This window comes from Protopterus annectens, chromosome 3.part0 (genome assembly GCF_019279795.1).
Source record: "Protopterus annectens isolate FY-2018-M chromosome 3.part0, PAN1.0, whole genome shotgun sequence".
Classification (NCBI taxonomy): domain Eukaryota; kingdom Metazoa; phylum Chordata; order Ceratodontiformes; family Protopteridae; genus Protopterus; species Protopterus annectens.
This window is the reverse complement of record NC_056731.1, coordinates 1,832,368,915-1,832,513,093: the sequence shown is the minus strand read 5'-3', so window position 1 is coordinate 1,832,513,093 and position 144,179 is coordinate 1,832,368,915.

Here is a 144,179-nt window from a genome sequence, read left to right as displayed (position 1 = left end):
TACACCTAACCACAATGATGACTAGGACATGCTGGATGAATAGATTCCTGACCCGGACACTCCCCATGCTTTGGAACATGATTCCAATGTACATCAGGCAGGGCCCCTCACTAGCACTCTTCAAGAGAAACCTTGATGTGTGGATGGGAGACAGACATGTACCCCGGGGATCACTGCAGTGGCTCTGCTGGACAGAGGCACAGTTAACTAATGGCTCTGCTGTTCAGAGTCACAGGGAACCAACCTATTGGGGTAGCGAAAGCCAACACACTCTAGCTAGACTTATAAATACCCTTGGTAAGACAGCCTAGTACCTACCTTTGCACATATTACATGTCTTATGTGCATGGATAGTTAACTAGTTCTTCCATTTTACTTTGCTATCATGCTGATAAACTGTCGGGTGACTAAAAGACATATGTATCCTGTTACTGTGTATTGTAAATGCCAATAGACATAATTAATGTTTGCTTAACATTACAGTAATGCTATGTAGCTTGTAATACATATCTGCCTACAATACTGTACATTACACAGTTATTGGCACAATATCCCACAATGCAAATCATAATTGCACAGTGGCCCAACCTTCGACATGTTATTCTCAGTAATACACCCATACATATGGCTACAGTTACAATATATCAACATATACTATCCCCTGTTATAGCACATACTTGTTGGACCAGCCTTGCCACTGACAGCAGTTGGTGAGGAGTATTTCTGTTCAAAGCCCTTATATAGCATCCCTTGTGGTGTATGTGGTGTTTGCCTTGTGACCTACAGCAGTACACACAAATACTACAAGTGTTACTATGCTCAATGATACATCACTACAAGGTAACTGTTTCCACTATATGGATTGCGTGCACTTTAAATACTACAGAAAGGTACTGCATACACAGACATAATGACTGTTCTACACACCTTATTAGTAACCCGAGGTGTCGTTAACTGTTGATTCAATCCTTTTCAGTTTGTGTTTCAATATTCTTTATAATGTTCTGCTGGTATATACGGATGGTTTGAATGTGTGATAACACATCCTTTTCTAGTTACATATCGGTAACATGTGGTATCCTGTCCACCAATTGGTGTTCCAAAGTAGTTAATTAGATGCACATCAGCTGTGCAGCTACTCCATTAGCCAATACCATGGCAACAGTGGCAACAGTGGTGTATAACTAAGTACTCCTTTTGGGCGTTGTCCATTTGCCTTACCTTCAAGGAAGATGGCCTGGATGTGTTGTTTGTGATATATTTCAACAGCTATATGGAGACACACAGAGATATATTAGCTTCATGACTCCCATGGACTGTGTGTAATGGCTAGATGATTTTGTTCTACATGTGAGTACAGCTGTTATATTTCAGAACATTGCTACTTATGTAGGGTTTGTTTGTACCTGATATTTCTGCAGATGTTTAAGTCTGGCAAGGATGTTTAGGCAGCTCAAGGCTGTATGGCTATGCATGAACTGTTATGGGGTTTACAGTGTGCTCACCAGACAGCCTTGATTTGGTGTACAAGTGTAGCATACTGTGCTGTTACTCAGTAATTGCTAACACATCCTAGTGTACACACAACCCTCTGAAACGGGATTAGTGCAAACAAACCCTGTAACATCAGCAGCTGTTCCATTGTATAACAGCAGCTATTTCACATAGGGGCATGTTAGTGTGTCTCTGACAAGGTATGTTAAGGCTTCTGCAGATGTCGTACAGTGAGTGAATTATTTGTGATGTTATTACAGTTTGTAATGTAATATGTTTGGGTGTGGGGGTGATGTTGGTGGGTGTGCATAGCAGATGCAGGTGTGTAGGAACTGCTTTTATACATAATCGATATTTGCGTGAAGGTTCCTTCCCTATTTGAACACCTATCCTTTTGTGGACAAATACAATGGTAATTGCAGGCTGATTCATTAGGGCACTGTTATGTGGTTCCTATATAGCATGCAGGTGATTTTAGTCCTTGAATCCCTTCGGTAATACATCTGAATGTAATAAAGTGTTGCTACATGAAAGCTGTGTATTTCTGTCATAGGTATTTGCAGTCATCGTAGTTGTGTTGGTGACTGACCCTCTTTGGCTAGGGTTGCCACTTTTTCATATGGCCATAGTGAGACAATTTCGGGACACATCAGAATTTACAGGCCAACACAAACCCACGGTCAGTACAAGGGATAGAACTTTCCTTTCTTGCCTAAATATACGCTTATTCTTGTAGCAGTTTAGTTGCTTATCCTGTTTCTTGTAACATGTAGGTATTTTAGATACTGAAATAACTATTGTATGCAACTATTACAGTACATATGGGACATAATTATGTCCTACAATCCCAGGACATCTGCCACATTTAATATATTTGGTCAGGGCACAACCGCCCAAAGAGGGAGTGTCCCTTGCAATGTGGGAGAGGTGGTAACACTATCATTGGCTCATGTCCATAGCACATATTTGTAATAGTGTATAGGCACATACTCTCCATATCCTTTGTTCATAAATGTTGGTAGTGGCGGAATGTGTGATTGCTATGGTCCATGTTATACACATATATGAACACTTCAACCGCTGTATACAGGATACCTATGAAATCCCAAAACCACAGAGTTCCGATGCACACAGTACCGGGAACAGACTCCCATACCCTACATTACCGACAGCGACAGTAACTCGCGAAAGTAACATGAACATTGAACACACACACATGCACACACAGACACACTGCTGCCTACCACATCCAAACAAACAATCCTACACTACGTATGAGCAGGTGACCAAGCCCCCCTACACCCCTCCTGTAGGTGTCTGCACCCCCCACACCACCCCCTACTTTAATATTCTACCTCCTAGGTTGCGCAAACTGACACACAAAGGTAACCAACACCCACACATTACAGTCCCTCAAGAACACACACCACACCCAGAACACACACTCACACACACTACAGCCCTAAAAAACACACTTGCACACAGTAACCTACCTGAACCACAACACTGGAAGCCTGACTAACTGTCCCTTAACATCGTGATTTTACACCTCGCGCATCTGGTGTTTCGGTACTGTGTTCTTTCGGATCTTAAGCCTCGGGATTACATGCGTCGGTATGTAAAGCAGTCGGTATGTGGTAGGTATCCCATTTATATGTACCTCCATGGTTATGTAGATGTTGTTAACCTATCTATATACCTACATATATATGTATATCCCCATATATCGAAATATCTCTCTCTCTCCCTCTCTTTCTCTCTATATATATGATGATGTGTATATATATATATATATATATATATATATATATATATATATATATATATATATATATATATATATATATATATATATATATATATATATATATATATATATATATATACATATATATATATATATATATATATATATATATATATATATATATATATATATATATATATATATATATATATATATATATATATATATATACTATCAAAAAAACATACACCTTTCATTGGGGACATGCCAGTTTGTCCTATTTCAACACATTCCTACCTTTTGTGTTTTATCCTGTCAGTATACATGACTGCCATTGGTACATCTCAGGTAGCTTAGTGGTATGTTATTGTGATGAATGTGTACATGGTTGCGTGTTCTAATCCTGGCAGTGATATCTTACCTCTCAGAGCAGGCACTGGTAGTGCAAGGGTGATTAACGCACATTTCAGCGGTTGTGTGCTCCACATGTTTATTATTCTGTGGAGAACTACCTATATATGCAAGCTGTGTTTAAGATATACAATGTAACATGTAAACATCTGGGAAGATTCCTATCAGGGATACTCCCCATTATTTGGAACTACATCCCTGATTACATTATACAAAACCCCTCACTAACACTCCAGGGAATCCTTGCAGAGTGGGTGGGGAACAGTGGCTACACCCCAGGGATCCCACAATTGGCTCTGCTCCACAGAGCGACAGTTAGTTAATCGATGGAGTGGCCTCGGCAGTTGGGCATGTACCTACCTATGTATCTATGAACCTGTACATACAGTATGGACACATGCTGATAGCTTAATTTACTGTTCAGGTATTGACTTACCTTGTGCCAATGGCAGTTGTGTGTTCAATAGTTGAGGGCTACCTATGTAGGATGCGCACAGTAGACCACCTATACATGACAATTTGCAGGTGGTCATGTGTGTGTGCCATCCATGTTTGTTGTGTGTGCGGGTGGAGAAGGGTGTCAGTCCATGAGTGCCTACACTGTCAGTGTGTGTGCTATACGTACCCTCTTTGCCAAGGCATGGGTATACTGGGCACACCTCCGTCTGTCTACTGGGGCTAGTACAAGGCGTTCGTGGTCTGAGTCCCTCTGTGCCTGTGGGTCCCTTGGCAATGGTGGTGGGCTGTGTGGGCCTTCACCATTCTGTCTCTGCTGCAGCTGTTTCCACAGGATCATATTGTGTAGCATGGCACATACTATGAAGATGTGGGCCCACATTCCTGGAGAGTACTGCAAGGCTCCACCAGATATGTCCAAGCAAGGGAACCGTGATTTCAGCATCCCAAACACGCACTCTATGATGATTCTGGTTTCTGCGTGTGCCTCATTATGGCGTTCTTGCGTGGCTGTGTGTGCATTTCTGATGGGAGTCATCATCCATGGTTCTAGTGCATAGCCAGCATCCCCCACCAGGTGGCCATATGGGATGTCCCCCCTGCCAAATACCTGATACAGCTGTGAGGCATGCCAGATGTGGGAGTCGTGATAGTTTCCAGGGCTGCCAGCACACACATCTATGATAATGCCCTGGGCATTGCACATGACCTGGCAGTTGATGGAGGGGAATCCCTTGCAGTTTATGTAGTGCCTACCCTGCTCACCGGGTGGTGACTTGATGTGTATGTGTGTGCAGTGTATTGTACACAGTACCTCCGGGTAGTCTGCCACATGGTGGAAGAGATGCATATTGCTGGCCAACTCCTCCTGCATTCGGGGGAAGTATATGTGCTCATTGGCATGTGGTAACATGGCATCCAGGAACTGATGGAGTACCCTGGATGCTGATGCCTGTGAGATTTGCATGATATCCCCAGTTGGCATCTAGAAGGTACCTGTGGCTAGTATTCTCAAGCTTACACATACCTTCGTGTCCACTGAGATGGGTTCCCCTCTGTTACTTCTGGCTCTGAGGCGTGGCCGACACAGCTCAACAAGTTGCTGTATAATGTCCCTGTCCACCCTGTAATTCTCAACTATCTCCAGATCATGTAGCCTCTGGTAGGTTACCCTGGATCTGAATACTCTACTCCTCCTCCAGTGCCTGAGATGGTTTTCAGCATCATCCTCCACACCACAATCAGTCTCCAACACATGCTGGTGAATCAAAGCTATGGCGGCCCCTAACATGTACATATTAAAAGTTCCTCGTCTGTATACACCAATGGTGCAGAGTGTCTGGGAATACAAAAGTGTGTGTGTGGGGCTTTCACAACTTATACTATTGTGCAATGGATGATGCTGGTGTGATTGGGTGTGTTTGTGCTATTCCAGCTGCAGGGTATCTTAATTATTGGTTTTACAGCAGGTACTGCTATTGTGGGGCCTTTGGTGTTGACTTACTCTTGACTGCCATGTTCCTCTATTGCCCTTTACTTCAATTTTCAACCCGATTCCCCTCCCATTGTCAGGCATGCATCCAGCTGCCAGCTTTCTTGTTTTGTACTTTTACAACCCAGGATTGTGTTGGGAAATGTGTTATGTAGCTGATCTACTGCAAGTTTGCGTTGTTCTGTTGTGACAGTTCTCTTTTCTTTGCTGTATGGCACTTCCCCTTTCCTGTTCTGCAGGTAGCTGCTAGCAGGCTTGTTAGCTGTTGTCTATGGCCCACTGTGAGTTTCTAGGTGTTAATTACTCATTTGTACTCCAATTACCATGCTGCATCATTTCCTTATTGTCTTCCCGTATTCTTCCTGCTTCAGCTGTGGTGCGTGTCACACACACAGCCGTTTACCGGGTTTCGTGCGCGTTTTCATCCACATTTACATGAAATTTCAGTTACCTTGTGTGATCTCAGCTAAGCAAAGCTATGGCTACTTCCAGACCCCTATCCTGCGGCTTTGCTTAGCAACATGCAACATGGATTAGAATTATCCAATGTGCTTACAGCTACGGTGGCGCGCCCCTCTCTTGATGTCATGTTTACCTTCAGGCCACTCCTCGGTGTTGTACTGCTACACCGTGTGGTACATCCTTACGCCGGTGGGCCATTTGCGATTCAGTATTGCTTGACTCATTTGCATGGCATTGACTGCTAATTCCTAGTTATCGCACGGAACACTGTCACAGACCCTTAGCAACCCTTGCGCCATGGTTGTGGTGTAGCATGCATGCCATTGACTATTATGGGGATATCTTGAATTGTGTTACATTGCAGTTTTATGACATCTAAATATATTTTCCTTGTGACCCCGCTTGCGGACAGATGCACTGTGGTTTTACTTTGCGTTAGTGTAGTCATGACATTAAATGTTATTTTTTACATGTTGTGCATGTTGTTTTATGCCATTGGCTATATATTTAGCCATTGGCATATATTAACATTATAATATGTAAGTTTAGTCCACTTTCATGGCTCTGATTTTATGTTTGACAAAATATAAACCATTTTCTTTTGGTTTACATTTCTACATGCTTACGCTACCCCTGCCCCACTTCATGAATCGCAATATACCTTCATTTGCATGCTACACTACTGCGTATGGGGTAATTAGCATACATGCGCCAGGAGCTGTGCAGCTCTGGCATATGCTGGTAGTGCACATGGAAACAGCTCATACCTGAATCACTTGGTGGCCATATTTGGTGCTAGATCGCTGATGCTACTCTGGTGCCTGGCACAGACTTCATGAATCCTGGGGATAGAGTTATCAGTACATTTTGTATTTTAGCATATTTCATAATCAATTCATTTGCTTGAGGGTTTTTCTTTAAAAGACAATTATACCAGCTGACAACTAGATGCTGCTGTATAAAGATGCCTTTAGCTTGTTTAAAACTGTCTGATGAAGTGATCTATGAGTTGTGAAAGTGCTAACCTTTTACATTTCTGTATTTCATTTTATTGTTTTTTCGAACATTAAAGTTTCTGGCCTTGTAAGTGGTTGTGCAGTTTATTTTCTTCAATCCTTCAAAAAAATGCATGCTAATGCAAAATATGTTATTCTATCAAGTTTTTAAGTTTATAAGAGTAAAATGTAAAATCTGTCCCTGATTTGGGGCCTTTGTCACCCATTGTTTTTGGTTTTGTTCAGATTTTTTTTACTAAGATGTTGAGAGGTATGAGTCTGGCTAGTTAGATGCTTAACTCCACTAAACATGCTCTAAACTACACCTCTCTTTTGCAAAGTGTTGGGTATACTATCATAATGCAGCAGGAATTCCTGCTAGACATTTTATAGGTTATGACTGTCTCTATTCTGCCTCCACTTTTATTAATGTGATGACGAAGAAGGTGATGGCTCTTTCCTGAGTGTTAGATATAAAATCTGAAACTTCCACCGTTTTATTGAAAGAGGCCAAAAAATTGTTTAATTCTGCTCTGGTCCAGACTGTATCAAAAAGAGGTCATCTATAAAATGGGTGTAAAACTTAACCTTCAAAAATTCTAATATGCTTCCTCCCAATGTGCCATAACCAAATTAGCAAAATTTGGCACCAAGGTAGTCCCCATGGCAACTCCACTAACCTGCTGAAAACATGTATCAACAAAGAAAAAAATACTTTTAAGAGCAATAACTAAACTTTCATCTACATATATAACTTCACTAACTGTATAGTCTTCTATTTTCAAAAGGAAGTTACATACCCGCTCGTTGCCAACATCCTGGGGAATAACCATAGATAGAAATCTTACATCCAAATTCTTCATCAACTAATATTTTGTCCAACTTTTCTTTAAAATGAAAAGAATTCCTGATACAAGAGGGAATACTGAAAGCACCTTCCTTCAAAACTAAATTTATAAAATTAGATAATGGTTCTAACTTAAAACCCTTAGATGACACAACTGGACATCGAGAGAGGGGTAAGTTGCACTTTTATGTATTTTCTGAATGCAGAGCATAATGCCTATAACTGGATCTGAAAGTGGAAATATGGGTTCAGGCACCTAGTTTGTGACACATTTCCCTCTGGTACATTTAGCTGGGGACATATGGCTGAAGTGACATTCAGCTGCAGAAAAATATGACTGTTGCAAATTCTCTGTGGGCAAAGGGAAGCACACATTGTCATGCCCCCAGCTTTAATAACCAAGCTTTTGGGGGTAGAAAAAGTAATGAGTGCTGTGCTCAGTGTGTAGTAAATGCTCATGTAACTACAACATGTAGAGGTCTGCTACAGCATGGAGGAAATCCTCATGCTACTGTAGTCACATTTATGCCCCAGTATGATTTTAGGTAATGTTCACTAGATATTGTGAATGGGGTAGTGGTCCACACACAGACACTAATTATAATGGCACTGCCCATTGTGCACTACATTTTTACTGCCAATGACATGCCCACTGGACAGTCTGTTGCTGATGCCTACCATACTGCCTGTTGTGTCATGTTGCCTGGGGGGCGGGGGGCATGGATATTATTTTGCCCTTTGTACATTTGATTATTGAAGTTGTGGACATGGCACTGCATTCTTCACTATGCCCACAGGGACACAACAGCCTTATTTCTCTGCAGCTGAATGTCACTTCAGCCAAGTATCCCCAACCAAATGTACTACATGGAAATGTCTCATTGCCAAGGCACCTGAACCCGGGAAATATTCATATACTTTATTTGAAATCCTTCCTTCTAAAAAAGTTATCATATACCCAGCTATCAAACATTTTATACTTTTTATAAATATACTTTTTGTTGAATATCCAACATAAAGTTCTGTTTTCCAATATAATTTTCATATTTTCAAGAAACATGTCATTACTCATAACTACTGTTGCCCCCCCCCCCCCCCACCATCAGCCCTTATAACTCTAATGGATTTGTTCCTTAACATCTCAATAAGAGCTAATTACTCCTCTTTACTCAAATTATATAAAACAATCCTTTGCACAGGTTTGTTTAATAAAACTTTAATCTCTGCTTTTCAAATCCTTTCATCAACCTAAATAACTGGGTGGAGAGGTGGAATAAACAAGCTAAGTTTAGTCAATAATTTTATATTATTAGTAACATTACTACAGTGGTCCTTAAAAGCAGTTTAAAATGCAACTTTCCAGTAAACATGTTCAAATTATTCAAAGTGTTTAAACAATTTTGCTCTAAAAGCAGATACATATTTGAATCCCTTTTTAAAGATGTCGTGTTCATGAAGATGTAATTGTCTTTCAGTCAGACTGAAAACTTTCAAGTCTAAAGGCAAAGTTACCAACAACATTGCTGCTCACTGCTTTCCTTTGTCTGTGGTACAATTCTCCTCCCTGGATATTTGTTTGTCATGTCCTGGAATGTCCTGCATTTATCATCATCATCAGTCCCCCTTTTCCCATTTCTTCTACATGGGGTCGGGGTATCGTGTTAACTGTCGCCAACTCTCTCGACTCGGTTCCACCTTCCTGCCTTCTTCAACACTCATGCCTGACTATCACAGATCTTTCACACAATCCATCCACCTCTTTGCTGGATGTCCTCACTTCCTCTTACCTTCTTTCTGTCTGTCCCAAATCTTACTCACCAGATTGTCTTCTGCTTTTTTATACCTGTGCCCAAACCACCGTAATCTGTTCTCTTTGATCTTTTCTGCAATTGGAGCTACTCTGGCTTCTGCTCTTATGTCCTCATTTCTTTGCCTGTCCCACAGTGTGCATCCTACAACCCTTCTAAGGCACTTCATTTCCATCACCTTTAGCTTCTTCAACTGTTCTGCCTTTACTGCCCAGGTTTTTGTACCATACAGTAGTACTGGCCACACCACTGTCTTGTACACCTTAATTTTCAGCTTCTTTAGCATTCTTCTGTCATAGACTACACCAGACACTCTATGCCAGTTGGCTGCAGCCCCTCTGATTCTAGCTTTAACCTCTTCATTCAGACTGCCCTTCTCCTCAACCACCCCTCCCAGATACTTGAAGCTGTTTACCTGTTCCACTATCTTTCCTTCTATCTCTATTCTCAACTTCTTCTGATTTCCCCAATTTGCTGCCATTACCACCATCTTATCTGTGCTTAGTTTCATCCCATGTGCCTTCAGATTTGCATCCATTCTCCTATCCTTTGCTGAAGTTCTAGCTCAGTGTCTGCCTGTACTGTAACATCATCTGCATACAGCAGCTTTGTTGATCTGTCGCCTCCAACCTGTTTGTTAATTTAGTCCATCACCCGCATGAACAGCAGTGGGCTCAAAGATGACCCCTGGTGTACACCCACTCCCACTGGGAACCCTCTGTGAGGTTAGACACTCTTCGTACTTGAGTCACTGGGTCCTTGTACATAACCTGCACTAATTCTACCACTGTTTCTGGGACTTCAAACCACTGCAGTACTGCCCGGATCAGCTTTCTTCAGACCTTGTCATATGATTTCTTCAAGTCTAGGAATGCCCAGTTGGACTCTCTCCTCATCTCTAGATTCTTCTCAAGTATCTGTCTCAATGGAAACATTGGGTCAGTTGTGCTGGATCCTCATCTGAATCTGAACTGCTCATCTCTCATCTTACATTCTACTGCTCTGCATAACTGTTTATCTATCACCCTCTCCAGAACTTTCATGCAATGTGGTAGGAGTTTGATGCCTCTGTACTGTCCACAGTTGTGGATGTTCCCTTTGTTCTTGTACACTGGCACAAGTATGCTTATTCTCCAGTCATCTGGGATACACCTTTCTCTCCATACTGCTATTAATACCTCAAGAGCCATTTCTCCCCTATCTCACCTAGCATCTTTATCATATCTGCTGTGACCTCATCTGAGCCTGCTGCTTTCCCTGACTTCATCTTCCTTAGTGCTGTCCTTACTTCTTCTAAGGTGGGCTCCTCTTCTTCTCTCATCGTAGGCTGTTTCTGGGGAAGTACAGCTTCTATGGGGTTTTCTTCATTCAGAAGCTGCTGGAAATACTCCTTCCATCTGCCTTTGATGTCCTGTGGACTGGTAATCAGGTTGTTGCTGGCATCCCTTATGAAGGGTGTCTGACTATCTTCTTCATCCTTCTGTCTTTACCTTGCAACCTGATATAGCTTCATTGTGTCACTTACTGAGCCACTTCCCAGAAGTTGGTAGAGTGCCTCCGATGCCCTGTTCTTTGCTATTGCAACTTCTTTCTTAGCTTCTTTGTTAGCCAACCAGTCCTTCCTAGCCTGATCAATCTTTTCTATCTCCCACTTCTTCCTGCACTCCTTCTTTCTTGATGACTTCCTGGACTTCTGCATTCCACCACCAGCTTTCCTTATGTACTTTATTTCCATACCTAGCTTGGCCACATATCTTTTCTGTAGTCCTAACACATGCTGTTTTTAGGCACTGCCACTCTTCTACAACTTCCCTATTTCCTCCACTTTTTGGGGTGCTAGAGCCCTGAGTAATTCCATGAACTGCTGTACTTTCTCTCCAGTCAACTTCCAGGTCTTCAGCCTGGTCTCTGTTGACCTTAGAGCCTTCTCTGACCACTGCATGCAGCTGATTGTGGCAACTAGTAGTTTATGCTGTGGGCTGACTGTTTCATGTGTTGGTTACTATCAAGCCATTTGCCAGACAGAAGTCTAGAATGGCTTCTCCTTCTTTATTCCTGTTGCCCCACCCATGTGGACCAAGGCAGTCTTCATATCCTGTTCCATCTGTCCCTATATGTGCATTCAAGTCACCCATTATCAACACCAATTCATGTTGTCCTGCTTTATCTAGTAGGTCCTGCAACTGCTGTCTGAATGGACTCTTTTCCTCACTATCACAATCTTGCTGTGGGGCATAGGCTAAGATTACGAATACTGCCCTATCATTACACTGGAGTCTGATTGCCATGAGTCTGTCATTAATTCTGATGATATCCCTCACTGCCTTCTGAAGTCTCTCTTTCTCACCACAATTCCTACACCATTTCTAGCCTGTCTCCCACATGAGTAGTAGAGTCTGGATCCCAAGCCAAGTGGCTTTGCTGCACTGCCCTTCCATCTCATCTCTTGGATACATAGGATGTCTTGAATACATAGAATGTCCAGCCTCCTCCATAATCATGTCATCCACTTCCAAGCTGCGTCCTGTCAGTGAACCTACATTAAGCATAGCAATTCTCAGTTGATGTTTGGCAGGTTGGTTGGTTTTATCTCCAGCTTTTGCTCAACAGACTTATCCCAGGTAACCTGGGGAACTAGACACCAGCTTCTTGAACCAGAGCTGGAGGGCTTTATGGCGGGCACACACTGGCCAACAGGGGCATATATACCCCTCCCACCATAGATGCCCAATGCGGTTGGTCTGTACAACTCTTCCCCCTATAGGGCACCATGTAGAGTCTGTGCTGTTGCCCACAGCTCCATTCATTGGTGAGTTTGAGATGGAAACACTCAGCATGTTTTTCAGACATGGGAGAAACCCCATGGAGACACAGGGAGAACATGCAAATTCCAAACAGGCATTGGTCAGAGGTCAGGATCAAACCTTGTACCTTGTGCATGAGAGGTGAAGACCTTAACCATTAAGCCATCTGGTCACATCAAATCCAAATTTCCTGCATCGGTCCTTGTGAAATACTTCCACCTTCTGCTACGATTGTTCCTTCTCTTTCATTTTTTGTTGCCCCTGTTTCACTGAAATTACATACCTCCCTCCTGGTGGAATAAATATACTGTATTTTCTCCTTCAGACTGTTCAGATTTGAAGTGTTTTGAATAATGGAATAGTTCTATGATGGAAGTAATGGTTATTCTAAAAAAACAACTGTCCTTTTGAGTATGTTGTTTACTTGTAGGGGAATTTCGCCCTTCTCACTCACTGGAAAACATTCTGCCCTCCTGCTTTGAATTCTGGATTTTGCAGTCCTGATAATCCTAAATATCTCTGTTGATTTTTTAAGCTTGCTTCTCCTCAGAATAACATCTTCCATGGCCACTTTGCTTCCAATGACTCCCATCCTCTCATTTCTTAATTTCTCCAAATCTTTTGGGTTTCTAATACCATTAAGGGAATGGACCCCATTCCTAAGGCAAAGTATGATTAAAGTTCATGAAATTAGTATTGTTTCAGTCTTTGATGCCAGTCAGAAGTGCTCTTCGCAGCACCCGCAATGTGCCCAGTAATGACTCTTTCTGCAATTATTACAGATGTACATATATTGGTAACATATCTAAATACGATTGTAGATTATTTTTTATAAGACCCATTGCTCCTACTACTATTGGAACTGTCTGAGTATCTTTCTTCCACATTGCTCTTATTTCTGCCTGTGAATCTTGATATTTATGACTTTGTGTCTTTCTGTATGTAAGATACTGTAGTCACTGGGTGTAGCAATTTCAATGATCAGTGATACTTTTGTCTTCTTTTCATGGACCACTATATCTGGTTTTCTTGTATCTATCTTTTGAACTGTTGGTAATGGCTGATCCCATGTGATGTAGACTTCATCCTTTTCTGTGATGCTTTGTGGCTCATGTTTCCAGTGGTTTTTAGCCACTTCAATACCACAATGTTTGCACAATTCCCAGTGCAACAGTCTTGCCAAATTATTATGCCTTTCAGTGTACAGTCCTTCTGCTATTAGTATGTCACAACCAGCAACAAGGTGTACAACTGTTTCCAATTCTGTTTTTACAAAACCTACATTTTCTGTTTCTCCCACATGTTCAATGGACTTTGTAAACCAATGTGTACGTAGTCCACTATCTTGGGCCACCAATATTGACCTTTCATCTTTTGGTCTGAATTCACCTCTCCTTAACCATTCCTGCATTCAGTTTTGATCAACATGAGGTTGTTCCAGGAGTTTTCTATACTTTCAACTATATTTATGCATTTTCCACATTTCTTGCCTTTTCATCCTCTCGCTTTTTAATTTCTCCAAATCATTTCAGTTTCTAATACCATTATGGGAGTGGACCCCATTCCTAAATCAGAGTACGATTAAAGTTTATGAAATTAGTATTGTTTCACTCTTTGATGTCAGCCAAAATTGCTCTTTGCAGCACCTGCATTGTACCCAATAGTGACTCCTTCTGCAATTTGTATGGTGTTACATGTATTGTAGCATATCTAAATATGATTGTAGGCTCTTTTTTATAAGACCCGTTGCTCCTACTACTATTGGAACTATTTGGGTATCTTTCTTCCACATTGCTCTTGTTTCTGCTTGCAAATCCTGATATTTTATGACTTTGTGTCTCTCTGTAAGCAGGACACTGTAGTCACTGGTTGTGGTGATTTCAATGATCAATGCTATTTTTGTCTTCTTTTCTTGGACCTCTATATCTGGTTTTCCACCATCTATCTTTTGAACTGTTGGCAATGGATGATCCTATGTGATGTAGACTTCATAATTTTCTATGATGCTTTGTGGCTCATGTTTCCAGTGTGTTTCAGCTACTTCAATACCATAATGTTTGCACAATCCCCAGTGCAACAGTCTAGCCATGTTATTATGCCTTTCAGTATACAGTTCTTCTGCCATTATTATGTTGCAATCAGCAATGAGGTATCCAACTGTTTCCAATTCTGTTTTACAAAACCTACATTTGTCTGTTTCTCCCAAATGTTCAATGGACTTTGTAAACCAATGTGCATGTAGCCCACTATCTTGTGTCACCAATATTAAGCTTTCATCTCTTGGTTTGAATTCACCTCCCCTTAACCATTCCTGCATTTGTTCCTGATCAACATGAGGTTCTTTCAGAACTTTTCTATAGTTGCAACTATATTTATGCATTTTCCACATCTCTTGCCTTCTCACCTGATTCTTCACCTTATATTCTTTCTTTTGTTTTTTTGGCATATTTGGTTGCTCTCTGTTTTTTATCCACTTGTGGTTTGATTTCCATTCCTGCTTGCCACTGACCTGCTTGTGCCAGCCTAAGCAGGGAAGTCATCTCAGATTTAATCTCCTCATGTTTCAAAACTTTCACTGCATTTAGGTCTTATGAGGTCAGCAGATATGTGTGGAGTCCCATGATTGCAGACCTGTACATGTAATCAATTTCAAGGGACCCATCCCTCCTTTGGAACAGGGAATATATAATCTTGGTATGCATTGATTTTTTTCATATATTATTTGGTCAGCATGAAGCATCTTTCTTGCCTTCCTATCTAATCTATTCAAAATGTTTTGGGGCCAGTCAATCACTCCAAAACTGTAAGTTAGGACAGGAGGAGCAGATTGGTTTATAGCTTGGATTTTGTTCCTGGATGTCAAGACTGTTTTCAAGATTAATTTAAGTATTGTAAAATACTCCTTAGTATGTTTTATTCACATTTGTTCATGTTTTATTGTTGAGCCTTCATCAAGTCCCAAATATTTATACACTCCCTCTTGCTCAAGTTCTTTTATATCACATTCTTTCCCCAAACTGATATTTTCCTGGTGCTGCACATTTCCTGCTTTAAAGGTTGCTTTTGCACATTTATCAAGACCAAAAGACATTCTTATATCATCTGAGAAAGTTTTGACAATGTGCAGCTGTATTTTCAGTTCCACCTTTGATGAGCTATACAGTTTTAAATCATCAAGAAAGAGAAGATGAGAAGTCTTTACACTCTGTTGTTTTCTAGAAGCCAAATTATAGCCATGGCCTAAACTGTTAAGTAGACAGCTTAATGGGTTAAGGGCAAGGGAGAATAATAAAGGTGACAGAGAGTCACCCTGGAATATCACCCTTTGAATTTTTATCCCTGGGATAATAATCTGTCCTTTATCATGGCTTAATTGCAAAGTGGCCTGCCACTGTTTCATGGTAATTATAATGTGGTTATCAGTGTAGGGTGTATCTTATACATTTTAAGCACTCTTTTATCCATGAGTGTGGGATACTATCAAATGTTTTTTTTAGTCAATCCATACCATACTTAAATTCTTCCCCTTTTTACAGTTCTCCACTATGACTTTATTTGATAACAAATGATCCTTTGTTCAATATGACTTTCTTTTGTTGCCCTTTTGTTCTATTGCCATCATTGAATTTTCTTCTAAATGCCTATAGACTCTGTTGGCATCAATTCCAGTGTATAGTTTATACATCGTCGAAAGGCAAGTTATTGGTCTATAATTTTTAGGGTAGCTTGCAGGTTCACTCTTAAGTAGGAGCATTGTTTTTCCTGTTGTTAACCAGATTGGTGTCTGTTTGGGGTGTGCATATAAATAGTTCTTACTCATGGCTAAATCTTTATGCAAAGATGTTAATACTTTTAACCAGAAGTTAAGTATTGCATCTGGGCCTGGGTTTTCCAATTTGAGGATTTTCTTAACTTTGTTTCAATCTCTGTAGCTGTTACTTCATCCCATTTCATATCCTGTACCTTTAAACATCTTATTCTTTCTTTTACTTCTATCCATTTAGCATCTTTGTTATGTTCCACAAGATCTTCATAGATACTTCTCCAAAATGTATCTATTTCTTCTTTTTTTGTAGTCTTTAAATTCCATTTACCTTGTTTCCCAATTCTGTATGAAACTTTTTGGGATCATTAATAAATTGCTAATTTTGTACTTTTTCCGCCTGTGCTGAGATTTTTAGTTTGTCATTTGCGATAGTGCATGATAAATCCTGATCTGTTCTAACCCTGCACATTGCTTTTATCACGTCTATCTTTCTAAGTATTTTTGTTGATGTTTCCTCTTCTATACTATTCTAACAGTGACACTTATTGTTTAAGTTGCTTTATAGTTTTCTCTGTTCGATACTTCCATGATGGTATTCGATTTCTCCTGTTTCTCTCCCTCACTACCCAGTGTTCTTGTGGTAGAACTTTATCACTTATTAATTTAGCTGCACAGTAATATATTCTGTTTACTTCTGTTATATCACATGGATCTCTATGGACAGTCCTAATTATTGTTTTCATTTGCTTTATCACATTTCTGACTTTTTGGGTGTTATTGCCCGTCTGCAGTCTATTTCTTTCATTGATCTTAATATGTCTATCTATCTCTATTAAGTCAAGCAACTCTTCTCTTAGCTCGTTTTCTCTTAAACTGAGGACACATTTCTGGTTTTCCATTTCCTGCAGGCATTCTACAGAAAGTTCTAGTGCATCTTCCTTTGGCATATTCTCTTCAGTTTCATCCTGTGTTATCCATTGCTCTATCATATTGAGAACTCATTGGTCTATCACTCCTTAACATCAGCTGTGTCAGAGTTTCCACAGTTTCCTGTTCTTTCTCTTGCCGTCCAGCTTCAATGAATATTTATACTCATTTCCTGTGGAAGTCTCCAAAATATCTTCATATGGTGCCTGACCAATTTCTTCCTGTTCTACTGGATTTCCCTTAATTTGTACATCCATTGCATTATCCTATCGTGGTGCCTTCTGAATTAGATTTTCTATACTGAATCCTTCACTATGCAGGTACTCCATAACCTCAGTTTCTATTTCGTTAAATTCTCCATTACTAATCTCCTCTTCAGCTTTTTCTCTTTGTCTTCTTATTTTTTGTATTGTAAAGTTTTCCATGTCTGGATTCCTTTGCCTGTATTTCTCTTCAAATATCTTTGGTGCTGCTCTTTTTGTATTAATTAGTTTTGCTTTCTCCTTTGCATAGATATTACACAATATTAACTCTCTTTTTCTTTCCCCTGTCCATATTTCTTCTTCAGACATCTCCTGATCTTCCTGTTTTTCCTTACTTTGGGGACTCGTTCCATCATGCTGTGATGTAACCTGTGTTAGACCTTCTACATGAAATCATTCACTTTGCAGGCACTCCATAATTTCAACTTCAATTTTTTTTAATTTCTACTTTACTATTTTTTTTAACTTCTACTTTACTAATCTGCTTTGCCACATTCCATATTTGTGATATTATTTTTTTATTGTGAAATTTTCCATATCTGGAAGCCTTTGCCTGTATTTATTTTCAAATATCTTGATATTGATTAATTTGACTTTCTCCTTTGCATAAATATTGCATCATATCAAATCTCTTTTCCTTGTCCATATTTCTTTTCTATACATTTTAAATATCTCTTGGTTTTGTTGTTTATATTTTTGCACTTCCTCAGATGCTTCTTTTTCCAAATGGACCAAAGTTTTGTGATCTATATACTGTTTTTCACAAACTCCTGCCTCATTTTTTTAATTTCTCCAAATCTTTTGGGTTTCTAATACTATGATGGAAATGGGCCCCATTCTAAGTCAAAGAATGATTAAAGTTCATGAAATTAGTATTTGTTTCAATCTTTGATGTCAACCAAAAGTGCTTTTCGCAGCACTCACAATGTGCCCAGTAATGACTCCTTCAGCAATTTGTACAGGATTACATGGATTGGTAACATATCTAAATACAATTGTAGATTCTTTTTTATAAGACCTGTTGCTCCAACTACTATTTGAATTGCCTGGGTATCTTTCTTCCACATTGCTTTCATTTTTCCCTGCGGATCCTGATAATTTATGACTTTGTGTCTCTCTGTATGCAAGAAACTGTAGTTGGTAGGTGTAGCAATTTCAATGATCAATGCTACTTTTGTCTTCTTTTTTGGACTACTATATCCAGTTTTCTAGCATCTATCTTTTGAACTGTTGGTAATGGGTGATCCCATGTTATATAAATTTCATCATTTTCTATGATGCTTTGTAACTCATGTTTTCAGTGTTTGTCAGCCACTTCAGTACCATAATGTTTGCACAATCCCCAGTGCAACAGTCTTGCCACATTATTATGCCTTTCAGTATACAGTCCTTCTGCCATTAGTATGTCACAACCATCAATGAGGTGTACAACTGTTTCCAATTAGATTTAGAAAACTTACATTTGTCTGTTTCTCCCACATGTTCAATGGACTTTATAAACCAACATGTGCGCAACCCACTATCTTGGAATGCCAATATTAAACTTTCATCTCTTGGTTTGAATTTGCCTTTCCTTAACCGTTCCTGTGTTCATTCCTGATCAACATGAGGTTCTTCCAGAAGTTTTCTATACTCACAATTATATTTATGCTTTTTCCACATTTCTTGCCTTCTAATCTGGTCGTTCACCTTATATTCTTTCTTTTCTTTTTTGGCGCATTCAGTTGCTGCCTGATTTTTGTCTACTTCTGGTTTGATTTCCATTCCTACTTGACTCTGATATGCTTCTGCTAACTTAAAGCAGAGAAGTCATCTTAAATTTATTCTCCTCATGTTTCAAAACTTTCACTACATTTGGGTCTTGTGGGGTCAGCAGATATGTGTGGAGTCCCACAATTGCAGATCTATACATATAATCAATTTCAAGGAGGCCCATCCCTCCTTCAGAGTGAGGAATATATACTCTTGGTATGCACTGACTTTTATAAATCATTTGGTGAGCATGAAGCATCCTTTATGTTTTCCTATCTAATCTTTCCAACACATTTTGGGGCCAGTCAATCACATCAAATCTGCAAGTTAGGACAGGAACAGCAAATTGGTTTATAGCTTGGATTTTGTTCCTAGATACCAATGCTGTTTTCAGAATTAAGTCTTCTAAAGTATTCCTTACTAAGTTTTATTCACATTTGTTCATGTTTTATTGTTGATCCTTCATCAATTCCCAAATATTTAGATACTCCCTCTTGCTCAAGTTCTTTTATATCACATTCTTGTCCCAAATTGATGTTTTCCTGGTACTGCAGTTTTCCTGCTTTAAAGATTTCTTTTGCACACTTATCAAGACCAAAAGACATTCTTATATCATCTGATTGCCTGTGATGATGATGCCAAAGATAGTTTATCTGAACTGATTTCCAATTTGTGCTCTAAATACAAAGCACTTTCTTGGTTTTGTCAAGCAACAGGTTAACAAACCAATGCCTACTTGATGATTAATAGATTCCCAATAAGCATTAAATTCTTCTGAATAAAAAACAAATTGCTTTATCGCCAACTCTGAAACCTCTGGGGACTCTATTTGCTTTTAAAGAGTTTTTATGAGATGCTAAGTCTCATTGCACAGGTTTATATTTAATGGCCATCATCTCTGTCTCCTTAAAAAAGCACTTCTTTGTCGAACTGAACCTTAAGAATACCTGTATGTGCTTGATCCTTAAAGGAAACACCATTATCCAACTTCAAAATAGAAAACATATCCTTGAAGTATCTGGTCACTCCTGACCTCTGTGGGACACTACTCAAACTCTCCATGCATGCAGGCACATGAATCTCCACTGAAATAACTTTAGATTCAGCTCTGGTGTTTTCAATTATACCATGAGCCATATCATTATTTTATTAAAATTACTAATCCCCATTTGCTCACCCATTTCTCCCCAGTGTAGTGCATAAAAGGAATATGCAGTCAAATCAAAAGACATGTCTTCACAGTCATGAGCAGCAGGGAAAGCGTGAACAGACATGAAAATACTAAACCAAAAACTGGCACAGTCTTCCCTAATAGCCATAAAAAACACCATATAATGGAATGAACCACTGGCCAAAAAAAATGAAACTGAAATGCAGGGACAAAATTTTTTAAATATATGTATAACCTCAGAAATGAGACATAAAATAAAACCGTCAGTAGTAAGTGCTTTCATTTCTCTAATAATCACAGTGGACTGGAGACTTCATCAGACTGACGGCACACAATTAGCAACCCATTATATACCTTGAAATACACTGTTATGCATCAATTACAAACACCCACAATTTAATTAAATAAATAAATCAAATGATTAACACTTAAAGGACATAAGTCTGTTTAAATAACTTTTAAAATTGATGCCTGCGTTCAAACCAAATGTATTTGCAACATGAAGTATAATTTGCCATTTGTATTCTAAAATACTCTAAATAATCTTCCCCCCTTCCTCCCCTCACATCCAGTTTTTCATGATCCAAAACACCAAAAACAAACTTTTTAAACCTATTACAAGCTGTAGAATGTCTATATAGTGCATTAAGTGTATCTTTATTCTTAATGGCTCTAATGCACCTTTCTTCTATTTTTTCTTGGAGCTTTACCTTCATAAAAAACACTTCATAATGTACATACAGCACAATAAACTATGTTTCCAATGATCATGTAAACAAACCATGTGATCTTGTAAAGTTGAAAGTAAGAGTTGATTAACAACCTTACAGATATGTTTTTATACAGAAGATATTCAGTAGAATGTAAAGTTGAAAGTAAGAGTTGGGCAGCAAACTTACAGATAGGTTTTTATACATATGATAGCCAGCAGAATGAATAAGAATCTTTAAAAAGAGCCACTGAGCCTTCAAAGTGGAGTTTAGCAATATCATTAGTTCAAAGTCTGGACACTCCTGGATTGAGAAATATTTTAACACCTGAAAGAATTTTAGTTTGAATGAAAAATTAGTAAGATTATAGGGTCAGCTCCTACTTTCATTAACAAAGAGAGGACATGATATAAAAGATAAGCACTTACTCCTGTCAGTTTTACTTTATGTTTCATTTCTGAGTTTATAAATATATTTAAACAAAAATGTATCCAGGTATTTGAGTTTCATTTTTCAGCTAGAAGTTCATTCCTTTATTTGTTGTGATGGTTTACTATCATAATGTTAAACATGTTTGTTGTGAGCACCCACATACTCAAAAAACATTGTCGAAACGTATGATAGCGACCGAGAAAAAGAAAGAACTAAAAAAAAATTTTGAATTGTCAACATTTTTTGAACATAGGTTCATAGGTAGGTACTAGGTCCTGGGGCCTATACAAGCCCAGCCAAAAAGGTGCCCTGGCTTTTGCCACCCAAGAAAATTATTTTCCTGTGCCACTGTCGAGCAGAGCCCCATAAGTGATCCCCGGGGTGAATTTCCTATTTCCCATCCAATCATCAAGATTTTTCTTGAAGAGTGCTAATGAGGAGCTTTGTTTGATATAGACAGGTAGTTTATTCCAGAGTATGGGAAGTCTCTGGGACAGGAATCTATCCCGCCGGCATGTTCTGTTTATTGTGGTGACAAGGTTTAGGTCCCTAGAGCGTGTAGCTCAGAGGGATTGGGATTTCTTTAAGTGGAGCATGTCCAACAGCTCAGGCTTTGACATAGCTTTGTATGTTAGGCAGAGATCACCTCTAAGTAGGCAATATGTGACGGAGTAAAGCTGGAGTTTTTTGAGACGGTCTGCCTAGGGCATCTGTTTGAGGCCAGTAATCCTCTTTGTGAGGTATTTCTGTGGCCTTTTCAGTTGTTGTAGATGTCTTGTGAGGTACATACCAAAAGGGGCATTGTACTCTATAATGGGTTTAATGAGTGATGAGTAGAGGGGAACAATGACCTCTTTTTTTCTGGATGAGAAACCTTTCGTGATGAGGTGTGCCATGTAGAAGGATTTCCTGACTACTGTGATGATGTGATTATCAGAGAAGAGACTACTGCCCACCTGTGTCCCAAGGTCTCTTATCACACTTTAGTGTAGTTCATGGGTACAGAGTTTTTACCAAAGGGGATGACAATGCACTTTTTGGCATTGAGATTGAGGCCATGGCTTTGACACCAGGCATCTGTCTCAGTGAGGCCCTTTTGTGGGATGTCCACATCATTAGGAGTTTTGATTATGGCTCCTAGTTTGCAGTCATCTGTGAACTTCATTAGCCAAAGACCTTCTGTGTTAGTCTGTACTTCAGAGAAGTAGATACCAAACAGGAGAGGACCCAGGACGGAACCCTGTGGTACTCCACTTGTCACTGGTCTGAAGTTGGATTTGGAGTCTGCTACTTTTACAGTGTGGGTTCTGTCAGTGAGCCAGTTGGCAACTCATCTTGTGACATTGGATTTATACCTATTTTAGTGAGTTTATCTATAATTCCAGAGTGGGGGATGGTGTCGAGAGCCTTGGCAAGATCTAGATAGGCTGTGTGAACCACCTTACCCTCGTCTACGGCTTTGGTGATTGCTTCAAAGAAGTCTATCAGGTTTAGGAGACATAATCTGCCTTTTACAAACCTGAACTGGGTGGGGTCCAGAGTTTGGTGATTATCAATGTCTTTGTTTATAAGTTCCATGATGATACGTTCCATGGCCTTGCAGACCAGGCTCGTCAGGCTAATGAGGCAGTAGTTCCCGGGGTCTGTGGTGGCTCCCCCCTTATGGAGTGGGATACCCGTTGCTACGCACCATTCAGCAGGCACAAAGCCTGAGGTGAGGCTATGATTGAACATGGTACTTAGGTGGAGTGCCAGTTCATTCTGTAGTTCATGTAGAACGCATCCTCGGATGTTGTCTGGTCCCATGGATGCTGTGTTCTTGACTTTGGAGAGTGTGGTTTTCACCTGTGCAGCCATGATTACAGGAACTTTGCATTCTTCCAGTATAGAGGTGGGCTCTTTAGGGGGTGAGAGGGGGGTAAAGTTAGCACTGAACCTATCTGCCAGGATGTTGGCAATATCAGTTGGGTCTGTATATTTAGTGCCATTGTGCTGTAACTCAGAGCAGATCTGAGTGTTGCCATTGAGATTCTTGACATAGCTATATAATGCTTTGTGGTTGTCTTTAGACTCAGTGGCAATTTTGTTTTCATAACTAGCTTTGGAGGATATTAGCAGGGATCGCAGCTTCTTAATGAGGCTGACCAGGGAGCTCCTCCACTCATGGGATTTTACTCTCTTTTGCAACAGTTTCTTCCTTCTGTTGTACAGTTTGTTTATGGCAGGGGACCTCCAGATTAGCTTCCTTTTTTTGGAGGCTAGCGTCTTGGTTCTGTTTGGGATAGCATGATCCATGCACTTGTGTAAGTGCTTATAAAGTGCAATTGTGTAGGATTCAGTAGTCATAACTGTATTGTCAATCTGCATGGGTGTCATGAAGTTCACCACTTCTGTCTTAAAAAGCATGAAGTTGGCTTTGGAGAAATTTTTTACCATGGTTTCCTTAATGGGAGGGTGGGTGCAGGATGTGAATATCTAAGGTAATTAGCTTATGGTTGGATCGGACCAATGAGGCATTGACTTCAGGTGTGGAACACTGGTCACTCATGTTGGTAATGACTAGATCTAGGATATTGTTGCCCCTGGTGGGGGTGTGGATAAGTTGATCCAGGGCATTGGAGTTTATGAATTTCAGAAAGCATTGAGCGAAAGAGTTGGTACATGAGTAGTTTTCCCAGTTAATGGTGGGGTAGTTGAAATCGCCCATTATTAAGGTGTTTAGTTAATAAATATAATATTAATATTAATATTAATAATAATATTTTCCTAATATTTTCCAGTACATTAAGAAAAGAGGAGTGGGAATCCTGGGGCATGGTTAGGGATCTGTAGCAAGCTATAACTTGGATTGAAGTTTTGTCCAGAGTTAGTTGCACTTGGATAACCTCGGCTGCATTATGCTGAGCAACTAACCTGGAGGTGTGGATATCCTTAATGAATATGGACACACCTTCGCCTTTGGTGTTCCGGTCCAGGTTACATGGCCGAAAAGTGTGGTATGAGTTTTAGCCTGGTAGTGCAGGAGTGCTGTCTGGAGGCTTGAACCAGGTCTCAGTCGCTGCACAGATATCGATGTTCTCCATTTTAAGGAATGCCTCGAGTGAGTGCATTTTGAGATTTAGACTTCTAGCATTGATTCGCATCACCCTCAGTTTTTGCTTTCCTGTTCCTCTTACGGTGGTGAATTTGTCATTTGAACCTTGGCTAAAAAAGGCACTATAGGGGTGGCAAGAACCTTAGCCGGTATCCAGAATCCCAGGGGTGACAGGTGCAGGCCATCTATGGCAAAGCATCTTGGTGTCTCGACCATGTCATCCCAGGCAGACAGATACTGGATCCCTTTAGAATGACACTATAAGCTTAGCCAATTGTTGAAGTCAATCATTTTGCCCTTGTACTGCGGCATCATTCTGGGTGATGGCAGAATGCTACTCAGGGCTAGGGTCATACCTGCCTGGGCTACAAGATCAGAGAGCTCTTCCATGTCTCTTTTCATGTAGTCCAGGGAGGTATGTCTCAGGTCATTCACATCAACATGGACAATGACAGAGTCATATTTGTACTTGTTGTGGAGTTACCTGAGTGTGTGGGTTATGTGGCGGATCCTGGCAACCAACAGGCAGCTGACAGTAACCTTCTCCTTGTTTAGCCTGGTTAGTGGGACATCAGTGTGCCTGACTATAGAGTCGCCTATGACTAGTGTGTTGGGTACGTTGTTTTGCCTTATTGGCTGTGGTTGAGTGTCACACTGAGTTTGCGGGCTATGTGTCATTTGGGCTGTGTTGGGAGGGTGGAGGTTTCTTGCATTTCTGCTTTGGAGGTCTCTGTTGCTTGAACAGATTATTATTGAGAGCCTCCGTGAATGTTTTTGTGTTTCTATGTGTGGATTTTGGTGGTGTAGATTTAGTGAGACTATGTGATGAGTGTGGTGTGGTGCAGGTGTTTACCTTCTCCTCTTGACTGTCAAGTTCAGTCTTGATTGGAGAGAGCTTTACCTCCAGTTTGGCTAAATAAGTGCATCTCTCACAGGTTGTAGTGTTGGGTGGTATGAGGAGAGGGTTGTCTGTGTACATGAGGCAATTTCCACATTGCCCCAAGATGCCCAGATTCATCAGATAGACAGGAGAGAACACTGGGAGCTGACCCTTGGACATGCCTGAATATAAAACTATTTTCCTCTAGATAAGTGAGGAAAGTGAGTACAAGAGCTGTTTTTCTCTAAGCAAGTGAGGAAAGTAAGTACCAAAACTGTTTTCCTCTAGGTAATGAGGAGGGTTGAGTGCTGTAGTAATTAGTAGGTTATTTAGTGCTTACAACAAGTTCTGAAAAAATGCTGATCACGAATAAGCAAATTCAAGTGCTAAAACTAATAATCGGTATCTAGACTAAACTAGTTACAGGAAAGGGGGGAAACAAATGCAAATGCGGGCTTTTAAATCAAAAAGTTGAGAGAGATGGAAAAACTGCCCAAACGGCCAATAACTACAATTTCTGGGCCAGAACCACTCCTTATGTAGTAGATAGGTTACCTAGTGCTTACCACTCCCACTGATAAGCTAGAAGGCTTCGCTCCAGCACAGAAAGCTTGGGGGGGGGCTCAGAATCTTACATACAGTCCTACATACCACCATATCTGGTGTCACACAACACACATTTTGCAGGGGGCAAGCCTCCCTGCACCCCCCATGAAAGGGTACATTTCCCAATCCCCTCTATAGTGCGATCTTCACTCAATATGCTGAATTCACAACAGTGAACGCACAATACCATTTACTGTTATGCATTCAGCATGGGTTTTTTTTGCATATACAAACCTGTGCAAACTTACTTTTGGATATCCGTTATCACACACTTCAGCCGTGACATTTTGGTGGTACACCATTGTGATTTTTTCTTTATGGCTATTAGGGAAGACTGTACCAGTTTTTGGTTTTGGATAATTTAATATTATGTGGAGAAAATATCAGACTTTCTTCTTCCTTTATAATTTATGACTGGAACTCTGAGTACAACAACCTTTAATTGGTATACTCTTTACAAGTTTTCACAGTGTAGTTCTCATCAATGCCAACAGAGTCCCTGCTACTACAATTCTTTTAATTCTGACAATGATATGTGCATATAATGTGCATTATATTATTGATCTAACATTCATAAACTTTTATTGTGCTGATTTGTGACAATTTGGTGTTACAGAAAATAAAGGAACACCGATTTATCTCATTCTTGCCAGTAAATGTTTACACTTACACCAACTGCTTCACGTGATGGAGAACAAACCGAAAGATTTGAACAGATCTAAAGGCAATAATATATAACAAATAACTTAATGTTAGCAGTTTTGCATCAACCTGCTTTTATTCAACTCAGTCATCTTCTTACATTGTATACATTATCCTACTAAAATACAACTGTGGTTATTAAATAGTTAAGAAGTAAATGTGAATGAACAAAGATCACAGGAAAGCCATAGTTTATGTCTTTGAATTGCCCTGCTCACAGCTGTTTGCTTTATTAAACAATGCTACTTACCCTGGGAAAAATGGGTAAACCTAATAATATATATGATAATGCCCAAGAAGATGGCTGGTATTGGACAATACTGGTCTACCCAGAGGTGTTCTGATACCTGAATTTGCAGGTAGAGGGCTTCAAGGCACCATGTGCGCTTTCGTCCATGTAAATCCTGGACTTTATCAAACCAAATGCTTCACCATTATGACTGCTGAAATACCCTTCCTCATTAACACAGTCATTTCACTCAATTGGTAATCAATCAATCATTACTAAAACAGTCTTTAACCCGTTAGTTGCATATGAAAAAATACACATATAAAAAGTTAAAACAATATATTGTACAACGCTAATAATAAAAAAATATAAATAAAATACTAGCCAATAAACTGTCATGTCAGATGCTAGCATTTTTTATGTAAATTTGAGGCTGCCTAAAACATTTTATGTAGTAATTTAGTGTAAAATACTTCTTTTTCCATAAATAAGTTAAGATTTTATGTAATCATTTGATGTAATAAAATATAATTTCCAGTACAAATGTGAAGGAATGTGCATGCATATGTATGTGTGTAAAATATGCAGACTTCATGTATTTGTTTGGAGAAATGTAATGTATAAAAAATGACAAAGTATAGGACATCTGCACATTTTTACAGATACATACACCTGCACATACATTACTGTAAGGAGCAAAATATGAACTGTGTTGTATTATTTTGCAGCTGTACAAGTTTAGTGGTCATTCCTTTCTATTATTTTGTTTGTTGGCTACACTGCTACTGATATGAACAGATAAAGGTATTCTTCACATTTCTTGTGTGAATGCTTGTGGGACTATTAAAGTGCACAGATGGCTGGCATCAAATTTTAATAGATTTGTGATTATATTTATTTTTATCATATCTATGCTGTTCTGTGAGCTTAAGCAGTTGTCAATGTCCAACTAATCATTGTGTGTGTGTGTGTGTGTGTGTGTGTGTGTGTGTGTGTGTGTGTGTGTGTGTGTGTGTGTGTGTGTGTGTGTGTAAAGTTACATTCCCAATTTATCATTGTCTGCAGCTTCCATTGAATGGTTTCTGTAGCTTTCTATTGCAACCGTGGTTGACAGAACTTCCCACAATTGTTTTTCTCATAAATACATCCTCTGTGCATAATCCGGAGAGTGATGAAAATGAAGAGTTCTTTTGTTGTTGTGGCATTCTGACTTCAGTAGAATAACAGGGACACTGTTTAGCAAGTAAATAAAAAGAGACGTATTGGTACTCACAGAAAAACAAGCGCTCAAACTCCCAGTAGCTTGCTCTGCCAATTCTATGTAGCCCTCCCCATGTCTGAACCTATAAAACTACATTGGCCTACTAGATCCTAAACTATAACTCAAAAAATCCTACCTAGTTCTTAACCTGAATCCTTGTTCCCATGCCCTACAATTCCACTCTCCCTCCCTCACCCTAAATTCCCTGATCATTCCCTTAGCCTAAAACTCCCTTCCTACTCCCTCCCTACTTTCTAGGGTTGGGAGGGTGGCCTAATGGTTAAGGTGTTTGCCTTACAAACACAGGGTGTGGGGTTTGAGTCTCACAAGGGATAATTGGCTAGGCTTAAAATGGCTTGCAAGGGCAGTTAGCTTAGTACTAACCTATGAACCTACTGTCTGACCCAAAAACTACCTTCCTGTTCCATAACCCTAAAATCCCTCTCAAGTTCCCTAAGTCTAAAATCACCCCCTTACACCTAAAATCCACCTCCTTCTCTCTTAACACTGCTGTGTTCCCAAACTCACATTTGAATTTAAACCTATGCAGAAGCCTACATGGGCTACAAGGTGCTTTTGTCCTTGGCTTTAAGACAGTGGTTTTCAAGCACTTGGAACTCAAATGCCTGTTTTTTGTTTCTTCTTTCAGCTTTTCCCGGTTAGGGGTCACCACAGCGGAACTCCGGTCCGCTAATGATTGGCAGTAGATTTTGACGTGCTGGCTTGCCGGGCCTAACGCACAACCTTCAACGAAGGAACACTCATTCACGCATGTTGCCACACAGAAGACACTCTAACTGAGAATCGAACTGGCAACGTCTAGCTGTGAGGCGACAATGCTACTGCAGCACCACCACCGCAGTTGGAACTCAAGTGCCTGTACTCTTCCCAAATAAAAATAGTGCCATCTCGACATTGATTTTTTTCATTTTTGGGTTTGATCATAGGTAGATGCTCTAGTTTTTCCATGGGCTCATTTTATAAGTTATTACTGCATCGCTTTGGAACTCTCAGTCATCACTGAAATTTCTCATTTTTCAAACTTTTTCCTAAGCAATAACTTGAAGTAGTTTTAAAAATGGTTTCTGTTAGCAGCACAACTCTCTCAATAACATGTTTATCACTAGTTTAATTGTTAGGCGACAATACTTTGTATAAAACCCTGGCATTTACACTGCTAACCAGAATCTTTATGCTTTCATACAGAAGCTGCATTGTGAATTGAATATTGTGACAAACAGATAAACAAGAACATTAAACACTACAACATGTATGTGGTTCTATGGCACAGAGAAATGGAGCCCTGGCTACAAGCCATCTGACCCAAGTATGACTAGAGCTTTGGTCACTGGAGGAGCTGGACAAGGGATGAGGGAAGGAGAAAGAGCTTTTTGTTGACTGTTTACAATCAGACATGATCCTGCTAATGGGGGTGACACTAAAATCATGAAGGAGACTGTCAATAGCATTTTGACACTGATGTGAGAGGCAGCTGATGGCAAATGTAATTATACACACAATATTAATAAGTCCACATTCTGGTGTGCAGAACAATATATTTGAATTTGCCACCCACTCTCCTCTGCCCAGCATCTCCTTCCTGATATGCCACCACTGCAGACCAAGCCTAGGGGGTATTACCAGGAACATTAAGATAAAAGAAGCTATGGAAGCAGCCATAGATAGCAGCTGATGGTCAGTTGGAAGGCATGAAAAAATGATTGAAAAATAAAAACAAAGAAGAAATACAACTTAGTATTATATCTGCATATAACATTAAATATACAATACAAATTTAATTTTCCTCTGAATTAACATGAAATGAATATTCCTTTCATATAAATCAGCCATATTACAGACAAGTCTGTATCACAACTAGGAACCATCAGCCTGATCTTCTCAGGTGAATCCTTGTTCTCAGATTGTCGTAGTTCTTGCTTTGGTTTTCATTTTGCCTGTTTTCTTTCATAACACTATTTTCTAGCTGCCTTTTATTCTGTACAAGAAAGCAAGGTAACAAAGGAAACTGTTAGCAGGAATTAACTCCTTACTCAACAACCAGTGTTTAAGTCTTAACTGCTAATGGAGATGCCATCAGATTGAATAATAGCAAATTACAACAGCACTTAAGCAGCTAATAGGATAAATTGTGTTAAAAACAAGCCAGTGGCATTAATTTCAGTTTCATCTTGTTACATATTAGTTCAGTAAATACTAAAGCACACACATAAATGTATTAAAACATAACAGAGCTAATGCACTAATGGTCTCATTTTGAGAACACTTCTTGAATTTATAGGCTCATTCAAACTCAAGGCGGCATACATTATATAAATAAACGCTCTTTTTAATGTATTTTTCTCTCTGTCCCCTTCTCAAACATCTTATAAATACTCAAGTAGAAATCCACGAACGGAAAGCAAGCAAAGAGAGACCCAAACAGCAATAGCTAAAAAAATTTTTATTCTTCACTTCCGGCTCAGTTGACTTCCTCAGAATGCATCAAAAACACAAAACACACACAACAATTAAACTTAAAAGTTAAAAGTTAAAAAAATGATAAAAAATAATAAAAATAAAAAATATTTAATAATTTTAATTTAATAATTGTCATAATCTTTGCTCAATTTTGATTTTTTTTTTTTTAAAAATATTAATTATTAATTATATTAATTTAAATAAAAAATAAGAAAATTTTTAAAAAAAAAATTTTAACAAGAATGCTTAGAATGGGCAAAAAGGCCATTTGTAGCCTTGACTTGCTAAAGGTGCTCTTTTTCAAAGGTTTTAGACTATTAGAGCCATGTAGATCATAAAACATAAAAAAACAAAAAAACCTTCAATGTAAGCTTCTAGAAGCAGTAATTAATCAAATTACAATCAATATAACATTCATATTTTAATCAATTCAACCATGATAGATTCCACATGATATATAGGGACTCATGTGAATACCATTGGCACATGTATGACATCTGTGCAAACACTATTCAAAGTTTAATTCTCTTATATCTGAAATTTAGTTCTGTTTTCAAATTTATTTATTTTGTTTATTTAAAATTTCAGGTCCTGATTTTGAAATTGATTGCAATTAGAATCAGCTGTAAAAGCGTGAAACTGTATAGCAGTGCTATCTTATAAATACTGCCTAAAACATACAACAAAATCATTGTATTTAATAAACATTTTAATGTACTTAAGTGCATCTGTACCGTTTTTAGTTTGGATGATGTAATAATGTTTATGAATACTGGTACAAAGCTTTCTAATAATTTTACCAATGTAGAAAGTCTTGCAAGTGGAAAAAAACTGGCAAGAGATATAGGAAAAATAATCTAGTTAATTTTGATTGTATAGTAATGTTCAAAAATTCAGGGATGGACAGATGTTTAAAACCAAGTGGGATACCCATAAACATTATGGTGCCTGCAAACTATCTCAAACAACATCCAAGCAACGAGTAAAAAGGTTATACAGACAAACCATTTAGTAAAAAATGCTTCAATAAAGAGAATTTAAAAAAAAAATGCTACATAGACTCAGCCAAGCTTACTGTGTAATACCTTACATCTCCTGTCATGGAGGCACATGGGATATATGCAAATGGTCAGTTAAGGACCTGTTTAGACCCTGTGTTTCTAAAATATAGCCAAACAATTTACTTATGTTGTACTGATGAAGTCACAAAAAATCCAAAACATGACATGTCTGCAGCTAGGAGGGCTTGGCATTATTGGCCTGAATGTACCCATAAACACTTTAAAAGTGAATTCAGAACCCATGTAATTGAAACACTAGTATTTCCTTAAGGATACATTTTACATATGCCCATGGGCCTCCACCACTGGCATTTTGTTATTAACAGTGTGGGATTCAGACCTGGTGCTTATTGCAGAGACCTGGCCTGATGCTACCTTCAGTCATGTGCCGCATCATTAATAACCCCAGGCTTGTCTGTGATAAAGCTCCTGTGAGTGATCCATTCTGGAGACAGGGTTGTAATCTTCATTGTTGAAACATAGAGCTGAATGATGTTAATGTTAATCATACTAGCTCCTTTGAGTATGCCTTTAGAAAGGGTACATCTTCATATATCACTGACTTGGCAGTGTGGGGATGTTCCTTCAAGAGATTGTCTATTTCTTTGATGCCTTCTTATTCATGTTCACCAGAAGGATCATTTTTAGAGACTTTAGCATGACTAGATAAGGAATAAATAGTTCTTGTTAAAGAATTTTGCTTTATTGTGAAGGGATTTAGTTTACTTAGATTCATAGGTTTGTACATAAGTACTAGGTTAGCTATTCTTGCAGGTCATTATAAGTCTAACCAATTTCCCCTCAAAGGTGAGAATCAAATTTGTACCTTGTGTTTGGTGAGGTAAACACCGTAACCATTATACCAACCCCCAACACTAAGGAGTCAAGTCCATTTGAAATTTCTAGTTAATCTTCTAAAACTGTTAGGTTACTTTTTGTATGACCATTATAGGACTCAAACCTACAGTCTTCCGATCTGAAGTCGGACACCTTATTCATTAGGCTACATGGCCAACTTAAATTTGCTTATGGTGACTCGATGAAATGACCCCACAAAGTGTTTGTGACATACATTACAGAAGGAAATTGCCAGGCCTTTCTTCCACACAGATGCTGGTGCTACTTAATTATTCCCCAGCCAAGTTTCAAACCCAAGTCTACTAGCTGGCAATCTTGTGCCTTGACCTCTGTCTATCAAGTTGGTTAGGTGATTATCTCTGATACACATATTTTTGAGCATACTCATGACCTGGTCTACCAACATAGATTTTCTACTAGTAACTTGGAGGAAGATCCTGTCTCCTACTCAGATCACTTGATTATTCAGTATGTGTGGTCAGCCGGTCCCAGATGGAATTCCAGATGCTGGCAACATACAATACAAGAGTTTTGTTTCTATCACTCCAGACACTGTGAACCTTGGCTGGCATGATCTTCCTCAAGGTTATAATTCTGAGAGTTCAGATGATTGGGTCAGTGCTTATAACTGGAACTTAACTGCCTTGCTTGACACTTTAGCCCCAAGATGTGCACAAATCCTTCTCCCTGGCACTTGAAATCTTTGACAGGTTTATGAGCTTCATGAATTTACATCTGCAGGTTGATGGCTGAAGTATAACTGGTGATCTTCTAGTCTGTTTGAGGATAAGCCTGTAGTAAACAGCCATTTTTTGGTTTGCCAGCTGAGTTCTACAAGAAGTCTGAATGCCTGTTTAGGGAGAACTCTTCAGTTATAAATTGCCCAGCAGCTCTCGTCTGTCTGATGTGGAGGGTGTATTCCAGTCTGTCTCACCACTGGGAAGGCTTTACCCAACAAGCAGCATAATCTTGCTGCTCAGTACATGGCCAAAAAGCTTGCCTGGACTGGAGCACGGCTTATGCCAAGTGCTCACCAGAACTATTCCAATAGTCCCAAGGAAGTTATACCATTTTCAAGAGTGGTTCAATTTTTTTGATTTCCTATTACAGTACTTTTATCTTCTTGATTTCCAGTATGCATTATAGTAGCTCTATCTGTGGACTTGATCCTTTTTCTACTTGACTTAAAATCAAAGTTGGAGACTCCACCGCTACCAGCAGACCTGTTACAAATGGTGTTCCACAAGGTTCTGTGGCAAGCCCCCTACTGTTTGTAATCTATTCCTCTGAAATCCAGGTGAAAATAGATAGCTTGTGGCTTGCCAAGTTCACTGATGACTGCAAACTGGGTGGAATTATAGAACCCCCCAACAATGTCAACGTTCTACAAAATGGGGTCACACAGATAAATGATTGGTACCAAAGCCAAGGAATTAAACTAAAAGTAAAACATGCATTATCATCCCCTTCTGCAAAGGAGAAGTCCCTGCAAATTACAACATTAATAATACTCCCTTAAGTTCAAACTCAGTGGTGGGAGATTTGGGAGTGCATGTTGATAGCAACTTTAACTTTGATCACCATGTGTCCACAGTGGTGATGAAGGCCTTCTATGTTGCACATCTCATAAGTAAGGGCATAGCATCTAAAGCTAAGGCAGTTATAACTCCCCTGTACTCGTCCTTTATCAGACGAATAATAGAGTACAACGCTCTCTTCTGTATGTACCTTACCAGACACCTGCAGCAGCTGGGGAGACCTCAAAGGTTTCTCACAAAGAAAATTCAGGGCCTACAACACATGATCTACATGGACAGACTGAAGGCCTGTCACTGTACTCTGTCTCGTACAGACTGCTTAGAGGTGACTTATGTCTGGCCTACAGAACAATCTCGATCTCTGTCTTAATGGAAATGCTACACATCCACAAATCAAATGGGACAACAGTCATTCACTCTAGGTACCTTAACCTTGCCTGTGACATTAACAGGACATGCTGGAGAGATGGATATATCTCCCAGAGTTTGAAACTCCTCTGGAACAAACTTCCAATTCAAGTAAAAAAAGAGCTCCTCAATGAACCTATTTAAGTGTAACTTGGACAACTGGATGGGATACTGTAAATTTACCCCAGGGATTTCATCTATATCCCTCTTGGACAGGGACAGCCGATGCTGATCTTAGATTCGCATTGCAAATATAGACTACATCTCTTGGTCTATAAGGAAACAAGGTTATAATACGGCTAGGCTTGTAAGGGCCTCAGGGCCAATAGTTTAGTAACCTCCTATAATCCTATGATCCTACGATCCTATGACTTGTCTAAGCTGTCTGGAGGCTTTACATCTAGTCCTTTACCAGACAGTCCTCATCTATTTATTCATTTTTTTTTTTTTTGCTTTTGTTGACCAGGATAGTTAGACTGGGATGTGGTAGCCCCTTTTCTGTGGAGGCCTGGGGAGAAAAGCTCCAATAATAAAATAGTCGATTTTATGCAAGAGAGAAAAGGTAAATCTTAAAGTTATAGTATGGACATACAATAACTGAAAGACAGCTATACTTTAAAATAATATGGTATCAGTAAAATATAGAGTCATTACATATTAATACAAGACAATTTGTACATACAATGAGACTTAAAATACTAAATTACAATTTTACTTTCATGGGTAGGAGAAATAAAAGAGGTGGTGTGGGAGACATGAGTAGAAAGCAGAGAGGAGTTAAGAAAAGGTGAATAGTATGTACATTTGTTAGGTGGTACATAGAAAAAGAAAGTTGTTGTGAGGTTGAGATAGATGTAGATGGTAGTGAATATGAGTTGGAATGTTGCTGGAGGGAAAAACATGTCAGATAGTAAGTACAGACAACCAAAGTAGCATTAAGGCCAATGTTAGGACGATGTTAAGAAATTTACATTGAGAATTTGCTTTGTTGAGGTGCGTAAGGGCTAGAGTAGTCTAGGCTAGGGAGAGATAAGTGTTTTTAAAGTTTTTTGAATCCAGATAGGTTGGATTGTTGTCTGATGTTGGTCAGGATAGAATACCATATTTTGGAGGCATAATTTGAGTACAGGGGCAGACCTGTGGAATTGTGAGTTTTAGTTATGGTTAATAGGGACTTGTCAGTGAACTGCAGTGATCATGCAGGGGTGTACGATTCCACTAAGGCTTGGAGTGCAGGACAGTTTTGAGGTTTGCGGAATATATTATGAACAGTTTCAAATTGTATGACAGAGAGATAGCGTGGAAGTTTTAGACAGCTTAACTATTTTAAGGCTAGTCAGTGGTAGGATTTAGCAGACTGATTAATGACAAATTTAGCTATCTTGTATTGTTCAATTTTTGTTAGTAGAGATTGCTGGAGGTTGGGGTAGATGGGTTAGCATATGGTAGTGAAGGTAGGGACTATGCAAATGTTATTTATTTATTTCATAGGTTCATAGGTGTTTACTAGGCTAACGACCACAAGATCCTTTTTAAGCCTAGCCATGCATCCCAAATCTATGAAAAGTTCTGATACCCTTGATAAGTGTAAGCATGGGCCTGGGAGATGAACCATTTACAGAATAACTTGTGTCCATTAGAGACACAGGTGCCAAACCAGGGATAAACTTCCGTTTTCCCATCCAATTGTCCAAGTTACACTTGAATTGGGTTAGGGAGGAACTCTGTTACCAATACATACCAATCTCTCCAGCAGGTCAGTTTATATCACAGGCAAGGTTTAAGTCTTTATAATGGGTAATTCTGGTGCTGTTTGTTTTGTGGATATGCAGGAGGTCCATCAGGGTGGCATCTGACAATGCCATGCATGCCAGGCATAGATCTCCCCCAAAAGCCTGTAGGAGACAGAATACAGGGATAGAGCCTTGAGGCAGTTTGCACAGGATATTTTACTTATGCCCTGTATTCTTTTAGTGAGGAACCTCTGTGGATGTTCCAGTTGTTGGATATGAATGGTTACATACCAAAGGGGGCATTGTACTCAATGATAGGTCTGATGAATGCCGAATACTGTGGAACAATGATTTCCTTGGACTTAGATGCCATATCTTTGTATATAAGTTGTTCAACATTATATGATTTCCTCACCACTGTACACATGTTTATAGGTTCATAGGTGCATACTAGGCTAATGGCCCTGGAGCCTTTCAAGCCTAGCCTATAGAAGTGCCCTGTCATCGTGCCGCTCACCATTAGTTCCCAGTGCCTATATTAAGTAGAGCCACTTGAGTGATCCCCGGGGTGAACTTTCTATTACCCATCCAGTCATCAAGATTTCTCTTGAAGAGGGACAGTGAGGTGCTCTGCTTGACATGTATGGGAAGTCTATTCCAGAGCATGGGCAGTCTCTGGGTGAGGAATCTGTCCTTCCACCATGTTCTGTTGATTGTGGTAATGAGGTTGAGGCCTCTGGAGCATGTGGTGCAGAGGGATTGAGATTTCTTTAGAAGTACCATTTCTAACAGAGCTGGATCAGACATGGCTTTTTAAGTCAAGCAGAGATCGCCTTTAAGTAGGCGATATGAGACAGAGAATATCTGGTGTCTTTTGAGTCTGCCCATGTAGGACATGTGTTTAATGCCTAGGATCCCCTTCATGAGGTACTTCTGTGGCCTCTCCAGCTGTTGCAGGTGTCTAGTGAGGTACATGCCAAATGGGGCATTATACTCGATGATTGTTCTTATGAAGGAAGAGCAGAGAGAGACAATGACCTCTTTCTTCCTGGATGCAAAACCCTTGGTAAAGAGATGTGCTACATAGAAGGACTTTCTGACCACAGTGGCAATGGGGTGATCAAAGGAGAGGTTGCTGTCAACCTGCGTCACCAGATCTCTTATACTGCCTTCATTGTTCCGTGGCCTCCCATCAATATGGTAATTAGTGGGAACTGAGTTTTTACCAAAGGGGGTGACGACACATTTTTTGGCCTTAAGCTTAAGGCCATGGTTTCAACACCAGTCATTGGTCTCAGTGAGGCCTTTCTGTAGGATGTCTGCATCACTTGGGGAGTTAATAATGGCTCCCAGCTTGCAGTAGTCTGCAAATTTAGTCAGCCAGAGTCCCTTTCTGTTGGCCTGGACTTCTGAGAAGTAGATGGTGAACAGGAGAGGACCCAGGACCAATCTCTGTGGGACTCCACTCGTGACTGGTCAGCAGTCTGACTTGGAGTCTGCTACTTTCACACTGTGTATTCTATCTGTGAGCCAATTTACAACCCACCTAGTGATATAGGGGTTGATTCATAGTTTGGTGAGTTTATCAATAATTCTTGAGTGAGGAATGGTATCAAAGGCCTTGGCCAGATCGAGTTGGGCTGCATGCACTGCCTTACCTTCACCCACACTCTGATGACTGACTCAAAGAAGTCAACCAGGTTGAGCAGGCATGATCTCCCTTTCACAAAGCCAAATTGTGTGGGGTCTAGAGTTTGGAGATTTCATATATCTTTATTAATCAGGTCCATGATGATTAATATATATATGATTAATATGATGCACTCCATAGCTTTACATATCAAACTCATCAAGCTAATGGGGTGATAATTCCCAGGGTCTGTAGTTGCTCCCCTTTATGGAAAGGGGTGACTGTAGTAGTGCGCCATTCAGTAGGGACAAAGCCTGAGGAGAGGCTGTGACTGAACAGGGCACACAGATGTGGTGCCAGTTCACTTTTTAGTTCATGTAGAACACAGCCAGGGATATTATCGCATCCCATGGAAGCTGTATTCTTGGCCTTGGACAATGCAGCTTTAACCTGTGCTGCAGTAATGCTGGGTGCCTGGCATTCTTCCGGTATTGTGATTGGTCCTTTGGGGGGGAGATGGGTAAAGTTGTCACTGAATCTGTCAGCCAGTATGTTGCCAATATCTGTTGCCTCAGTATAGGAGGCACCATTGTGAAGTAACTCAGAGCAAATCTGGGTATTGCCGTGGAGGTTCTTGATATAGCTATAGAAGGCTTTGTGATTGTTTTTAATGTCTGCTGCAATTCTGCCTTCATAGCTGGCTTTAGAGGATTTGATGAGGGATCTCAACTTTTTGTTGAGACGAATAAGGGAGTTTTTCCAGTCTTGGAACTTCACCTTTTTCTGCAACAGTTTCTTCCTTCTGTTGTAGAGTTTATTAATGGTAGGGGAACACCAGATTGGGTTCCTTTTTTTGGAGGAGAGCATCTTGGTTCTGTTGGGTATGGCTAGTTCCATGCATTTATGTACATGTTCGTACAGTGCATTGGTGTATTGATTTGGCAGTCATGCAGGTATTTTCCATTGGCATGGGTGCCGTGAAGTTAGCCACCTCTGTTTTTAGGAGTCCAAAGTCAGATTTGGAGTAGTTTTTCATGGTGGTTACTTTTGCAGGGAGTGTGGGTGAGATGTGGATTTCCATGGTGATTAGTTTATGGGCAGATCTGACCAGGGAGGGATTGACTATTGGTGTAGAGCAATGGTCTCCCATGTTAGTAATAACCAGGTCAAGGATGTTGCTTCCTCTAGTGGGGTCAGAATGAGCTGGTCCAGGGCACTGGAACTGATGAATACCAGGAAGCGCTGGGCCAGTGTATTGGTGCTTGAGTAGTTTTCCCAGTTGATGGAGGGGTAGTTGAATTTTCCTAGTAAGAAAGTGTTGGGTTGGACCTTCATAGATTCCAGGGTGCTTTAGGAACGTGGAGTGATAGTCTAGGGACATGGTTGGGGACCTATAGCAGGCTATGACCTGGATCACTGTCTTACCCAATGTTAGTTGTACCTGAAGTGTCTCAGATGCATTAGGCTGGACTACTAGTCTGGAAGTGTGCATATCCTTTACAAATATGGAGACACCACCACCTTTGGAGCTTCAGTCTATGTTTCAGGGTCAAAAGGTGTGGAATGAGTTATAACCTGGTAGTGTAGGGGTGCTTTCTGCCACTTTAAACCAGGTCACTGTTACAGCACAAATGTCGATGTTCTCCATTTTGAGGAGTGCTCCGAGTGAGTGCATCTTGACATTTAGACTTCTGGCACTGAGCAGCATGACCCTCAGATTGCATTTATTTATAGCTGTTACAGTGGTAATTTGGTCTTTGGAATACCACCTAAAAAAGACACTATAGGGGTGGCAGAAGCCTTTGCCAGTACTCAGAAACCCAGGGGTGACAGATGTAGGCCATCACTGGCAAAGCATCGAGGTCTATTAATCACATCATCCCAAGCAGACAGATACTGGATCCCTTAGAATGACACCAGAAACTTAGCCAATGGTTGAAGTCAATCATTTTTTGTTTGTACTGCAGTATCATTCTCATACTTCTCAGGGCTAGTGTCATACCTGCCTGGGCCATATTATCTGAGAGCTCCACCCTGTCTCTTTTCATGTAGTCCATGGAGGTGCATCTCTTGTCATTCACACCCACATGTACAATGACAGAGTCATACTTGTACTTGTTGTGCAGTGACCTGAGTGCATGTGTTATGTGTCAGATTCTGGCACCTGATAGACAGCTGACTGTTACTTTCTCCTTATTCAACCTAGTGAGTGGGACATCTGTGTGCCTCACTATTGAGTCACCTATGATTAGTGCGTTGGGCAAGGTGATGGTCAGAAGCTAGATTACTATCTATGTGTATCTCTAAGTCCCTGACTACTGGGCCAACTCTGAAGGCTGTGTTGTCAATATGATAATTACCAGGGATGGATAACTTCCCAATGGATACTAGTATGCATTTCTTGGCATTTAGTTTTAGTCCATGGCTCTGACACCAGTTGTTTGTCTGTGTCAGCCCCTTCTGGAGAACATTTGTGTCAGTGTGAGAGTCAATAACAGCTCCTAATTTGCAATTATCTGCAAATTTAGTTAGCCAGAGACCACTGACATTGGCCTTGACTTCTGAGAAGCAAATGCCAAAAAGGGTGGTCCAAGGACTGATCCCTGAGGGACTCCACTTGTGACTGGCCTCTTTGTAGAAGTGGACTCCTCAATTCAAGTTCCTGGGTCCTGTATGTGAGCCAGTTGGCTATCCACTGGGTGAAATACGGGTTTGCATCTAACCTCTTGAGTTTGTCAAGAATGCCCGAGTCAGGTATTGTGTCAAATGCCTTGGCCAGGTCAAGGTAAGCAGTGTGAATGATTTTGCCCTCACCCATTGCTTTTGTGACCTTCTCAAAGAAGTCCACTAGGTTGAGTAGCCATGATCTACCCTTGACAAAACCAAACTAGGTTGGTTCCAGTATCTGGAGGTTTACTTTATCTCTGTTGATCATCTCCATAATTCTCTCTATGGTTTTACATACAAGACTAATGAGACTTACAGGTCTGTAGTTTTCAGGGTCTGTAGATGGCCCACCTTTGTGCAGAGGGATGAGTGTTGCCTTTCTCCATTCGTGAGGCACGAAGCCTGTTTGGAGACTACAGTTAAATAGTAGTAACAGAGGCCCTGATAGGTCATGTTTCATGCTATTTAGAAGCCATCCTGGGATATTGTCTGGGCCCATTGATGTAGTGTTCTTGGTCTTATCAGAACATTAAGAACCTGTTCTCTAATGATAGTAGGGGTGTTATATTTGATATTATTTCCTGAGAGAAGGTTGAGGGGGAGAGAGAGGTTAAGTTGCAGCTGAATTTATCAGCCAGGAGGTTTCCTATATATTCTGGTTCAGTATAGGTGGCTCTATTTAAAATGAGCTCTGCACACAATTGTGTGTTGCTTTTGAGGTTGCGGACATAGTTAAAGAATGCTTTGTGGTTGTCCTTGGTCTGGGAGGCCAAACTTACCTCAAATTTGACTTTGGTAGACTTTATTTGTCCTCTGAGTTGTTTGTTTAGTTTGACGAGAGTGCTTTTATCCTGCTAGGTGCTGCACTTCCTAATTTTTGCCATGATTTTCTTCCTCCTGTTATACAACCTATTGATTCTGTGATTCCACCAGGGTGGCTTGTTTTTTTAATTAGTTCTGTACTTCTTCCTGGTGGGTACAGCTGCCTTTATGCAGCTATTGGTGTGCTTGTACAGGGTTTCTGTGAACAGTTCTGCATAGGCAGCAGTGTAGGGTTTATGGGGGCTTGATATTTTGCCAGGTTCTGACTTAATAGCAGGAGGTTAGCCTTTGAATAGTTCCTGAATATTCCAGGTTTAGCTGCAGGTCCAGATTTTATTTTTTTTACTTCAAAGGAGACCATTTTGTGGTCTGACATTACCAGGGTGGGCATTACAGTAGGGAGTGTGCAGCACTCTCCCATATTAGGGAGGACCAGATCCAGTATGGTTGCTCCCCTGGTTGGTGTATTGACTATCTGGTCCAGGGAGTTTGTGTTTACAAAATCAAGGAATCTCTGTGCATGTATGTTTGGTGTCATGTAGGATTCACAGTTAATAGTGGGATAATTAAGTCACCAATCACCCATGAATATGGTATTGGGTTGGATGGTTGGTGTTTGTAATAAGTTTAAATGCATGGTATGGGTTTCCTGGATCATAGTGAGACCTATAGCTTGCAAGGGAGTGGCATTGGAAGTGGTATTGGATTTTGCCTATGGTCATATGAACATGGAGCAGCTCAAGTGCATTGTCCTGTTTGGCAGCCTTGAAATATATTTATTTTTGATGTAAATAGAGACACCTCCACCTTTAGTCCCTGCCTGTGAAATAGCTAGCCTAAATGTGTATAAGGCATTATAACATTGCATTGTTGGTGTTCTCTCTGCGGCTTTAAACCATGTCTCAGTGACCACACAGACATCAGCATTCTCTAGGGTAAAGAGAGCTTCTAGGGAGTAGAGTTTTTTGTTTAGACTCCTAGCACTGAGCAGTAATACCTTTAGATTTTCTTGGTTTTGATTTGCTGTGTTGGAAGTACTTTCAGTTTGGCATTGCCTCAAAAATGCATCATAGTAGATGACATTGTTTAGCTGATATTTGAAAGCCTAGAGGGAAGAGGTGCAGACCATTGCTGGCAAAGGAGCATGATAATATTTCACCACCTTAGAATGATACCAGAAACTAAGCCAATTATTAAAGTCAATCGACTTTTGTTCGTATTGTGGCATCATCCTTGGAGAAGGTAAAATCCTGCTCAGTGCTAGGCTCATACCAACCTGAGACACATATTCTCAGAACTCTGTGATGTCTCTCTTCTTATAGTCTAGGGTGATAAGTCTCAGGTCATTTACTCCCACATGAATTATGACTGAGTCGTATTGGTAATTGTGGTCCAGTGACCTGAGTGCATATGTAATGTGGCCGATCCTAGCCCCTGATAAACAACTGACTTACTCCTTACTCAGCCTGGTAAGAGGAACATCAGTGCATCTCATGATGGAGTCTCCAATGACTAGAATGTTGGATTGTGTGGTGGCTTGCCTTATGGGCTTAGAGGTAGAGGCTCCATGAGATGCAGCTCTATGTGTTGATGTGGGTGTTGTTTTGGGAGAGCGCATTTGGGGCTGCTGAGGGTGTTTGTTATGTGTACTTCATCTAGGTTTTTGTGGTTTAGGAAGGTTATATTTAAGTGCCTCAGCATATGTAGGTTGATATGTCTGCTTTGAATTGTGTGTGATGGGTACAGCGTATGTAATACTGACAAACCTATTGACTTTAGGAGTACTTTTATGTGAGAGGTTTGCCTCCAGTGATATTGCGTAAATACATATCTTACATACCATATTAGTTTGTTTGAGAGTTAACTGATTTTCAGTAAACATGAGACAATTTCTACACTTACTCTGGATGCCCATATCCACCAAGCCGGTAATGGAGACAGTAGGAAAGTTCATATCCATGGCAACAGACCTTTTTTTTATTGATTAGACAGTTGGGAATATCAGTCACTATCAGGAGTATCTGGTTTGTAACTACAGGGACTGTGCTTGTCACTGCGAACTAGTTGTCCTGTGTGCAACTAGGTATTAGCAAAATTTCAGTTGTGCTTTTACAGGAAAAATGTCACTCGAGGTGTCTGAGTCAGTACACAGCATTGCCATACACTTTAGAGAAAACTAATACATAGACCCTGAAAATTTAAGGATGAAGTATTTATGCAGATATTCTGAAGTTAGAACAAATCGAGCAGTACTTACTGAAAACAAAGAATTAACTTGTCAAGAATGAGGAAAAGAGGGGAGTTGCATGAATGGCTACTACCTGGCTACTACTAATGCTGGTCTCACCACAGCTTCACTCTGCTGGGATACAATGCTCCTTTGCTTCTTCTCTCACCAGAAGCAAAATGTTAGCACCAATCCCAAGATGAGATGCAGGCCACAGCCTGTTTGGTGATCCACAGTCTTGTCCCAGATGATGCAAGGGTCTGTAGGCTTTGGCATTGCTAGTTAAAAAGTGTTCTCTGCAATACAGGAGTCTAATTTTTCTGTGTTTTCTTGATAACTTGTTGTATTTCTGTATTAACCTTTAGGTGGTTGTTTATAATGGCAACAAGTAGCTTTGTGTGGGACATAAGTGCGATTGATAAGGTGATCAAGAAGTTATTTTTTGTATAGAACACATATTTTGGTGTGAAAAGCAATAACTTGCTTTTCTTAGCATTCAGCAAGAGGTGAGACTTGCTGAGCCAGGTTACTATTGAAGAAAAAGCTTTTGGGCTTTTTCCAGAAATTCTGGGAAGGACATAGCTGTAGCTATCAGTGTAGCATCATCAGTATACTGAATGACAGCTGCATCATTAGGAGAATTGGAGATAGATAACAAAGTGTTTAAAAGTATGGGTTCAAGACTGAGCTTTCTGGCACTGTTCCTGAGATGGACAAGAATGCTGATTGTTTCTGTCATTTTATTGCCCGTAGCCAGTATGGGAGGTATAACCTTGTACCTTTCTGCTTGCTTATGTACCACTTGACTGTGGTATTGTATGTAATCACTTGAAGAGGCCCTGGAAATGTAGGTAATGGAGAGACTTTAAGGCATGGATCACACACAACATCTCCTTTATGTTGATGTCCTTTGGTCTGCCTGAAGGACTCCACAGGCTTTGTACCTTTACCCCCAAAACTGCTCCCCAAACAAAATCTGACACTTCTGTGGTAAGAGTCTGGTCTGGTGTCTGACAAGAGAAGGGGAGATGTGGGTTCAGCTGAATTTTTGTCTCCATCAATGCAGCTCCCTTTTTATAAAGGCCAAGACCGGAATTTGATTCACCAGAGAATACAAATGCTGAGTCTGTGTGTTTTACCTGGCTAGAGGAATCATAAGAACCAATTAAGCCATGAACCCTAGCATCTTGAGAAATTCTCTTGCAGAAATTTGAGACTGACTAGAGAAGTCCAGAAAAGATTCTAGATAAAACCCCACCGTCTCATGTGTTAAAAAAGTAATTTAAAGAAAGGTATCTGGAAGGCATCCCTGAAACACAATCCCATGAGATGGGGTCAATGAGGATTTTAAAATGTTTATCTGGAAGCCTGGATTAGTAAAAACTGGCATAACTCAAGTTACTGACTCTTAACATCTTTATTAAGACTCGGCAAAGATAAGTAAGTCATTTAAGGAGAAATGTGAATGCCATTTAATCTGCAATAAGCTTTCACTGGAGCTAAGAACTTCATAAATATCCTTGGAGCTGTAGATAAACCAAATGGCAATGCACAGAACTAATAATGTGATCCAGAAACTTAGAACATTAGAAACTTCCTGAAGCCTGTACCTATGGGAATGTGAAAGTAAGCATCTTTCATGTTTAGTGATACCAAGTGACTCAGAAGAGGAATGGGGGGGGGGGGGGGTAACAGGTCCTGTAAAGCCAACATTTTGAATTTTCAGATACAGATTTAGAAATTAAAGCTCTAGTACTGGTCTCCAAGAAGCCTTATTCTTTCGTGCCAGAAACATTCTAGAATAGAACCCTTTGTCCTTTTGACTTGCGGGTACTGGTTTTATGCCTTCTTGTTTGTGTAAACACTGAAGAACAGGAGGAAAAAAATATTTTTGGTTCAAGTGTGGGGAGGAATTATCCTGAAAGGACATTTTTGTGCCCGGTTCCATTTGTAGCCCTCCTGCACCACTTTTAGCACCCAAGAATCTAAAAAAATGTTTTGCCGCGTCTATATTACTCAATTGAAAGTTTAGGTTAAGGAATACCTAAACGTCGACCTAGTAATATCAAAAAATGAAAACAGCGAATGGCCAATTTAACGTAGGGAATGAATTCCCTCAACCGCAAAAAAAAAAAAAAATTAAACCCGATATGGGGGGCTGTGCACCCCATGCCTCCCTAACTAAATATACCAACTCCAAGATCGCAGTGGGGAAAGGGGCAAAATCCGCATAAAAGCCAAGGGAATTCTTTCATTGTGTTAAATCATTCGTTTGTGTTTTTTTGCTTTCGCTATTATCAGATCGACGTTTAGGTATTCGCTAACCTAAACGTTCGATCAAGCAATAGGAACCCTGTTTTGCCAAAGGGGAGGTGTTGAGGAGCAGTTGGTGGGACAAATTTGTTGAGATATTGGCGGGTGAGAGGGAAGGGGAAAAGAATGCTGGCAGAGTCATTCTATACTATTGTCCTGTCCCTTTGTCTGAAATGATCTAGAGGGTAGTCTCTTGGATTAATTCCTCTGTGGGTTTACCATCTTGATTGTGGTGTCCCATGGGGCTATATGTCTTTCAACATTTACTATTCAGTGTGTATTTGATTCCATTAAGAGATATTAAACTTTCAAGTGGTTTGGATTACTATTACACAGGATTTTGTATCGGCTCTTAAATGACAGCTGACCTGGAATGCATTCACTCACTGAAGATTGATAATCAGCTTAAACGTGACACTATGAAATCACTTGCCATGGTCATTCATGCTGCCCTAAGGGATTCATTATTAATTAGATACTGTGAGGAAAACCTTCAATTTTTCTTAAAGGAGTATGGTTTGGGGATGATTATTGACCAGAACCTGACCCTGAAAGACCAGATCTTGGCTGTTTTCAATCTTTTTTTTTCCACCCAAGAAATATTACTTTCTCAAAGCACTTAAGTCTACCAGCTGGTCTCCATATAATGGTACATGGCTTTGTTTCCTCCCATATGGACTAGTGTAAACCCCTGTACCTGGGGCTTCCTGACTCAGAACTGGACCACCTGCAACTTGTGCAAAATTCCACTGCTTGGCTTCTCATAGGAAATCCTAATTCCCAGTATATTACTTTGGTCCTACCTGAATTTCATCAGTTATTGATTAGGCACCATATCATCTATAAAATACTGCTTCTGGTCTACGTTGCTCTGCATGACCTGGGTCTTTCCTATCTTTGGGACTTCTTTAACTGGGTCATCCTTCTCTGTACCTGTGTTCTGTTTCACAGGAGCTCTTAGTACTCATTGTGAAATATCCTGAAACTTCTAAAATTCATTACTTTGTTTATCAAGGGCCATACCTTTTGAAATCTACTGCATAATTGATTATGGAAGTAACCACTTCTGATTGTCTTCAAGTTTTCCATTATGGCCTACCTTTTTACTCTATTTTTTCATAACCTCCTTAATTTACTATACATTCTATGGCACTATATTTAAATAATTGAATTTATTCAACTGATTTAGCTGAGCTTCTACCTGCTTATATCTGCTTGTGCCTGCTTATCTTGGTTGTTTTACTGTTTTTAGCTGAATTAATTTTCATTGATTTTATTGTCTGCATTTAATTGAATTAAGTTTAGTTTGCACAGTGTTTGGGTTTAGGCACTCATAGGTTTCTAGGTATATAATAGGCAATCAACTGAGTATGTGCATGGGTCTTAAAGCTGTAGTTTTACAACATTCTAGCCACTGCAATTCTCACTACTTGCTCCCTTTCTCCATAACGGTCTGAAAATCTAGACCAGAAGTGAAATTATGGATTCTTACCCACTAACCCAGTTTGGATTTAAAGAGTGTAAGAGAACTACTTGTTTTATATGGAGAGGTAAGTTATTACATAGGTAAAAAAATCTTTTATAAGAGGTATTGTCCAACAAATAGGCTCTGTTAATATTACAATGTAAATCTTGGTGTAGAGAATGGGTAGTGGTGGTGTTACCTGTTTACAAATATGTAAAGGGTCAAGCAGGGCACAGTTATTTGCTGCCTTATAAGCTAAACAGATTCTGAGGGACAGAAGTATGTAGGAGGTGAAGCAGAGTGATAGGGGTTTTGCATGTCCTTTGTAGATTTGGGAGCTCATGCATAGGGCTTTATTGGTGAGGAAGTCTCTTTAATCTAGCTATGCAATATATCCGGATAGGTGCATGTCAAATATTTTATTATGAGTCTGAAAGCACAGCAATAGAGAGGGACAATAAATTCCTTAGATCTGGAGGATATGCTTTTAGTTATTAATTGCACTACATAGAATTTATTAAGGATAGCTGATATGGGGAGGGGCAACAGGAATAAAGAAAGAGAGGTCATCCCAGACTTCTGTCTGGTAAATAGCTGGACAGCAGCCAATACAGGATTCAGAAAAAGACAGTCACAAGATTACATACAAGAGTGGACAGCATGCAACTCAGGTAGACTACCTCCTAGTAAGGAAAGGGAACTGTGGTAGAATCAGTGATTGCAAAGTCATCCTCAGTGAGCAGTTCTCCCACAGCATAAACCAGTGGTTGCCACAATCAGCTGCAAGCAATTGTCAGAGAAGGCCCCAAGGGCAACAGAGACCAAGCTGTGGACTTGGAAGTTGAAGTTGACTGGCGAGAAAGCGCAACAGTTCAAGGAATTACTTAGGGCTCTAGCACCTCAAGAAGAAGAGGAAATAGGTGGAGGTGAAGAAGAATAATAATGCCTCAAACAACATGTACGAGGACAACAAACCAGATATGCAGCCAAGCCAGGTATGGAAATAAGGTGCATAAGGAAATCTGGTGGTGGAATTCAAAAGTCCAGGAACTCATCAAAAGAAAGAAGGAGTGCAGGAAAAAGTGGGAGATAGAAAAGATTAACTAAGCTAGGAAGGAATATTGGTTGGCTAAAAAAGAGTCTAAGGAAGGAGTCACAATAACATAGAGCAAGGCATCATTGGCACTTTACCAGCTTCTGGAAAGTGACTCAGTAGATGGCACAAAGAAATTTTATCAGGTTCTAAGGCAAAAACATCAAGATGAGGAAGATAGTCAGACACCCTTCATAAGGAATGCCAGCAGCAACTTGCTCACCAGTCCACAGGACATCAAAGGCAGATGGAAGGAGTACTTCAAACAGCTTCTGAATGAAGAAAACTGTACTGCCCTAGACACAGCCTACAATAACAGAAGGGGAGGAGCCCACCACAGAAGAAGTAAGAAAAGCACTAAGGAAAATGAGGTCAGGCAAAGCTGCAGGTTCAGATGAGGTCACAACAAATATGATAAAGATGTTGGGTGAGATGGGGAAAAATGGCTCCAGAGTGTAGTCATAGCAGCATGGAGAGAAATGCATATTCCTGATGACTGGAGAGTAAACATACTCATGCCAGTGTTCAAGAACAAAGGGGACATTTGCAAGTGTTGGCAGTACAGAGGTGTCAAACTCCTGTTACATTATATGACAGTGCTAGAGAGGGTGACTGATAAACAAATACGCAGAGTAGTAGAAAGTAAGATGGCAGATAAACAGTTTGGATTCAGATCAGAATGAAGCATAAGTGACCCAATGTTTACAGTGAGACAGATACTTGGGAAGAAGAAATAGATGCAGAAAGAGTCCAATTGGGCATTCAGTCCAAGAAAGCTGATTTGGGCAGTTCTGTGGGGGTTCTAAGTCCCAGAAACACTGGTAGATTTACTGCAAGCTATGTACAAGGACCCAATGACTCAACTATGAACAGTGCTCAGTCTCACACAGAGGTTCCAGTGGTAGTGGGTCTGCATCACAGTTCAGCTCTGAGCCCACTACTGCTCATACAGGTGATGGACAACATTAGCAAACAGGTCAGAGAGGATAGATCAACAAAGTTGCTGTATGCAGACTATGCACATTACAGGCATACTCTGTGCAAGAACCAGCAAAGGACAGGGGAATGGAATGCACAACTGAAGGTGCATGGGATGAAACTGAGTACAGATGAGACAGTTGTAATGGCAACACATGGGGGAGTCAGAAGAAGCTAAGAATTGAGATAGAAGGGAAAATAGTGGAACAGGTTAACAGCTTCAACTATCTGGTATGGGTGGATGAGGAGAATGGAAGTCTGAATGAGGAGGTCAAAGCTAGAATCAATTGGGCTGCAGCCAACTGGCACAGAGTGCTGGGTGTAGTGCATGACAGAAGAATGCCAAAGAAGCTGAAAAGTAAGGTGTACAAAACCGTTATGTGAAAAGGACTACTGTAAGTTACAGAAAATTGAGTAGAAAAGGCAGGGAGTTGAGGAAGCTAGGTGATGGAGATGAAGTGCCTGAGATGGGTGGTAGGATGCACACTGTGGGACAGGTGCAGGTGGAAAAATGAGGACATAAGAGCAGAAGCCAAAGTAGCTCCAACTGCAGAAAAAGCCAAAGAGAACAGATTACTGTGGTTCAGGTATATGTGCAGAAAAGCAGAAGATAATTTCGTGAAGACGATTTGGGACAGATAGAAAGAAAGCAAGAGGAAATAAGAGCATCCAGAAAAGAGGTGGATGGATTGTGTGAGAAAAGACCTGCAGCATTCAGGGATGAGTGTTGAAGAAGGCAGGAGAATGGCATTGAATAAGGAGAGATGGCAACAGTTGACTCGATACCCTGACCCCTGTAGAAAATGGGAAAAAAGGGGGTTGGTGATGACAATGAGGTGGTATTCAAAGGAGAGTTGGTTACAAATGTGCCTATATCCCTCTCTTAAAAGTAACTTATCTAAAGGGCGTGTAATTTATGACATAACTGCAGGGGTGCATTTGCTTACCATAGAGAACAATATTGCATTTCTTTGCATTCAGCTTAAGGCCATAATCCTGACACCAGGAGTTTGTGTAGATTAGACTCTTTTGGAAGATATAGATATCACAGTGAGCCGACAACAGCTCCAAGTTTACTGTCATCAGAAAGCTTAGCCAGCCAGAGAGCTTTGATGTCAACTTGGAAATCAGCAAAGTATACTCCAAAGAAAGTGTTCCCAAAACAGAGCCCTGTCTGATGCCGCTTGTGACCTGCCTTTTTAAGAAGAGTGTGCCATCAGCCTTGGCAGTGTGTGTCCTATATGACAGCCAGTTTACTATCCAATGAGTTGAATAAAGGTTAACATTGAATTAGTTTAGTTTCTCAATAATACCCAAGTAGGGGACAGTGTCAAAGATCTTGGATAACTCCAGGAAGGCAGTGTTTACCAACATACCATCCTCTTCAGTAGTAACCATTTGAAATGTAGGGACCTGCATTAGCAAGTCCCATAATATGGAGACTGACTGGCTGAATATCTGGACATATGCTAAAAGCGAGATTACATTTCTTGGCATATTCACTTTTGTTTGAGGTATGGTAATCTCAGAATTGGCATATATAAGTTCTGGGGTGTTTGGCAGGGGTTGCACCCCTGCAAAATAGAAGTTTTTAGGAAAAAAGTGATGCTCGATATTCATTCTTCTGAATTTTCTTTGTTTTTGTTCTTTTGGTGGCACTTGACATTTTGATTGCCGACTTTTCAATAGGGAGCCTCCTGCAATGCTGCTGTGACTTTCTGAAAGAACTTTATCAGATTTAGGAGACTGAACCTACCTTCTACAAAGTAAAAACTTCTTGTTGCTTATTATGAACTTTTTGCCCTCCTCCACTTGAATCATTATACCCTTAACTACTTTCCCTCCAACACTTGTATCAGTACAACCATCTTCACCCCCCCCAAACAACGTCTCCTCTTTCTCTTTTTCCTGACTGTCCCTATCCACCTCTCTACTCCTCTCATGAATCCTCTGTATACCTAAGTTATAAACCTTCTAGATACACCAGTTTGGGGCAGGCAGCCTAAACACAACTAATCATATACCATCCTCTCTCAGGCATATGCTATTATTACTGTCCTTCTGTACACTACTAATGATCTCTCCTCCCTTCCTACATAATTTTATAACTTAGTTGATTATATCTCTTGAACTCTTTACCATCCTACACAATACTAAAATCTCCCTTCCTACATAATTTTATAACATACTACATTATGTATCTTGAACTCCTTGTAAACCTTTCTTTACTGAAACATAAGAGCGCTAAACTTCTTTACAACAATATTTTGCCTTCTACATTCTCAATTCATTTACTTCTTGCAAAATTTTAGAGCTACAAGAAACATATAGATGTATATTTGTTGATGTAAATATTTTACTATATATACCTGAGAAATGTTAACTGTTGTACTATGATGGAGCTTTTTCCCCCAGACCTCCACTGAAAATGGGCTCTGGCCAGTCAGACTTTCCTGGTCAACTCAGGCAAAGAAATAAATTCATTAATTAATAAAATCTGTTAGGATCATGGGGGGGCGGCCACAGTGGTGCAGCGGTTAGCGTTGTCACCTCACAGCAAGAGGTTCTCTGGTTCAATCCTCAGCTGGGTGCCTTCTGTGTGGAGTCTGCATGTCCTCCCTGTGGTTGCATGGGTTTCCTCCAGGTGCTCCGGTTTCCTCCCACATCCCAAAAGACATGCTGTAGGTGGATTGGACACTCTAAATTGGCCCTAAGCATGAGTGCATGCATGTGTGTGCCTTCCATGGAAGGTTGGGCGCCAGGCTGGCAATTCGACACCGTAAAACTCTACTGCCAATCATGAGCAGACATGTGATCCACTGTGGCGATCCCTAAACGGGAAAAGCTGAAAGAAGAAGAAGAGGTTAGGATCATGGGCATGTATGTTGCAGATTCATTGTTTATGAATACTACAATGATACATTCCATTTGTGTGCAAATTAAGCAGGCAAGGCTAATAAGTTTGTAGTTGCGTGGGCTGGTGATAAGGTTACCATTGTGGAGAGGTACCCAGTGGACAGATTAAGAGTAAGTAGGTTTAAGAAGAATCAATGAGGCAGTTTTTTTTTGGAACAGGGAGACAACCTAGTATGTCATCTGGACCCATGGAACTAGTGTTCTTAGTTTTGAAGAGGAGTTTTAAGAGTTCTGGTGTCCTTGGAATGTGAAATGGATCAGGGAGGGGATAAGGGGATACAAGATACACTGCAATGCCAGGAGATGAACCAAGACTACCTGAATGAAAAAAACAGAAATCTGGCTATATGGGAAATTCCATATGGTTCCCCATTCTACCTCCCAGGGGCTCTTAATGTTTACAATATGATGGACTGAAACTTCAGGGATTATTTCCTTGGTTTATCAAGGTCTCTACCTTTAAACTCTAATGTCTGGTTGGCTAAGGGTGCCTTCAGTTCTGAGCAGTTTCAAGCATTCTTTATAGCTAAGCATTCAAATTATTGAAGTACTGAAGCTTCTAAAACTAAAACACTCAAGTAAACTTAAACTTGAACTAAGCATCTACATACTCTTCTAACAAGAAGGGAAAGTGGTTCTTATAAGCAGACTGCTTACAAAAGAGTCAGGAGGCATCAGGATCTCACGTCACTAGCTTGCCCAAAAGGCAAGAAAATAGAATTTGGTGCAGTGATCCCATTTCTGTATAGTCAGTTCACATGGTTACTTTGGCTTTACTGTGAAGCCTGCTGCTTATATCCCAGCACTGATCACGTACATAAAAGTGGCAACACAGCATGATGAAAGAGATGCATGAAGGTCTATCCTGGAAGCCTGTACAGATGAAATCAGAAATATAAAAAGAGTATTGACTAAGCACACAACACTACCCCTTTAAAACTCCTGGCAGTTGGCATCAGCTTTTCATTTTATTAAGTCTGAACAACAAACCATCACAAAATTACTTTGGATATAAGACTCAGGTATAACCTTGATGAAACTTTCTGTGCAGTGCCTACCATTGCAGTCCCACAGTTTATTATAGTGGTATTACAGGTTACTACAAACTGAAAAAATATATGTATATAACAGATCCCCATCATTGCCTCCAGGATTGGAGTTAAAAACCTACAATTCTTTTGAGTACTTTTTTCAAGGCAGCAGGGCTTCCTATTCTGGGCACACTGCATATTATTATTTTGTAAAATATTGTATTCTTGCCAGGTAACACCATGTCTGAACTTTCATTTGCTACACTGAGAGATTATTACAAGTAGCACAATTTTCTAGGGGCGAACATGGCTTCAATTCTATCCACATTTCTCCTGAGAAGCAGTCTCTTATCAGCCACTGCATTCCTATTTCTGTGTTTGGTCCTTCTAAACTGAACAAATACTTGGGCAAGTAGCATCATTTCATAACACTGAGATACTCGTAGTGAAAAATAAAAACAGAAATTGAATATTATGGGAAAGAAAGGCCTTGCATGTGTCCCCGCGTCTCCCAGGGGTGCTTAATGAAATTTGGCGACTATTCACTTTCACCATCTGTTTAGAGTACAACATGTGTTCTTTTCTTTGCTTCTACTGCTTATTTACAATGTAATCTATGTGTGAACATGGGATTTTGGTACGGAATTTTACTTTAAAAGTTCAGTACATGTGCACGGGTCATAATACAATAGTTTTACAACATTAGAAACTTGAGAACGAAAAACAGGTGGAAGAAATCATTGATGCCAATATGTCCTCAGAAGGGTTCACATTTTATTAATTTCAAGACTGCATTTTCATATATGTATTTTATAAATGCAACTCCATGTATAAAAGTAGAAATTGTATTGCAGAGAAATTACAGAATTTAATACTGTTCATTTGTCTGCATGTTTTATTATCACCTAGCTAGCACAGGTAATTCAGCCAAACATCAAACTGTACATTTAGCTATATTCCTGGACTTTAGATAACTTAGTAAAGAAAAGTGGAAATAAGTTTTACTTGCTGCAGATTACAATAAAAGATTAAATACCACAGACCAAATGCTTCTGGCTTGAAATCAACAAACAGAATTATGCATTGTGAGTTTAGCCCAAAAACAAGATCACTGAAGAAAGTAACCTTTCAGGGGATAGCCAATAAGCACACTAGGCAGTAACCATGCTAACCTCAGTTTGTGACACAAGCCAAATGATTTAGTGAAAAAAGTTACAGTGCTAAAAAAATAATGTATGAGAAAATGTCTACAAATGCCAGAATGCCTAGAAACCTTGTATGCATTATTACATACTAGTGTATCACTGCTCACTGCTGTCATACCATACTCACTGCTGTCATGACCATACTCACTGCTGTCCTGACCATATTCACTGCTATCATGACCATACTCGCTGCTGTCATGGTCATAATCAAAGCTGTCATGACCATACTCACTGCTGTCATAGCCATACTCGCTGCTGTCATGACCATGCTAGCCGCTGTCATGACCATACCCACTGCTATCATGATCATACTGTCTGTTGTCATGACCATACTCACTAATGTCATGACCTTACTCGCTGCTGTCAGGGTCACACTCACAGCTGTCATGACCATACTCGCTGCTGTTATGCCAGAGCTAACATACTACTGCACACTGCTATCAATTCATTAAAAAAAATGCAGAGGGAGATGAGTTACACATCATTATAAATGAATGAAAATCACAACCCCATACGTGTCATCTGCATTAAAAGACTGGAACAACATAATTAGAGTTAAAGAGTGCAATGCAACTGTAGTTACATGAACAGCAACAAAGACAAGTTTCAAACCGGTTACAAGGCAAAAGTAAAATCTGTTTGCACAGGATTAGCGCTACAAAAATCAATGCGACTATGCCACTCAATAACACAAGAAAATATGACAAGAAGTGGATTAAAGTATCATTAGAAAACAAGAAAAATGTACATAGATAGTAAATAAACCAAGAAATACCTAACTCACACAAGATCTGGCTAGGTGTAGAAACGTGTAACTCTGTGATATATTCAACAGCAGCTATTGGCTGCAATGTCTGTCAATGAGAAATAAAAAAATAAGTATATCCCATGCAAGATGTAATCTCCTGACCCTATGCATAGGAGTTTGCCATCTGTTCATTCAGCCTTATACAGTGACCTACCATGTCACCCATGATATGCAGACAACAGAAGAACAAGAGCAGTGCGTAATGTAGGAGGATGCAAAGTATGCAAAGAAAATGTTTGTGCAAGTGCAGTGCTGTGTGCGTCTACAAATGTCACCACATATTGTGTAAGCAACTGCATGCCAATTGTGCCCAGCAACTCACATAACCAGATATTTTGAGTCCTGCAATCCCCAAAAAATAAATTTCAATATGCAAATTTGAATAGTGAATTCTGAAACATGGTGTTGCACTTTTAGCACATTATGGCAGAGTCAAAACTTTACACTCTCCACTGACTTTATATGCTACCCTGGAATTCATTGTACATCAATGGAGGGGTGGTATTCCAAGGTGTCCCAGCCTTGAACATGATATATATCCCCTTTTTTGTAGTTATAGTGTAGTAATTCCAAGGATTACGGTTACAATAAAGACCCATTCCCAGAATGGCACATGCTGGAACTGATGGGCTCACACATGAAGTGTACATAGAGAGAAGTACAAGAGCAACATAGTTCACTAATGTACACTTGTGGACTGTATAGAACAAAAGCAACCCACTAGACTGGAAAATATGAAGGAGAGGACTCAGTTGTGTATGTTCAGAACAGAAGTTATGCATCATAAGGAGTAATACATAAAGGTGAAAGAGTTAGATGAACCCAATTAATCCAGCATAGTTTCAAACCCATGTTTATCTCATATGCACACAAAAGGACATAGCATCATAAGCAGCAGAGGATAACTAAAATAGCAGTTAAAACAAGGAATTCATATTTGTGACTTTTGGCAGTGGAAGTATGCGTGGGTCTCATAAGTTACTGTCCTCTCAAAAAGAAGGATAAACTTTTTTGTCTCTGTCCTCTATAAAAGGATAAAACATTGTATTTTATAGTATTTGACACTTCTTGATTCATTAGCTTAAATGGGAGCTGTAGGAGAGTGTAATATCCCCATCTGGACAAAAGGACTGATGAAAAGCAGAATGGAAAGACAGTTTTGTACAATCCTCTTTGTCCATTGCAAGCCACATGGTTAGCCTGAGTGAGCAGCTTATGACTGCTGGCTACACAGAAGTGGACACTAATGCTCAGAGGTCTTCTGATGCTTCACTGAACTTCATCATATTGGAGATTCACCAGCTCACTGACAAAAATTGAATAGCTTTATTATGATAGTATTGCAGGATGTTAAGGTCGATGGGATCTTAACAGGATATCATGATGCAATACTTATAACTGAGCAGTAAAATAAGTCATTTATGGATGATGTTGCAAACCTACAAGCAAAACTATAAATAGTTGAAGTGAAGTAGATAGACTCTGATGACTGAGCCTGAAGGCAGATATAAGTGATTAGCATGATGGAGAGAATGGAATGTCAAAAGTGCTCCGAATTTATTCAACGGCATCTAGCTAAGTGCTCTGATCTCTGAGAATCATCGGGAACACCAGAAAGGGTACACAGAATGTTTCTCCAAGGTGTTGCAGCAAATGTTCTAAGTGCAGTCTAGAAACTGAGAAGGATTTTCAAGGTAGGTGACCAGAGAGTTTTTATAGGTAATGACTATTCATTTGAAACTATATGTCAGTTCTGGCCTACTGTCTGGTAGTATATGTAGATCAAGGAAGATTCACTTTTGCCTGTTATATTGTGCCTATCTAAAACCAACGTTTTTAGCAGGTGCAAAGACCTTTAATGAAGTACAGAAACCTATAACCTTCATTCAAGGTGAGGACTCAAGCAGCCAGATCCATGAAACATGGAGAGGAAGTGGTAGATAAACAATCATTTAGTAATAAAGTGCCTGCAAATGTGGACAATGCCAGTCCATGTTCTTACCCTGTTTTTAGGCAGTCATTGTTCATAAGGGAAAGAGTGGTGCAGGCAAAGACAAGTCATTGCAGAAAAAACAGTATCTGAAGTGTCCAAAGATGTGAGCAAGGAGAAGTGATATATAAATCTGCTGGGCTGGTATAATGTTGTTTTTGGAAATATTTGATCTGGTTTTGCTCACAAAAAGATTCATATGCAGTTTCGTTTCCACTTTCTTTCTTGCTGAAATCACCACACCTTGAGGTTCACTGAGGTCATGTGATTTAACCTTCTGACTTAAGAATTAGGCAGTTTGTGAGTGTGTTCGTTATAGCTTGTTTCGAGTCACTTAAAGTTGGAATGGTCTGCAAGATAAATGTGGGATATAATCAGTGAAACTGACAAAAGAATAAAAACGCATTTGTTTTTCTGAATTTGAGAGTTTAGTGAACAAGGGCCAACACCGTGTAGCATGCAAATTTAATAGCAGTACTTATCATTATTTGCTAAATGAACAAACACTCTCTCTGAAAGGGTAATCCAAATGTTGATATGATATTGGGGAGGAGAGTGTTCCTTATCCATAAAAAACATGAGTTCAACTGGCTTGAAATTTTGCTACAAATGGGGGAAGGTCTAGCCATCTTATACTGTGATTACTCCTTTGGTGATTTATCACAATTTGGATTGCCACACAGAGAGGATGCAGATAATCAAAATAGGGAAAGTTGCCTTCACAAAGAGATCAGTCACCAGTGGAGTCCCCTAGGGTTCTGTGTTGGGACCTTTCCTGTTTGGCATCTACTTTTCTGAAGTAAAAGTCATATCAAAAGGCTCTGGCTGATTAACTTGGAAGATGACTGCAAGCTAGGAGCAGTCACTGAATTCCCAAATGACTTAGCCATCCTGCAGGAAGGTTTGCCTCAGGCAAAGAACTGGTGTCAGAATCATAGTCTGAAACTTAATGGCCAAAAATGCATTACTGTATCCTTTGGAAAGTCATCTACCACAAGGAACTACCACATTGGCAATATGCTCCTAGGATATGACCCAATTGTTCAGGATTTGGGAACTTATTTGGACAGTGACCTAACTTTTGACCAACATTTATCTATTTTTGTAAGAAAGTCATTCTATACTGTACAGCTTATAAACAAAGGGACTGTGTCCAGATCCGGGGTTGTCATTACCCCACCAACTCTGCCCTCATTAGGCAGATTATTAAATATAATGTCCCATTTGGCATGTAACAACTGGAACCCCCACAGAGATACCTTACTAAAAGGATACAAGGCCTAATCAACATGTCCTACATAGTCAGACTCAAAGCCTTGTCTCTATACTTGGTATCCTACAGACTGGTAAGAGGTAACCTGTGTCTGGCATAAAAGGCATCCTCCGACTCATTACAGATGGATTTGTTGCATATCAGCATGTCAAATGGCATCAAAAATACTTAGTCCAGTGATCTAAACCTCTTCTGCAACATTAGCAGAAGAGTTCAGAGGGAGAGGCACATTTTGTATAAGATACCGCTGCTATGGAAGAGAATCCCTAACCACATAAAATAAAGTTCATCCCTGCCTGCTTTGAAGTTCAACTTATACTAATGGATGAGGAAACGCAAAATTTACCGAGGACTTCTCCCTGTACTCCTAAATGATTTATGTCGTGCATGAGTCCCCTCAAATTATCTATGGTATGATCCCAGTTATTCTCTTTAGGGGTAATATATATAATTATCAACCATGAGATGGGTAAGATCAATCTATAACCAAATGGGATAGGTTATTCTGAGCACACAAAGGGAAAAAAATGGCCCGCAAGGGCAGCTAGCCTAGTACTTACCTATGCACCTATGAACCTATAAGTGCTGATAGATTTGATAAATCAGGCAGTGCCAAAGGAAGGAGATTGAGCACGGTGGAGTTGACATGTTGGAGGGAGTATTACAGGAGGAAAAAACTGAGCAATTGGAAATGCAACAGCTAGTGAAGGGAAAACAACAGAGGCATTCTCATCTGGTTAAGTATCCAGTTTTCAGGATTTAACTTTTGCAACAGGGTTTTTTGTTACAAGAAAGAAGTTATGCAGATGCAACGAGACAAGGAAGAATGGAAGAAGGAATTGATAGAGGACAGATGTGCAGTTTTTCAACAACCACAGAGAAGACAACCAGTGGTAAGAATAAAAAGTAAAAGTGATGGCAGTGTGAACAGATATGACATTTTGGATATTATTATTTTGCCATTGGGGTTTAATGTTAATATATGAGGATTAATTTATTTGGGAGCTGAACATTTTTGTGAAGTGACATTTGAAAGCTTTAACTTGCTTGAAAAATGTATAACTAAGCCTAAAAAAGAAGTAGGACTGCTGGCAGACTTTATTTCAGAGTTTGGTACTACAAATACAAAAAAAAATAAAATGTGTAATTTAGGACTTCAGATATGGCTCAGCATGAGTTAGAAGTGCTTTTTCTTTCACTATCTAGTAGAGTACACGAAGATAAAAATACGTGTTGAAAGAAATGTATGGCCTGACGTGGCCTGAGGTAGGTAACAACAGATGTTAAGGATGGGAAAATTTAGCATATTTCAAATGCAATAACTGTGAATGACAAGAAAGGACCATACAAAAGAAAAGAGTGCACGAAGAGGAAAACACAGAAGAAAAACAAACAACTGTGTGTCTTTGCAGCATATGTCGATGTTCTTTTTTTTTCTTATTTACTTAAATGTAGCCAGTCCACTATGCACATTTTTTGCTTATTCCTAAAGAAAGGCTAACTATCGATTAGTTCCACAGTTTTTCTCTCTCTCACTTACTCTCTCATAAGCCATTCTAATGTCCTCTGTTCATTATTTTTATGGTATTATTTAACCAGATATTGCTGTTAAACATCAGAAGACATTCACTGCCGCTATTACACCATTGTCACAACTAGACCATGTGCAGATTGTACCAATCAGAACTATCACATTTTGCATAATTTTTTTTGTTAAACTCCTTTTTTATACCTTTTAGATCAGTTTCACTGACAAGCTTGTTAATGCTTTTAGAAAGTTCCTTTAACACACGTAGGTGTCCACACCTTTTACTAGTGAACTTCCTTGTATACACACTTTGTCTTATTTTGTCTGCTTCCTTCTACACAGTTTATTCTCTTAAACACTTCTGTATAAATATTCCCTCTTGCCAGGTTTGCTCATGTTCTTCTTCTCATGGTGATATATAAATAAATAAATATATATATATATATATATATATATATATATATATATATATATATATATATATATATATATGAAAGAAAAACGTTTCCAATACCCCACAAAGAATTTAAATAGCCAGAATAATATAAATGAAATGTCTGAGGAAGTGGAATGTTGTGTCCGTGAAAGCGCTAACATTCTTTTACAATAAACTGCTGGTTTTTATATTATTTGGACTTCTTACTGTTTTGTGCAACACCTGAGTTGGATTACCTCCTTCCATTGGAAGTACTGTTTCATTTATATATATATATATATATATATATATATATATATATATATATATATATATATATATATATATATATATATATATCTATATACATATATACACACATATATATATATATATATATATATATATATATATATATATATATATATATATATACACATATTTCCTTTCTCTTCCTCCCATAATGCCCTGCGCCATTTAAAATGGCACTCTTAGATTGGTGCTCTTTCTTTCTATCCAGTCCCATTTCGGCCATCCTCATAGAACTGCTTGGTGATGTACAGAACCAGAGATACCGTAGTAGGACCTTATTGATTCATGTAAGTCTTTTTGACTTGTACCCAACCTGCTGACACTGTACGGAACTATAATACATGTAGTCTGGTCTATTTTTACTGTTTTTGTAAAGAAAGTGGCTTGAGAATGGTATTGCATAATAAAGATTGCTAATTGAATTGTATAGCAAAGCCACCCGGGCCGTTTGTGTTTGCTGTGTAACAAATTAGTTTGTTTCTAAAGTGCACCCTTTTTGGGCATGGTTGTTACTGTTTATGATTGCCCTGATAGCTCAAACATAGTTTGCAGTGGAGTGGCAGTATTCTTTGGGTTTGTATGCTCCGCAGTCCCCAGATTAATTTACTGCATTTTTGGGACACGGAACCCTCAAAGTGTTTATCATAGATCATAGACCTCTGTTCATATCACCTAGTGGTTTTGTTTGTTTCTGTAGGCTATAATATCATACGTTGTGCTTGCTGGTCCTTATCTTCTTCAGTCTGGTCTACAAGCCTATCACTGTGAAGCCATTTGCACATACTTTTAACACATATACGAACCTAGCTGTTACGAAACATTGTGTGTTAAACTGGCAAACCGCAGAATACAACCTAATCACTCATAGCCAGCCTTAGGCATAGGCCAACTAGGTGGCCGCCTAGGGCACCGCTCTGGTAGGGGCACTTTTCCAGTATTTGTTTGGTGTAGGTAGACCAGGATGGGGCACTGGGTGGTGTGGTGGGGGGCGCCATGGTGCCCTTTTGCCTAGGGCACCAATTGACCAATTGAATGAAACCACTGCACAACTACATATCTCTTAGCAATTTAAGAAGTATCACAGCTGTAATTATCTTTTATGTCTTTAATTTGTAACTGTTTCATAGTAACTCAAGAACTGTTATTGATTTTAAGTGTCAGCCTTTAATCTGTGTCTCAGTCGCATAGGCAAAACAGTTACAGTAGTCATTCAATATTTCAAACCGCTATTTCTGTTTGTTTTTCATTTTGTCTGCACCTATCCCTTAATTTGCCTGAAAGCTAGACATACTGTTTTTGTAGATAAGTAGTATATTGTCCAACAGCTAGTTCTACTGCCTATACTGTTATATTTTATCCTCCTGTCTCCTGTCTTATTTATACTTTCTCTCATTCTGCTACCTCTTCCTCCTTCCTTCCCCCCTTACTTTTCTCTCTTTTTTCCTCTCCATTATCACTCATCTGCCTTTCACCATAACACTCTAAATTTACCTTTTCCTTTCTTTTTCATCAGGAACCACAAACATCTTCATCTTCCCCTTGACAGCCAACCACTACAGACATTTTGCCGAACAGTAAAGCAAGAAAGCTGCCACTTGCATTGTAAGGGAACCACAAACCCCATTACAGCTACAACTACAAGCTGCGTACCAGAACTGCCTAACTCCTGGCATTGTATGTATTAACTGACCTGAACACATAATATTGCACTAGCTTCTTTCCATGTGTTTTGCCTACGGCACCCAGTGCATCACCATTGCTCTTGCAATATCCCTCTTTCCTACTTTTCCTCTAACTTCTTTCCTCCCTGCAAACACTTGCCTTCTAAATTACCCTCTTGTACTTTTGGGCTGCTGAAATATCCCTTCTAAGGAACTAAGTATCAAAGTAGCTCCCTTAATTCTGCCTAACCTTTTTACTTCCCTTGTATTCTCCAGCTCTCCCTCAACCTTCCCCCAGCCTAGCCCACTCCTTTCTAATAGAACATTCCTGCACTTATTTCCCTCACAATAGTTTCTGCTATCCTTATATCACCGCCTCCCTTCCCTAATCAACCTCCTGTAATGCTACATTTTAATTTTACTTACCTATCTCACTGATTGTTTTTAGAGGGATTTCTGCTCATCAGAGTGGGTCAACCCACTCTGTTTGCCCTCGCTTCGCTTGGGCAAACTCCACTTCCCCTATTCTACCCCCATTCCCATCCACCTCCACTTCAATTACATTTGTTCTTTCCTTAGCCCCTCCCTCAACCCCACCATCCAATAGAAAGGGACCCGCTTCCCAGGCTATCTGTCAATAATATACACTACCCTAATCACACTATAACCCAATAATAAAACAATTATTAAATTTATTCACCTTCACATCTATTTCATACCCCTATATTAGTCTACCTACTTCACTTCCTACCTACACAATCTACTAATATATCCAAATTATCTATAACAATTAACAGCTTCTTATACTTCTTAACTTTACCACTATGTTAACTATTTCTACAACTATCCTCCTACTCTGACCATTAGCCCTTTCACTGTGCCTCCTATCTCATCTGACATCCTTAAACAAAACATCAACACCTCTTAAACACACATCTGTAACTGCCATACATCACCCCTCCCCAGCTACTCTAATATAATCCCCAACTTGTACACACTTGATATATTTCTACATACCAAAGTAAAACTACTTCCTCTCCGTAAACATACTCACCACCATATTTCTATCTCTAGTCACTTAAAAAGAAACCTGCTACCGTTCAGTTTCCTGTCCATGCAAACTAACATTTGTGGAGATGCTAAATCTCACAACAGTCAATCTTCAAAGTATCAGAATCAAAATACCAGAATTGCATGCCTGGCTGTCCCAGAACAAACCAGACATACTTGTAGCAATTGAAACCTGGTTGAAACCTTACTTAAAGGATTCAGCATTCCTGCCCCCAGGTTATGCCTGTCTATGGGCTGATAGACCCCATAAAAAAGGAGGAGGCATTGCAATAATTTTCCCCAATACTTTCACCATTGTCCCATACTGAAAGGCTATTCCTCAATTCAAGATTGCCTAATTACTTATATCATTCCTCAGACTCAACAATTCTAAATATCTCTTCATCATAGACATATACATTTTCCCAGGCAACAATATTCCCCTTCTAGAAGATTTTGAACAATATTAACAATGAGACAATCATCCTAGGTGATGTAAACATAAACTGGCTACATTTCTTAGACCACTCTCCACACCCAATATCAACCTCTTTAACTTTACACAGCTGATAACAGATATAACTGGACCTAACAAAAATACAGGCAGTGGCTCACTTCTAGACAGGATACTAGTCTCAGACCCTAACAAAATCTCAACAGTAGGAACTCTCTCTTGCAGTGTTAGTGACCACCTTCCAGCCTATATAATTCATAAAACTAATGCAAGCCCCTCCCAACACCAATTTAAACAAACTAGAAATATTTATTTATTTATTTATTTTACATTTGTTGACCGGGATAGTCCGACTGGATGCATGTTCATTTTCAGCTGAGGCCCGGGGAGAAAAGCTCTATGAAATAATAAATTATCATAACATGTCACATATTACAAATAAATAACAAATATATTATTTACAGAGATTAGATGGGCAGACAATACAAATTACATATAAAATATTTCAGTGATTAGAAGAGCAAACATTACAACAAATCATCAGGTAGTGTTATTAAGCGAGAGAATCAGATAAAATTACATAGTAGGCTACCTAGCAGATTTACACATTCCCGAGACAGGCTAACCAAGCTTGATACAGTGACATAGCCAGTTTGTTTCCAGGTGGTGTTTGAGCCTAGTTTTGAACTGACCAAGTGATGAGAGTAAGGTAATATCAGCTGGTAGAGAGTTCCACGAGCTACCTACAGAATTTACGAAGAGTGAGTCACTGGCTGAGTTATTACTTTTACATATCTGAATAAGGAGTCTGTTGGAGGAGCGCAGCGGTCTAGGATTATTATAGAGGGTGACAAGATCTTTAAGTGCAGGGGTATTGTTAGGGTTATATATCATTTTAAGGGCCATAACCAATTGGTTATATAGTATTAGACTGGGTAGTTCAAGCCATCCAAGCTGGATTCGATTGATGCAGTGATGTGTCATAAAAGGCAGCCCAGTGGCAAACCTGGCAATGTGGTTATAACAGATTGAGAGCTTGTTCATGACAGTCTTGTTAACATTAGAGAGAAGAGGGGATGCATACAGAAGAGTAGAGAGAAGGTGAGTTCGAGTTATGGCAACTTTGGCTGGGGGGTTAGGAAGGCTTTTATTCTGTAAAGTGATCCTAGTTTTTTGTTGATGGTTTTGATCAATTGGTTAACATGTAGGTCGAATTTTAGATTATTATCTATAATGACACCTAATAGTTTAGTGGAGAGGTCAGGGGAGATTATTGTTCCATCATTTGCTTTTATTATAAAGTTAACGGCGGTAGACCACTGTGTAGCTAATAATAATTTTAGTTTTTTTAGGATTTAGAATCAGACGTCGTTGGGAAAGCCAGTTTTCTATTTTGTTAAAGGCGGTCTGGGTGGCTAACTGTAACTCTATTGGGGATGTGGCCAATCAAATCAGGGCAGAGTCGTCAGCATATTGGATACAGCTGACTTTTGGGATGACAGTATTCATATCGTTGATGAAAATGGAAAATAACAGGGGCCCTCAAATAGAGCCTTGTGGTACTCCAAGGGTGTTAAGTAGTAGGTTAGAGAGTTTATTCTGCCAAAGAACAGCCTGCTGTCTACCACATAGATAGGATTTAAACCATTGAAGGGCTTTAGGATCTAGACTGAGTGTTTTCAGGATGTGGATTAATAGTTGGTGGTCAAGCATATCGAATGCCTTAGATAGATCCAAGAAGAGGGCTGAAGAAATATGGTTATTGTTTCAATTATGGTTTATGGTGTTGGTAAAGGCTAGTAGGGCAAAGGTTGTACTGTGGTGAGGTCTGAAACCATGCTGGGTATCTGCCATGAGGTGGTTATGGATTAGGTGGTGCATGAACTGTCTCTGAATACATTTTTCCATAATCTTTGAAAGTGGAGAGAGTATAGCTATAGGCCTATAGTTGGAGAATTCAGTAGAGCTACCTCCTTTATGGAGTGGAATTACATAGGATATTTTCCATATAGTGGGAATTTTAGCTTCTTCTATGGTTTGATTTATAAGTATCAATACCGGGTATGCAATAGCATCAGCTGATTTTTGTAGGTATTCAGCAGGAAGTTGGTCAGCCGATAGTGTGGTGGGTTTTAGTTTTTTGATTAGGGTACGGATAAGTGATGTGGCGACAGGTTGAAAACTAAATGAGAGTAGGTTTCTAGAGGTGGTACTTTCTGGGCCAAGGAAGCTAGGAGGTAGTTGGCTGGCTAGGGCCTGAATTGTCTCAGTAAAGAATCGGTTAAAACTATTTGAAACATCCTCTGGGGGTTTATCAGTAGTAGCAACTGGGACGGGGGTAGTAGTTTGTCCAGGGTGTAGTAGTTTATTCAAGCCTGACCAAAACATCTGAGGGTTATTTTGATTTTCTGTCTGTAATTTGCAGTAGTATTGTTTTTTGTCTTGTAGTATGAATTTTTTAGTTTTGTTCCTAAGTTGCCTGTATTTAGGTTCATAGCTTCATAGGTTCATAGGTTCATACTAGGCTATCTGCCCTGGGGCAATTATAAGCCTAGCCTGATTCTGTATGGCTTACGCCACCCCTTGATTTGAGTATACTGTGCCCTTTTTAAGGTTTAGTTTACTGTGCCTCTGTCTAATAGTGACACGGGAGTAATCCCTGGGACAAACCTACGATCCCCCATCCACCTATCGAGATTCTTCTTGAAGAGATTCAGTGAGGTGCTCTGCCTCACATGAATTGGAATTCTATTCCAGAGCGAAGGGAGCCTCTGGGTTATGAACCTGTCCCTCCAGCAAGTTCTATTTATTTCTGTGCTGAGGTTCAAGTCCCTCGAGCGTGTGGCTCTAAGGGATTTAGATTTACTGAGGTAGAGCATGTCCATTAATTCTGGATTTGACATAGCTTTGTATGTCAGGCATAGATCGCCTCAAAGTAGGCGGTATACAACTGAGTAGAGCTGGAGTTTTTTTAACCGAGCAGCATATGGCATCTGTTTGAGACCCTTGATCCTCTTGGTGAGATACTTTTGGGGTCTTTCTAATTGCTGCAGGTGTCGGGTAAGGTACATCCCAAAAGGGGTATTGTATTCTATGATGGGCCTGATGAGGGATGAATAAAGGGGCACGATTACCTCTCTTGATCTAGATGTGAAACCCTTCGTGTTGAAGTGGGCTATGTAGAAGGTCTTTCTAACCACTTTGGCAATGTGGTTTTCAAAGGAGAGATTGCTATCAACTTGGGTCCCCAGGTCCTTAATAACTTTCTCTGTAATTAATGGGTTTCCACCTATGTGGTAATTTGTGGGCACATTGTTTTTGCCAAAGGGTATGACTATACATTTTTTGTCATTTAGCTTTAAACCATGGCGCTGGCACCAGTTATCTGTCTCTGTGAGACCTTTTTGAAGGATGTTTGTGTCAGCTGGAGAGTTGATTATGGTGCCCAGTTTGCAGTCGTCTGCGAACTTGGTGAGCCATAGTCCTCCCACGTTTGCCTGTACCTCGGAAAAGTATATACCGAACAAGAGTGGTCCCAGGACAGAACCCTGTGGGATGCCACTTGTGACCGGTTTTGAGTCGGACATGGCTCCAGCAACTCTCACTCTGTGGGTTCTGTCTTTGAGCCAGTTTGCGACCCATCTTGTGACATAGGGGTTTATATTTAAGCTGGATAGCTTATCTATGATGCCCAAGTGGGGTATTGTGTCAAATGCCTTTGCAAGGTCCAGATAGGCTGTGTGGACTACCTTCCCTTCATCTATGGCTTTGGTGACTGTTTTGAAGAAGTCAACCAGGTTCAAAAGGCAGGATCTGCCCTTGACAAAGCCGAACTGGGTAGGATCTAGTGTCTGTAGGTCCCCAATGTCTTTGTTTATGAGTTCCATGATGATCCTCTCCATAGCCTTGCAGACTAAGCTAGTCTGGCTTATGGGGCGATAGTTTCCAGGGTCCGTAGAGGCTCCACCTTTGTGGAGTGGGACCACTGTTGCTGTACGCCATTCTGTGGGCACATATCCTGTAGTGAGGCTGAGATTGTATAGCTGTTTTATTTGAGGGATTAGTTCCTCTTGGAGTTTATGTAGGATGCAACCTGGGATGCCATCTGGTCCCATGGAAGCAGTGTTTTTTGCTTTGGAGAGGGCAGCCTTCACCTGAGCATCAGAGATGTTTGGGAGGCAGCCCTCTGCCGGGATAGATACTTGCTCTTTTGGGGGGGAGGGGGTGGAGAAGTTTGCACTGAACCTGTCTGCCAGGATATTGGCAATGTCTGTGGGTTCAGTGTATTTTTTGTCGTTTAGAATCAACTCAGAACAAGTCTGGGAGTTGCATCCCAGATTTCTAACATAATTGAAAAAAGCCTTATGATTGTCTTTGGTGTCCTGTGCAATTTTGCTCTCGAAGCTGGCCTTGGAGGATTTTATGAGGGATCGTAATTTTTTGCTAGTACTGATCAGAGATGCCTTCCCTATTAGGGATTTTGCTCTATCATGTAGTAGCTTCCTCCTTCTGTTGTGCAGTTTATTTATGGCAGGGGTCCACCAGACTGGACGCCTGCCTTTGGATGATTGGGTCTTGGTTTTGTTTGGCATAGCATGATCCATGCATTCCTGGAGATGTCCGTAGAATGCGTTTATATAGGATTCTGCAGTTTGGGCCATAGTTTCCACTGGCCCTGGGGCCTTGAAGGATTCCACTTTGGTTTTGAGAAGTGAGAAGTTCGCTTTTGAGAAGTTTTTCACTGTGGTTTTCTGGGCTGGGAGTGGGGTCGGGATGTGGACATCCAGTGAAATTAATTTATGGTCTGATCTTACCAATGAGGGATATACTTCTGGTGTGGAGCATAGAGTCCCCATGTTGGTAATGATCAGGTCTAGTATGTTGTCCCCTCTTGTGGGAGTGGTGACTAGTTGTTCCATAGCATTTGAGTTTATAATTTCCAGGAACCTTTGGGCTAAGGTGCTGGGGCTTGAGTAGTGCTCCCAGTCAATGTTTGAGTAGTTGAAGTCGCCCAATATAATGGTGTTCGGAGAGATCTTCATGTTCTCCAATGTTTTCAGGAAAGCCGAGTGTGATTCCTGACTTTGAGAGGGTGGTCTGTAGGATGCTATAAACTGAAAAGCAGTCTTGCCCACTATTAGTTGCACATGGATGGTCTCCGATACTTTGTGCAATGCCACTAACCTGTAGGTGTGGATATCCTTGATAAATATGGAAACTCCCCCTCCTTTTGTGGTTCGGTCCGGGTTTTGGGGCCGAAAAGCATGATATGAGGTATAGCCTGGTAGTGCTGGGGTGCGCTCTGGAGCCTTGAACCAGGTTTCTGTCACTGCACAGATATCGATGTTCTCCATACTGAGGAGAGCTTCGAGTGCATGCATCTTGAGGTTAAGACTTCTGGCGTTTAGCAGCATTACCCTTAGTTTCTTGTTCCTTGTGCTGCTATGGGAGTGGGTTTGACTTTTGAGATTTGCCTAAAAAAGGCACTATGGGGGTGGCAAGAGCCTTTGCCAATATCCGAAAGCCCAGTGGTGACAGGTGCAAGCCATCCCTAGCGAAGCAACGTGGCTTATCAAGCATGTCATCCCAGGCTGACAGACACTGGATCCCCTTTGAATGACACCAAAATTTTAGCCAATTGTCTTTGTACTGTGACATCATTCTAGGTGAGGGTAAGATGCTGCTCAAGGTCAGGGTCATACCAGCCTGGGCTACATGATCAGAGAGCTCCTCTATGTCTCTTTTCATGTAGTCCAGGGAGGTACGTCTCTATTTAATTTGATCTTGTGGGTGTTTAGTTGAACGCCATAAAGCCCAGGCTTTGTTTCTAAGGCTAATTTTGAGTCTAGTCTCTTTTGAAAGCCATGGTGCAGTTTTGCCTTTGTTCTTTTTGAGCGAATAGGTGCATGTAAGTCAAGGATCTCATGGAATTTATTATTAAAGTACACAACTGCTTCCTGTATGGGGAGGAGTTTTTAAATAGACCAGTTACATGATTTTAGTTCCTGTTGGAATATGGCTGAGTCAAAGTTTTTGTTATTTCTAACATTTCTTAGTAAGGGTTGTTGGGGATTGATAGCTTTGTGCTTAATTATATATGTGAGAAGGTGATCGCTTAGACTATTGGGGAGGGTACCAGAGGTGTACAGATGGAGTGACTATTGATGAGTACCCAATCAAGTATGCTTTCTTTTTGGTTGGGCTTACCTACCCTAGTAGAGGTGTTAATGATTTGCGTAAATGTGTGTAGGTTAATATGGGTGGTTGCGGATTCTGATGAACAGGTGGCCCAGTCTATATTGAAGTCTCTGAGAAGTAGGGTTTCTTGGGGGTAGTGACTAGATATCCAGTGTAAGGGGCCTTCAAGTGTAGCTATATTGTTACTTGGGGGAATATACATGCAGATGATATAAATGCATTTACTTTTGTTAAGTTGCAGTTTGGTGGCTAGAATCTCTAAGTTGTTAATCTAAGGTGGTTGCACTACATCTGTGGTTATATTCAGCTCTGATTTATAGAGTATAGCTACCCCACCTCCTTTCCTGGTAGCACGGTCCAGCCTGTGTATGTTATACTCAGGAGGTAGTACTTCATTGTCTGTAGTGGTAGGTTTTAACCAGGTCTCTGATAGACAGAGATTCTCAGGAGAGTGAACAGCAAGGATTGCATGCAGTTCATGTACCTTGTTATTAATGCTTCTAATATTAAGATGACAGGTTAGGAGAGAGTTAGATGGCCTGGAAATTGTAGGTGTGTAGCTTAGGTTACAGGTAGAGGGGAGTATGTGTCTAAGGTGGATGGGCCAGGGTTGGGGTATATGTCTCCACCAAATAATAGGCTAGGCCTAAGCTTGGAGATAAGTTTCAGGAATTTGTCTACAAGTTTGTGGTAGAGTTTGATTCTAGCACTAATATTTCAAGAGTTGATGTGTAGGAAGTGAAAACAAGATGCTGGATATGTCCTGGTACTGTAAGTATGGTTGAAGGTGGGATGATTGACAACTTGGGAGATAGTATGGGCCTTTAAAAATTGAAGTCCTGAGACAGACTGATTTTCATATAAGGTAAGGAAATATGGGGCTAATAGGAGGGGTAGTAAAAAGCAGTGCAACATTGTTTGGGATGTTGCTTGAGAGATAAGAAACTGTTATGCCTGGAATTGCAGTACTAGAAGATGGTTAGGTAACTGTATTGAAAGGGGGTGGGAGGCTGCCAGATGAAAGTTGATAGGTGCTGGTGAGATGTAGGTAGAGGGTTTGGGTGGGGAAAATTATTACAGCAAGAGGTGCTAGGAGTTAGTAGGTGGGAGATTGGCTGCTCAGGTAGAAATGTAGAGGTAGTGGGGGCGGGTGGGAATTAGGAGCAGGGAGGGGAGTGCAGTGAGCCCGAGCGTAGCAAGGGCGAACACAGCGGGGCTATTGCAAATCCCAAGGTTTTCAAGTCTGCCTTATAGCAGGTTGATATTATGGCACTTTTTAAATGCATTTAATTTTGTTAGCTTATAGGTTAAATTTATAGGAAGTGAAGCCTTTAGATTATGTCCTTTTGTATTATACTTTTTAAAGTTAGTATGCTATAGGTAATACAATTATGGGATTGTTTTGATGGTAAAATTTCAAAGATTAGAGGGCAGGAGTAAGCTACTTTTTAGGTAGGGTTAGGAATAAACCAATTCAAATTCTGTAATGAGAGAGAGAACAATGTAAAAAGAAAGGTCTAGCAGAAGAGCAGCCAGAAGGAAAGGAGGTTTATAACTGAGTAGAGTTGAGCAAATTCAGAAGAAGACAGCAGTAGAAACAGTGAGGTACAAAAGGGGAGGGCAAAAACAGAAACAACTGCAGAGCCAAGTTCTATAACTGCACAGCAAGGAACAGTCACTTAGACTACCAGGTACTGTGAAAAGTATCGATGCAGCTGACAATTTTGTAGACTAGGAATTCTTAGAGAAATAGAAACCTTATGCCAGGAGTGAGTATGGAGTGGGAGAAATATGGACAAGTGTATTGAGAAGAAGAAGAAGACTGAGTAAAACAATGATTCCAGACTAGAAAGTGTTGGGTTTAAAGCAGGGTTGCCAGATTTCCGGCAACCCAGGTAGGGACAAAAAAAAAATAGAAGTCTCTCACGGAAAGAAAAAAAAAAAAAAAAAAAAAAAAAAAAAAAAAAAAAAAGAGACCAAAAAAAAAAAAAAAAAAAAAAAATTTTCTAATTTATCTTATAATATGAGTTATTCTTTCTTTTTTCTTTACCTTAGATGGTCTTCTCTGCTTCTGCTTTCAAATGGATGGGTTCAGGCAGGGAATAATGAAAAATCAAAAGTTCATGCTGCTGTCCTCACTTGATCTGTGAATGCACAAACACATCCTTTTTCCAGTCCAGTCTGAGCGTGTTTAAAACAAACAAGCTGTGTCAGGGGGGCTTTAAGGTTAAAAGCACATCTCACTTCATTCCTTCCTTTGAATTTTTTTTTTTTCTTTTTCTTTTTCCTGGTTCTTCATTTCCCTTAATTTTATTTATTTATTTTTTAACTTTGTTGATGAAATGTAACAAACTCTACTTTTTTCCAATGGGACCCAAATTGTTTGTCTGTTGTGTGACTGTGACTCCTAGTTGTGTGATGCCTGCTCCAAAATAGATAATATGAAGGTTTAACCTATGCTGAAAAAAAAAAAAAAAAAAGGTCTCACCAAAGTAAACATATTGTTCCAGACAAACTAACTCACTAACTCTCTCAATAAACACTGAGCTTCGGAATGCTTTTGATTCTCATTAAACACATTAGCGCTAAGCAGAAGCTTGGCGGCAAGCTCAGTGTTTTATAGGCCATATACCGGCATATGGGCCATCAACATTTGAACTCTCTCGAACTCATGTTCTTGGAGACACAAGCAATTTATTTTGCAATTGATTTTGTATATGGGTAATATAAAAAAAAAAAACAAAACAAAACAAACAAAGTAGGCACGGTCCGATCAGGCGGGGGAGGCGGGACGGCCCGGGATCAGGCTACTGATCAGGACAATCCCGCCAAATGGTTTAAAGAGATCTCTGGTGGGGGTGGGGTTACCAGTAATGTGCTCTGCCTGAATACATTCTAATGAAATTTACAATCATAGAAGGGTTAAATCATAACATACACTGTAATGTTCCTGCACTTTAAATAAACCGGCCACAGACTTTTTCAGATGCAGCTTGCTGGTAGAGAACTGCTATAGGGACGGTAGACAACTGCTATAGGGATGTCCCACAGTGTTTGTAATAGCTGACAACTATAAATGGAAATAAAAAAAAGAAGACTAGGAAAAGCTGATAAGGGGAGTGCTAGAGGAGGTAGGACTGTATTTATAATTGGTGCAATATAAGAAAGGAGTGGAAGGAAATAGGTAAAACAGCCTAATGATACAGTTACTGAGTTAAATTAAAAACTCTATGCAGTAATTTGACACTAAAAATATGTTCAGATACAACAAGCATCTAGGCATATATATATAGTGCTCAACCAAGATTAATATATAATATCCAGCTTGGCCTGGGTAAAACTGTCACTGTAACATATGACAGCATTACCTATAACAGAATATATAGTACAAGGCATTACTACACTATAGCAGCTGAATGTCTAAGTAACTTTAACCCTACAATTCTCAACAAAACCCTTAGAATCATCAACTGGAATATTCTAGAACTCTTGTCACTCGATGAAGCTGTCGAGCTCTTTAACTCCACATTCCTAACTACCCTCAACAAACATACCCAGTTAGACAAAAAAAGAATCAAAATCAAACATGCCATATGGCTTACTCAACCTACAAAGCAAAGTATGAATGCCAGGGCAAAATATGGAAAAATGGCAAAAGTATAAAAATCCCACTGATCTCTTGCAATTCAGCCAGCTCTATAACCAAGCAAAACACTTAATCATTAATGATAGAAAGGAATACTGTCTAAATATTCAAAAAAAATTACAAGCAAAATCCTAAGAAATTTTGGAACTCTATTTCATGTCTAATTAACCCTGGTACCGATAACAACCATGCTCATTCCCTGAGAAAACTGCCAGTGAAATAGCCACCCTTTTCAATTCACATTTCTTTGACACCATAACCAAACTCACCACTACTTTTCCCCACACTAACACTAATACTGTTTTCCACTATCACCTCCCTCTCATCAAACCTACCCCAACTCATCTACCTTTTCTTTCTCCCCCATTCACATCATCACCATAACCAACCTTCTCCTTAAACTGAAACCTGGCTCATGTGCTCTTGATAACTTACTCCCAGAATATCTACAAATGTCAGCAAGATCCATTGCCTATCCCATCAGCATACTTCTCAATAGATTTTTCCAAGAGGCTTATGTTCCTATTATATGGAAAAAGCATACATTCTCCCACTCCAAAAAGGTGGTAACAACACAGATATATCTAACTTTAGACCCATTGATATTCTCTCTCCTATCTCTAAAATTCTGGAGAAATGCATCCATCACCAACTTCTAGACTATCTACTACTAAACAAACTCCTCTCCCCAACTCAACATGGGCTTAGACCTGCCACAGCGCTACTACTGCCCTTAATTCCTTTATGGATACAGTCAATCAAGCTAGAAATGCTGGTAAATTTGTATCCTCTCTCTCTCTTGACCTTTTGAAAGCCTTTGATACAGTCTCCCACTCCCTATTCCTCAGTAAACTCTCCAACCTCGGCATCTCCCGCATAACTCTAAACTGGTTCATGAACTATCAAAAAGATAGACAACAATCCACTAGATGGAGCAACTCTTTCTCTCCATTTCTTAACTCTCCTACAGGTGTCCCCCAAGGCTCCAGTTTAGGACCTCTACTAGTCAGTATTTTTATAAATGACTTCCATACCAACCTTAAACATGGAACTGTTGTACAATACATAGATGATTCAATCATTATTTGCTCTGCTATATCAACAACAGAACTTTTGCAGATGACCAAGAATGCCTTCACCACCACCGAAAGCTGGATGGCTAATAATCATTTAGCTTTAAACTCAAACAAAAGCAAACTGTTGTTATTCAACCCCAAGAAAAGCCTCTCTGTCAACAAGACAGATTTTACAATTCATTCCCAAACCAACTCTAACACACAGGTTGTCTCCTACACAAAGCTGCTAGGAGTCATCCTCTGTAGCCACGATAACATATTAAAAAAAATATATATAAGCTAGACAACCACTAGCAACAAAAATACTATCTTAATTGCTCAACTAAGCATACTCTTGCTCACTTCTGGACTGGATACTAGTCTCTTACCTTCATTCCTCTATGGTGCTCCTTTCATCACCAATATACAAGCTTGATACATGTTACAAAAAGGTAGCCATTTTTACACCAACGCAAAACACTCTTCCCATCACTGCATTGCCTTAAAAACACTTAACTGGCTAAAACTTGCATATCAACTAACCTACATACAGCTCATCACAGCTCACAAAATCATTTACAAACCCCCAGACTGCCATACCCTCTCTTCCATCTTAACCCACTACCACCCAAATAGAACACTTAGAACTGAAAATTAACTTCTTCTGCAAGTAGACAAACCTAAACTTCCTGCTGGCAACATTCCTTATTCCTTCTCTATTGCCAAGCTTTGGAACTCTCTCCCATTAGCTCTCAGAACCTGCAGTAGCATCTATTCCTCAAAAAAATCTTTGCGGCATCATCTCTCCACCCTTTGGCAATGCGCACGTCTCTACTCTCATCCATCCACAACCTGACTGTCTATACTTTAAGTTTGTTCTTACTGTAATTTACATCCTTACCTCTTCAAACTTTATTTTTCACTAGTCAAAACAAATAATTTATCTTTTGCTCTACTATCCACCTGCACCCTTCTGTCTATCCACACCTTTCTCTCCACTCTGTTTATAACCACAACACACCTTCTGAATATTGCTATGATATTGTTATTTCTTCAGTATATTACCTTTAGAGTACAATAATTTAATCACTCAACTAGTTTATGACTTTTATCACTAAAAATATGTACATATTATGCATTTGCACCCTTTCAGTTATTGTTATTTGTTTGGCCCAGTGGACTTTCCCAGTAAACATATTCCAATAAATAAATAACGAGAGAGAGAGAGAGAGAGAGAGAGTTATGATTTCTGTTTGTTCTATTTGAATTGCATTACTGACCCTATTTCAGCTGTATTATTTCTAACCCCTGCCACTGCAGCTGTCTTTCCTCTTGTTGTTGTTCTGTTATCAATCAATATTCTTTCCTTCCTTCCCTTTATGTGTAATCTGCTCTTGTTCTTCCTTCTTTGACTCGTGTTTGTTTCACAAATCTCCAAACCTGCATGCACTCCTCTACTTTCTGTTTTACTATCTATACTTTCTGTGCAGCTCTTCCTTTTTCTCATTTTCTCAGATTCTTTGTATTTATTCTTCCTTAATCTTTCTACCCCTTAAACTTATTTTCCTTTGCCATTTAATCCTTATCCATCTACTTGCCTATTTCACTCTGTGTCATTTTTTTTATTTTCAGTATTAATAAATATTGTTCATTTATTTGTACCCTTTTTCATCTTATACTTTTCCATTTTTTTTTTCAAAATTCAACCACACCTTTCCCATCATAATTCTACCAATTTAATTTTATTACCTCTTTCTCAAGCCGTATGGTTTTTACATCTTCTTCTATTACTTCCAGAACATTTTTAATAAGCATTACCTTTCTGCAAAACCTTACAACTATTTTCCTGCTTATCTCCTTTCAGTTATATCACTAATGCATAATCAATAAATAGTGCAGCTGTGGGATTTTACTAAACATGCACTTCCATAGATAGGATCATAGGTTCGTAGGTATTTACTAAGCTAACGACCACTAGGCCCTGTCTGGAGCATGACCATCATCTAGGATATTAGTGCCACAGGGGCAATTTATGATAGCTCTCAATTTGCAGTCATTTGGTGAGCCAGATATCCTAGACATTACTTTTGACCACCAAGAAGTAGATGCCAAACAGGACTGGGCTCAGCATGGAGCCCTGTGGTACTCTCTGGTGGACTACCTTTCGGTGGAGGTGGTTTCAGAAATCCTGACTTCTTGGGTCCTATCTGTGAGCCAGAAATCCAACAAGTTATGTAGGGATTTATATCTAATTCAGTGGGTTTGCCCAGAATACCTGGTGGGGCACTGTATAGAATGACTTAGAAAGGTCTAGTTAGGAGGTGTGCACCATTTTTACTTCACCCATTAAGTTGGTTATCTTTTCAAAGATGTCTACCAGGTTAAGTAGGCATGACCTTCCTTTGACAAAACCAAACTGGGATGGGTCCAGTGTCTGTAGGTTGCCAATATCTTTGTCGATCATTTCCATGATAATTCGTTCTATGGCTTTGCATATTGCACTAGTAAGTCTAGTGGGTTTCTAGGGTTGGTTGATGGTCCAACCTTGTGAAGGGGGTTAACAGTTACCATTTTCCATTCACTTGGTAAGTAGCCCATTTTAAGGTCATATTTCAGGCTATTCAGGAGGCAACCTGGGATATTGTTGGGCCTCACTGAGGGTGTGTTTTTAGTCTTAGTGAGCACCACTATGACCTACTCCACGCTGATAGTTGGAGGGAGTATGCTAGTAAGGAATTCATGAAGGGCGGTGGGGGTAGCAGGGAGTGAAGTCTGAGCTAAATTTGCCAGCAGATTCACTATGTCACTGTGCTCAGTGAAGGTGGCACCGTTTACTGCCAGTTCTGCACACGGTTGCACGTTTCCTTTGAAGTTTTGGGCATAGCTGGAGAAGGCCTTGTGGTTGTCTTTAGCCTGGGAAGCTAAATTAACCTTGTAATTGGCCTTGCTGCATTTAATTAGTCCTTTTAGTTTCCTTTTCATTTTAATTGGTGAGCTGTTATTATGAGAGTTGTTCTTTTTTCCTTTGGACATGACATTTTTCCTGTTGTTATATACCCAGTTAAGCTTAGGATTTCACCAGTGTGGTTTATTTTTGGAGTTTCTTTTGGGCTTAATTCTGGTAGGCACAGTAACCTTGGTATAACCATTTGCATAATTATACAGTGTTTGCGTGATTAACTCTGCATAGGCTGTAGTGAACTCTGGGTTAGGCAAGGAATTGAATTTTGGCAAACTCAATTAATAGGATGTAGTTTGCTTTAGAATAGTTCCTAACAGTAAGAGATTTTGCTTAGTTTTTCCAAGTTGAATGAGACAGCTTTATGTTCCTACCTTACCAGAAAGGCCATGACACAGGCTGGGGTGGGTTGGGGTGAAAGGTTGCATCACTCTCCTATATTGGTGAGAACTAGTTCCAGTATGTTTGAACCTCTGGTTGAATAGTTCCAGTATGTTTGAACCTCTGGTTGAAATATGCACTGATGATCAAGATCAGTTGCAGGCAGTGTATTTTCATAGCCTATAGAGGGGTAGCTAAAGTCTCCCATGAATAGAGTGTTTGGCTGGATGGATAGTGTCCCAAGTAGGTCTAGATAAGAGCTGTGTGATACTCATGTATTTATGCCATAGACGGTGACCTATAGCTTGCTAAGGTATACTAAGAGACTCAGTCTATGGGGATATGCATATGGATGAACTCCAGGATATCATCCTGTTTAACCAACCTTAAGGTATACTTGTTGATAACACAATTCAAGACACCCTCAACTTTAGTCCCTGTCTATATGGCTGATGGTCTAATGTGGAAGCCAATGTAGCCTTGCACAGCCACAGTACTTTCCATGGCTTTAAATCATGCCTCGGTAATGACACAGATGTATATATTATCCACAGTGAGGAGAGCTTGTACGGTGTGAAGTTTCTTGTTAAGGCTTGTAGCAATGAGCAATAATCCCTTTAGATTCCTTTGGGTTTTATTTGCTATGCTGGTAAGTTTAGCATTTTGGCATTGCCTATAAAAGGCTGTAAGGGGTGGAAAAAGTTTTAGCCAAAATCCAGAAGCCCAGGATGGACAGGTGCAGGCCATCTTTGGCTAAGCAATGTGGCCTGTTGACCATGTTCCCCCCTGGACTGATAGCAGAAACTAAGCCAATTTTTAAAATCAAACATTTTTGCGCATACTGTAGCATAATCCTTGGTGGACGTAGAATGCTGTTCAATGCAAGGCACATACCGGTCTGATACACATATTCATAAAGGTCCATAATGCCTCTCTTCATATAGTCCAGAGAGGTATTTCGCAGGTCATTAACACCCACATGGACTATGATAGAATCGTACTGGCACCTGAGGTGCAATGACTTGAGTGTGTGTGTAACTTGGTAGATCCTAGCTGCAGATAAACAACTGACTGTAAGCTTCTAAGCTTCTCCTTGTCCGCTCTACCGTATGACAAGAGTCCTGGGTAAATTGTTTGCTTGCTTTATAGGTTTTGTTTTGGGGGTCCATTGGGTGTAGGCTTATATGTGAAGTTTGTTGTTGATTTTGGTGTATGCGTTAGAGATTGTTGAGGATAGGCATTGCCATTCACAAGCTTAAGAGGTTTTGAGGTTTGGGGAGATTGCTTTTTAGTGCCTCACCAAAAGGTGATCTATGTGTGTGTACAATATATGTGTTAGGTGTAGTGTGCATGTTCTTTGCAACCTTGTTTGTATGCAAGATTTTTCCTTTCAAGGAAATTGTGTATGTACATCTCTTGCATACTATGTTGGTTTCTCTAAGGATTACAATATTGTCAGTGAACAGGCAATTGCTACATTATATCAGGATGCCCATATCTACCAGGCTGATTATGGAGACATTTAGAAATTGCATATCCATGTTGTCTGGACATGTATTAGGGTGGGCTATTACAGTTTGAGGACTAGGTTTTACAGAGGTCTCCTAGGGCAGACTCTAGGGTTAGGGACTAGAGTAGTGTTAGGATATGGTATTAGATAGTGCTAGGATATGTTATTAGTGCTATCTGACATGCAAGTTAGCTGCTCCGACCTTAACTCTGTGCAATGCATCACTAAATTGCAGATTACAGTCCTAATGCTAGTTTTATATATAATTTTGACTGTACAGATGCTTGTGTCTGTACAAAACACTGAGCAGCTCTGTGGAAATGCACTTAATTTACAGAAGTAGGATTGAAAGTGAAATCTAATGCCTCTGCCCCCTGGCCAGTAAATGACTACACTTTGAGCCCCTCTGGAGAGCTTACCAGTTCACATAGACAAGAGAAACACCTTCTGCCATAGGGTGCTCTTAATGTAAAGGCACTGCAAAAAGGGACCCTCAAGTGCAATGTAGCAGCAAACAACATATTCCCCTAGTGAAGTCTCCCCTCTATAAGGCAATTACGAGACAGAACAGCTATAGCATCAAACAGTAAAGAGAAAAGGCAATTTTTAGCAAAAATACACTTTAAATGCACAGAAATTTGAAAAATACAAGAAGCAATCACTTAAGTAATGAAAAAAATGCAATAATTGGTAGCTTATCTTGGCCTACATGACACTGCATTCCATGGATATACCTTTTGAAGCACAGACAAAATGCCAAGGTTTACTGAACTTTGTGGAACTGAGCTTATAGTTTTCTTCTGTGTTTTCCAGCTCAGATAGACCAGGCCACCACCTACTGCCACTAGATGGAATGTCTCAGTCCTCTTTCTGTAAAAGCACAAAAGAGATACATTGAGAGTGGATGTTGTCAAAAAAAACAGCTTTAACAAACTAGCTAGATAAGGCAATTTCAAGTCAATCAGACCAATAAAAACAGTTTGAGCAAATGAAGTAATTTCATAGGTTCATAGGTTCATAGGTTTATACTAGGCTAACTGCCCTAGGGCATTTATAAGCCTAGCCCAAAGTTATGTGGCTTACGCCGCCCCTTATGTTAGAAATACTGTGCCCATTAGTTTGTTGTGCATCTGTCCAGTAGTGACACAGAGATGATTCCCGGGGTAAACCTATGATCTCCCATCCACCGGTCACGATTTCTCTTGAACAGAGCCAGCGAGGTGCTCTGCCTCACATGGACCGGGATTTTATTCCACAGATTTAAATGCAGATAAATGCACAAATAAAACAAAAAATCATTAATTGATCACTTAAGTAGCATCTGGAAGTGTGATTTTTAAATACAAGTACTTACCTTTTGCCTGGATGGCACGTGATCCAAGGAAGTCACTTCAGAGGCACAGGCAAGGACACCATGCACTGCTGAGCTCTGTGGGAATCAGCAAAGGGCCTCATAAACATACCAAATTTATAAAGGCATTTTAAACACAGGAAACTGTGTAGAATCCCTTTAGTAGGGCCAAAATTGCAGGAATGCAACAATTAAGTATCAACAAAAACACAAAGCTGCAAATCATGGAGTAACACTGCCAGCAAAGTTTCTCAGAAGTGCAGTTCTCAGCAATCAGCAAACAGTACAGTATCAGGATATATGAAAATTATTTCAAGTGCAAAAATAGGCAGATAAAGGGTGGGAGGGCTGAGGAAAAAATGGCCAGGAAAATGTTTTGCTGCAGTGATATACAGAGTTATTTAAACAAAGACCAGGATGACAATCCAGTCAGTCAAAAAAGACCTGTACAAACCAGATAAAACGAAATCCAAGAGCTTTTACAACTTAGCAAATCTCCAGCTAAGGCTGATTTGAAGTGCTTTGGCCTCTACTTTTAACAATACTGTCTTAAGCTAAAGAACAAAACGCAGTTTGCGTGCAGAAAATTCAAGCTGCTGTAAGAAGCCAGGGAAATCTGATATGAAAGCTTGTTGTCCACAATATATCAGATCAGCATGTCAGCTAAAACGGCCAGGAAAGTGTTGTGGTCCAGTGATATAAAGAGTTAATTAAATAAAGACCAGATGCAGTGTATACTGCTTTTTCTGAAATAGCCATACATTATATATATTTATTTCATATTTGTATGGGTATTCATGTTGTACAAGAAACTGACCAGATTTTTTGTCAAATGGTCCCATATCTTACTCCTCCCACTACTGTGTGATAGTATAACTCTAATACTGACTCAGTATAATATAATTAATCACTGCAGTAAACTGTTATGCCAGGTTTTCAGCTTTTTCTCTGACCCTATCTCCCTTCTTATTTCCTCCTTAATATTATGTTAGCAGTCATTCTTCCCACAGCATCATTATACAGTTTTAACACTTATTGGGGCACCAATTTGTTATTGTCAGTTTAATGTAAAGAAAATCCATCAACATATAGCTATTTTCTATTAAACAAATGCCTTTATCCTCAAGTGCATACTTCTCTATTATAGCAATAACCCACGCCTGGGTGTGGGTAATGCTGGATTTACCCACGGTTGGCGTGGTTTGGTCCCGAGGCGGCCCAAACAAAGGCAGCCATGGGTAAATACAGCATTACCACACCAGAATGGTTATTATATATCTATGACATTATTTAAGAAAAGAAACTATTACTTTTCTTAAATAATGGCATAGTATAATGCCTGTTTGCTGCCCTTCCGTAGATGTCTGGCATCCGTGGCATTTCTGATGTACTGTGCACCTGCGCAGTACATCTGAGCTGTGGGCAAAAGCAACGGAGAAAGCAAGATCTCCGTTGCTTTTTTCTTACTGTTTCGCTATGTTAAATGGGTTTAATATAGTGAGAGAGCTTTAAAATAAGCAACGGAGATGTCCGTTGCTTATTTTAAAACTGTCTCGCTATGTTAAACCCATTTAGCATAGCGAAACAGTAAAACAAACGCAACGGAGATCTTGCTTTCTCCGTTGCTTGTTTTTTTAAAACCTGTCTCGCTATGTTAAATGGGTTTAGCATGAGACAGCTAAAATAAGCAACAGAGATCTCCGCTGCTTATTTTAAAGCTGTCTCGCTATGTTAAACCCATTTAACATAGCGAGACAGTGTTTTAAAAATAGAGTTATACTAACGGAAAAAAGTCCGGGCGACCGGACCTTTTTCCATTAGTATAACTCGATTTACAATGTGCACGCTGGCCAATCAGCGTGCACGTTTTGGAATATTAATGGGGGGTCATGGTATAATTTCAAATAACTTTAATCTATTATTCCTATTATGTCTTATGTGCACATACTATATAAGCTTCTATTTTCCTTTTTTTCACATTACTTATGTTCCTGGTAACTACAAAAGAAAAAAACATCTTCCAGGACTTGTATACTTTATATAAGCACTTCTGATCTTCTTCTTCTTTCGGCTTTTTCCCGGTTAGGGGTCGCCACAGCGGATCACCTTGTCCGCACATTGAATGGCAGTGGAGTTTTACGGTGTCGAGTTGCCAGCCTGGTGCCCAACCTTCCACAGAAGGCACACTCACATGCACACCTAGGGCCAATTTAGAGTATCCAATCCACCTGCAGCATGTCTTTGGGATGTGGGAGGAAACCGGAGCACCTGGAGGAAACCCACGCGACCACAGGGAGGACATGCAGACTCCGCACAGAAGGCACCCCAGCCGAGGATCGAACCAGAGAACCTCTTGCTGTGAGGCGGCAATGCTAACCACTGCACCACCGTGGCCGCCCTATATAAGCACTTCTGATAATGTATTTAATTCTTTGTAATATATAAACTCTTAAATAGTATGATAATACCTTCATATGACATTTTATGCTTTATATCAATCATCTTTGTTGTGCAGTTTTACTTGCTTTTGGCTTACTTATGCTCAAATCACTATGTTGTTTTATCCCCTTCCTTCCCCAACTCTTACTATATTTACAGGGCTCAGTCTAATGGGCCTGAGGTATAACAGGAGGCTTGTGTAAAGACAGAAAGCTTCCTAATCCTCAGAAATTGCTTTTCAAGTCCTATCATGAGTCAAGACAGTTAAAACATAAAATAAGATACTGGAACGAGATAAGAATGCTATAAGTTGGACCCCAGGGAAGTAACTGCTGATACCAAAAATGGTTAAGTGCTTTTGTCTCTATGCAAAGGGACTTTATAAGAACAAGAATAGAAATGACATTCAACCCTTTCATTTATACATTTCCTATAAAATGTAGCTCCAATTACATTCTCTAACAAATAAAAATCCAAGTGGACTAAGCCAGTCAAATAAATAAAAAATAAAAATATATAAAATAAAATAGCATAAGACTTACTCATTTCACACAAGCAGAATATATTCAATTAGCTGTCTAAGAACAGTAGGTCTATAGTTTAAAGCTAATAAACAGTATCATTTATTACAGATAGGAACCAGAATGACACTTCACCTGGTTTTGGGAAAGGCAAGGACCTTTGCCACTAGAGGAGAAAAATGAAGACAATATCTACCGATTCTGTTATTATAATTTTTGAAGAATTCATCTGGAGCTCTGTCTGAGCCAAGGGCCTTATTCTCCTTGATATTATTAATTGACAAATTAAAGTTCTATACTTACCGTAATGATAGATCTGTGTTGTCTACTTCCATCCTTCTCAACAGATTGGTCTTCACATTCGACCTTGGATCTGACTTTAGCCACTGTAGATTTCAGAATTCAAAGCTCAGGCTCCTCCTCTTACCCATAATCCCCATATTCTACCCAACATTACCTAAATTAAGTTTGCCTGCAACTTCATGACAGATTAAATCAGACTGATAAGGTATTAGACCTCCAAAACACAAAATATCTCTAAATATGTACTGCTGTGGAGCTAAGACATCATATGATGCTATTCAGGGGCAGACCATAGTGTTATACCAAAAACCAAGGAAAGGCAATCTCCATAAAATAGAAGGGGGAAGGAGGGTGGGAAGTCTAGAAAGGAAGGAAGCAGACAACACAGATTTAGCATTATGGTAAGTACCAAACTTTTGTATCTGATGTTGTCTCTTCCATCTGTTCCTCAATGGATGGGACAAAGTCCCCCGATAATGAACTCTTGGGGTGGTTTTATGGAAGAACATTCTAGAGAATGGCTAAGCCAAAAGCCGTCCTATTCCTGGAGTGGAAGTCCAGGCCCTTTTATTTATAAACATAATTAGATAGCCATCAAGCTAAAGATGCTTTTGAAACTCTTTATCCTATCTTTGCTTTAGAGAGAGAGGCAAACAGTTGGTTAGTCTTCCTAAAAGTTTTGATATTATGAGATAGAAACAGAGCTGGTGATGCACATCCAGCAGGTGAAGCATATACTTTGTTGGTAAAGTTCAGAAAGAAAACTGACAGCTTGTTGTATTGGCTCAGTGAAGTTTCAGTGGCTACTTTAGGGATAAAACATGGATTAGTTCACAGCAATACTCTATCCTTTTGAAAAATAATGTAAGGGGGTTTGCAGGACAAAGTCTGTAGCTTTGACACTTTCAAGGCTGAAGTTACTCCCACCGGAAAAAGTGTGTTCCAAGTCAAAAATCTGATGACTACTTTGGCTGCACGCTCAATGGGTTATTGGATTAAGGCTTGAAGCAAAGTATCCTTATCCCAAGGAGGAGCAGAATCCTGAAGGGGAGTTCTGAGGAGAAAAGCATCCATTCAGAAACTTTGGATAATCTGAGAGAAGCTAATGTTGACTGATTTTCCCCAGTGTAAAAATTTGAAGTGGCCAGTAACTGAGCTTTTATAGTAGATTTGCTGGCCCCTGATGAAAAATAGATGCTGGAAAATCTAAGAAGGCTGGAAGAGGAGCCAAAAAGAAAATGATCTAGATTCCATTGAGAGGCCCAAATAGAATGTTTCTTCCACTTACTTTTGTAAAATTTTCTGGTAGATGGTCTATGGAATGATGTAAACATGTGGATCACTTGGGAAGAAAGCTTGGACTGCCTAGTCATTATTGGAAGTGGAGAAACCAAGCAGTTAACTTAAATGTCTGAATGTCCTAATGAGGCATTCTGGTTGGGTGAGAGAGAAGGCCCAGCACCTAAAAGGGAAGTATCAAATGAGGCCAGGAGAAGGGAAACTTCACCTGTTGAAGCCAGGGAGGGTTAATGAGAATGGAATGACTGTGATCTTCCTCTCTGATGTTTTCTGCAGAAATTTTGGGATGAAAGGGGTAGAGAGAAAAGCATACAGGAGTCCAGTGGCCAAATGTGGCTCACAGCGTCCCTTGGTTCCACCATTTCCTGGGGAATCAGGGCAAAAAACATGTTGCACATTGTATTGTGGGGGGGGGGGCAAAAATATGGCAGCACATATGACCCCAGAGATGGAAAATCTGCTTTGCAAGCATCATATTGAGGGACCACTCATGAGGTAGGAGGATAGACCTGTTCAACCTGTCCTCTAGAACACTGGATTTCCCTGGGATGTGCATTGTTATCAAACAGATATCAGAAGATATTGCCCACTGTCACACTCTCATTGCTTCTCGACATAACATATATAGATGTGGTTTCTTATATGTGGATGTACCAGACTACCAACATGTTGTCCATTTGGATAGAAATCACTCCCAGAGGTGGGGCATCCTAAAAGGCCTGCAATAATAGAAGAACTGCCTTCATCTCTTTGACACAATGTGAAGACTGGCCTTAAAAGGGGACTACATGCCTTGGGCAGTCTTTGCTAAGCAAATCCACCCTGGCCCAGCTGGGAAGCATCTGTGGTCACTGGGACTTTGGGAGGGGGGTATACAAATAATCAACCTTGAGATACCTTGGGTGGTTGTATCCACCATTGTATGTGTGTCTTGAAAATATTTGTTAAATGAACTCAAAAACTCATGGGTTGGTAACTGATGGACCATTGTACTAAAAGTGTCCTTTGTAGAACCCTCATGTGGTGTCTGGCTAGAGGAACTAAAGTGATAGAGGCAGCCATAGATCCTAGTACCTGAAGAATCAATCTAGCTGGTGGCATCTGACAAGACAAAACCTTTAGTGCCCGATTTTATAGGGTGGACAATTTGTCGTCTGGAAGTCTTGATATCTGGCTCATGGTATCTAGATGAATTCTAATGTCTGGACTGGGGAAAGTAGGATTTGTCTAGATTCACTATGATAATCAATAGGTAGCAAAGACAGAGTAAGTAGCCCCTGGCATAAATGAGAAGAGTCCTGGTAGGAGTGGTTATGAGTCAGTCATCTCGGAAGGGGGACACTCAGAATGCTTGTTGTCTGAGATGAGCTGTAACCACTGACATACACTTGGTGAACACCTAAGAACTATGGTGAGATGAAAGGGCAGGGCCCTGAACTGAAAATAACTGGCTCCCAAACAGAAGGACAGAAGCTTTCTGGATCACCTGTCCATCATAATCTGTTAGTACACATCCTGAAGGTCTGTTGAGCACATCCAGTCATTCATCCTTAACAAGCACAAGATGGACTGAATAATGACCATTTTAAACTTCATGTGTTTAAAATACTGATTTATATATCTGAGGTCCAAAATTGGCCTGAGGTCTCTGTTATTTTTTAGCACCAAAAAGAATTTTGAGTAAGTTCCAGATCTGTGTTGGTCTGGTGAGACCTCCTGGATGACTTGCTTGTCAAGCAGCTTTATTTCTGCAGAAACTACTTTTCCTCAAGAGAGTGGAACATAGGGAAGTTTCTTTGTCACTGGAGGGAAATAAAGAAAGGGGATGAAGTAGCCTCTGGCTGTAATCTTCCACATCCAAGCATCTTTGGTGATGGATGACCGGGCTTCTGAATGCAGAAAGAAGCACCTCCTGGCTGTCTCCAGAGTGCAGCAGTCAGGCAACCCTTAAGAAGCACTGACAAGGCCTCTCAAAGAAAGGACCCCCCAGTAACCTTGATTCTGTTGGCCTCTTCTGCCAAGAGAGTGACATCCACCATTAGAATTCTCCTCTATGCCACAAAGGGTTGGTTCTTCCAGAACAACAGTTTTTCACCTCCCTTCTGATTTCTGCAGAAGGATATCGGTGGAATAGAAAATAATATTTCTATGGCAGAAAGGGCCTTCCTGTCTTTTTCAGTCCTGAAGAGCATGTCTTTGACTTTTAGTCTGAAAAGGTTTGAACCATCAAAAGCAGCATTCACAAAGGATGTCTTGAAGTGCTCCTCAAAGTCCCAGAAGTGCATTCATGCATATCTCATTATGATAATGCAAGTAGCTGTGGCTCTCAATGTGCCCTCAGTACCATTTGAAATTAGGTGCATTGAGACATTGGAAAGGCATTGTAGGGTGCTGTAAATCCAATGTATTTTTGCCCTCTTCAGCTATGTACCCTGAGAGAGAGATCCAGAGATCTCCTTGGTCAAATCTCTCAAACATCTTGCAACATGTGCCAAATAATTTAGTACCCTCAGAGCAAAAGTAGCTGAAACATAAACCTACTTTCCAAACCTGTAAAGTGCATTAGACTCCCTGTTACAGTTATGGACAGAGGGGCTATCCTCAGCCAGCTCCTTCTTTGTAGATGTGGCTACCACCATGGAATCAGCTGCCAGACCCTTGCTCCAATGTGGGTGATCTTTAGGTGCAACTAAAAACTTACCTGGTTTACTTGGTATTGGTTCAGCCACATCTAGCTCCTTCAATGCCCAAGTAGTGATTACGTTGACTATTTCACCCACAGAAGGGACCACCAAAGAAGTAGCTGGACCAGATCCAAAAGCCCCAAGAAACAATGATTCTTCTTGGGATGGGGCTTCAGAGGACCAACCATCTTTCTGTCTCAAGAGTTTAAGGATTTCCCAGAATAAGATGTTGTTGTTCTGGTCTTTGGTGCAGGCTGGAGAAGTTGTTTGACCGCAACTGAGCTACAAAATATAAGTATCTTTTGATTATTTTAACAGATTACTGTTTTTATAATTTAATATATATAAAGCACTTTGTCTATTCAGAATCTTCAGAAATCTTTATCTGTTTAAAAACTTATCTGTAGTGCTTGTTGTCTTAGGCTATTTTGTCCCACCTTCCCTCCCTGTTGGTATCTTGCTCTTATACTTAGTGGCTTTGCAGTTGCCCGCCCCTACTGTGACACACCTCCCAGTCTAGTGTCATTAGCTCATTCTTCTTAATACAGAGAGAACATTTGATAAGGCCTTCTGTTCCTCCTTTTTACCTTTTCAAAAAGTAAAACAAAACTTTTTTTTTCTTTTTCGCCTGAACCTTCTTGTGTTCTGACTGTCCTTCTCAAACATATTGGAAATATACAGTATATTTCAGAGCATTTGTTATAACTGTATTTGCTATAACTGATTTAAGTATTTTTTCTGGCTTTTGAATATTTACTGCTTAGCGACTGCATCTTAGCCTGTTTATACAGCTCTGCATTCTATTTAAACTGTTTTTGTGTTGATTAACTGTTTTGCACTCTTAAAAGTTATTTGTTGCTTAATTTTACCTGTAGGCTAACACACTCAAGTGTGCTAGCCATAAAAGCATTTATAGCATTTACTGTCTGTTTTTTTTTCCTTGTCTCTGTAAAAAAAAAAAAAAAAAAAAAAATCTCTTGTTTTCCCACCTTACTGAACTAGAGTAGTCCAGTTTCAGAGTTGCTGATCCCTGGGCTTTGTTTTTAGTTCCTGTTACTGATCCATTGCCTTATTAGGAAGGAGGGAAGTTTCTTTGCTTACCAGTGGGAGTGGGAAGCACTGAGCAGCCTTTTTGTCCGAATTGGTGAAGTTTCAGCCAGAAACTAGTAGTCTATTGGTCGTTTTGGGCCAATTCCTAGCTCCTTTCAGCCCCTGCTATAAAACACGCTAAACACGTTTTCCAGCTTGTACCAACTCTGCACAGATCCTCGTGGTGGCCTGCAGAGTGATCCAAGCAGCAGAGAGCTAAAAGAGTGACTTTCTACCAGATATAAGTATTTTTGTGGCTTTCCCACTGTTATTAAGCTAGCGACTGCATTTAGCCTGTTTTACTGCTACTTTAAGTGATTTCTGCATTTTACACTGTTTATTGCACTTTAAGTTACTAATTGTTGCAAATTGTTTCTGTAGGCTACACACTAAAGTCGCTAGCCGATTTACAGCATTTATAGCATTTACTGTCTGTTTTTCCTTATCTCTGTAATAAAACAAAAAATCTCTTGTTTTCCCACTTTACTGAACTAGAGTAGTCCAGTTTCAGAGTTGCTGATCCCTGGGCTTTGTTTTTAGTTCCTGTTACTGATCCATTGCCTTATTAGGAAGGAGGGAAGTTTCTTTGCTTACCAGTGGGAGTGGGAAGCACTGAGCGCCTTTTGTCCGATTTGGTGAAGTTTCAGCCAGAAACTAGTAGTCCATTGGTCGTTTTGGGCCAATTCCTAGCTCCCTTCAGCCCCTGCTATAAAACACGCTAAACTGTACTGCTGATCTAACCAGCATATCCTATAACTGAAAAGTTCATCTCTACTTGATTCCCAAGTAGACTATTCTCTATCTGTAAAGCCTAGCACTTACTCCTACAGTACTTGCACCTTGATAAAGCACTCTTATTATAGATAGTACCCCACCAGCCTAAAACCCACTTCCCCGAGTCCTTTGAAAGTTCTTTATCTACTACTTCTAGTATGTCGAGGGATCAGTTGCTAGTGTCCTCTCCAGCTCAACTGGTGAACCTGGGAATATTGAGGCAATGTTACAATTGCCTCATGTACACTGAACAATCCTCTCCTTCTCCCACAAAACACAAATACATGCGAGAGATGCAACTATACGGCCAAACTGGAGGCTGAGCTCTCTCAACATAGGACTGGCAAGACCAGACAGGAGGAGAAGGTAACCACACACAATACATACCCAGTCACACATGGTACCATCACAACTTCAAATCATACACATACTCACACAAAGACATACTCGGAGGCTCTGATCAAAATTTACCAAAACAGCAGAGGCCACCAAAGCAGACACCCAAACAACTACCACCTCACGACCCAACACATGCAACACATAGACCACACAGTCAGAGTGTCAAACAGTCACAGCCCTTAAGGCCAAACAAAATGCCAGACACACTTGTCATTGGTGATTCCATAGTCAGACACACTGGCGTCCGCTCACCAGACTGAGTAAGGAGAAGGTCACAGTAAGCTGCCTGTCGGGCGCTAGAATCCGCCACATAACGCAAGCACTCAGGTCTCTCAACAGCAGGTACAAGTACAACTCAGTCATTGTCCACGCTGGTGTCAACGACCTGAGACGAACCTCCTTGGACTACATGAAAAGGGACGTCGAGGAGCTCTCTGATTATGTAGCCCAGGCAGGTATGACCCTGACCTTGAGCAGTATCCTACCTTCACCTAGAATGATGCCACAATACAGTGATAAGATGATCAGCTTTAATAATTGGCTTAAATTCTGGTGTCATTCAAAGGGGATCCAATGTCTGTCTGCCTGGGATGACATGCTGGACAAGCCACGCTGCTTCACAAGGGACGGCTTGCACCTGTCACTCCTGGGCTTCCGGATATTGGCAAAGGCTCTTGCCACCCCCATAGTGCCTTTTTAGGCAAGGCTCAAATTCTAAACCTACCACCCTAGAACACAAAAAAGGAAAAAAACTAAGGGTAATGCTGCTCAATGCCAGAAGTCTCAATCTCAAGATGCACGCACTCGAGGCCCTTCTCAATATGGAGAACATCGATGTCTGTGCTGTGACAGAAACCTGGTTCAAGGCTCCTGAGAGCACCCCAGCACTAACAGGTTTCACCTCATATCATGCGTTCCAGCCCCAAAATCCGGATAACACCAAGAAAGGAGGGGTGTCCATATTCATAAAGGACACCCACACCTCAAGGTTGGTGGCAACGCACGATGCATCGGAGACCATCCAGGTGCAATTAACCATAGGCAAGACTGCTCTGCAATTTGTAGCATGTTACAGGCCACCCTCTCAAACTCAGGAACCTCACATGGCCTTCCTGAAAACATTGGAGGGATAAATGTATCTCCAAACACCATCATACTAGGTGACTTCAACTACCCTAATATAGACTGGGAACACTACTCAAGCCCGAACACTCTAACCCAAAGATTCCTGGAGTTCATAAACTCAAATGCCATGGAACAACTAGTCACCATCCCCACAAGAGGTGAAAACATACTTGATCTCATCATCATGAACATGGGATCAAAATGTTCAACACCGGAAGTATACCCCTCACTGGTGAGATCAGATCATAAACTAATCTCACTGGAGGTCCTCATCCCCCCCACCTGAAACAAAAAAGACCACAGTGAAAAACTTCTCAAAAGCCAATTTCACACTTCTAAAAACTAGTGTGGTCTCCTTTAAGGCCCCTGAGCCAGTGGTAAACATTACTCAAACCGCTGAATCACTTACAAATGCCTTCTACCAGCACCTACAGGACTGCATGGATCAGGCAATCCCAAACAAAACTAAGACTCTCTGTACCAAAGGCAAGCGTCCAGTCTGGTGGACCCCAGCCATAAACAAGCTCTACAACAAAAGGAGGAAGCTACTACAAGATAGAGCAAAATCCTTGAAAGGTAAGACACCTTTGATCATTATAAGTAAAAAGCTAAGAGCTCTCATAAAATCATCAAAGGCAAATTTTGAGAGAAAAATCGCCAAGGACTCTAAAGACAATCATAAGGCCTTCTTTAGCTATGTTAGAAACCTAGGAGGAAACTCCCAGATATGCTCAGAATTAGTTCAAAATGATGTGAAAATTACTGAACCTACACACATTGCTAACATACTGGCTGACAGGTTCAGTGCAAACTCCCCCCCCCCAAAAGGAGAGATATCTATTCCAGAGGATTGTAGCCCCCCAAACATTTCCAACGCCCAGGTGAGAACTGCCCTCACTAAGGCAAAAAACACAGCATCCATGGGACCGGATGGTGTCCCCAGCTGTGTGCTTCATGAACTCAACGAGGAATTAAACCCACAGTTAGGACAGCTGTTTAATCTTAGCCTCACCTCAGGATACGTACCCAAGGAGTGTGCACGGCGACTGTGGTCCCACTTCATAAGGGCGGTGCCTCCACAGACCCTGGAAATTACCGCCCCATTAGCTTGACAAGCCTTATCTGCAAAGCCATGGAGAGGATCATAATGGAACTCATAAATAAAGACATAGGGAACTTGCAGACTTTGGATCCAACCCAGTTTGGCTTTGTCAAAGGCAGATCCTGCCTCTTAAACTTGGTTGACTTTTTCGAGACAGTCACCAAGGCCATTGATGAGGGAAAGGCAGTTCATACAGCCTACCTCGACCTGGCAAAGGCCTTTGACACAATACCCCACTCAGGTATCATCGAAAAACTCATCAGCTTGAATGTAAACCCATACATCACAAGATGGGTTGCAAACTGGCTAAGCGACAGAACCCACAGGGTCAGAGTTGCTGGAGCCATGTCAGACTCAAAGCCTGTCACAAGTGGTGTCCCACAGGGCTCAGTCCTGGGTCCACTCTTGTTCGGCATCTACTTTTCTGAAGTACAAGCAAACACAGGAGGGTTATGGCTGACAAAGTTTGCAGATGACTGCAAACTGGGCCATAGTCGAAAACACATCTGACACAGATATCCTCCAGAAGGGCCTCACAGAAATGGATAACTGGTGCCAGAGCCATGGCCTGATGTTAAACGCCAAAAATGCATAGTCATACCCTTCGGGAAAAACAAGGTTACCCCTAGCTACCATATAGGTGACAATCCACTGAGCACAGAAAAAGTCATCAGGGATCTGGGGACCCAAGTTGACAGTAGTCTTTCGGTTGACACTCATGTTGCTAAAGTAGTTAGGAAAACCTTCTATATCGCCCACCTGATCATGAAGGGATTCACATCTAGATCAAGGGAGGTCATCGTCCCCTGTACTCATCACTCATTAGACCTATGATTGAGTACAATGCCCGTTCGAATGTATCTGACCAGACACCTGATGCAGCTTGAAAGGCCCCAAAAGTTCCTCACCAAAAGGATAAAGGGTCTCAAAAATATGTCTTATGCTGCCCGACTGAAAGAACTCTAGCTTTATTCAGTCTCATACCGCTTGCTCAGAGGTGACCTGTGCCTGACATATAAGGCCATGTCAAACCCAGATTTGATGAATATGCTTCACCTCAAAAATCTAGATCCCTCAGAACCACAAGGGTGGGAGACTTAAACCTTGACACGGTTATAAATAGAATGTGCTGGAGGGACAGATTCATCACCCAGGGACTCCCTATGCTGTGGAACAAAATCCCGGTACATGTGAGGCAGAGCACCTCGCTGGCCTTGTTCAAGAGGAATCTTGACCAATGGATGGGAGATCGCAGATATACCCCAGGGATTACTTCAGTGTCACTGCTTGACAGAGGCACAGAAAAATGATAGGCATAGTTTTTATTCAAACTAAAGGGGTGGCGAAAGCCACATAACTATGGGCTAGGCTTATAAATGCCCTTGGGCAGATAGCCTAGTATGAACCTATGAACCTATGAACCTATGAACCTAAGACATCAAGTTGTGATCTGGAGGATCCTTCCTCTTCATCAAAATCAGTGCCTTCAGTGCGTGACCCCTTCAGGGAGTCGATGTGCCACCTTTTGCATGTCTGTTTGTGAGGAACCCCTGTGGTGGAATGCTCTGGAGAGGACTCAGAAGACTGAGGAGAGCCCTGAATAAGGACTGTCTCAAAGCTCAACAGAACTAGCTGTCCCAATGGGATAGAAAAATCAAGATCAGGATACATGACTTTTCATGGGGGGGGGGTAGAGCTGAGAACATAAGGGAAGTCTGCTCACCAGAAATGGAGAGTGTTCTTTTGACTGCCTCAAAAGTAGAAGCTGAGGAGGAGCCCAGAACCACTCCAGCAGGAGGTGAGGTATCCAAACATAGTGGGTCTTGGTATCTGACCAGGCTTTGCTCTGAGGGAACATCCGAGCTGAACTATCTAGTGCTGAAGTTATGGGAGGAAGGGAAGGCTCTGAAAATGTTGGAGTTGGTTCCCTACCCTTGGATTCAGCTACAGTTCTTTGACTCCAAGAACCCTCCAAATCCAAACAGCTTGGAACTGGATGAGTCACAGATGATGTCAGAGTGAAACATGACCAAGACTTCGGGTCCCATGAGGACAACCTCTGTGTGGAACTCAGATCCAAAATTCTCAAACCCAGAAGATGGATGGGAGTAGAAGTTCCACGGAGAAAGGGAAAGGACTATACCCCATGGATCTGATAGGGGTCAGTGCTAGGAGAACCCTTAACTGAATTTGAGTCCTGAGGAACTTCCTAATCATCTTATGTGCATCTGCTTCTGTCAGGCTTCTGGTACACTGGGAGATGTGATGTAGGAAGAAGTTAAAGGAAGTCTGGAAGGTCTGTGTATCAGTCCTTCCTGCAAGAAGGGAGAGTGCATTCTAGGGGAGACTGGCTCCAGAGAAAATGTTGGCTCCAGCAGAGGTGGGTTTCAGAAACCTATGACTATAGGATCCAACAAATACGTCAGATCTGATAGCTTTGAAAGTTTGGGGGTTGAAGCCAAAGAAGCCGCTGAAAAGGATGAGGCATTGGGCAAATGTTTCCTTGCCTCTTTGCCCTTGGCTTGTCACTACTGTTCTCCCCTTTATGTTTGTCTGAGGACTTCTGGGCAGACAATGAATCTCCAGAAGCAAAAGACAGAAAGTGGGATGAGTCTCCTGGCAGAAGTCCCTTGAACACCAGTATGTCCCAGCATTTGATGATGGCCCGCTGGCCAAATGTAGTACAAACAGTACACTCTTCATCAGGGTTTGCAGTGCCCATATAGTAGACACACTTTGGATGAGTATCTGAATTGGGATCTTGTGGCTGCAAGCCATGTATTTCTTGAAGCCTAATGGCATTTTGGCCACAGTCAAGTAAGGAAAATCCAGAAAACATTGATGAAATATCATTAACATGATCAGAACAATAATAGTAATAATAATTATAATAATGTCAAGCTCTAGAGTAGTAAAAGCACTACCATTATCAGAAAGAGAAATGAGGAAGAAGAAGACCCAACAGAGTGAAATAAGAAACATTTTTTTTTTTGTTTTTATTTATTTATTTTTTTTAGATAAGGGGGTGATTTAAGGAAAGGACAAGAAGACCTATATTAGAAGAGGATGTATAACAATATCCAAATATATATAAACCAAAAAGCTATGTCACTTAGCTGAGACTAGCCTTAGGAAATGGGGCCAAGTTTGTTCTGTATGAGTGGCAAACAAGAACTGAGATAATGTTGGAGATATGGGGATTATGGGTAAGGAGAGGAGCCTGAGCTTTGAATCCTAAAGTCTAGAGTGGCCAAAATTGGATCCAAGGTCAGATCCAAAGACCCATCTGTTGAGGAACAGATGGAAGAGATGGCATGAGTTACCCACTTTTCTTTTAGAAAACAGTAGTTGTGTATTAACATAATGCTGTATCCTTTCACCCACATCCATCCAATACAACTGAATGGTCTTCAGGTCACTTGTTGGATCCAAGCCAGCAAAAACTAGTGCTCCAGATATTTTGTCCATTAATTTTCCCCTTCCCATAATGCAATGTGTGAAGCTACCTCAGATCAGGTTTGTTGCCAAAGGAAGAAAGGCTGGTCTTCTCCAGCAGGCCACTGGAGAAGAGTTATAATGGTCCTTCAGATCATCCAGAAATGGCGATTTGGAAGGGCAACAGAGGGAGGGATGTCATGCTTGATGGATATGCATAAAAGGCTATAGTGCTATGGTAAGTACATAACTGCCATACCCTCTTCATCCCATTCATCTGATCTTTTTGATGGGATAGAATCCCAAGCTACCAAATACCTGAGTGGTATAATTACAGGAGATGCCTGCAGACAGTCCCTCCAAACAAAGCCCTAGACCTCAAAATAATATTCAGTTTGTAATGTGTGGAAAAGGTATAAAACTTAGACAAGGTTGCTGCAGCACAGCTTTCATTAGCTGAAGAGTTTCTAAGGAAGATTGTAGAAGTGGCAACAGACTAGCAAAATAAGCTTTACATCTACACAGTAAAGAACAATGGTGCATAGAATAAATGAAGGAAATGCTTCCAGAAAGTCACCTGGATAGGGAAACCTTAGAACCAAGAATATTTGTTACAAATGAATCAAAAAGCTGAGAGTCTTTCCTAAGAGTTTAGTTCCATACAGAAAAAAGTCTTAGAGGTCTATGAACATTGGAGGTGTTGATAATGTATTCCTCTTTGTTGGAGTGGTTTGGAAAAAATGCTGGCAGGTATGTAGAATGTCACCTTGAGATAAAGGGTGGATTTCTGCATAGTGAAACCCTGATGTTATAAAAAAATTAGAAGACAGGACCTGTAAATCCAAAACCTTTCTAGCTGAAGTTATTATGATGAGAAGTAGTCTTTCAGGAAAGAATCTTGAAAGCAATTGAGCTGCTGCCTCAAAGAGGAACTATGTTAGTTTTTCTAGAAGTTTTTTGAGAAGCAAATTGGATACAAATAATATCATGAGACAAGGAAGGGTCTCTGGCCATCATATGAAGTACAGAATACAAGCTGTTGACTTACAATTGTATAAGCCTGGGTAAGGTGATCTGGATTGGTGATAGATTAGATCCTTTCTGAGATCCAAAGGCCAAGGAGTCTCCCTGATGTGAGACTTCAACAGGGGAAACCAAATTTGTCTGGGCCAATAAGGTGCAATGAGGATTGTAGTGGCTTTGCATCTGGTTGCTTTCTGGAAGAAACTAGACATTAGGGGAAGAGGAAAGAATGCATAATGGAGCCCTGAGGGTGACTCTATGATTAGAACATCTTTCAGGGGTTGTCCCATTGGAGGGATCAAAACAAAGAAGTTGTTGAACTTAGTGTTGGTTGGGGAAGCAAACAGAACCCAGCAAGGATGGCCCCAGAGGATGAATATCTGCTAAGTTATTGTTGGACTGAGCGGCTACTTGTGAGGCATCAGAATAAATCTTCTAATCCTATTGGCAAGACAGCCATTTCTTCCAGCGTTATTCATTGATGTCAGGAAGTGATGTGAAACCAGGGGCGGCCCGTGCTATCGGACTGCCGGACTGCAGCCCCCTCAACTTTAAACTACTGATAAAATAAAAAATAAAAAGAAAAAAATATTTTAAATTTCGCGGACTTCATGCATGCGCACTGCTGCTGAGACAGTCTAACGCATGGAGCATGCGCACAGCAGTCCTGATTGAGAATCATGGACAGGAGCGCTCCCACAAGTCTATGCAGTTTTAAACTGCATAGACTGCCTGGGAACTCGCTGGGGAAATGCATCGGGGTCGGACTGCAATGTCGGCAGTCAGGGGAAGGATCGAATTGGAGTTTGCTGCAGGGGAAGATCTCATGACGGGCAGGGTAAGGATCTGGATTGGATTGGAGTTCGCGACGGGCAGGGTCAGATTTGCACGGGATTTCTGCTGCAGTCTCGTCGGGATTTACTTACTGGATGTATGGTGGTTTTGCGGACAGGGATTTGGATTTACTACAGGACCAGGTAAGTGGAGTGTGTGTGTGTGTGTGTGTGTGTGTGTGTGTGTGTGTGTGTGTGTGTGTGTGTGTGTGTGTGTGTGTGAATGCCTCAGGTGGGATGTACTGGTGATTAGACTCATGGTGGTGTGGTAAGGAATACCTCAGGCTTGAACCCTGTACCTTGTATGCAGGTGTTAAAGACCTGAATTCCCTACCCACCACCATTTGTAAAAAAATTGCAGATTTTTGCCTCCTATTTGATCTGATCTATTCCTCATAATATCTGTGGTTTTTAAATATTGCAATGCTTGAAATTTTATGGTGCAGTGGTAGCATTGATGCCTCACAGCTGTAGGCTCTTGGGTTTGGTTCTTGGCTGGGGTGCCTTCTTTGTGGGGGAGGTCTGTATTTTCTCCCTGTGTTTGTGTGGGTTTGCTTTTGTGTCCTCCCATGTTACAAAGACATGTCTGCATTATTTCTTCCTGGGCCTCTGCTGAGAATTGTTTTTTTTTGTTCCAAGTCAGACTGTCCTGATTAACAAATTGACAGGCATTTAAATTTCAGACTTCAGGTTTCTGAATATTTACTTCCTTACATATTTGATGGTGCAGTGGCAGTATTGTTGCCTCACAGCTATAGGTTTTCTGGTTTGATTCTTGGCTGGGGTGCCTTCTGTGTGGAGTCTGCATCTTATCCCTGTGTTAGTGTGGATTTGCTCTGGTGTCCTGCCATTTTACAAAGACGTGTCTACAGTATTTCTCCCTGGGCCTCTGCTGAAAATTGTTTTTGTTCGGTCAGAAGTAAAATTGACAGGCATTTGAATTTCAGACTTCATATTCTTCAGAAAATACATAGTAAAACAACCTTTTATTCTAGCAATAAATATATAGTAACACAACCTTTTATTATAGCAATTTTTTAAGTTTATGACTATTTGAAATTTGTCCTTATTTTTGGGACTGTAATACCCTGTTATTGGCTTTGTCCAGGTTTTTGGTGCTAAGGTTGACAGCTATGGCAAGAACTGAATTCGCTGAATATGTTTGAGGGCTGTATTCCCTCATTACTGGGTTTGTCCAGGTGTTTTGTGCTAAGAGGTTGACAGCTATGGTGAGAACTGAATTCATTAAATGATAGCCATTCAGTCTTCCTCTCTTTCACAAAGCAGCTGATTTGGCATAGTAGTATGTTGCTCTTGACTGTTTTGCACAGGGACCTTGGCAGTAAAATGTACTGTGGTAACACAGCATTTTTCTTTCACAAAGCAGGTGATTTGGCATAGTGGTATGCTGTTCTGACTATTTTGCACAGGGATCTTGGCAGTAAAATGTATGGTGGTAACACAGCATTTTATTCTAGCAGCTTTCCAAGATTATACAAGCAATGTTTAATGTGTCCCTGGTTTTTGCCCTTTTGACCCACCCCAATAAATTTGGCTTTTTCCAGACTTCTTGTGCTGCGAAGTTGAGATGTAGTTGATTATTGCGTAGATTTTACAAGGAGCTGAGAGCTGCAGGGGGAGAGAAGTTTAGTGCTGATTATGGTAAGTTGGCTCAGATTGCTAATAGCACAACAGGTTGTGTACTTGCTTTTAATGCAGAAGGTTGTTGGTTCTACTCCCATAAGGGGTGAATGCTGCTGTACTGAAAGTTAAGATACTAACTATGAGCCTGTTATCAGTGTGCCATCCATTTCCTATTGCAATATTACTAGCTTATTTTTAATGTAATTTAGGCAATTTATTCTTCAGGGGCATCAGACACTTTATTTTTCGGTGAAGCCATGAAATATAAAGATGATTGCTAGCAGCAACCTCTTCATTAGTTACAGATTTATTTAACGTGGAATTATTTAGATTACTTTTTTACTACTTCAGAGATTGTGCATATTATTTACTGATAATGGTGGACTGTAGAATTGTGCATATTTACTGATAATAGTGGACTGTAGAAGTTTGAGTAGACTTTTATGATGGAAATGTTGTGAATTGGGCAGTTTTGTTTCATTGTTTACTGGAAAAATGTTCAAAGCAATAGGAAGGTGTATCAAAGAGCACATGTATGTTTCATATGCAAGGGGCCTATGATTTAAAAGCAGCCCAGAATTAATTTTTATCTGCCATGGGTAAAATGTATTTTTCTTTGAATGTGGGTTTTAATGTTGTTTCAATGAATGTGAGTTTCAAGGGCAGAGAAGTTTTAATGCCAAGTTTGTTTAGCAGATGTCTTAGTGTTTGTGCTGTAAAATGCAAAATAAAACTTTCAAATGAAGTTCAAATCATCATAGAAGTAAATTAGTATGCACATTAGTGTTTATGGTAAATGGAGTGAAATAGCAAAGTAATGGATCATTGGAATGGCTGCAGGGGGAGGCTCCATTCGACCATGGTTTTGTGAGGGGGAAGGGCGGCAAACTTAGACAGCCCCAGCTGAACTATACCTCCCAACTGTCCAGATTTTCAAAGAATGAATATATTTTTTGCTTCTTATTTTTGGTTTGTTCCTCAAAATTTGTGGTTTTCTGGCAAATCATTTAGGAATTAAGTCACTAAATAATGACACACTAGTTTCAGACTTTATAACCTTCAGAAAAATGCATGCTAAAATAAGACCTGTTCTATCAACTGTTCCAGTTTATACAAGAGCAATTTTTAGTACTGTTTATATGTTCCCTCAATATATTTGGCCTTGTCCAGATTTATTGCATTAACAGGTTGAGAGGTACATGCAAATAAAATGCTTTATAGAATTAGGCATAGCCAAACCTCTCAACTGTCCCTGATTTTGGCTCAAAATGTTGCTCTTCCCCTAATGATCCCTCCACAAAATAGCAATTTTGGAAGAAAACATGGAGGGTTTATAATTAAGAAATAACTGTAATAATCAGATTACTTTTATTTCAGAAATGCATGTAGATTATTTTATTTTGCCAGGTGATCAAGTTAGCAGTACTAATATTAAAGTGTCCCTTCTTTGACAGGTTCCTAGCTGTATTGTGTTGCTATTTTATATTTTTACATCACATTTTTGGTCCATTTTTCATAAAATTGTGTTTTTTTGGCAAATTAGTGACAAATAATTAAAGACTGAAGTTAGAAAATAATGACAGACATTTGAGTTTCAGATTTCATACCATTCAGAAAATTCATAATAATGCAAGACCTCTATTAGCTTTCTAAGTTTATAAGAGCAATATTTTAAAAATTGTCCTTATTTTTGGGCCTCTGTCCCATTTCTTTGTATGGCTTTGTCCAGATTTCTTGCTCTGAGGTTGAGAGATATGACAAATGTGTCAGGGCCATCACAAGTCAGCCAGAGACATTTCAAACTGTGACATACTTGTTGCACCCCACTCCTCCATGTAGTGACTCTGGATGTGTCGAAGCAAGGCAAGGAGTAGTTATGCAGTGTAAATGTGCAGAGAATCCCACCCATCCAAGGTAGACACAAGTACTAGAGTGGCTTTTCATCTGTCCTTGATTTTTACAGAATGGTCTGGTTTCTGCATATTTTTTGTACTGTTGATTTATGCTTATTACTCAAAGTGCCTGTTGCTCTGTGTTTAAGTAGCAATACATTAATGACCATCAGGTAAGCTTGGCTGAGTTTGCAAGATGCAAGTAAGCTTTAATAAGCACACTGTTAAAGAATTGCCAACATTGAAAGCCTTTCTGTTGCCATGTAGAGAATATTTAACTAGATAATGTATAAGCCTTGGGTATTGAAATGCATATGCCAGTATTTGTAATAAAGGACAGAATTACATTAAGAGTCTCATTACACTTGAAGACTTCCAGTCATCTCTGCAGGCTTTACCTGTAAACCGAATACCAATTGCGTGGTCCATAACCTGTACATTAATCATTTTAATGTATCTTGAGCTTATTTCTTGTTTGCTTTTCATTTTTTACTTTGATCATGTTTTCCCCATGAAACAAGTAGATGTCAGGCAGCAGGTCTTTTTTTTGGATAAGGAACATTTTTACAAGTGGGGGCATCAGAGATTTCTACTTTCAGCATGTTACTTGTTACTTTAATAAAGCTGAATATAAATTATAATTAGAACTGTAGTGCAAGAAGTGGTTTGAACTGAGTGCTGCTTGTTTTTCTTATACTTGATTTTGACTGGTATTCCATTAATGTATTTAAAAAAAGTAATTTATTTTTTCATGCCTCGCAACCTTTTTTGTTTCCATCTAGATATTAAGCTGTCATGCAGCCAATGCATTGGAATATTTTTATTCTTCTGCACTTCATTTTGTCTTGATTGGACTCTCATAATGACGGTTTGGCACCCAGTGCAGTATATTTAGTTTTTGTGGTTTGCTACTACAGGGGTGTGTGTGTGTGTGTGTGTGTGTGTGTGTGTGTGTGTGTGTGTGTGTGTGTGGTAGGGAATACCTCAGGCTTGAACCCTGTACCTTGTATGCAGGTGTTAAAGACCTGAATTTCCTACCCACCACCATTTGTAAAAAAAAAATTGCAGATTTTTGCCTCATATTTGATCTGATCTGTTCCTCATAATATCTGTGGTTTGTAAATATTGCAATGCTTGATATTTGATGGTGCAGTGGTAGCATTGTTGTCTCACAGCTGCAGGTTTTCAGGTTTGATTCTTGGCTCGGGTGCCTTCTTTGTGGGGTCTGTATCTTCTCCCTGTGTTTGTGTGGGTTTGCTTTTGTGCCCTCCCATGTTACAAAGACATGTCTGCATTATTTCTTCCTGGGCCTCTGCTGAATTTTTTTTTTGTTCCATGTCAGACTGTCCTGATTAACAAATGTTAAATAAAATTGACAGGCATTTGAATTTCATACTTCAGGTTTCTGAATGTTTAATTTCTTGCATATTTGATGGTGCAGTGGTACTATTGTTGCCTCACAGCTATAGGTTTTCTGGTTTGATTCTTGGCTGGGGTGCCTTCTGTGTGGAGTCTGCGTCTCCTCCCTGTGTTTGTGTGGATTTGCTCTGGTGGCCTGTCATTTTACAAAGACGTGTCTGCAGTATTAATCCCTGGGTCTCTGCTGAAAATTGTTTTTGTTCTGTCAGCAGTAAAATTGACAGGCATTTGAATTTCAGACTTCATGTTCTTCAGAATACATAGTAACACAACCTTTTTTTTCTAGCAATTTTCTAAGTTTATAAGATGAATATTTGAAATTTGTCTCTATTTTTGGGACTGTATTCCCCCATTATTGGCCTCGTCCAGGTTTTTGTGCTAAGGTTGACAGCTATGGCAAGAACTGATTTCACTGAATATGTTTGAGGGCTGTATTCCCTCATTACTGGGTTTGTCCATGTGTTTTGTACTAAGAGGTTGACAGCTATGGTGAGAACTGAATTCACTAAATGATAGCCATTTAAGTTTCAGTCTTCCTCTCTTTTACAAAGCAGCTGATTTGGCGTAGTGGTATGTTACTCTGATTGTTTTGCTCAGGGACCTTGGCAGTAAAATGTATGGTGGTAACACAGCATTTTATTCTGGCAACTTTCCAAGATTATACAAGCATGTTTAATGTGTCCCTGGTATTTGGGCTTTTGACCCCCCCCAATACATTTTGGCTTTTTCCAGTTTTCTTGTGCTGCGAAGTTGAGATGCAGTTGAGTATTGAGTAGATTTTACAAGGAGCTGAGAGCTGCAAGGGAACAGAAGTTTAGTGTTTTGCCTTGTTAATAGCACAACAGGTTGTGTGCTTGCTTTTGATGCAGAAGGCTGTGGGTTCTACTCCCACAAGGGGTGGATGCTGCCGTACTGAGAATGTTCTCCTTGATGAAGATACTAACTATGAGTCTGTTATCAGTTTGCCATCCATTTTCTCTTGCAATATTATTACTAGCTTATCATTTTTTAATGTAATATAGGCAATTTATTTCTGAGGGGCAACAGACACTTTATTTTTCGATGAAACCATGAAATATAAAGGTGATTGCTAGCAGCAGCCTCTTCATTGGTTACAGATTTCTTTAATGTGGAATTATTTAGATGAATTTTACTTCAGAGATTGTGCATATTTACTGATAATGGACTGTAGAATTGTGCATATTTACTGATAAAGGTGGACTGTAGAATTGTGCATATTAACTGATAATGGTGGACTGTAGAATTGTGCATATTTACTAATAGTGGTGGACTGTAGAATTGTGCATATTTACTAATAATGGTGGACTGTGGAAGTCTGAGTAGACTTTTTTATGATAAATGTTCTGAACTGGGCAGTTTTGCCATTATGGGTGCATGCATTTTGTTTCATTGCTTACTGGAAAAATGTTCAAAACAAATTTAAAACACCCTCTAACAACTGTACTGTATTGTACAAGGAATATAATTTTAGTACAATGAGGAAGGTGTATCAAAGAGCACATGTATGTTTCATATGCAAGGGGCCTATGATTTGAAAACAGCCCAAAATGAATCTTTATCTGCCACTGGCAAAATGTATTTTCTTTGAATGTGGGTTTCAATGCTGTTTCAATGAATGTGAGTTTCAAGGGCAGAGAAGTTTTAATGCTAAGTTTTCATTGTGAGACTGCATTGCTTTGTTTAGCAGATGACTTAGTGTTTGTGCTGTAAAATACAAAATAAAACTTTCAAATGAAGTCCAACTCATCATAGAAGTAAAGCAGTATGCACATTAGTGTTTATGGTAAATGGAGTGAAATAGCCAAGTAATGGTTCATTGGAATGGCTGCAGAGGCTCCATTCAACCATGATTTTGTCAGGGGGGAAAGGCAGCAAACTTAAACAGGCCCAGCTGAACTATACCTCCCAACTGTCCAGATTTTCAAAGAATGAATAGATTTTTGCTTCTTATTTTTGGTTTGTTCTTCATAAAATTTGTAGTTTTCTGGCACATCATTTAGAAATTAAGTCACTAAATAATGATACACTGAGTTTCAGACTTTATAACCTTCAGAAAAATGCATGTTAAAGTAAGAGCTGTTCTATCAACTGTCACAATTTATACAAGAGCAATTTTTAGTACTGTTTATATGTGCCCCCAATATATTTGGCCTTGTTCAGATTTACTGCATTAACAGGTTGAGAGGTACATGCAAATAAATTGCTTTATAGAATTAGGCATAGCCAACCTCTCAACTGTCCCCGATTTTGGCTCAAAATGTTGCTCTTCCCCCTAATAATCCCTCCGTAAAATAGCAATTTTGGAAGAAAACATGGAGGGTTTACAATTAAGAAATAACTGTAATAATCAAAGTTATAGATTACTTGAAATGCATGTAGATTCTTTTATTTTGTCAGCTGCACAAGGTAGCAGTACTAATATTAAAGTGTCCCTTCTTTGACAGGTTCCCAGCTGTATTGTGTGTCTATTTTATATTTTTGCATCACATTTTTGGTCCATTTTTCATAAAATTGTGTTTTTTGGCAAATTAGTGACAAATCACTAAAAACTGAACTGAAGTTAGAAAATGACAGACATTTGAGTTTCAGATTTTATACCCTTCAGAAAATTCATACCAATGCAAGACCTATTCTATTATCTTTCTAAGTTTATTAGAGCAATATTTAAAAATTGTCATTTTGGGGCCTTTGTCCCACTTCTGTGTATGGCTTTGTCCAGATTTCTTGCTCTTGAGGTTGAGAGGTATGACAAATGTGTCACGGCCATCACAGTCAGCCAGAGACATTTCAAATTGTGACATACTTGTTGCACCCCACTCCCCCATGTAGTGACTCTGGATGTGTTCAAGCAAGGCAAGGAGTAGTTATGCAGTGTAAATGTGCAGTGTGTCCCCCCCATCCAAGGTAGACACAAGTACTAGAGTGGCTTTTCATCTGTCCTTGATTTTGCAGAATGGACTGGTTTCTGTCATATTTTTGTACTGTTGATTTATGCTTATTACTCAGATTTATGCTTATTACTCAAAGTGTCTGTTGCTCTGTGTTTAAGTAGCAATGCTTTAATGACCATAAGGTAAGCTTGTCTGAGATCGTAAGATGCAAGTAAGCTTTAATAAGCATACTGTTAAAGAATTGCCAACATTGAAAGCCTTTCTGTTGTTGCCATGCAGAGAATACTTGACTAGATAATGTATAAGCCTTGGGTATTAAAAGACAGGATTCCATTATTTTAAAAAGCTCATTACACTTGTTGGAGACTTCCAGTCATCTCTACAGACTTTACCCGTAAGCTAAACAGAATGCCAATCATGTGTGGTCCATAACCTGTACAGTAATCCTTTAAGCAATGTATCTTGAGCTTGTTTCTTGTTTGCTTTTCATTTTTTACTTTGATCATGTTTTCCCCATGAAACAAGTTGTCAGGCAGCAGGTCTTTTTTGGATAAGAAACATTTTTACAAGTAGGGGCATCACAGAGATTTCTACTTTCAGCATGTTACTTGGTACTTTAATAAAGCTGAATATAAATTATAATTAGAACTACAGTGCAAGGAGAAGTGGTTTGAGTTGAGTGCTTCTGTTTTTTCTTATACTTGATTTTGACTGGCATTCCAGTAATGTATTTAAAAAGTAATTTATTTTTTCATGCCTCACAACCTTTTGTTTCCATCTAGATATTAAGTAAGCTGTCATGCAGCCAATGCATTGAAATATTTTTATTCTTCTACACTTATTTTTGTCTTGATTGGACTTTCATAATGATGGTTTGCCACCCAGGGCAGCGTATTTAATTAAAGTTAGTTTTTGTGGTTTTGAGCATAGCTCCTCCCCTTTCTAGTTGACCACACCCCTTCCCATTGACCCCACCCATTCAGCTGTCTCCTGCAGCCCCCCTGTGATTTGACGTCACCAGCCGCCACTGTGTGAAACACTCACCCACTTCCACATTCTCATGGTTTTTCAGCATAAGGGGTAGAGATCCTGGTTCCTCCTTGTTTGTTGCTGTACTATACCACAGTCATGTTCTAAGTTTGGATAGAAATCACCCCAGAAGTAAGAAGTCCTGTTGTTACTGCAACACAAGGTATACTGCTCTCATCTCCAGTTCACTGATGTGAAGGTTGGCTTCCTGTTGACTTCAAGTACCTTGGACTACACTTCTATGACAATGTCCTCCCATCCCAAGGATGATGAGTCTGTGGTTACTACCATTGAAGGAAGTGGTATAATACACAGTTTTTTTTAAGAGAATGGAAGGGAAGTTAGCCGCCAGCATAACTGAGTTTTGCATGGATGAGTGATGATTACTGGAGCAGAAAGAGGGTCTGAAACTTGAGACCATTATGATCTGCATAACCACAGAAGTATTCTTATGTGAAATTGAGCAAACCACACCATGAGTACAGTGGAAGTCATTGTACCTAGGACTCAAAGAACTAGGATCACTGGTGGAGAATGGAACTGAAGAAGGGTTTGGGTGATTTGAACCCTGTCTAGATGACAGAAACTATGCATTTTGTTTTATTCATGTCACATCCTATGAAATTAATTATCTGAGCTGATTTTTCTTAGTTTATAAAAATGTCCAGGGACAGACAGACAGAACTGAAGCACATAATCCCTGGCATAAATCAAGGCCTCTTTTGTTGTGGCAGCAAGGAGGCTTTCATCAAAATGTGGAAATATGCAAATATCTTGTACTCAGGTGTGAATGGTGACCAGCACTATACAGCTGGTGAACACACGGGGTAGGAGCTATGATGAGACCAAAGAGCAGGGCTCTGAATTGTAGCTGTTTCACAGATGGAAGAATAAATATCTCCTGGAGGCTTTTGCTATTTTGATTTGAAAGTAAGCATCCTGGAAATCTATGCAACCTGTAGACAAAGCAGAATTGTTTGCACATTGAGCATTCTCTTTCCATATGTGTTTAGGTTGCTGAGGTCCAAACGTGGTCTGAAGTTCTTGTTTTTCTTTGGAACCAAAAAGAATTTCAAACAACATTCTGATGCTATCTCATCTAGTATGACTTCATGGATGTTTTTTTTTTCTAGAAGAGAAATAATTTCTCTTTTGGTCACTTTGTGCTGATGGGATGGAATGTCTAGAAGTGAACAGCATCCTAGGATGGTTGATGGGAAAAGGAAATTGCACTGTCTCTGGATATTATCATTTTTAAACAAAAATGCTGTGTGATAACCATCCAAGCAGGATAGAAGAGGGATAAATGACTCCTGGCTAAGCAGTCCAGCAGCCTTTCATGTACAGTTAGGTTGCCTGACAGAGAAAGGGCCACAGTATCTTTGACATTGCAGACCACCTCAACCACTGAGTGTACATCCACTGAACAGGCTAGCTCTGTCCTGGCCACCCCTTTCACCCCTTTCAGAAGTGGAGTCAAAGGGCTGATGCTTGGTTTTCTTACCCATATGGATTTGGACCCTTTTAGTTCCTCTTGTAAGACTCTTGTGGGGTCTCAAACTTGACGCTTACATCAGATAATGTCTTGCTATCATGCTCACACTTCTGCACCTTCTTTTTGGCATAAGGACCAAACAAGAATGATCCATCATATGAGGCATTTGTAAAGGATGCCTTAAAGTTGTCCATGAAGTCACACAGGTGAAGCCAGGCATTACTTCTCATAGCAATCCCTGGGCCTACTTTGAGTGCCACTCTATATGCTGCATTATGCATTAGCCACATGAAGAGGTTATATATGTTGAAAATAGTGCTAAAGTGGACTCCAATTGCTTCCTAGAGTCTGGGGTGGGTGGCTTTTTACAAGAAGTTAAAGCTTGTCCCTAGATGACTTTGAAAGCAGTTCATTTGAGTGGCATAGTTCGAGGCTCTAAGGGCAAAGTGTCTGAAGCATATGTCTGCTTCCCTGTTCTGTCCCTGGCCCTGGACTCTTTGTTGGGTATTTAGACACTGGCTCTATCATCTGTCAGATCTTTCTTTGCTGCAGTTGCCACAATAATAGAGTAACAATAGACAGGGTCCAAAGGGACAATTGGACAAAGACTGTCTGCCCTTGGGAGGTCTAAGTATTTAAGCTGGTTTTCAGGGAATAGACTAAGAGGCATTGAGCTCCTGCTTCTGGTGGCCAAGTCAGTGAGGCAGTCAGCATGACTTACCACCCAAGATGTAAAGGAGGCCAAGCAATAGGCCTCAAAAAGGACCTTCTCATCCTGACGGGGCAGGTCTGTTGGCCATGCTTCCCTCTGTAACATCAATTTGAGGATCTCTCCAAAGTTGGTATCTTCTAGTGGGAATTTGTGGCAGCCCTATCAATCATCCCAGTATGTCTCCAAAATTACAGAGTCTATAGGACAGTCAAGGTGTCTCCTCTTGCACATTCTCTTTTTTGAAATGTCAGGAGGGGATGAATCCAACTCTTCAGAGAATTTTAAATGCATCTGAGTAGATTTTTTAAGACCATTCCCTCAGATCTGATTCTGGGAAACATGAAGGAACTAAGAATGGGTGTCCTGGGATGGAACCAACACTGAATAAGCAAGAAATACAGTTCTCCATGGAGAAGTTATAATCTTCCTCGTTACTTTGACAACCAACAACACATCCTCCAGATCCAAGAAACCTCCCTCATGTGCCAGGATCACCCTCCTTGAATGTCTATAGCAGGGGCTCAGTATTGAAAACTCAAAGGCCAATGTCTCTGATACTATAAAGGGAGGCCACATGAAATGGATAAGAGGACAGTGCCAAATAGTTGGCATTGAGGCATCTATCCCAAGGTGCACTCAACACTGAAGGTCTTAGTGTTTAGTGCACTGGATTCAAAACCTCAGGAATCAAAATGAAAGTATCAGTCAGCCCCAAGGGAACAGACTCTAGGAGAAGCATCAGCTCTGAAGTCACTGGTGCCAAAGCATGGACTCGGGGAAAGAGCAAAAATGGGAGATGAAGTGCTAGATGGATCCATCTCAATATGAGCCTTTAAGAACATCCTCAGCATACAGTACCAGTCAGGTTATATTGAACTCCTGGAGAACGTGAAGGCACACAGTGAAGAAGTCGAAGGAAGCTAAGATGAGAATGAGACAACTCTCTCTCTCTGTGGAAGTTTGAACAACTGCTCTCTTAGGTGATCTGTTAGATATTACCATTGGCTCCAAAATAAATGGAGTTGAAGAAGAAGATCTGTCTGGTGTCAAAGACAGCTACTACTCAACCATAGCTAGTTATGAAGCTAATGACGCAGGCACATCATCTGCCTTTCTCTTTTTAGATTCACCTTCTCTCCCTCTCTCTATGGTTTTCTTTAGCTTTTTTTGTCTTTGTCCTTCTTGGGTTTGTCTGCTTCATGATCCAGGGGGAGCAACACATTTATAACAAATGTATTTTTTCCAGTCTAATAAGGGTCAAGGACCAAATGCTTTGCAGACTGAACAGTCCACAGACACATGATCAATCCTAGGCACACCACACACTACTCTTTCATATCTTGGGGGTGAATTTTGTGGCCACACTTCAAACATTTTCTTCTCTTTCTCTTTGACCATTGCTACAATATAAAACACAAACACACACACACACACACACACACACACACACACACACACACACACACACACACACACACACACAGAAAAATACAGTGAAGAATACTTTTTAATTATAAGAGCTATATATTCCAATTAAAGTCAAGTGTATAGTAAATCTATTTTATATCATACTTACATACATATATGTGTTTGTGTATGTGTGTGTGTGTGTGTGTGTGTGTGTGTGTGTGTGTGTGTGTGTAAATATACAAATACACATATATCTATATATTTGTATTTTTGTTAATTAAGAACTGAGAAAAACAGTCTTGGTAGGCTAGAGGCCTATATAACGCTAAGGAAGAATTTCAGAGAGGAAAATGTATAAAAGGCTCTGAAAAAGCAAGAAAAATATAAATAGCAGTAGTATAATAAGAAACAATTAGAATATAATGTGTGTGTGTGTGTGTGTGTGTGTGTGTGTGTGTGTGTGTGTGTGTGTGTGTGTGTGTGTGTGTGTGTGTGTGTGTGTGTAAATACACAAATACACATATATCTATATATTTGTATTTTTTTTAATTAAGAACTGAGAAAAAACAGTCTTGGTAGGCTAGAGGCCTATATAACGCTAAGGAAGAATTTCTGAGAGGAAAATGTATAAAAGGCTCTAAAATAGCACGAAAAATATACATAGCAGGAGTATAATAAGAAACAATTAGAATATAAAATATTGTCTATAAATGAATGAGGTGGACAATAAGCTTTAAGTTGTAAGACCAGCATCCAAGATGGCAAATGAGATCTAGGGCAGCCTCATACACTGGTTCATTGTGCGAATGGGAAAAATTAAAGGAACTCACTGCAGGAACATTATTTTTTCTGGCCCAGATCTAACAAGTGGCCCAAAGATCCGTCGGTAGGATCAGAAAAATGGGATGAATAGGATCTGCATTTTCCCTTTCACCTTCAGCGAACCTGGATATGTCCTTTCTTTCTTCCTAATTGCTTCTAGACTACATAAATGAATATTACACAAAATACATAAATAGCCATACAAAACTAACATGCTAGCCTTATATTCTGCACTTCTCATTATTCTTACAATAACTGCCAATTGCACTTCCTATCATATCCATCTAAACATCCCAATCTCCACCCTTATTACCTCCTTCCCATCCCCACAACAAAATGTACCCAAACCTTTCCTGATATCACCTTTTATCTACAACATTGCAAGCTTAGATCAGGCTTTCTATACTATTCTCTCTCTTAAACCTTCTCCACCCATTTCCCTAAAACACGATAAATTCATAACAAAAGTCTTAAATCTGATCACACATATAGCATCTCAACTCATTCTTAGTGGTGATATATACCCAAACCCTGGACGCAAAACTAATACTCAACCACCCTCCCCATCATTCAACCAGAAAGTTTTTTCAACCATCCCAGAAAGGAAGCTGACCTACTATTACTTAATACAAACATCAGAAGCATTCTTAGCAGACTTCAAGAATCACTTGCCAACACTACTCTTTACTTACCAGACATTGCTTTAATAAAGGAAATATGGCTAAAACCAGACATCAGCAAGAATGAAAATATATCTCCAGGCTATAATATCCTTAGGTTAGACAGGAAAACAAAAGAGGAGGTGGTATAGCCATTCTATTCAAAAATAACCCCAGTCTAGTATCCATTAATCAAAACACTCCTGACTTCAATAATGTAGAAATAATGTTTACAAAACTAATAGTTAACTCTAGAAAACACTTAAATATAGTTGGTGTCTACATCCCCCGATAACAACTTCTCCACTGTAGAACACATCTTCCAGAGGACATCAAACTCCCTACCACAAGAAACAATATCATGGGTGATTTCAACATAGATTGGTACACCAGTGACTCTCACAATCCAACTAATCACATAAATCTTGATGGCTTTTACGTAGTTTATTGACCTTATCGAAATCTGGCTATATTAATGTTAAGACAATGTATTGTAAAACTATGCATGTTGTAAAAATGTTGTACTGTCAATATGTAAAAATGCTGGGCTGTTTGTTCTATATCGTTGTACACAGACAATCAATTTATTATTCAGCATATATATATATATCTACTATCATTGCTACATCACTCTATCGTTGTATACTTTCTCTATGTATTAATGTGGAGCTTTTCTCCCCATGCCTCTATTGAAAAAGGACAGCTTGTCCAGTCAGATTTTCCCAGTAAACAAATGTACAGTAAATAAATAAATAAATAATTTCTTCTCCGAGTACAAATCTTCATAACATGAATACTGGTCACAACCAATCATCTTCACTTTTGTGGCTAACAAACATTTGTATCTGTACTAACCAGTTCCAGACGTTCTTGTTCTAATAGCATCTTCAGACTTGTTACATAGCTCTTGAAAAATGTTTCTTTTTTTATTTATTAGGCTCCTACATCTAGTCCTGATTTATTTAAAGACATCTGTGCCACTGTAATATATACTTTCTAAACAGAATCTAAATCTCTGGTTGGTAACATGTTTTGCTCCGGACACTAATCACCTTTTCAATTCATCTTTGAGAATGACATTCCAGTCTAGAAGATGAGTTGTTGTAAATGTATAAACCATTCTAACAAATAGCTTCCTTTATGAGAAGCATTCTTGGAAAAAAACAGGCAGAGTTTCAGTGATGGCTTCAATGAACAGGAAGCATTGTTTGAGAAACAGACAAGCAGTGTTAGTGCTACTCAAATCCACAGTGAAATATCAGGAACGTCAGGAACATCAGACAGAACATGCGCAGTTTTGGGCTGCTGGGTGGTAGGGGCACCACCTGTTGTTGTAGATTTTCTTTATTTTACACCAAATCCATACAGGTTGTTGTCCATCCATCCATCAACAACCAATTTTTCTCAGAAGAACAGCTATCTAGAAACTAGAGCAATGGATGGTTGGGGAAGAGCACAGTGAAGAAGCTGTATATCTCTGTTTAAAAGACACAGGAGCAGAGGGACCATCTCTTGTTGCATGCAGAAAACATACTTTTTTCCCAAAATGTTTGATGCATTTCCTTGGGATGGGTTCCATGTTTGGATACACGGTGTGGAAGTACTTTGTGATACTTAGGACAATTAAGATTAGAAAAGGAAAAATAAACAAAAGAAATGGAAGAAAAAAGAGATACTTAGTCATTGATGAGACAGCCAGGAAAAGTAGAACACAAGCAGCAATGAGAGAGAAAGATAAAAAAAAACACTTGAAGCCTTATTAAACTTCGTGATGAGAAAGTAGACAGTCTACCATGAAAATAGGATATTTGAGTTTTGAAATAAACTGTTGTCAACTATCAAATAGTTTGTAAACTACAGTTTTTCTGCACAGGTTTCTCCAAACACACTTGTTACATAGGCAAGATTCAAAAATATATATATTTCCATTACCCTCATCATTTTCTGAGATACTTGTAGTTATAGGAAGGCAAGTAAGTCACAGCAGTGAAGAGTTGTAGAAGATGAATGGATTGCATATTAGGTTTCTTATTTGGCAGAAAAAATGTGCTTTATATAAGAACAAACTGTTTGTGGGTAAAATGTTTAAGCTATAACATTAACTGCGCATATAGACTGACATATATACATGGATGAAAGGCAACATTAGACTTACAAAATAAAACAAAATATATAGCATTATTTATAGAAAAAGACAGAAAAAGAAGGCTTGAAAATAAACAGATAAAATTAGTGCTTGTCTGTGTGGATGTATGTGTCTTTCTATGAAGAAATGTTTTAATCATTTAAAAGTAGAAAGTCAGAAAGCAAAGAATGCTTCTTTTTGTGTTACATCCTGACATAAGGTTATAGAAACTTATAACCAAATAAAAATAACTGCTACAAGCCATCAAATCTGCCCATGGTTAAACCACAAATCCTTCTTGACCAATTGCTTATTTTCCCACATTTTTAACATTACCTTTTGCTGATACATATATTCTTGAAATCTATCACTGTAGTTAATCTTATTGCCTCTTCAGGACAGTTCTTATAATCACCTGCTAGTGCTTCTAAGGAAATAACATTTCATAATTTCTCTGATGGACCATTAGCTTTGTATATTCATAATGCATCCTCATCCTCTTACTGGATCTCTTTCTCTCTTTTAGAAACAGATTTTTTCATGACATATGTCCATTCAGCTTTTTAAATTGATTTTGATTTTATCATGTATCCTTTCTGCTTTCTTTCCTTGGGATGCACAAATTAAGATTTTCTAGTATTCCTCTTTTTGTAGTTCCTTTAGCAAACTGTGCACTATCCTTTTTGGTCTTCTAGGAACTTCTTTTAAAATAGTTCCTTACAAGGATGAGGTCTCCAGAATTCTACATAACACTCTAGGTGGTATCTAAAGAAGTCTGTTTCAGGAGAGAAAACAATGTCATGTTTTCATCTGGCAATGCTTGTACCTACAGCAGTTCACTATCCCACATTCTTCCTTATTGTGCTTACACATTGCTTTTTAAGTAGTGTGTCATCTGATATTATTACTGTTGCATCCTTTCACAGTTTTGATTTTAACTGCAACTGCTACTGCTTCCCCTAAAACTTTATTCTATATTCTCATTTTTTTATCCCAATACATATAATTATACTTTTTTAACAGTGAATTCAAGTTTCAGTGTTTTAGACTAGCCATCTAAACTTTATGTCACCTTTAATCATCTTCAATGTTTGCAAATCAGGCCTGTTGTATCTATTGTTTAAGTATATTTCCTTCCAGAATTCTGCACTCATTCTTAAAAAAGACCTTCAAAAAAAACCTTAACCAGTGGACAGCGCTATGTACTCTCCTGATAGACACTTCTTTCCCTGAGTGGATGGAGTTAATAACTATCCTATACATATTCAGGCAATGTTTCAGACATGCTGTCACCAAAGAATTTATGTCAAGCTGTTTAACTTGTTCAGCCATATTTGTGCACTGTGCAAATGCTCTGTTAAATCTAATTTTCAGTCTAACTTTTCTTCAATGTCAATCAAATACTTGGTTCTTAAGTGACTGCTCACTTGGCTTCTTGTGGAGAGCTAACTCCACTTGCTAACTGTACTTTGGATGGTTTCAGCTTTGCCAATACCTGCATGAATGTGCCTCCAGATTAAAACCAAATGTTTCTGTATAAGATCTCAGAGATGGCTGTTACTATGTGTTCTTAGAAACCCCCCTCCCTGTGCACCCTGCCATCTATCATAATACTCACCATACTGCCTAACCTGCATAATATTATGAAATATGATTACTGCACTGTCTCTGTCCTTATTCCCCCTTCAAGCTGCACGGATTTGTAGTAGCTGCCAGTAAAACCCAGGTGGTGATTCATAGACTGCATGCTTGTTTTTTCCACTGTCAAGCAGACTGCCTGTCCTGCGGCATGCATTGTTTTATTTCTTTAAAGTATTATAGCACTTAGTTCTGTAGAACCACAAACACAGCATATTGTGCAACTTAGATTTGAATGCTTTTCTCTTTCCCTGTCTCTTGCAAGGTGCGCGTGTGTGTGTGTGTGTGTGTGTGTGTGTGTGTGTGTGTGTGTGTGTGTGTGTGTGTGTGTGTATGACTCTGAGTATGTTTATGCATTTGTGCATATGTGTGTGTTTGTGTGCTTGTGTGTTTGTGTGTGTGTATGTGTGTGTGCGTGTGTGTGTATGTGTGTGTGTGTGTGTGTGTGTGTGTGTGTGTGTGTGTGTGTGTGTGTGTGTGTGTGTGTGTGTGTGTGTGTGCGTGTATGTATATGACTCTAAGTATGTTTATGTGTGTGTGTATGTGTGTGTGTGTGTGTGTGTGTGTGTGTGTGTGTGTGTGTGTGTGTGTGTGTGTGTGTGTGTGTATGACTCTGAGTATGTCTATGTATTTGTGCGTGTGTGTGTATGTGAGGCTGTGGGTATTTGTGAGTGCATGGGTGTGCATGTGTGTGTGTAAGCATGCATGCATACTCAAATGCACGCTTAAATATACTGTACCTATATATGAACATGTGCATCTATCTGCCTAGTTATCTATTAGTTTGCCTGCTTTAAACTCTTTACAGCCTCACCTTTTCATTAATGTTAACTGATGCTTGTAGCAGTACCCTGATCTCTGCCTTCCACCTTGCACATATTTCATTCAGTACCATTATTTTCTTCTGTCATTCACAGTTCTGCCCTTAGCAGAATCATCAGTATTTTGCCCTTGTTAGTAAAGCTGCATTAATGTAGTAGGTTTGCTTTTCTCTTTCCTAACTGCAGCAGTAGTAATTGAAGCAGAACAAAAGTATGTGTCCATGGATAGTGAGCAGCGGTGCTCAGGGTCTGACATCCTATAACATGCAACAAGTGTCTAAGACATGACATTTACAGCTGCAGGACAGAACAAGCATCTCTTTTATGCTGACCCAGTATTCTTCTCCTGTTAGAGAGCCTGAACAAAATGGTAACAAATATAAAGAAGGGACCAAGCAATACCAAAGGGCTGTCACAGTGCTAGCTTTTCTTTTCCACTGTAACGGTTGCAGTAAACAGAACATAATGAAGGTAATCATGGTAGCAGCAGCACTCCTGAATAGCAACAGTACTTTTGGTGTATGTTATGCCTTACAGCATGTGATATGGCATGCCAGCCCATGGGTAGCATTTTAGTAGTGCTTCACCTGCACAGCCCTGTGGTACTTTGATTAGACCCCACTTCAGTTCTTTGGATTATGTACTCGCACCTAAAATGAACTGAACTTTTTGCCTTCAAAAGTACAGACTGAGAATCCACTTAATAAACAAGCAAACAAATAACTTGAAGCCACAGGATATTTGATTCAATTAAATAATTTTAGTATGTCTGTTCCAAAAGGGTTTTACATCTTTTTGAAATGTGCATATTTTTCGGAATGCCACACAGCTAAGGTCTGACTTTAATTTGTATTCAGAAAAATAGAATTTCTACCCCCCCAAAAAAAATGCATACTCCATTTTCTAGGACTGGGCCTCTCAGAGACCTCATTTTGTCAGCACTTCTCATTTCCAAAAATATGTCAGTGTTCCCCTCTTTTAAGAAAATGCACCATTTATAATCATCACCATCAGGAATAATTTTATTTGGAAATACTTTGAAATGACCTGTGTGCACCTGGGACCAGCTGTGAATGGATTCCATGTGTCAGCTTGTGTGCTCTGATCCTTCACATGAGAAGAAGAAATAATGTTACTGCACTCAAGTTGAGTCATCCCAAGCCAACACAAGAGTCTGCCTACAATTAGTGTTCTATCCTGCTGACCTTATGCACTATATATGTACACACCTTATTCCCATATTGTAAATAACAGAGGGCTAGCCAAGCCGGTAACTGGTGTGTTGTGTATTGATAATTATACACAAGCACATGTGCTAACAGCGGTAGAGACCAGTAGGAGAAATAAGGGAGAAGGGCAAAGGAGTCAGCTATATTTTATAATTTTATGGCTCTAGTCCATGAAAAGTCATTTAAACTAGCACTGTCTGTTTTATATTTAAAGATTTCTACTCATCTGTATAATACTGTTGTGCAGTTACATTATATTTACATATTTCACATTATTTTGCTTATTTTTTTCTCATATCTGTCTACATCTGGACATTTGGCTAGCTTCAGTCTATAACATATAAAGTTTATCCACTCCTTCAATGTTATGTAAAATGAAAATGAACAGTAGATTTATTCTGTCTCTGAGGCAGGATCGATTATGATGCCTAGTCAGTGGAAGGATTTCTGTGTGTTGGGGACATAATATCCCTAATACTGCTAAAGCAAGATATCTGACCTCAATTTTTGTGTCAGAGATAACAATATGAATGGATATAGCCATTCTCAGCTGATTCTCCCTCCACCTGTGTGTCTCCAGCATGACATCTTACTTTCTTTAGTTCACAAGCACAATGTAAACAATTAGTTTCTTATCCTTACAGAATGTGCTCTAGGCACTCTATTATCCACCGTGACCATGTGGCCTTCTAGAAATATTATCCAGTTGCTGAAGTTGTGCCTTTTGTATCTAGAAAAGTGACATAGGCCACTGTCTAAAATGACACAAGTATATAATGCTGAAAAAATTCAATGATATAAACATATTCCTCACTGCAGTAATACAGAAAAAAAAGCAGAGAGACAAATAAAGTAACTGATCCCTGGTAGCCATTTTGTTTGAGAAGAAAAATATGATTTGAGAATGTATTTTTTTCACAAAGAAGATTATGGATGCAAGTATGGGCATCCTGAAGAAGACAGGTAATTAACTACCCTGGCAGAATTTAGGAATGAATAGAAGAGGCATAAAACAAATTATTTTCAGTTGTAGGCTTAAGTGTGGAATACTATTTATTGACGAACTGCAGCCAATCCATTTGGTGGAATACCAGGCAGACTAGGTCATGTGATCCTTATCTTCCAGCAGCTATGTTTTATACCTGGGTGATACTAAAAGATGAAACTTATCCCATATGAACTGCCCAGGATAAAATATTAATGGAGCTGGGTGAAATGTACAACCAAACTAGATCATCATGCTGCCTTTACCTGCAACATAAAATTGAATTCTAACTGCATTTTTGTAATTGCAAATACGTTTCTCCCAAGGCTTCTATGGTCAACAGACCATATTTAAATGTGTAAATAAATCTTGCTCAATAGTTTTATTGTACACTTAAGGACTGGAAATCAGCAAAGGCTACGGTCTATGAAAAACATGAAAGAAAATAATGGACCCCAGGACCTATAAGAAACATGCTTATAATAACCGAATAAAAAAATAAGAGGTACTATCTATTGGTTTATATTGCCCAATGGACAGTAAATTCACACTCCTCTACAAAATCTTTGACAGTTATTTAGTATGTGCTCAGGTGCCAAGGAAGTGTTAGTTATTCTGTCAGCCAGGACTTCAGTTCTACCTGTGGTAGCTAAACTCAGACATCCTTAGTACCACTTTACTGAAGTAATGGAGGAGACCAAGGCAAAAGGAGAAAACCTTTGAAACAAGGATGACCATGAACAGGACTTTAAAAGTGCTTATAACTTCAATGAATAAGAGCCTAGACCAAAGTCAGTAGATGATAAAAATGATTCTGTTTATGTAGAACATTCAGCTTGCAGACACTCTCCCTCACATCTGGAAGGCCTGACTCTGGATAATAACATTTGCATGTCATTAAGCCAAATATTATAATGCAACTGTGCCAGAAATGGTCACAGACTAGCTTTATTTTAAAAAAATGGATACATTTAAAGAAGATCTGCAGCTAAAAGCCAAGTTAAATTCTTCCTGCAACTTTACATATTTCCTTTCTTGGTACTTTACAATGTTTAATGTGTTACTTAACTTTCTGACATATTTATTTTCTATGCTTCTCCTTTAGAGCAATGCAGTGTTTCCAGAAATGTCTTAGGCCAAGAGCACTCATGCATTTGACAGCACTTTGTTATAGAAGTACTACTGTAAGATAACTACAATACCCAGAGGTAGGATGCAATTTTAAATTCTGAGTACACATAAATTCAGAATCTCTAAAGAGTGATCTGGGGCCATCCATCCTCCAAATATTTCTCAATATTTAATATGGACAAAAGCATTTTGATGTCTTTTAGAGTGGAAGACTTGACTTACTCATTAATACATATTTCATAATACAGTAATAAAAAAAGTGGAAATCTTGGGACAAATGCACACTTTTTGTCCCTTAGAACTCTTTCAGAGCTCATAGCCCCAGGAAATACCATAACCTGTACAGATCCGCTGGGCTTCTAGCATTGTACACTACTTTACCATAATGTTATTGTTGTTACAGATCATGTTATCATGAAATAACATCACATTTGTCAGTAATTGTTGGGTATAGTATCATGTATGCTTATTGTATTAGCTGAATAAGATAAAATAGATTGGGGACTTCCAAGATGGCTGTACACTGATAAGTACACTATCTAGATGCCAGCAAAGAAGAAACTAAGATAGCTTGAAAGAAAATCAATTGAAAAGGTGAAGAGAAAACACATTGACAGCGAAGAATCCTGCAGCTGTTCAATAAAAAGCAGTTCAAGCTTCAGCTTTGGAGCAAGACAGACTTCCTGCAATCTAGAGGAAAAAAATAAGTCAGATGTACTCAGAGCTGATTAAAATAAATGAAGTATTGAAGGAGTATGATAAAAGGCTGGAAAATGGAAGACATTTTAAACAGAAATTGAGATGAGTTGATAAAACCTAAAAAATCAGAGGTTGAAATGAAGAAAAGGCTGGCCAAGTATGAAGACATGTTTCAAAAAAAGAAATAATTAGAGGACAGCGCATGCAGGGAGAATCTGAGATTTTCTGCTGTACTGGTGAAACTGAAAGAAACAGATTTATTCATTTTATGAAACCACAAATAAGCAATTGAACTGGCATTCCACAGCAGGAGTTGTTAACTGAAAGGGCACATCATGTGTATGCACCAAACCTGGCCATAAGAAAGCAGCCAAGACCTCTAATAGTAAAGATGCAATCATACCAGCAGTAAGAGTTGATCCTGACAAAACTGTGACAAAAGGGCAAAGTATTAAAAGTTGTAGATAGTAGAGTGTTTGTAGAAAATGATTATTCACTGTACATCAGGCAAAAGTTAAACAAATTTATTCCAGTAATCAGGTAATGTTGAGAGGTAGGTGTGAGATTCAATTTCCTGTATTCAGCTGTCTTGATAGTATTTATTCATGGAGTGTCAAATTCATTTCTTGATGCAGAACAGGCCAAGGAGGAGATACAAAAGTTTTTCCAACAAAAAGTGAGCCATCACGCAGAAGGGGTCTCTGCTTCTCATTCCCCTAATATTAAAGCACATGGAGAGACTTTTCCAGTGAAACCTTTTCCGATGTTCCAAAACTAAAATGCTTTAGAGACACAGAAAAGCACAGGAGTTGACTAGAAGAATCAGATGTACATTGGAATTTTACAGGAGTCTGGAGTTGGGAGATAAGGATGAACAGAAAGAAGACCAGCAACATGGAAATTACTGAATAAATGTGAGATTATAAAGCATCAATTACATCTGTGAAATATGTCTGTAAAAGAAAAGGTAGAAAAAAATGAACTTTTGTTGACTTGTTAGACTTGTGTAGAACTGAAAGTTATTTACCTCACTTCATTTCATTAATGTTTGGAAGGACACTAAGGGGAAGGGAAGAGGAAGAAATAGCTTAGCTGTAAATAAAACAATTTCTGTTCTTAACAGTATTTCTATAAAACCTTTAATGACATAAAATGCATGCCTTGTATTAAAGCATTTTTAGTTATTATTTGTGATAAAGATACTAAAGTACACATATGCCTTTTTCTATTTCTTCTTTTCTGATATTTAGAAATGTAGGCATTATAATGCAAAAAGTGAAAAAGTATAAACAAAGGCATGTGTAAGTTAATAGGCTTTAGTCTTGGGTTGTTGAGGTGGGGGATGGAGTGCAAATGTACACTGATCATAATATATATAGAACTGATATATTTTCTCTTACTTTTGCATAGGAGAATGTCTGGATTAAGACCCTTGGCTTAATCTAACAACAATTTTTAAGCGGAAACAAGCAAATAAGAGAAAATTAAATGCAATGAAAAATTTTCCTAAAGTTATAAAAGTTTTAGCATGTCTTTAGAAGCCTGTAGCTGAAGGCTACATTTTTCTTTTTTTCTTACATTTCCATGGAGACATTCTGATTACAGGGCAATAAAAAAGCCAAAACACTGCTTTCGTCAAGGCTAAAAGTTAACATTTTCTGTAATTACGCAAGTTGTTTTTCTTACAGGGGGGTTAACGATAAAAAGGAAAAGACACCAGTTAGTGTAAGTAGGAGCACAGGCAGCAGCATGCTTCTTAGCATGGATAACCTTAACTTTTGATTAGATAAAGCATGTGTTTGCAGCTGTCTGGAACAATCAATCCTATTAGGAGGGTTAAACTTCATTACTGAATATGTACAGAGTTTTTGTATTTTGTGAACAGGTTCTGGGGGTCTGTTTATTTTTTGTTTGAGAGTTTTCATTAAAACAAAAAGTCTTGTCAAATATGACATAAGTTAAAATGGAGATGATTAAAAAAATGTATAAAGGATCAACCTGCCAAATATTAGTGGGTGCATATATCACAGAACTGGAAATAAACATTTAAAAAAGCTGTCATATATAATAGGAGAGAATAATGACTTCTTACTATAATGGAAACACTTTCTATATTATATGTTTATATCACAGGTATGGATAAAAAGAAAATAATATGTAATTATATTAAGAAATTACAAGTACAAATAGCAATGCTACAGGAGATACATTTGGATAAAAATGATTATGTGAATTTGATAAAGAAAGGATTTCTGGATAAATATTCATCAGAATATCAAGGACAAGGAAAAAGGGGAGTACTTATAGTAACTACTAGATGAGCTTCAATAGTGATAGAAGAGGGCAAAAAGATAATAATGGTAGATTTATGATAGTAAAGGATAACTGGCAATGGAGGAGGATTACAATGACTTATTGATATTCCAGCTACACCTGCTACTATTGAGCTTAACAAATTTTTGGGAGAAGTAATCAGCTTTTAGCAAGGAGTAATATTTATAGGAAGGGACTAGATTTTGATTTGCAACAAGGAGGATTTTTTATGGGGAGTCTTGAAGGGAAAACAGGGTGGATTTCTGAAGAATATTTATGAAAATATTTGGTATGGAAGACATGAATTCAATAGTAGGAACTTAGAGAGAATTTGCATATCATTCCCCAAGGTACAATAACTGGGGCAAGACTAGACAGAAATTACATTTCACAGGAACATCTGCATTTAATTGAAAACTTTAACATATATCCAATAATTATTTAAGATCATGCACTAATAATTACAAAGGTAAAAATGCAGGGTTGTTGTTGTTCTTCTTTAGGCTTTTCCCGGTTAGGGGTCGCCACCGCGGAACTCCGGTCCACCAATGATTGGCAGTAGATTTATTACGGGTGCCGAGGTGCCAGCTCAACGCCCAACCTTCAGCAAAGGCATACCCATTCTACGCATGTCTTTTGAAAGCCACTCGACCACGGGGAGGACATGCAGACTCCACACAGAAGATGCTCCAGCCAAGAATCAAACGGGAGCACCTCTTGCTGTGAGGCAACAACACTATCACTGCAAAATGAGAGACTGGTGCTTTCCCCATCTACTTGTTAAAAGGAAAAAATTTAAGGAACGAGTAGTGGAAAGTATTTGGGAGTTATTAGGAAAGAGAAAAAGTACTCCAAAAATTATAGCTAGTCAGTGGACTATAATGAAAGTGGAGTTTAAAAATAGGGCATAAATAAAAGAAAAAAGATATGCCCCAGGATTCACTAATCTCCCGTGCAGCAATAAGTTATTCCTGCATGGAAACGACCATTTAAGGGCAGCACAGCAGCGTGCCATGCATAGTAATAAAGGCGCACTGCCTCTGCTGCTAAATGGACAAGCATATGGATGCGTGCAGGGGGTGTGTCTGAGAGCAGACCTCTCACAATTCACATGCCCCTGCACTCAGGAAGTGCCGTTCGGCAATTACAATGAACAAGAATGCTCATAGGAGTTTGCATACCTCCCAAATGTACAAATCATCACAGTATGTCCAGATTTGTTGCCCATACAGTTGGCCTGTACCCCATTTGCACTGGGAAATCACTGGATGATGTCAGGATTGCAGTGGTTAAATAATGGCATACATTTGAGTCTCAGACACCAAAATTAGTCAGAAAACATATACTAAAACAAATCCTGTTACTTTAGCAACTGTCCCAAGTTTATAAGAGCAATAATTAAAATATGTCCATAGTTGTACCTAACTTGTCAAGCTTTGTCCAGATAGTTTGCCTAAACAGGATGAGAGGTATGGGGAGTTGATAGGATGTCTGCCAAATGTGAAGATGCACGCAGAAATCTACAGCAATAAGTAAAACCTGCCCCTTCCTACAGAAAATAACAGTGTAGAATTTTTTTTCAAACAGATTAAATTTAACCATAGGTGCGCGGGTTTGCCCGTTGCTTAGCTATGCATACTGTAGCTTAAATAGCACAAGAAGTGCAGTGGTCAGAGCATTCACTTTGCGAGCAGTAATTCCTAGTTCAATTCCACTGTAGTAAATTCCATTTTCCATGTGAAATCACTTTATGAACTTTTTTTTGCTGTATAATCTACTAAATAACATATATTTGTGAACTGGAGTACTGCATTAAGTGCAGATGTGAGGTGTCATTGTAATAATGTGGTAAAATCCACAAATAAACACAAGTACCCCATACAGTATATGTACACATGAATCAGGGATACTAAATGAAGGTATAATGTGTAATAAATGATAAATCCATAGAGTGTCCAAATCTACCACTTTCCCAAGACCCATGTTTAATTTCTTTCTAAATTAGTGCAGGGATAAGCGGGAGTAAGCACTTTTAAGCAGTATTAAGTGGGTTTAAGCCTGTTTGTGTGGGGGTAAGCAATGCACAAACAGGTTAAGCAATTTTGAAGCTAACTCTCTGTAAGCATATTTAACCAGAAGTTAGCATTGCTTAGCGTCACACAAACCAGCTCAAACCCACTTACAACTGCTTAAAAGTGCCTTAACCACTCTGTATCCAACAGCCCCTGTTCTGCCCAGAAACAAAATAAAGAGGCCTTGCACCCAGGACACTGTACACTATAGTCACAGCAGTTAACCAGTAAGCCATCACAGCTGTACATAAAACTGCGGTATACCTAAACAGATCCTCACTACAGGAAAATCACAATTCACATGTGAATGGAATCTATAAACAGTTTTATGTTGTATAACCTACTACATAACATATATATGTGAACTGAAATACTGTATTAAGTCCCAACGTAAGATGTCATTGTAATAAAGTGGTGAAATCCCCCAATAAACACAAGGACCCTATACAGTGTATGTACACATGAATCACAGATGCTAAACAAATATATAACGTAATGAATGATAAATCAATGCCAAACAACAAACAGTGTGCAAATTTAGAAATAAGCAATGTTAAGCATTGCACATCCCTGCTTACTAGGTGTAAGCAATGTGTAGCCCAGTAAATCAATTTGCCCATTGGTATACCCCTTTAAGCAATGCCAACCTTAGGTGGGCAGGTTTGCCCATAGCTTAGCATTTTCAAAACCGTCCAATCATGGCAAAGTGTGGGAAATCAGCTCTATTTAAACCCCACATGCAGGAATACATCCCATAACTGGTTGCACCTTCCTCCTGTAGGCACCATGGCCATTGTTGGAGAAGGATTGCACTTCCGAGCACAGCGCCTGGGTATCCTTGAGTCCAAAGTCATGGCAGGACTCCTCATTAAAGACCATGAACAGAGACTACTGCAGGGCCAGTACCAGGGTTCCCAATATAAAATGGAAGCCTGGGACCATCTCGGCCATGACCTCACCAGTGCCACTGGCATCCCTTGAACTGGTCAGCAGGTCAGGCATCACTACGCCGACCTGAAACAGAGGAAGAGGCATCTCTTGAATCAGTGGATCCAAGAAGCTAGGCAGTTGGGTGATGTCCCAGCCATGTGTAAGTACTCATCCTACTACCTGTTTAATAATTGCCAGCTCATGTATATTATGGATAGGTATGGCTAAATATTCCTATTATGTCTTTGACAGCAGCAGCAAAGCGGGCTGTGAATCAAGAAGCCCATGCCTGTAGGCTGCAGAGGCTGCATCGTGAGGCAGGTTAGTAATAATCTTGTATGTACTGTCATAAGAAATAAATCTAAAAGTAGTAGAAAGTTAATTGCCAGTATAAAACCTGTATTGTGTATGACATGTACTGAATAAACCAGACAATATGGCAGGAAGAGTCTCATATATGTTGTATGTAAATAAAATGGTAACAGCCTGGCAATAAAGGTCTAACTCCTGGACTGCTTGTGTTTACTCTGGTATCATATGGTAATTAGTGTTGCATTCTCTTAATAGTATTGTCATATTAAGCACTGTTACCCACACTGTGTTACATAAATAAAATGTGTAGGAATGTCTGTATACGACTGTTGTAATCACAAGGTCATATTGTACAACTGAGAGATTTAGACAGAAAACAATGAAAAGATAGACAACGTAATCCAAATAGCACACTCAACTGAGACGTGAAGTGTTGAATTTTTATCATACACAGCCATGGTTTGAATCCTGGGAGTGGTAGTAAGCTGTATACAGAATCATGCCCCACAACTACACAGATATTGTCAGAAAGTCCAGATAACTGGTGTAATTCTCCTCCCTGTCACATTGTCCCCCTGGAAAATCAGTGGGATGATCCCAGAAGTTTAGGCAGCAAATAATGACATACAACTGATTGTCAGACATCATAACTGTCAGAAATATATCTATAAGAACAAATCTGCCACTCTAGCAACTCACCAAATTGTTATGAGAGTAATAAGCAAAGTATGTCCCATCTTTACCCCTATGTTGTGAAGCTGTGACCAGGGTGTGTGTGCAGTAACAGAGTGAGAAGTATGTGCATAATAATTATGTGGAAATAGGTAATATGTGTGGCAACATTCAGGTAGTGTTAACAAACATTCCCCCCACAGGTCTGTCAGATACAAAAACTGTGCCTAGAAATAAAGGATTGAAATCTTGGACTGGTACTGTTTAGTCTGGTATTGTATGGCATTGTTAGTGTTGCAGTTTCTCTGAATAAAAGGTATTACTCATCACTGTCATCCACACAGTGCTGTATAATAAAACTGTCTAGGAAACCCTGTATAAGAGTGTTGTAATTATAAGGTTAGATTGTAAAACCACGGAGACTTATAGACAGAAATCAGAGAAGAGATACACAGAAGTTTCTATACAGCACACTCAAATGTGATGTACACTGCTTTACTTTTAGCAGACACAGCCATGGTTCGAATACTGGGAGTGGTAGTAAGCTGTATGCAGAATCATACCCCTCAACTATACAGATTTGTCCAGAATGTCCAGATAATTGGCCCATATCCGCTGCCTGTTACCCTGTCCCCCTGGCATATCAGTATGATGATCTCTGACATTTAGGCAGCATTTAATGACATATAACTAACTGTCAGACCTGTACAGATTCAAAAAATGTATATGAAAACAAACCTGTCATTGTAGCAACTCACCAAAGGTTTATGAGGGCAATAGTCAAAATATGTCCCAGTTTCACTTGCATGTTGTCAAGACTTGCCCAGAGTGTGTGCAATAAGAGATGGAGAGGTATGTGCATAACATCTACCTGGATTCTGGGAATATGTGTAGAAACAGTCAGGTAGTGTTAACAAACAATACCTACACAGGTATACCAGGTAAGAGGTGTATACTGCAGGTAAAACACAGTTCATGTATATATTTATCTACAACCATACCACTGTCCAAACTAAGGCCTTAGGATAGTGTAATAATACCTGTAAGGTACAGATTACAGCACTGACTAAGAAAGTAATGAGAACTACAGGGATATACAAGTTGTTAATTGACATCTTTCTCCTCCCCCACCATATCTATAACAATAATCTAAATACACAACTCAATGGGTATGTGTACAATTAAGTCTACTGTTGGGACATATGTCCTATTGTTTGATACATATTGAAATTTGTTTCTGTGCATTGGCCATGTTGAAATACTCCTACATTGGTGGCATATTACCATCAATGTACCTGCATGCTGTTGTAATGGCCACTGTGGTTCCATATATGCATATGTTCTGCTTGCTAAGCAACTGTTCCATATCTGGTGTTTTGGGTTAATGGGAATATCTATGCATGCTGTTATACCTAATCCTGGAATCTGTTAACTATTACTAACCCACATATGTTTTTAAATTGAAACACCATAGCATGTTTGGGAAGGCCGGTCCCAGCGGACCCACCTCTCCCACCTCATCTGGCCATGGCACCAGGCACCAGCACATCTGAGGCCTACCCTGGGACTTCCTCGTCCAGTGGTCCTGCACCACCTTCAGGTGGAACCACCTCAGGGGATGAGGCATGCCCCCCCCCCCCGGGAGCGGGCATGGACAGGATAATGTCACCCCTCATCAGGTCTGCGGTCTGGTACGTAGCGAGCTCTGCAGGTAGTTCGGAGATCTGCTATGCCAGCTTGAGGGCCATGTGACACATCTAGAGGGTCAGCCTGCCCCTCCTACCCAGCCCTCACCACAACCACCTTTGGGGCCGTGAAAGTTCAGTGGTGACTGCTCATGGGTGGGGACCTCAGTCCCACTGTTTCCATTTGGGGGTTCATGGGCTTCCGACTTTCAAACACCCCTCCCCATCCAAGGTGTTTACCCCACACATCTCATATACCACCCCTGTATGCTGTCTTGTCTGTCTTGCCTGCCATCCTACCCAACCTACCTCCCCAAATATACCTACTATCCCTCCCCAACATCCCACTCTAACCTTAAAAGAAAAGGGCAATCTGTTCTGAAAAAAAAATGTTACCCCATACATAGCTGTCCATTTCACATACGTGTCCACTGGACACATGTAATCTGGCCTAACTGGCTTCACAACATATTATTATTGTCCTCACCCCTCTATCAGGGGTATGAGTGTCCAAATCTAACCTCCAAATCAGTGTATATGCACAGCTGTTGCTGTAGAAGAAATGGACAGCTATGGACCTTCCCTACACCCTTCCTGCACATCCCTAGCTACTTTCCCTACTGTATTTCCCTCTTTGTGCCCCTTTTTCACCACTTTCCTATCAACCCTTTTTCTTTTCTTTTAAAGAAATTAGCACAGGGATAAGCAGGAGTAAGCATGTTTAAGCAGCAGTAAGCGGGTTTAATCCTGTTTGCATGGGGGTAAGCAATGCCTACACAGGTTAAGCAATTTAGAAGCTAAATTAATATAAGAAACTGTAACCGGAAGTTTGCATTGCTCACCATCGCGCAAACTGGTGTACAATTGCTTAAAAGTGCCTGAATCACTCTGTATACAACAGCCCTTGTTCGCCCAGCAATAAAATAAACAGCCTTTGAAAGTCTCAAACCCAGGGCCCTGCACACCATAGCCAAAGTTATTTACCACTAAGCCATATCACATAGACATAACCTTGATGTTTTCACAAACATATCATCCAGCACAGTCATTCAACAGTACAAGAAATGTATTTATATATGTAAATTTATGTGTATGCGTATATATCTATATATATATATATATATATATATATATATATATATATATATATATACATCTATAGATATATATGTCTACATATGGATCTACTTCAGTAGATCAAGCTTTTACAAGTTCGATCCACATATGGCCGAGACCAAATGTTCAAACTTGTAAAAGTTTGAACACTGAAAAAAAAAGGAAAAAAAAAACAACTAAAAACAAAACTAAACATCTGTAGCAGTGGGGCTATGCTCCCTGCACCCCCCTACATAAATATACCAACTCCGAGATTGCACTACATTGCGGAAAAGGGAAATCTTCCCATTCCGCTCTGTACTGAGATCTCCATTCAGTCTGATCAGACTTTTATAAGTGCGAACATATGGTCTCGGCCATATGAGGTTCAAACTTGTAAAAGTTCGGTCTACTGAAGGGGAGCTGTCTACATATATATGTATATAGATATATATATATATATATATATATATATATATATATATATATATATATATATATATATATATATATATATATATATATATATATATATATATATATATATATATATATATATATATATATATATATATATATATATATATATATATATATATATATATATATATATATATATATATATATATATATATATATATATATATATATATATATATATATATATATATATATATATATATATACACAGATATATATCTATAGATATAAAAGAGAACACAAAAAATACATACATGACCAAAGGCACCATTAATGGGGGTGAGGGAGCCCAATCTAAGTACCTCTTGTAATTATTGATATAATCCCCTTCCCCACAGCCAAACAGATCTGCCTTGGAACACAGTACCAACACTTGCAACTCCCATACCCAGGACCCTACACAACATAGCCACAAGAAGTTAACAGTAATCCATCCCACCTGTACGATGTCAGGATGGTATCAATAACATATCATGCAGTACAGTCTGGCTACCATAGGGAATGTACAATGTGGAAACAATAAACATTCCAATGATACATATACACGCACACATACATGCAGATATATATATATATATATATATATATATATATATATATATATATGTGTGTATATATATATATATATATATATATATATATATATATATATATACACACACACATACATATATATATATATATATATATATATATATATATATATGTATATACACATACACACACATATACATATATTACTACGTATAGATATGTATAGGAAGATACATATTTAGAGAGTGCACAGCATATTGAACAGCCAGTATTCCTACAGTTTCCACCTTTTAAAATGGACAGTGTATGCTCAAACAAAAGACAATTATTGCATGAAACATATACCCACAGAGAAGTCAAAGGATATGTCACCACACACAGGTTTGCATACATAGGAAATGTTTATTTGTGTACTATTACAGTTGTATATGCCTTGTCATGTAGCTATTAGGTGTTTGAAATACATGATAACTGAGTAATGCAACTCTCAAGCAGATCATTTTATACAGTAATCCAAAAGTATAACATATGTTGCTGTCCAGGCCAAGGCCTTCAAGTAGTACAACAGTAAAGAAAGACTGTGCCAGAGGATAACAATCAATCAACAGTAAGTAATGCAGATGTAGTTCAGCAGCCTCCAATTACACTCTGTACTCAACCCCTAGGGGAAAAGAATTAAGTTGTCACAATGAAGATGTATCTGTTACATAACAATGCTTAACGTAAAACATCACTATCACACTGACAAACAGAACAGTCTGTATGACAGTAAGCACTAGGCCACCAATGTTCCCAAGGTGAATTATATAAAAATATACAGCCATATACCTTAAGGCGTCTTACTACTGATATTCCTCACTTGTTGTAACAGCCTAGGTTATATATGGTGCATACCCCTCCCTCATAGACTAACTTACAGGGGCATATAACAGTGTTACATACACTGTCCACTGGACTGAACAAGGGCACACATGTTTTGTCCAGCTGTAGCCCACGTATATATGGACCCTATCCCACAATATGTGTGGGGACCACAACATCGCTGGAATGATGGCAGGAATGGCAGCATGACATAATCACAGGCCACTAAGTAACAACCTCTTACTGCATGTCATTTGGACAAAGCCTGGTATATAGGTGGAGGACAGAGGCTGGAACACAGGGCCATATTTGCAATATTGTTGTTATACACTGAGAAAGTTGCTGGTGTTACAAGATTGTTTGCAACATACCCTTAGTCAGGAATATGAAATCAGAAACACAAATGGATGTAGCCATGTACTGATAGCACTCAACAAACAGAATGGCAGTGATATATCTGAGACAAGACCTGTGTGGTGGACAGACAAAACATAACAGGCAATCTTCTGGCCATCATGTGGATAGGCCCACATTTTAGAGCTAAGCAGACAGACTGCATTCTATGTTAAACTAGTATGTACACACAAACCCTGTAATACTAGTGGTATACAATGCATATAACAACACTACTCACACTGTCTGTAGGTCTGAAACCTTATACAAATATGCAGCTGGCCAGAGTCTGCAAATCCTCTTGTAAGAGGTATTGCTACCTGCTGTCTGTAACACTGCTGGCCACACATGGGAAGGATGCCCTCCATACAGGAAAAATAAAGAGAACACGCCCACATGATTTAGGAATTTATAGTAGTGGGTTGCCATGACGGTAATTGGAAGTACTACACAGCAGGTTGCATGCAGGTAGCAAGTGGTGGACACTGACTGGTGCAGAGGCCATCACCTGATCGTGTGCATCATCTACAAAATCCATGCTGCAATCTGTTCAAAGCAGCTCAATCCATTTAGTGGAGAGAGACTGAGACAGATAGAGAGAGAAAGAGAGAGAGAGAGAGAAAGAAAAAAACAAACACACACACACCCATCCATCCACACAGCAAACTGCATCCAAAAGAGACAATATTCCCAAAACAAGTATGTGAAGCAGATATGCATGTAATTGAATGTAGTACTTGGTCCATAATAATGGGATAGATGATGTGGAATGATTTATATTTGCCATCAGGTGTTGTTGTTGTAATGATGTCCTGCTGAACAACTGCTATGGACAATAGTGTCTGTCCCTGTGGACATTGGGCCATACCTGTTAACTGTGCAGATCAGCACTGACTGACAAGATGTAAGCCATCATAGTGTGTGTTATGTACTGCAAGACATATATATTAGTGTGGCCAATAGCTGGCGGTGGAAGTAATGCCGTTATGATGGATATGTGAGTTTCAGAGCCCACCACTTGCAGGACAGTCATGTTAACATGTAATGTAGCATGCACACATGCCATAAGTGTGTAATAGGCTTACCTGCAATCTGTCCCTATACACACACACGCACACATATATATATATATATATATATATATATATATATATATATATATATATATATATATATATATATATATATATATATATATATATATATCTATATATATATATATATATATATATATCCCCTAATGTTAAGCTGTGTCCACATGTGGGACCTGTCTGTGTTGTAGCAAGGCAGAACAGTGCAGTTGTGCAGGAAGGAGAGTTAGAAAGTGTGGACCTGATGTCTGAATTCACCATATATATATATATATATATATATATATATATATATATATATATGTGTGTGTGTATGTATATATACATGTTACATGTATGTCTACAGATATACAGACACCTATATGTATATATATATATATATATATATATATATATATATATATATATATATACACAACTCATAATATTTACACACACACACACACACACACACACACACACACACACACACACACACACACACACACACACACACACACACACATATATATACGTGTATGTCTGCATATATACAAACACACACTCACATATTTACATAACTACGTGTCCCCTACTGTTGAATGACAGTGCTGCACGATATGTGTGAGGGAACATCACACATATCAATACACACACACAGACACATATATATATATACATACATATATATATATATATATATATATATATATATATATATATACATATATACAGCAGTAAGTGGGTGCAAAATGGATGGTTATGTCAGGTGTAAAACTCATGTTGGGAACACATTGCCCTTGTTTATGAAGGTGGGATTGGTAATTTGGTGAAGGATAGTAGGTATATTTGGGGAGGTAGGTTGGTTTGGAAGACAGACAAGACAGCATAAAGGGGTGGTATATGACACATGTGGTGGGTAAACATCCTGGATGGGGAGTGTTGTCTGGGATGTGGAGGTCCATGAGCCCACATATGGAAACAATGGAACCAAGGTCCCCACCCATGGGCAGTCACAACATCATCTTCACGGCCCTGAAGGTGCCTGGGCTGGGGGCTAAGGAGAAGGAGCATGCAGACCCTGTGAGTGTGTACTGAGGGCCTCAAGGTGCTGTAGCACATCCACCAAGTCTCTGTGGAGCTCCCTATGCCCCAGACTCTGGACCTGACTTCGGGTGACAGGATCCTGTCTGTGTGTGTTCCTGGGGGGGGTGAACACCATCACCTGAGGTGGTTCCACCTGAAGGTAGTGCAGGACCAGTAGATGAGGAGGTCCCAAGGTGGGTCCCCCATGTGATATGGCCTGGTAACATGGCCAGATGAGGTGGGAGAGGTGGTTCTGCTGGCAACTGCTTCCCAAACATGCGATTGTGTCACTGTTATAGAACATATGTGGGCAGTAATAGTCCACACATTCCCGGATTATGTCTAACAGCATGCATACAAATCCCCATTAACACAAAACAACAGATGTGCAGCAGTCACAAAGCAAACAGAACGCATGCATATATGGAACCATAGTGGCCCTTACAATGGCATGCACGTGACATTGTCCATAACAGGCCACCAGTGATAGTGTTTCAACATGGAACATGACTACAAACACATAGCACAAATTGTTGTACAATAGAATATATGTCCCAATAGTAGGTCTTCTGTATACATACCGTTGAGTTGTGTGATCAGATTGTTTTTGCAGATATGGTGGGGAGGGAGACAGAGATGTGTATTAACAACTATGATAACCTTGCAATATGAGGTCTTCAGACCTGTTTCTCTCTTTATGTCTTTCAGGCAATATGTCGAGGGAATGCCTGCCTATGTACACAGCAGAGGAGAATTATGTCATCATCACATACCTGGTGCAGCACTACACCACCTTGTTTGGCCGTACAGCCCATGATCTGCAGGAGAGGTCTGCCCTGTGGAACGATCTTGTCCAGAGGGTAAATGATGTCAGCCTGCATAACTGCAGTTATGAGCAGGTCTGACATCAATGCACTGATCTACTCTGCCATGCCTGTTGGCATGCTGCTGTGGTTAGGGGGGACCAGCTTGCAACAGGGGGGGGGTCATGCCATCCAGCCCCCCCGATACATGTTGAGGAGCTCATTGCCAACCTCGGTGCACCTGCCGACCCGCAAACACAACACCTGGTGGAGACCATAGTTGAGGTGGGTGCTACCCACACAATGGCAGAGGAGCATGCAGGTAAGGCCACAGGGCACATCAGTAGACCACTGTTGCATATCCATCCACCTCTGTAGAGTTAGATCATGCATATGTGAGATGAAATATATATATAGTCTGTTGCTGTGTTGTAGTAATAAACAGATGTGCATAATCTGTAGTATTGTGGGTTTGTACTGTTGATGTACTGTAATACTGCACCCACCCTGTACCAATTCCACAGGTGTGGCTACTGACATCACATCAGTCACACAATTATGTATGTCCCTCTGGTATACCTCTAGGGCAGCAGCCTGTAGCTGTTGAGTATGGTGTTTGTTCAGGTTTGCCAATACACCAGTCATGTTATGGCCATGGTATATTCCATGCACACATTTAGCACACCTGCCCATAATGCATGCTGTACATGTTCACTTATTGTTCCTGTTAACTGCACTGCATCACAGTGGTCACCATGATGGTGTATCTGAAGGGTATGTCAGACTCCTGCAATATAACTAACATCCTGTCATTGCAAGATGTGGGCACAGAGATGAACATAATGGTGGGACAAATGGCCTACAGTAGGGACATGTCTGATACATCACCCTTATACAGTGCTACAAAAGTATATATACCACTATTACAATGGCAACTGTACAGATCTACACTACGGCATATCACAATACTGCAGTCCACAACCCTTACAACCTGCAATGTGGTCCTAACATGAGCAATGAATGTGTAATATGGAATCCTATGTTAGGACAGCAAATATGGGGAATACATACCTTCACAAACACTGGAAGCATATGTGTACCTACACTCCAGATAACATATAGTGGAAGCAGCTTTTGAGGTACTGACAGCATGCATTCTTCATGAGTATGGACCTTCCAGCAAGTACAGGTCCCCAATGTCAAACCAATAAATGGTCTGCTGTCCAAGATGTTTGGCCATCAAATGTGCCCACTTACCTGCAACAGAGGCAGCCATGGCTTGCGCACATCTTACATGCCATGGCATGGATCCCATACCCAACAGGTAGCACCCAGGAGTTGGACATGTAGCCATACCTCACAAATTGCATATACTATGGCAAACAGTGCCGACAGTCATGTATGTGGCGAGGATGTATGGGACAGGATTAATGTAGAAAATAAACAGATGGCCATCCAAGACAGATGACATCACATGTTGCAAACCAGTCATTTAGGCTGCCTAGTGACATGCCACAACACTGAGGGAGTTGCAGGAATGTCTAGCAAGTACTAGCTGTGCAGTACCTGTGTCAGCAATTGCCTGGACTCTGCATAAGTGTGGCCCATGGATTAGGGTAAACAGATGGGACAGTTGTACTACAGGAAACATCAGCCAGGCCTCTATACAGGTAGCATATGCATAACAGCAAAGGCCTCCAAAAGGCATGCATTGCAATGTGTACTGGTGTACCAAGACCAAGTTGGAAACCTACAGACAGTATCAATTAAGATACATGTGCTGCACAACCAACACCTCACCCCACCTCAGGCCCACCATCCTCATCTGTACCTTGCCGGTTCCAGTGTACACCTGTATGTTTGCCATTCATTAGCTGGGACTAGGATGGTACACACGGTGTTCAGTGTTTGGGATACTGCAAAATGACGCACACATGTAGGCCATAGTTGTCAAGCATCTGCAAAAAGGCTGAGCGTGGGGAGCGGGTGTCATCATGACACAACAGTGCACTAAAGCAGCAATCCAAAGGATGCTACAAATGGCTATATCTGCAAACAGTCAAGGTCAGGAACTGTGGCAGACATAACCCTGACTCCACAGCAATAGTGATGGCACTGTGTGACCTCCAAGGGATGTGCACATGAGTTGACCTTGCAATCATGCAGAGTTGGGGGACATTTGTAGGGCAGACTGACAAAATACTGGCAAATGCAGATGGCCCATGCTAGTATACCCCTGCCAGGAATAGTGATGGCTGTAGTACACATAACAGTAGGTGCAACAAACCATCATGATAAGGGCTTGCACACATATGCACCCACAAAGTGTATGCATCTCAATCAGCATCTGCACAACTAACACATTTGTTTGACAATGCATTTGATTGCACAGGTCATATGTCACATATCAGGTTCGTGTAATGTTAACATATGCAGTAATGTGGTCCCATGGCATATCAAGGAAAAGGGCATCAAATCAATAAGGGTGTGTACACTCCCCATAGCCACAGTAAGGTTTGAAGGTTGCCAGTGTAATTGTATCATATTGGCCATACATGCACCGCTGATGATGAGATCTGTAAATCAGACATCAGGCATTCACAAATGACATCTGTCTACATATCATCCCAGGTATGTGTTGGACAAACACATAGGGGCTGTGAATAGCAGAGCAAACATAACTAACACAATAATACACATCCAGCAATGGTGTGTACACCTGTGAGGTATGGTGTACAGTACATGCCAGGGTGCCGAACAGGTGCACAGCAATACTGTGTACATGGGTGCAATGTGTTCCAGGAGAAGGGGCATCACCTACTAACTCAACCCATGCATCACAGAGATGTATAATGTTGCTAGTAGGGATTGACTATAGCTGCACTGTATGCTTTGAGTGCCATATGTCATGCATGTTGACAGATGGGTAATGGGAGGTCTGTGTGTAATATCTTTTTGCAACCTCACATGTAAGTGTGTGTGTGTGTGTGGGGGGGGGTATTTTGTCTGTAAGTGCAATCTGGTGGAGTAGAGGGGGGTTGAGGTATGTAGATTGTGTGTGTGTATGTGTGCGTGTGTTTGTGTGTGTGCCCATGTATGCACATGTGTGAGTGTGGGGTTGTTCATACCTCTCAACTTCTCTTTGAAATCTTGCAGTACATGGACATGGACAGACACATGAGACACCAGGAATACTTTCTGACATGTAATCTCAGGACAGCTGATAGTATAATAATGTCTGTAGCATGAAACATGCATTGGGAGGAAAATTAGACACAAGAGATACTGTTTTAATTGCAATCAGCAGAAAGATGAAAGAATACCCATGTATGAAAAACTACGGATGCACTGGGGAATTACTAGACAACACCAGAGAGTGTTTCCAAATATTACTGTAGTCCACATAAAAAATTATTAGAGCAAAAGATCTTGCATCTACTGAACAATAGCTACATATGACATTCCAGTGCATGACATTATTGAGTGATTGTAGTAGCCCATAACATATAGGGGCCATGCTCAAGATGTCTGGACAAACCCAGGGTGAACACTGGATGACATCAGGGAGCCTTTGAAAAAATGACTCTAGTCAAGTCAAAGAGGTAATGGAGTAAAAGGTCATGTTTTGTGATCACTTTTCTAGGCAATTAGAAGACTGATATGTTAATGATTGGTATTATTGACTGTAATTATCCAAGACTGATGCTGGATGGGGAACTTAATAGGTTCATAGGCTGATACTAGGCTATCTGCCCTAGGGCATTTATAAGCCTAGCCAGAGTGTGTTTGGCTTTCGCCACCCTTTTAGATTAGTTGACTGTGCCTCTGTATAGTAGGTCACAGAAGATAGCCCTTTTGAGGTTAGTTTACTGTGCCTCTGTCTAGTAGGGACACAGAAGAGATCCCAGGGGTAAACCTATGATCTCCCATCCACTCGTCAAGATTTCTCTTGAAGAGGGTCATTGAGGGACTCTGCCTAACATGGATTGGGATTTTGTTCCAGAGTGAGGGGAGCATCTGGGATATGAATCTGTCCCTCCAGCATGTCCTATTTATTTCTGTGCTGAGGTTTAAGTCCCTGGAGCATGTAGCTCTAAGGGATTTGGATTTCCTGAGGTGGAGCATGTCCATTAATTCTGGGTTGGACATGGCTTTATACGTCAGGCACAGATCGCCTCTGAGTAGGTGGTAAGCAACTGAGTAGAGCTGGAGTTTCTTTAGCCTAACTGCGTGAGGGCATCTGTTTGAGTCCCTTGATCCTCTTGGTGAGGTACTTTTGGGGTCTTTCCAGTTGCTGCAGGTGTCGGGTAAGGTACATCCCAAATGGGGCATTGTATTCAATTATGGGCCTGATGAGTGATGAGTAGAGGGGCAAAATGACCTCACTTGATCTAGATGTGAACCCTTTCATGATAAGGTGGGCTATATAGAAGGTCTTTCTAACCACTTTGGCAATGTGATTGTCAAAGGAGAGATTGCTATCTACTTGGGTCCCCAAATCCTAATTACTTCTTCCAGTTTAATGGATTACCACCTATGTGGTAATTTGTGGGCAATTTGTTTTTCCCAAAGGGGATGACTATGCACTTTTTGGCATTTAGCTTTAGGCCATGACTCTGGCACCAGTTATCCGTCTCTGTGAGACCCTTTTGGAGGATGCTTGTGTCAGTCGGTGAGTCGATTATGGCACCCAGTTTGCAGTCATCTGCGAACTTGGTCAGCCATAGTCCTCCCATGTTAGCCTGTACCTCAGAGAAATATATACCGAACAAGAGAGGTTCCAGGACTGAGCCTTGTGGGATGCCACTTGTAACTGGTTTAGAGTCTGACATGGCACCTGCAATTCTGACCATGTGGGTTCTATCCCTGAGCCAGTTTGTGACATAGGGGTTGATATTTAAGCTGGTGAGGTTATTTATGATGCCCGAGTGGGGTATTGTGTCGAAGGCTTTTGCGAGGTCCAGGTAGGCTGTGTGGACTACCTTCCCTTCATCTATGGCCTTGGTGACTGTTTCAAAGAAGTTGACCAGGTTCAAGAGGCAAGATCTGCCCTTAACAAAGCCAAATTGGGTAGGATCCAGTGTTTGAGGTTCCCAATGTCTTTGTTTATGAGTTTCATGATGATACGCTCCATAGCTTTGCAGACCAGGTGAGTCAGGCTTATAGGGTGATAGCTTCTGGGGTCCGTTGTGGCACCACCTTTGTGGAGTGGGACCACTGTTGCTGTACGCCATTCCTTGGGTACATATCCTGTAGTAAGGCTGAGATTGAACAGTGACTTTATGCGAAGGCTCAGTTCTTCTTGGAGTTCATGTAAGATGCAGCCCAGGACACCGTCCGGTCCCATTGATGCTGTGTTTTTTGCTTTGGAGAGGGCAGCTTTCACCTGTGCATCTGTGATGTCAGAGAGGCTACACTCTGTTGGGATAGACATTTGCTCTTTTGGGGGGAAGGGGGGGAGAAGTTTGCACTGAACCTGTCTGCCAGGATGTTGGCAATGTCTGTGGGTTCAGTGTATTTTTTGTCATTTTGAACTAACTCAGAGCATATCTGGGAGTTGCCACCCAGGTTCCTGACATAACTAAAGAAGGCCTTGTGATTATCTTTAGCATCTTGTGCAATTTTTCTTTCGAAGCTGGCCTTAGATGATTTTATGAGGGATCGTAGTTTCTTGCTAGTACTGATCAGAGATGCCTTCCCTTTTTGGGATTTTGCTCTATCATGTAGTAGCTTCCTCCTTCTGTTGTATAGCTTATTTATGGCTGGGGTCCACCAGACAGGTCTCCTGCCTTTGGAGGAATGAGTCTTGGTTTTATTTGGGATAGCATGGTCCATGCATTCCTGTAGGTGTCCATAGAAAGCGTTTGTAAAGGATTCTGTGGTTTGGGCCGCATTTTCCACTGGCCCGGGGGCTTTGAAGGATTCCACCTTAGTTTTGAGAAGTGTGAAGTTTGCTTTTGAGAAGTTCTTCACCGTGGTTTCCTTGGCTGGGGGTGGGACGGGATATGGATGTCCAGTGAGATTAATTTATGGTCAGATCTTACCAATGAGGGGTATACCTCTGGTATGGAACATAGAGTCCCCATGTTGGTGATGATCAGGTCCAATATGTTTTCCCCTCTTGTGGGAGTGGTGACCAGTTGTTCCATAGCATTTGAGTTTATAAATTCTAGGAACCATTGGGCGAGGGTGTTGGGGCATGAGTAGTGCTCCCAGTCTATGTTTGGGTAGTTGAAGTCACCCAATATAATGGTGTTTGGAGAGACTTTCATATTCTCCAGTGTTCTCAGGAAAGCAGAGTGGGGTTCCTGAGTTTGGGAGGGTGGTCTGTAGCAGGCTACAAACTGAAAGGCTGTTTTGCCCACTGTTAGTTGCACATGGATGGTCTCCGATGCTTCATGCAGTGCCACTAACCTGGAGGTGTGGGTATCTTTGATGAATATGGATACTCCCCCTCCTTTTGTGGTTCGGTCCGAGTTTTGGGGCTGAAAAGAATGGTATGAGGTATAACCTGGTAGTGCTGGGGTGCTCTCGGGAGCCTTGAACCAGGTTTCTGTTACTGCACAGATATCGATATTCTCCATACTGAGGAGAGCCTCGAGTGCATGCATCTTGAGGTTTAGACTTCTGGCATTGAGCAGCATTACCCTTAGTTTCTTTTTCTTTGTGTTGTCTATGGAGGTGGGTTTGTCTTTTGAGCCTTGCCTAAAAAAGGCACTATGGGGGTGGCAAGAGCCTTAGCCAGTATTCGAAAGCCCAGGGGTGACAGGTGCAAGCCGTTCCTAGCGAAGCAACGTGGCTTGTCGAGCATGTCATCCCAGGCTGACAGACACTGGATCCCCCTTGAATGACACCTATACTTTAGCCAATTGTTAAAATTGATCATTTTGTCTTTATACTCTGGCATCATTCTTGGTGAGGGTAAGATGCTACTCAAGGTCAGGGTATTACCGGCCTGGGCTACATGATCAGAGAGCTCCTCTATGTCTCTTTTCATGTAGTTCAGGGAGGTACGTCTCAGGTCATTCACACCAGCATGGACAATGATGGAGTCATATTTGTACTTGCTTTGGAGTGACCTGAGTACTTGTGTTATGTGGCGGATCCTGGCACCCGACAGGCAGCTTACAGTGACCTTCTCCTTGTTCAGCCAGGTGAGTGGGACGTCAGTGTGTCTGACAATAGAGTCACCTATTACAAGTGTATTAGGTGTGTTGTTTAGCCTTAAGGGCTGTGACTGTGTAGCACACTGACTTTGTGAACTATGTGATACGTGGGTATTGTTGTGGGGTAGCGGTTGCTTGGATGTCTGCTTTGGAGGTCTCTGCTGCTTGGGCAGATTTTTATTTAGAGCCTCCGAGTATGTTTTTGTGTGTTTATGTGTTTGGTTTTCTGTTGCAATAGGTCTATGTGAGACTGGATTTGTGGTGTGTGTGGTTACCTTCTCCTCCTGTCTGACTGCGCCAGTATTGGGTTGAGAGAGCTCAGCCTCCAGTTTGGATATATAGTTGCATCTCTCACATATATTTGAGCTTGTTGGGAGGTGGAGAGGGTGGTCTGTGTACATAAGGCAGTTGTAACATTGCCTCAAGATTCCCAGATTCACCAGCTGGACTGGAGAGTAAACCCGAAACTGACTTTTGGACATGCCAGAATAGTATAAGGAACTACTTTTTGACTGATCAAAAAGGACCAATAGGGAGCCAAGTACTTAAAGGGAGTATAAGAGGGTGTAGTGCTTTAGTTTATTAGTGCGTACTTATAAGATTACTTATACGAGCAACTGCAGGGCTTTAGAATGAAAATAGAGTGCTTAGTTTGAGATTTAGAACAGTTCTAAGGGAAAAAGTGAAGAGCAGACTTTGTGGAGCCGGGAATAGTTTAAACCCATTTAAGTGGCGCTGCCCGATGATGCGCTATGCGCAAAATCATGCAAACCGCACAAATGCAGGTTCTAAAGCAGGGAAACTGAAAGAGATAGGAATTGACCCAGAGCGGCCAATAAGCTACTAGTTTCAGGGCTGAGACCACTCCTCCAGGGACAGATAGGCTGATCAAAGCTCCCCACTCTCACTGGTGAACAGAGAAGCTTCCTCCTATCCAAGTAAGGATATGGGCAACAAAGGAAACTATACCACAGTCCGGAATTCAGCAAAACCTGAAATCTGGACTAATCTAGTTCAGCAAAAGCGGGAAAAGAGAATTTTTTTTTTTTTCAGGAAACAGCAGAAAAACACACAGAAAACACTGTAAATGCTATAAACAGGCTAGCACATTTTAGTGTGTAGCCTACAACAGTTATACAATACAAAAATTACTTAAATTGATATAAAACAAGTGCAAAAACTGTAAAAAGCAGAAGGCAAATGCAATTTAAACTTTTTAAAGCACAGATCAGTAGAAATTCACTTTTTAGGTGGGAAAAGGCAGTCGGAGCAAAAAAACAGAGAAAAAATACTTAAATCTGGAAAAGTCTCTCTTGGGTCTCTCTGTTGGCTGTATCACTCTGCAGGACACTACGAGGAGCTGTGCGGAGTTGTATACTGGTGCAAAACTGCACAAATGCAGGTTTTAAAGCAGGGAAACTGAAAGAGAGAGGAATTGACCCAAAAACGGCCAATAAGCTACTAGTTTCAGGGCTGAGACCACTCCTCCAGTGACAGATAGGCTGCTCAAAGCTCCCCACACTCACTGGTGAACAGAGAAGCTTCCTCCTATCCAAGTAAGGATATGGGCAACACAGGAAACTATACCACAGTCCGGAATTCAGCAAAACCTGAAATCTGGACTAATCTAGTTCAGCAAAGGTGAGAAAAGAGAATTTTTTTTTTTTTTTCAGGAAACAGCAGAAAAACACACAGAAAACACTGTAAATGCTATAAACAGGCTAGCGCACTTTGGT